At 29.6% G+C, this 121,896-nt stretch overlaps 8 protein-coding genes, 1 long non-coding RNA gene, 2 other non-coding genes and 1 pseudogene across 11 annotated transcripts; 4 read left to right on the top strand and 8 right to left on the bottom strand.

The window, feature by feature from the left end:
* Nucleotides 1-262: 262 nt before the first annotated feature.
* Nucleotides 263-344, top strand: TRNAS-GCU. Its single transcript has one exon. It is a non-coding gene; the product is annotated as a tRNA-Ser (tRNA).
* A 12,196-nt stretch (nt 345-12,540) lies between these two features.
* LOC114173626 (mitochondrial uncoupling protein 5) lies at nt 12,541-14,028 on the top strand. The gene has a single exon (XM_028058115.1). The coding sequence runs from the start codon at nt 12,851-12,853 to the stop codon at nt 13,799-13,801; it is 951 nt and encodes a 316-aa protein (XP_027913916.1). The 5' UTR covers nt 12,541-12,850; the 3' UTR covers nt 13,802-14,028.
* A 5,478-nt stretch (nt 14,029-19,506) lies between these two features.
* LOC114174717 lies at nt 19,507-21,368 on the bottom strand. Its single transcript, XR_003602701.1, has 3 exons — nt 21,158-21,368; nt 20,987-21,038; nt 19,507-19,803 (listed from the first exon to the last, which is right to left on the bottom strand). It is a non-coding gene; the product is annotated as an uncharacterized LOC114174717 (long non-coding RNA).
* A 7,566-nt stretch (nt 21,369-28,934) lies between these two features.
* On the bottom strand, nt 28,935-30,898 carry LOC114171125 (protein CURVATURE THYLAKOID 1D, chloroplastic). The gene is made up of 5 exons (XM_028056341.1): nt 30,685-30,898; nt 30,255-30,478; nt 29,492-29,596; nt 29,328-29,399; nt 28,935-29,252 (listed from the first exon to the last, which is right to left on the bottom strand). The coding sequence occupies exons 1-5, from the start codon at nt 30,806-30,808 to the stop codon at nt 29,181-29,183; spliced, it is 597 nt and encodes a 198-aa protein (XP_027912142.1). The 5' UTR covers nt 30,809-30,898; the 3' UTR covers nt 28,935-29,180.
* LOC114174786 lies at nt 29,930-30,021 on the bottom strand. Its single transcript, XR_003602747.1, has one exon. It is a non-coding gene; the product is annotated as a small nucleolar RNA snoR128 (small nucleolar RNA).
* Nucleotides 30,899-34,272: 3,374 nt separating the features above from the next.
* LOC114172121 (cyclin-D4-1-like) lies at nt 34,273-36,636 on the top strand. The gene is made up of 6 exons (XM_028056799.1): nt 34,273-34,892; nt 35,352-35,438; nt 35,536-35,634; nt 35,725-35,926; nt 36,023-36,144; nt 36,273-36,636. The coding sequence occupies exons 1-6, from the start codon at nt 34,599-34,601 to the stop codon at nt 36,516-36,518; spliced, it is 1,050 nt and encodes a 349-aa protein (XP_027912600.1). The 5' UTR covers nt 34,273-34,598; the 3' UTR covers nt 36,519-36,636.
* A 12,503-nt stretch (nt 36,637-49,139) lies between these two features.
* LOC114174179 (ATP-dependent 6-phosphofructokinase 5, chloroplastic-like) lies at nt 49,140-53,548 on the bottom strand. The gene is made up of 14 exons (XM_028058965.1): nt 53,459-53,548; nt 53,061-53,366; nt 52,488-52,578; nt 51,814-51,887; nt 51,482-51,593; nt 51,197-51,292; nt 50,974-51,075; nt 50,818-50,892; nt 50,533-50,673; nt 50,321-50,437; nt 50,128-50,232; nt 49,962-50,042; nt 49,711-49,839; nt 49,140-49,605 (listed from the first exon to the last, which is right to left on the bottom strand). The coding sequence occupies exons 2-14, from the start codon at nt 53,354-53,356 to the stop codon at nt 49,438-49,440; spliced, it is 1,587 nt and encodes a 528-aa protein (XP_027914766.1). The 5' UTR covers nt 53,357-53,366; nt 53,459-53,548; the 3' UTR covers nt 49,140-49,437.
* Nucleotides 53,549-58,360: 4,812 nt separating this feature from the next.
* LOC114168239 lies at nt 58,361-59,095 on the top strand. Its single transcript, XM_028052990.1, has 2 exons — nt 58,361-58,406; nt 58,479-59,095. The coding sequence occupies exons 1-2, from the start codon at nt 58,367-58,369 to the stop codon at nt 59,021-59,023; spliced, it is 585 nt and encodes a 194-aa protein (XP_027908791.1). The 5' UTR covers nt 58,361-58,366; the 3' UTR covers nt 59,024-59,095.
* A 5,168-nt stretch (nt 59,096-64,263) lies between these two features.
* On the bottom strand, nt 64,264-65,435 carry LOC114173134 (zinc-finger homeodomain protein 1-like). Its single transcript, XM_028057372.1, has one exon. The coding sequence runs from the start codon at nt 65,204-65,206 to the stop codon at nt 64,457-64,459; it is 750 nt and encodes a 249-aa protein (XP_027913173.1). The 5' UTR covers nt 65,207-65,435; the 3' UTR covers nt 64,264-64,456.
* Nucleotides 65,436-90,419: 24,984 nt separating this feature from the next.
* Nucleotides 90,420-93,503, bottom strand: LOC114174739 (annotated as a pseudogene).
* Nucleotides 93,504-96,250: 2,747 nt separating this feature from the next.
* On the bottom strand, nt 96,251-97,703 carry LOC114174040 (esterase CG5412-like). Its single transcript, XM_028058781.1, has 6 exons — nt 97,396-97,703; nt 97,197-97,295; nt 97,065-97,106; nt 96,796-96,940; nt 96,603-96,704; nt 96,251-96,482 (listed from the first exon to the last, which is right to left on the bottom strand). The coding sequence occupies exons 1-6, from the start codon at nt 97,609-97,611 to the stop codon at nt 96,424-96,426; spliced, it is 663 nt and encodes a 220-aa protein (XP_027914582.1). The 5' UTR covers nt 97,612-97,703; the 3' UTR covers nt 96,251-96,423.
* A 12,365-nt stretch (nt 97,704-110,068) lies between these two features.
* LOC114173890 (glycine-rich protein 5-like) lies at nt 110,069-111,109 on the bottom strand. The gene has a single exon (XM_028058552.1). The coding sequence runs from the start codon at nt 110,709-110,711 to the stop codon at nt 110,268-110,270; it is 444 nt and encodes a 147-aa protein (XP_027914353.1). The 5' UTR covers nt 110,712-111,109; the 3' UTR covers nt 110,069-110,267.
* Nucleotides 111,110-121,896: the final 10,787 nt, after the last annotated feature.

Raw genomic sequence — 121,896 nt, 5'->3', positions numbered from 1 at the left:
ACTAGACCCACCAAAATAGTTATTCCTACATTATTTGTTTAACAATCATACTTTATTTTCTTCTTTTATGCCGCTATCTTCCTCTCCCTTTAATAATAATAAAAACATAATTGATATTTTAATAATGCAAAAATTTATCGGTGCACTTAAACCATATATTTGAAGGGAGTAAAACTATTCTCCAGCAAAATCACAACTTTATTCTTTTTTGTTTTGAATTGTACTATAATAATTAAAATAACTGAAGGACTTACAACAAGTTGTCGCTTTGGCCGAGTGGTTAAGGCGTGTGCCTGCTAAGTACATGGGGTTTCCCCGCGAGAGTTCGAATCTCTCAGGCGACGATTCATGTTTTTTCTTTTTATTATTTTTTACTTTTCCACCTTTTATTTGGTTTTCAACTTGAATAGTTAAATCTTCTAAGAAGAAAGAAATTTCCAACACATGGCCCACAAGTTTGCGTTGTGAACTGGGGAAGGTTGAGTTGCCTCTTCTGCCTGCCCTGGACATCACCTCTGACCAAAATTCTTCTTTTTTTTTTTTTTCATTTCACATATCATTAACACCATCCAATAATTATTGCTTTTAAAAGTTAGTTCAACTCTATTTTTCAATAAAAAAACCCTAATAATCAATCAATATATTCCCATTATTTTTGCACAATATTCTTATTCTCTGAGACAAACCATTGGTTGCAACTGTGACTGTCTTGTACAATTCACTTGTCCACCATCTGAGGAGAATTACGCCACGTTTATTTTTCACACGACGTCAATAATCTATTTTAATTGAGATCTTAAAAGGGCAAAGTCGGAAATTCAATAATCCATGTAGAATAGCATTTGGTTCCTCTCAATGGACACATTAACCATTGATTGAACCGTCTTTTGAATTCTGCTTACTAATTCTGTTTCAGCAAGTGGCTATGGCATTTATGTTGGATGGATATTATTATTATTATTATTATTTATTATTATTTATTATTATTTTCCAAAGTCCACATTGTGAATTCATTGCATCCTCCTAGATATTGACTTCGTGTAATTAACATGTCACATGCAACTAATTGGGAATGAAGTCAGTTATTAAACTTCAGAAGGCACAGAAGATTATAATTTATCACCCTAACATCTTTTTCAGTTTTTCATTTAATTTTTAGGAGTTTATGCTGTTAAATTACTTTAACATCCTTTTACAGTTTTTATTTTTATTAGAAAAGCCTGTTGACTTACATTTTATTGATATTTTTCTCACTTAATGGAAAGATATTATAAAATATAACTTTTAATTTTGTAACTCATTCTATGATCTCGCTAGTAGAAAAGTTTAAATATAATTAAATTGTAACGAGTAAGTATGTTTTTTAATATTATATAAAGAAATTCATTGCCATACACTTGCTTTTTTTTCTCTTAAAAGAAATATGTTATCAGATCATTATTGCTCCATCTTTAAGAAACATCAGAGATGAAAAAACTCCTTTTTACGTGTTTTTTTTTTTAATTCATTTTATTTATAAAGTTGCAATCTATATAATAACATGCTTCTGAAAAAAAGAAAATGCCAAGAAAAAGTAAGTCAATAGTTATCCTTTACGTGAAAATTGTTTCTAAAAATATAAGTGACATATGATTAAGCTGTTGAACTAGATATAACGTGTTTAAAAATGAAATAAGATAATCTCAAAACTAATCAGCATTTTTTAACACGTGTCCATGATTATTTGATGCAACTTTTTTCGTTTTTAATTTGATGGATAACGGAACAAGTTGAGTTTGGTCAGAGTGATATAAATTACATTTTTAGAGAAAAAATAATCTCTATATTTTTAAACGAAATTATTTTCTTAATTTATTTTTGAAAATAACTGAATTCAACTCTATTTTAATACTAAATCAAACAATCCAATGAATAAGTCACCATTGTTGACTATAAATGGTCAACTACAAAATTAAATGTCGTAGCCAAGTGTTAATTCAAGAGTAAATGAGAGTTTTATTTTTCAAAAGATATCTCACAAACAAAATTACGTGATTAGCCTTCGGAGTAGCGGTGACTTCTGGATTACAATTGAAAATTAAACTTTTAATTCTTTTTATTCCTACATTTTTGGACCAAGACATTAACTTTTGGAAAATGATATTTTAACCTATTTTTTTTTACCCACTTTTAATCCATTGTTTTAATCACCATTAGATCATCTTTTTTTATTCCTTTTAGTGATGTGATGTGATAATCTAATGGTGATTGAAGTGGTGAGTTAAAAGTGGGTCAAAAAAAGTAGGTTAAAGTATCATTGTCCTTAACTTTTATTCTTAAATATTTGCACTGATACATATACAATTTCGATGAAACATCAGGTAATAAACGTGCACTTTATTTTTTAACTGTTGTGTTGTGAGTATAACTCAACTTGATACTAAAGAAGGTTTGGACAAAATTTCTTATGAAAAAGTGAAAATGAACATAAAAAATTGAATATTTTTTAATTTTATAATTTAAAAAATAAAAATAATAATAAAGGGCTCCAACAAATTAATTTAAAAGTTTGTTTTATTTTATCTCTAGAAATCGTTTACAAAATTCTTAAAATGATCCTAAGATAAATAATATTTAATAAAATTAGCAGTTAAAGAAAAACTATGTTGAAAACAAAATTGTAACTAATACATTTCATGTCTTTTTAAAACATTTCTAATAAATTAAAACTAATAAATTTTTATTAACTCTCCATATATTATTAATTTTTCATTCTTTTATTTAATAAATAAAATATGTATTAAACGTAAACAGCCGTTTTGAAAAAAAAAATGTAATTAATATATTTCATACGTTTATGTTAAATATCTCTAGTCAATTAAAAGTGATAAATATTTATCAACTCTCCATGTATTATTTTGTTATACTTTTATTTAATAAATAAAGTTCTCCAAAATAAAAAGCTCAAGTAATTCTGAGGTGAAATTAAGCCAGGTCGAATAAGGTTGATTTAAATGAGTTTGAACTCTGTAAAAAAAAATTATTGTCTAAATTTGATTTGTTTCTTGTCGTAAGTTTTTTAAGTTAAATTCTATATTTTCAACGATTTAGCGAAGCATGTATGAACATTTTTTTTATTACTAAAAGCTTCTAGAGAAGAAAAAAAATATAAAAATTGAATATTTTTTGTTATAAATTAAATATATGTAAATTACAAAATAATACTACAAGACATTATAGGTCATATCATTGATGAATGATCTTATTGCGTAGGAGAGTAGTTATTAGGTTGAATTATTGCTGTTCAAATTTTGGAGATGTTACTTCTTGCGTTTGAAAACACTTGATGCAAGACAATTTTTCTTTTCGTTCTTCAGATTTTGACATTTTTTTTTTCCTTCCATAAAATTCAGTTTAACATTGAAAAAAATACATTAAATTTGTAAAGAAAAATCAAATATTTTTTTCTGATTTTTTTTTAATTTCTTTTCATTATTATCTACTAAAAATTATAATAAAACAATATGTCAATAAAAGTTTATTTATATAGTCTTAAAATGGATAGAGGCCGTTCTTAAATAGGCTAATTAAAATAATAAAAAAAAATATGTTTTTAGTTCTTCAAGTTTAACCTCAACTTAAAAATGATTCCTAGTCAAAATTTGGTTACTGTTTAGTCATTGTACTTTCAAAGTCGTTGTTTTTAGTTCCTATTATTGGACGATATTAAAATTAACAAAAGGTGTGACATGTGTTATTTAATTTTTTTTATAAAATTAATGTCCGCCTCACGGATGCTTTTCACAAAAACTGGAAAAAATATATTTTTGATATCTGAAGTTTAAACTTAATTTGGAAATGGTCATTGGTTGAAACTTGATGATTGTTTGGTCTCTGCACATTGAATAATAATTATATAATTATATTAATTATTATATGAATTATAATAATGATTATTAATTATTAATTATATATTAATAATATTATTAATTATTATAATATTATATATAATAATAATAATAATATTAATAATAATTATAATAATAATATATTAATTATTATAATAATAATATTATTAATTATTATAATAATATTATTAATTATTATTATTATTATATATTAATAATAATAACAATATTAATTATCATATATTATTATTAATATTATTATTAATATTATTATTAATTATTATTAATATTATCTATAACTATATATAAAGGGGATTCCCTCTTTTGTGTCCACATTTCATAATTCCAACTTTACCCTTTATAATTTAATTATTTATTAAATTTTTAAAAATTAACGGTTACTTTTACAAGTTTTTATAAAATTATTTACTTATCTCCTTTTTCTTTTTTTCTCTTACTATTCATCAACAATTATTTTTCTCTTATTTTCTCCGTACATTTTATTTTATTTTTTATAAATATACTTTTATTTTGTTTATTAAATTAATAACATTACAATATCATCAATTATTAATATAATTCAAAAAATGCGTACACACAGGCGCGATAGCGCCTGTGTTTACACTAGTTACTGATAAAGGGGATTCCCTTTTTGTGTCCACTTTTCAAAATACCGATTTTAACCTTTAAATATAATAATTTATTAAATTTTTAAAAATTGACCGTTACTTTTACAAATTTTTTATAAAATCGGATGTCTATGCTTCTTCTCTTCTTATTTATTTATCAATGATTATTCTTTTATCTGTTCTTATATATTTCACTTTATTTTTAATAAATATAATTTTAATTTATATATTAACTTAATAACATTATAATATTATCATCTACTAATATAATATCACGCATATTTAAAAAGTGCATACACACAGGCGCGATAGCGCCTGTGTTACGCTAATATATATAATGATAATAATAATAATAATAATAGGATATTGGTATGTTAATTACTAGTAATATTAATACTAATTATATATTATTATTATTATTATTATTATATAATTATTATTCAATGTGTATGGACTAAACAGTGACCAAATTTCAACCGGGGATCATTTTCAGTTTTTGTGAAAAGCATTGGCTAGGTCGACCCTAGTTTTTTTATATAAAAAATTAAATAACACGTGGCACTTCATTTGTTATTTTTAACGCCGTCCAAAAATAGGGACTAAAAACAACGATTTTGAAAATATTGGGACCAAACAGTTACTAAGTTTCAACTAGGGACCATTTCCAAATTTAGATCAAACTTGAGGGACTAAAAACATATTTTTCCCATGTAAATCTCTTATGTCCTACTAAATATAGTTTTTTCTTACTTCTCATCCAGTTATAGAAAATTTCATGATCTCTCACCACATAATATTTTTCTCTATGTGGGTCTAATATTAGTAGAGTCGGGATCATCTCTTTTCAGAATTTCAATTTAATGAAAAACATTCAATCCCTTAACATAATATTTGCTCCTTGAAAACAAGTATGTTGGCATACTAGATACCACATGAAATTATCATCATACACTCTACATATATATTCCGTCTCAATCAAGCACTCATCACATATCACATATGTACTTCATACCAAAATAAATGTTAATAAATCACAATTAATTTCCCATCGCATTAATATAATATTCAAATACAATGTATTCATCAAAAAAATAGCAAAAAATAAACCAATTTTAACATTTAAAAACTTTAGTTTTAAAAGTTTATAAAACACTATCTCACTCAATAAACTCTTGGCTTACTGAACAAATTAAACATATTTTGAGATTCACTCAGCTAGAATTATGCTCGCTCAGTCATAAACGTCAATACACCTAGTGAATTTTGGGTTGTTTAGCAAAATTTATGGTTGCTCAACTAGTGAATTTTAGAAGATTTTATAAATACAACAATAGTAACAAGAATTTACTCGCCCAATGACCAAAACTCTCATGTTTTTTACTAAAATGAGTTTCACCAGACAAGAAACTGACACGCACGTCAAACCAAAACACTAGAAATCTTGTTTAAATACTCGCCTAAGGAGCAATAATCTTTGAGCTCTCTAAATTTTAAATACTCGAATTTTGTTCAATGAAAAGATGATTTGTCCAATGAAACTGCACAATTCAAAAGCCCAAACAAATATAACAATATATCAAATTGGTTGTAACTAGGCATTTCCATATATTTCTGATACCAAAAATATTATATTTAGTTTTAAAATAATGTTCCATTGAACCAATTTGACTCAATTAATATATCATACTCATTTCTTTACTCATAGCTCACAAAAACATTTTAATTCAAACATCTCATTTCAACATTCAACAATCATCTAGAACACATAGATCGTCTACATCAATTATCAACTTTAGTGACAAATAGAAAAAAAAAAAACTAGTTTTTCTTAGTTGGATAAGCTTCTTGACTTAAACTAAACTCTAAGAGATCTCACTTTCGCAATATGTAATACTTATACACTAAAAACTAATATCAACAATCCAAATATACCTTATCATTCCTAAACACACAAATATTCATCTTCATCTAAATGAGTCACGTATGTACATTACCCTTCCAATGCATGCAAAAAATTAATAATTATCTCAAAAAAAGGTAAAAATAAACTTAGTTAAATAAAAATTCCGATATAATATAATTGTTTTACTTTACACCCGAATCTATATAATAGACTCTGATTTTGAAAAAAAATAAACAAATTTCTCAGAATCTATAAAGAAAGAAAAGAAAGAAAAAAAAAACAGAGATATAGTAGTCTTTTATTAAATAAACTTGAATATATCTTTCTATTTATAAACTTTACATTCTAATAATAAAATATTCAATCTTCATATAAAAACATTATCGCCACTTTTAATTATTTTCTAAATCTTTACAAATTTCAAATTAAACAATATCAATATCAATATTTATTGTTATTAACATCATCTAATAATATAGCCAATCAATCATTTTTAGTATATTGTATGAATATAAAAGGGAAAATAAAAGTTATTGGATGAATTTAGTTGTACTATTATTTAAAAAAAAAAAGGTTTTCTTTAATGAAATAAGCATATTTATGATTTTTAATTAATTTTTTTTTTACCTTTTTAAGCAGTAAATTTCAAGTAAGTTTTCTTTTTTAAATTACCTATTTTAAAAATATTTATTTGAAGTTTAATTAAACTGACACATACCAATTAACTTGTAAAAAGATGGATTTTACTATTCTTTATTTAAATTTTTTCATTTTTTTTCATTTGAACTTTCAATGTTTTTCAAATTTTGGAAGTACTCTTATAATGCTGAGTTTTCTCTCTCCTTACTTTATAAATCTATATTTGAATCTTTTAAATTGACATTATATAAGTTTATTAAAATCTATAATATAAGATCATAATAATAATAAAAATCTTACAAAAAAGGGAGAGTAATAAGTAGTAACATTTCTATAGTTCTTTTAAATTTGCAATCTTTTAATATTAAAATAATATCTCAAAATCTTTATTTGAATCTTTTAAATGGACACTATATAAGTTCATTAAAATCTATAATATAAGATAATAATAATAATAATAATCTTACAAAAAAAAGTAATAAGTTGTAACATTTGTATAGTTTTTTATTCCAAATTTGCAATCTTTTTAAAATAATATCTCAAAATCTCAATCTGATCAAATATTCATAGCTAAAATTAAGATAATATAAAATAAAAAACATGAAATTTAAATTATATATGTCGTAATACACTAAAATAAGCATGAAATTTGAATTATAAACGTCATAATACACTAAAAAAAATCTTAAATAATAACTAATTTTAATGACAAAAAATAATTAATGACCAATTTAAATATTAATTTCAATAATTAAAATAATTTTAAAAAATTATAATTGATTTTTAAATTGATTACTAATTTATATTATAAATTGGTCTATAAATTAGTAATTAATAATATTAGATATCAATTTTTCTATAAAAAAAATTATCTCTAATTAAAAAATTAGTCTTTAATATATATATATATATATATATATATATATATATAATTATCTTGTAGATTTTAATTATATTTTGCCTTATTATTTATTTATTATGTTTAATTTAACATCTATTAATAAAAATATTGAATTAAGTCTTTTAGTTTTAAAACTCAATTGATGTAATTTCTATCAAGTATCTCGACATTTAAAAATCGATGTAAATTAAAAGGACATTATTGATTTATAAATTGTTAGTTACATTCCGTTTATTATAAATTATATTGTATGTAAATTGAAATCATCATTATTTTTTTAATTATTTTGTGGTCTATTCAACGAAATGTGATCACATAATTATATTTTTAAAAATATATTTTATTAATAATAAGATCAAATAAAATAAAACAAAAATAAATAATAGACTAGTCTATTACTTAATATAGCTTTTATAAAAAAATAATATTATGATGGATTAAATATGTTTTTGGTCTCTTAACTTTAATTAAATCTTGGAATTAGTCCATTTTGAAACTTTGTACCACTTTAGTTCTTCATCTTTCGAGATACGTAAATTTAGTCATTTAATCAAATTTTGTTAAATTTATTTGACATTTCAAGCACATTTCATGATAATATTTGACTTAACATTAAAACAAAAAAATTATGTTAAACAATATAAACAACTCAAATACAATCATGAAATGCATACGAATCATCAAATCAACCCAACAAAATTAGTTAAACAATATAAATTCACGTATTTTGAAATATAAATGACTAAATTAGTCTAAATTTCAAAATGAACTAATTTCAAAATTCAAAAGATAAAAACATATTTAACCCCGTCTCAATAAATGAACCAAATCAATGAAGTTTTTCCATAATAAACACATTTTCCTTTGCAAAAAGGTTTTCCAACAAGGATGGTTTCCTACTATTCAGAATTTTAAAAGAAGAGAATCCCAATTTTTCTTTTTATAGAAAAGTATAAATATAATAAAAGTAAATAAATATAAATATTAATGTAAAACAAAAATTTTAAAATAAAAATAATTTTTTTTATAAAATTACTTTTTTAACCATTTATAAAATAGTGTCGACTTACCTGTTTAATATTTGTGTCTAGATATAAAATGTTGTCATTTTTCATTAGTTTTTCTATTTTAATGTTGTTTTGTTTTCTATTCTTTGTACTTTTAATATTATTTTCCATTGTTATTATTATGTACATTAATACTAGCAGTACTGTTCCGGCTAAAGTCGAGAAGCTTCAAATTATAAAGACAAAAATTATGTCTCTTTTGTTATTTTTTTTCTTTTTTCTTCTCACCTCTTTTGATGTAACATCCCAATTTATTAATTTAAAACATTAGATAATGATAAAAAACTATAAACCAACATATAAATATGTAAAATGTAGAATCTTTCACGAGAAAAATAAAATACTTTTAAGAGATAATTAATATTTTATCGACAAGAGGAATCTAATAACCATTACTCTCTTTAGAAAGATCATCAACACGGGTAAACTAAAATAATTTAAATCATACTATTTTAAAACTTTAAGCTTTTGCAAATCATACATCTTATTTTCAATTAACATATCACATTAAACAATTAAAGTCCAACCAAAATGATAAAAATAGAAGTCCGCATATCTCTTTCATACATCATCATATATCAGACACTACCCCAGGAGGACTAGGTGTATTGATTAAAATTTGAGACCCTGCACATGTTATACTCACCTTCACCTTTCAACGGTTCTCGCCATTTCATGGTCACATCTCATACCAAATAATATAACATGGTAAATCACCCATATGCAGATTTGACCTTTAGTGACAAATTTTTCTATGAGGACATCCTTTAACTTTCACCCTAAGTATCTTCCTCTCACCCATTTCTTTAACTCTATAAACTTTGACATCAATACACTGCACATATCATCCAAATAGTAGCATTCCCAACTCAAGAATTAGTACCCTCTCATTCCATATCATTTATATCAAACCAAAGTAAAAATACGACTACTTCAAAATACATAACATTAACACATAGTTCATACATCACATTCTCATATAATTTTAAATATCACACTATGTCATACATATGTATTTCAATTCAATATGAACTCATCACATAACATAAAATCACCTAGTATTTATTTCAACTAAAATGTTAATAATTCATTATTTGTTTTCTATTGCAATCGCATAAAATTCAATGATATAAAAACAACAAAATGTATTTCTCTAAACACATACCTCTAATCGACAATCTCAACGATCATAACGAAAAATCATATGTTTAGGACCTATTGTCAAAATTTCAACCTGATAAAATGGTTGACGAAACGGAAATCCCAATTTTCCCGAGATGACTTAAAATAAGAAAATACGATGGCGCCCAATGAGAGAATGCCTCAGCCAACAAGCAAGCCTCCCCTATACTCAATTTTGGCAATCGCTCAACGAGTAGTTGGCTTGTCTAACGAGTTTGCATAAACTAGACACGAAATTTTGCAAAATAGGTAGTGTCTCTAACCCCAATTGAGTGTTTTCTCCTTCTTTATACGAATCAAACAAAACCCAAATGCATAAAATGACTCATTAGAAGCTAAGAGTATCATCCCATAATGTTAACCTCATAGCCACAACTCATAAATCAAATTGAGGGTTTAAAACCCCAATTTACTCTTTCAACAAAGTTTTCTATCTAAGGGTGATCCTTTCTTTATAAGTGCCAACTTTCGTACCTTACATCGTTAGTATAATGTGTTCTATTACTTTTCTATATTGCTTCTGTTTAATACGACATCAATTTAGGAAGTAGTGTAAGAACTCCTGGAACAAAAACGAATATAATCATCATTAAGTCAACAATTACATAAAATCATCGTTAAGTCAACAATTACATAGTTTATGATCATCTTTAGGTTGATGACTATCTAACCTTTGGTCATATCGGGCAATCCAACTTATATCAAATTGATCTCAACTAAATTTGAAATTGGAATCTAGACCTGAAACATTCAATCTCTATTTTTCAACGATACTCTTGGTGGAGACTAGGGATGTCAACGGGACGGATAAGGTACAGGTAGTAGCTCCCCCGTACCCTACCCGCTGGATAAATATCTGCCCCGTACCCGTATCCATATCCGTCGGGTATCCATTATGCGGGAAACCGCCTATTTTTTTCATATCCGCGGGTATCCACGAATACCCGCGGGTATTTACAAAATTATTTAAAAAATAAATATTTAATCATAAATTTAAATAAAATAAAATACATCATTGTCATAAATTTTAAATAAAGTTCAAATAAACTCAAGTTCATACAAGTCCAAATAATTATAAAAGTAAATATAAAATGACGTTCAACAAAATAAAAATTCTTTAATTAGTGTTTACATCAAAAAGTCCAATTGATTCCTAAAAAATAAACAAAATAAAAAAATAATAAACCTCAATTACCACGTGCTAAGTATTATTATTTTGATTCCATCATTTCACAACAAACATACCATAAATGTCATTGTCCATTGTCTATATTGGATTTGATGTATATGCCCCATTTCAAATAAAGGAAAGAGAAGAATGTCAAGGGTGTACTTGGAAGAAGACAACCTACCAATAATTAAAAAAATGAAGACATAATACTTTTTACTAATATATATATATATATATATATATATATATATATATATATATATATATATATATATATATATATATATATATATATATATATATATATATATATATATATACTTTTGTGAATTAAAGTTTAGCGGGTACGGGTATCCACGGGTACGGATACTATGATACCCTACCCGTCCCGTTAACATGCGGGTATCAAAAATACACGTATCCGCAGGTAGCGGATATCCATTTTTAATATCTATTTTCTATTCGTTGCGGATTTTATCCGCGGATACCTGTGGGTACGAATTTTTTTGACATTCCTAGTGGAGACATCACCACTCACATGACACATAGATAGATCACAAATATAAAATTTTATATTCATATATTAAATAATTTAAAACTTTTATTTTATTCAAAAATAAAGGATATGAAATAATTAAAGGAAATTAAAATGGATAAATCGGTGAACAGAGTAAAAAATAAACTATAATGTAAAACGGTTCTGGAGTGCAACTTCCAAATCAATAATTATTGGCAGAAAAGGAGATATTTTTAAAAAATATCCATACAAATATACTGCATACAATGGCAATCAGAAAAACTCGCGACATTCCTCAATCATACAAAAAAATAAATAAATATAGGATAGTGAAAGTGAATTATGGAAACACAAATGTTGATAAAATAAAATAAAATAATCTAGTTATTTGATTAGTATTTGATAAATATAGAGTGGACCCTACAAATTATCAACGCTAGGTCTGGTGATGACTCAAGAAAAGAAGGGAGGGAAGGCGCTTTCCTATAACCGCGTCGTCAAATAATTAAGAAACGTTGGCAGAAGGGACCCTAAGTTGCTGCGCCCTAAAATCGCGTTTACAAATTAGAGATTACGTCCTTCCGAGAAATAGTCGCTACCTTCTAATTTCCAAACACATCACAAACACAAACCCGCATACACATGACACGCTAACACTATAAATTCCCCTCTTTCCCTTCCTTTCTCCACACCAATACAAAGACAAAACGTCCCAGCATATGTCTCAGAGGCCCACGGTTCCACACTCTTCTTCCATAGCCTGTGGCCTCCATTCTCATCTCCTGGTATCCAGTGAGATGAACCCTAATTCCAATTGGTCTCAATAGCTTCAAATTTCTCTACTTTTTCATCTCATTCTTTCAAAAAGCAAACCAATTCATTACCACTAACTCTAGTTAACCCTTATTCATCCCCATTCTCATTTTCCGACACAACAAAAACATCATCATCATCATGGGTGTCAAAGGTTTCGTCGAGGGAGGCATCGCTTCCATCATCGCCGGATGTTCCACACATCCACTTGATTTGATCAAGGTCCGCATGCAGCTCCAGGGAGAAAACAACGCTCCCAAACCGGTTCACAATCTCCGACCCGCACTCGCCTTCCAATCCGGTTCAAACGTCCACGTGGCGACCATTCCGCAGGCTCGTGTGGGCCCCATAGGGGTCGGCGTCCGCCTCGTTCAGCAAGAAGGCCTTGCGGCCCTCTTCTCCGGCGTCTCCGCCACCGTCCTCCGCCAGACGCTCTACTCCACCACCCGCATGGGGCTCTACGACATCCTCAAGACCAAGTGGACCGACCCCGCCTCCGGCACCATGCATCTCGGCCGCAAGATCGAGGCCGGCCTCATCGCCGGCGCCATCGGAGCCGCCGTCGGAAACCCGGCGGACGTTGCCATGGTTCGAATGCAGGCCGACGGGCGCCTCCCGCCGGCAGAGCGGCGCAACTACAAGTCCGTCGTGGACGCCATCCTGCGTATGGCGAGGCAAGAGGGCGTTACTAGCCTGTGGAGAGGTTCATCGCTTACTGTGAACCGCGCCATGCTCGTGACTGCGTCGCAGCTCGCGTCTTACGACCAGTTCAAAGAGATGATTCTCCAGAGGGGCGTGATGCGCGATGGGCTTGGGACCCATGTCACGGCGAGTTTCGCGGCAGGGTTCGTGGCGGCGGTGGCGTCAAACCCCGTGGACGTGATCAAGACGAGGGTGATGAACATGAAGGTGGAGCCTGGGTCTCCGCCACCTTACGCCGGCGCGTTGGATTGTGCTCTGAAGACGGTGCGTGCGGAGGGGCCCATGGCCCTCTACAAGGGTTTCGTGCCTACGATCTCGAGGCAGGGACCCTTCACCGTTGTGCTGTTCGTGACACTGGAACAGGTTCGCAAGTTGCTTAAGGATTTTTGAACGGTAGATCGACGAAGAAGACGATGACGAAAATGCTTCTTTCCTTTTCAATAAGATCTGTTTTGTTTTGGTGTTGTGTTGTATTGTGATACCGATATTGTAGTACTAGAATGGTAATTTTGTTTATTTTATCTGTGAATCAATGAGAAGTTTAAGTTTTCCGATTGGGTTTTGACACCATAAATCATAGTTTCGGTGGAAATGAAATTTCTGATCTTGTTTTTTTATTTTACATTTTGCTTAGGAAATTTGATTCCTCTGTATTACATTATGACTGACTCTGTTTTCGAGTCTTTCTCACACACAACCCAACACGACTGATCACATTTATTTATGTTGGGGTTTGGGACCATTAGACGCGTAAAGTCTCTCTCTCCCTTTTCGTATATCCGTGTGTGAACAAAGTGCTAAGGTATAGGATTGTTCTTTACTTAGTTCGTGTTTGTTTTAATGTTTCTTCCTTCATTTTATCTCATCGATCTTCCATTCTTTCTAAACCTCCCCTTTCAACTTTATTCTCTACATTTGGTTGGTACCAAATGCTAGAAACAAATGAATTATTTATTTAGAAAATTATTGACGGACACCATGTTCCGAAAGATCTGATGAGAGATAAAAAAGAGAAAGATCTTATGAAAGATAAGAGAGATCTTTCTAGAGATAAAAGAGAAGTGTAAATAAAACACGTCATGAGGAAATAAGCGAGATTGAGAAAATAATGGGGTCATGGAGTCTAAGATATTCGGATATTATTACTCTATTTATATACGAGAAGGGTTAAATAAGTTCTTTGGAAATAATTTTAGTCTAATTTTCTTTTTCTTTTGAAATGGAATCTTCGATTAAAGGGACTGTCCCAAATCTGTTGGGCTAAGGGTTAGCCCATAGGGTACCCCTAAAGCAGTTAAGAGTTCCCATTTAGCTGTCGTTTGTAAATTGTTCCCTCTCATACACTCACTCTTTCTGTTAGAACGCTCCGCTAGGGTTACTCACAGCTCTTGGTCAAGCTAGCTCTAAGCTCAGCTCTTCCCCACATAACTTAAACCTCAGTCCCTACTGGTTCCTTTCAAAGTTTCTTTTTGCTCTTCCCCACATAAGTTAAACTTCAACCCCTACTGGTTCCTTTCAAAGTTTCTTTTTGTATTTTTTCGCTAGAGGTCCACTTTAGTAACCTCGTCCCTTTTTTCTGTGTCGTTGTTCCAGTTCATAGATCTGTTCTTGGAGCTACTGGTTCCGTTGGTTTAAGAGTCGAAGTTCGATATTAGCTCCTTTCTAGGTAAGGGAAGCAAGATCCTTTTGTATATTCCATGAGATCTACTTGTTGTACATTTATTCCATGATTAAATAGACTGTGTGTGGGTATGAGTTGCTGGAATGCATGTTTGAACTGTTTGGGGCGTGTTTGGGTGACTGTTGCACGAGGGAACAATGGTGAGCGCTAGTTTTCCGTCCAAGCGAGCATGTCTCGCCTAGGCGAGATTAACAGAGGCTTGCCCAGGCCATTTCACGCGAGCTATCACTCAAGCGATTAACCACGTTTTGAGCGAGCGAGTGTCTCGCTCAGGCGAGGAAAGTCTCGCCTAAGCGAGAAGGAGCTGATGGCCACTGTTCTTGATGTTGAACTCTCGCTTGGGCGAAAGAAGCTCGCCTGAGCGAGAGTCCCTCTTGCTTGAGTGAGGCCTTTCTGCCTGAGTGAGAAGTTAGGCGAGAATGCGGCCTGTATGGTTGTTTCCCTGTTCTAAATTGTTGGCTCTATGTTTGTGTTGATCTTGCTTTTAAAATACGAATTGGGTGATTATGTATGAATGAGATAATCTATATTCTGTAATGGGTGAGTTCAATGTGAATTGGGCATGTTACATGTATGGTTGTTTCATGGATTGAATATGATGAGTTAGGTATGGATTTGATATGAGATAAGAAATGATGACTTTTGACATGGTATTGGCATGAGGTACAGTTCTATATTCGTGGATTTGGGAAGGATGAGTTGTTATTGATTCAACATGGAATATGAATGAAAAATGGCTAAAAGGGTTGGTATGAGATTTATATGTGTGATAAATATTACTTGATTGATTGAGTATAATTGGTATGTGGTCAGTACGTAAACCCATGAGCCTTTAGGTGAGATCTTATGGTGGTGCTTTAGTGGTCGGGACGTAATTCCATGACCCCTATTAGTGGGAGTTCATGGTGGTGCCTCATCTATATAATTTGGTAAGGATTCAAGATAAGGTTGCATCTTGACACTCTAAGGAGTCAGTTAGTCTCACTTAGAGCGGACTGACTCTTGTGGTGAGAGTAGTAGGAGGCTTGAAAGTCATTAAGATGTGGGGGGATTGAGACATTGTAACACTTGTAACACTTAGCTCAGGGGTGAGCAGATAAATCCACCACAAGTGCAAGTATCCGCTGAATCCGACTAGATTATATGTATCCGGATGAGTCGAGTCCGAGTCAAGTGTATTGCTTAGGGAGTCATGTTATCATTTTTGTCATGAAATTCATTTTTATCTCCAATATATTTTTTCATCTTCTCTCAACTTTTATGCAATTATGTTAAAATGATGTATATTAATTAAATATTTTTTATGTCTATCATTTGAATATTTTTACCTTTTTAATATTTTTATTTATTGTATATTTTCTTTTCACATGAGAATTTTTAACACTATCAATTTAAGTGTTCCATACTATAAATCTTTCATTTATTAGGTAATATAAAAAATTTATCTTCTTTATTCTATTATTATTAATTTTTGTTTCATTTGAAGAACTATCTTATTTCGCTAAAACGATTTTCGTTATATATTAATCATCGACTATCGACTAAGTTGATATTTCAACAATTTTCTTAGATCTCTAAGGTATTTCTCATCTTATCATACCCTTAATTATACATTTATTTTTCTTGGTGTGATTTCATTCAACTGTCTCTCAAATTGTTTATAAGAAACACATATGATAATTTTTTAATATTTTTATTTGTTGTTTATTTTTATAATGTAGAATACTATTTTAACATTTTTTATATAATTATTTTTATTTTCTAAGTCATTATCATATGTGTAATTTTAGCAATATAATTTTACAAGTAAATTTTATTTACTGTAATATAATAATTTAATGTAAATGTCATGGATCTTTTTTACTATCATCCAACATATATTGAAAATCAAAAGGTGAAAGATCTATGTTAACATTTTATTATTATTACTTTGACCTTTGTTCTTTGTATGATTTTGATAAAGTGATTTAATATATAACTTTTATTTTATATATATATATATATATATATATATATATATAAAGAGAGATTTCATTAGAATTTAAAAAATTGAAATAAATAGACATTTAAAATAATTTTTAATTGAATATTTATTTTTCTTTTATATTTTGTTTAAATATTTTTAAATTTTATCGACGATGTTTCATTCATGTTTACAAATTTAATAAATGTTTTGTTTCTTCGTGAACTTTTATTGTTGTTATTGCGAAAACAAAGAAGGGATGTCAGGAAACACAAGTACTGCCTTACCCCAATCCTTGACCTCTCGAATTGACTTCTTCTTGACTTGTGCATGTCGTCTCCTAACGTTAACGGTTTGGATCCTTAAGGGGCTACTTGCGAAAAGGCTTCGACGATCAAGTCAGCAAAAACTCTCAAATTCAAATATCAGATGAGTGAATTAATGAAAATGTACCTTTAATTGTTAGGGTTCACATTTATTTATAGAGTCATTCATTGCGTTTGCCCCTTCTTGTGGGTTGGGCCCCCCTTTAGCCATTTTGGGTCAATATTCTGATTCTCTATGAGCCTGGGCTGAGCCCAAGTTCTGAGTGAGGGGCCTGAGTTTGGAGTTAACAGCTCTTTATTACATTGTATGCTTTATAGTAGTCGGCCTAGGCTGCCATGTATGTAATCTTGACTATTTGTCTACTGTTTTTATCGTAGGACTATATATAGACGGTTTAAGCTAAATAGTTATCGAATTTTGCCTAGATATAGTACAATTGTTATTCTAATTTGAAATTTATATAATTATAATATAATTTATTTCTAAATATTTGATATTGAAGAAATAACCCTTCTTTTAATACAGAATATTTAATAATATTATGTTTCCTTGAGCATAATTTTTTATTTCTTTTATAAAAATTAATTAATCGATATTGAAATAGTACGGAAGCGTGTATGGATACGAGTACGAATATATATCAGTTACGCAGTGAGGATGAAGATTAGATCAAATATCTTCTTTAATCAATTACTTTAATATTAAAACAAAACTAAACTCCAATTACGTCAAGAAAATGTGTCATTAGCAATCAATTTTAGTGATCAAAACTTGTTAGTCACTATAGTGACTAACTTAGATACCAATTTACAAAAATAAAAAGTTATTGATTACTAAAATAGTCACTATAATGAATAAAAAATTACCAGTGATCTTTAAATTGATTTCTAAAATTTAACTACCAAAGAAAATTTGTCACTAAACATTAGTTACCAAGATTTTTGTTACAAAAAAAATGGTTTCTAATTTAGTATTTAATTAATTAATGATCAATTTAACGACCAATTATAATATTTTATTTATAATAATGACTATTTTAATAACTATTTTTTTTAATTTATATATAAATTGGTCACTATGCTAACTAATAATTTTTTTTATTAAAATTAATTACATTTTCTTGTAGTGTTGTACCAAATAAACACTGAATATTCAATTACAAACGTTAAATAAAATATTTAAAATATAAGAATTGTAATACATTTACACCAATAATTTGCAGTTATTTCATTTTTCCAATTCTTATAGTTTGAAGGAAATATAAAGGAATTTCTCAATTATGTAAAATTTCTAACATATAAACTCTTCGTAATAAACTCTAAATTTTCAAAATAAGATCAGAACCAACTTGTAACAAAAGAATCATATATGAAAAACAATCAAAATTCCTTTACCTCAATCCTTATACTCTTTTAGAAAATTATCCAAATAATAATATATAGAAATATATATAATATTAATTATAGAAAAAACTAATATTTTTACATCAATTAACAGTATTAAATAATACTGGGAGTTGAAATATTAGAAATTTCAACCCATAAAAACGTGTCCCGTTTATGTGGGCTTTTACTTTTTAAATTAATGAAAACAGAAATTCCAATTTAGTTGGCCGAATGAAAGGAAGTTATTTTGAAAGATACGCGAGCCTAGCCAAGAGCTAAACTTGAAAAAAAAAAAAAATTCGTGAAAAGTTAGACTAAATTGATCAGTTCGACGAATCTGACCAGAAATTGGCCTACAAACTACTTTGACCATTTACAAAAGTCAAACATTTTAATAAATAGTGGGAACTAATAAAATGGATAACTAGTTAAAATCCCCGAAAAACTGATGAAATTTACCGGTTATCTAAAAAATGTTATATTTTTGTAAGAAATTAAATTTAAAATAATATTAGATAATAAACAAGACATATTTAATAGATTTATGATCCAATCCGATCTAAGTCTTTCTGGTAGTCATCGTTGGGAACAATAGTTGCGTTTTTGAGGTATTATGGTTTTATCCTTAAGAGGTGTTTCGAAGAATAGAGGGAGGTAATGTTCCGATCCGACCCAAGTTCTAATAGAGTAATCTATTGTAAGGGAAGTGTGACATCCCATTTCTAATAGAGTAATCTACTAAAATTAAACATCACATAATTATAGTATAAAAGAGCACATGACATGAAACATACATGTACTAACTATTACAGTTATCCATAATATACTTGGAATGAAAGTTTAGGCACACCACGATGCCATAAAACATAACACAAGAGTACTATTGTTTTGCAAAAGGATTGCTCAAGGAGCAAGAAATTTAAAACAAACTAAGAGTTCTTCAAAAACACTGAACTGTGAGCCACAACCCAGACCATGGGACCACTCTACACAGCAGCATCTCCACCACCTTGAGTACCTCCAGGGGTTTCCACGTCTGCTCACACCAATAAATTGGTGATCATTGCAAAAAGGAGAAACCAAACAAAGAAACATACACCAAAAGAAAGGGTAAGCTAGAGCAAAAATTGTTTTAATCATGTTATAGAGCAAATAAATAGTCAGATCATATTATGCACAAACAAAGAAGTAGGCACCCAAATCATGTGAAAGCAAACAATTTCAAGACTATATGACTCAATATCCGGATCATACTCTTGATATAGAATTCTAAAGGAAGTATGCGCCTATGTTGGCTTCTAAACTCTGCAGAGTCTAGACGCAATGAGTTATCACCCAACCATACACAAGGTTAATCCTCTAATGTCTTGGGCTCAATATGTCCCAAGACTAGGACCTCCTGCCACTCTCACCACATAAATTATTCTACTCTATGTGAGCGTGAATAATTTTTAGAGTTCAGGATATCTTCCTTTATCTAGACATCTCCTATATCAAGGTATACACTAACCACATCACCAAGAGTTTCTCTTGAAACTCTTTTACCAACAATTTCCACATGCCATCTCAGTCATTCAAGTCTCATGCCAAACCACTACCAATCAAACAAGTCATATTTTCCATTTCATACTCAACATAACAAGATTTCATTTAATCTCATACTTTATAAATGCATACCATGACATACATATATCACAAAATATTATTCATACCAAATAAATGAGTGTCAACATTTAAGTACCTGCAATTCCATACAATCAAGCGCAACACACAACCATAATTCTTACACCAAAATTCCTAAGTAAATTAATTATCTCAAAATCAAAATCACTGCAGTAATACGTGACACATTTCTCAAGCTACAGACATCTAATCGACAATCCAACCGGTCAAACCATAAAATAGCATGTTATGAACCAAATTTCAAAATTTGAGCTTAATCCAACGGTTAACGAGTCGGGAATGTCAATTTTACTAAAACTGCGCATATCAGAGAAATACACAGTCGTCCAGCGACTGCCCGACGCTTCCAGAATACGAGAAATAACGTCAAATATCACAGTTTCATGAATATTTGAACTCCTAATTCAGAAATATACCAAAAACTAACGTTTTCCCCAATCTTGTCTCATATTTTACAAAACACTAATCAAACTTAGCCAAACAAAACAAGAACAAGCAAAACAACAACAAAAAAGAGAAACCCTAGCTTCCCTTACCTTACTCAAGCTTAGCCAAATGAAATAGTACCCCAAGGAGAGCACCACAGCTCTAGAAACAGATTAAGGAGTTGGAAATATTGGCACACAAAAATACAAGAGGGTTATTAGGATGAACCTAGGTAGAGCCACCACAAGATAGTTGGAAAAAGAAGGTTGGGGTCTACTTACTTGGAGATACGAGTTCAGACAACTTCGAACAAAGAAGATTTGCAAACTTGAGGAGGCAAAAACTTCTAGTAGGGCTACTGCTCTAGAGTTTTAGAAAGGGGAGAGAAATTATTTTATGCAAAGTGAGACAGAATGAAGAGTGAGGCTCTTGAGAGAGTCTTGGGGTCCATAGTAAGCTGGTCTTGGACCCTTGAAAAGGTAAGGCCCAACCTCTCTTTTAGGACAAATATTAAAAATAAAAAGGGTCTCACAGAAAGAATATTATTTTTTCTTGTTTATTATTCTGACTAATGGTGATTTATATAAGTTAGGAGATAACGAAATGATAAATAGTGAAAATAATAAACTAGTGCTAAAATATAGCAACACTGACTCAATAATATTATAAAAGAAAAAAAAAATTGTTTGATTTGACAATTATTCAATACTTATATAAATATAAAATGGTAATAAAAAAAGTTATTTTTATATTTGTAAAGAAAATAAACTAAAAAATATAGAAGATGATATCAGATAAGAGTTCAAAAATTTTACGTATCAAACTACCATTATCCTTATGTAAAGCAAGATATAGTTACTTTCTAGCTATTAAAAGCTCTCTTCACAACCATACAAGATATACACCGAATTTGACACTTCAAATAGAAATGAAACTTTAACAAATGGATACTATTTCTGCCATATATTAAAACAAACAAAAAAGATAGAGTTGGATACATCCAATCGGGAGGAAAATTTTTTAGGTACAACGTACATGTTACTGAATATAGAAATTGTGAGTTGATAAACACGAATAAAAGAAGAGAATTGATCGAAATATTTAAAACTTGAATGTTGTCACATGTTCAACGCATAATACATGTTTATTGGCCTTTCATTTAACAAAACATGACTTGATGCAGAGTTTTGGATTGTTGAGGTTGCTTACGCATTGCAAACTCTGATAGCTAGAAATATAAATTGCTGGCTATTATTTGTTATTTCATTTTCACCACATGAAATTTGCAAAGTAGGTCAGTAATTGATTGTGATTCCATATACCAATAAATTTCAGATGGAACTTTGGTATTAGTGGTTAAGGCAATACAGCAGAAAAAAAAGAGTTAAAAGCAATAATTGATCACGAATCAACACTATAATTGGAGGTAGCACTGCAGACACTTCCAAATTGTCTGGCAGAGTAAGCTCATAACACGAATATTTTGGGTATATATTCATATTCTGGGGCCATCAGTAATCTGGTCCCTATAAGGTGGGTTATTGAATCAGATTTAATAGTTACTCAAATAAGAAAGTGCTTCCAAAGTTATTGCCACAATCGGTACTGAAAGTTACACTTTCTATATAATAGTCGTTTTTTTAGAAATATAAAAGCTAATTTTTTTAAAATTATTTTATCTTTATAAAATTAGAGTCGTTAAATGTTTATCAAATGGTGTCAACAAATTTTTTCTTGTAGTTTAGATGTAACATCTCGTATAATAGATTACAAAATCCTATTATTCTCATATTCCATGATGTTTATAATCTGTTTGGAGATATTTCCGACATCTCCCTGAAAAATTGTACTTTTTTATAATTTTCTTCAAGACACTGTTTCATAATAAATTTGAGTATCTCTTGGAAGATATTCGTGCTTTGGTTAATCACGTTACGGAGATTAACCTATTCATTCGACTAGAACCGAACCAACATGGTTGATATCTGCATGAAGGCTTCACGATATGATATTCTATACAGCATAGGCATAATCTGTATGATGGAACTGAAAAGAACTTTTGAACACGAAAGGATCTTATTCTAACTGTCTCAAAAAGTATACTATAATATTCCACACAAAAAGAAGTACATGGAACTGAAATTTTGTGCACAAATTTTGGGTGTTATGTGGGCCGGATCGGTTCATTTAGGGTTGTCCCGTACTTGGTTTACAAAATACAAACCCAACTGGTCTGTCACGTGTTGAAAATTTGGAATGAAAATTATGGCCCATCTTGCATAAGTGCAGGTTCGTGGGTTTGTAAGCTGATTTGCTTTATTTTTTTGTTAAATATGTTTTTGGTGTCTTAATTCTCAGCAAGAATTAGAATTAGTCTCTCTTCAAAATTTTGACTTAATCTAGTTCTTCAATTTTAGAACTGCGTGAATTTAGTCATCTTAATCAAATTTTGTTGAGTTTATTTAATGTTTTAAACGTGTTTCATGATAGTATTTGAGTTGTTTACCACGTTTGAGTCATTTTTTGTTTAATGTTAGTTTTAAGAGATTATCATGAAATGCATTTGAAACGTTGAATAAATTTAACAAAATGTGGCTAAAAGACAAAATCCACATTTTTCTAAAGTTAAGGGACTAAATTAAGCCAAAGTTTTGAATACAAAACTAATTTCAATTTTCACTGGAAATTAAGGGACCAAAGACATGTTTAACCCCCTTTTTTTTTTAAATTCTTATGATAAAGATTTCAATGTTTAACAAATCGAGAAACTTTAACAAATTCACAACATTAAGCAAAAATTTTAGGAAATTAAATAATAAATTAATAATTCAACATTTTCATCAAATTCATATTCGTACTTTGACATACACAATGTATTCTTCAAATTTTAACACATTCAAAAATAAATACATAATACTTTTTTTCTCTTATATAAGAATTTGAAACTTACATGCAAAAGTTTAGATGGGAAGTAATTGATATACAAATGAAGTTTTCTTTTTATGCAAGTTAGTGAACCAAGGGATGGCAACGGGGCGGGACGGGGACAGGTTTCGCTATCCCATACCCATCCCTGCATAAAAAATTCATCCTCATCCCCATACCCAAATCCAACGGGTATCAAATTTTTGTCCCATCCCCATCCCTACCGGGTAACGAGTACAATCTCGTACTCATACCCATACCCGTGTTCTAACTACTTCAATATTAATTTTTATAAAAGAAAAATATTACGGTAAAGAAAACATAATATTATCAAATATTCAATATTATGAGGAAAATTGTTTCTTCCATATCAAATACTTTGAAATAAATTATAATTGTCTACATTTTATATTAGAATACCAAATAAAATTTCATGAGAACCAAAACATTTATTAAATTTGCAAACTACAACATTGATTAACTTAGTTGATAAAATTAAAAAATATTTTAAAAAAAAATATAAAAGGAAAACAAATATTCAAATTAAAATATATTTTAAATGTTTGTTTACTTCAATTTTTTAAATTCTAATGAATCTCTTTTTTATACACTAATAAAAGTTATAATACATCACTTGATCAAAATGACACAAAGAACAAATAATAAACATAATAATTAAATTTTGACATAGATTTTGTATATTTTGAACTTCAATATATGTTGGATAGTGACAAAAAAATATTCATAGCAATTACATTAAATTTTTATATTGTAGTAAATAAAAGTTATTTATACAATTAAAGTGAAAAAAATACAGTATGATTAATAATGAGTTATAAAATAATAAATAATTAGATATAATATATCGAAATATTATTCTACATAATGAAAATAAACAATAAATAAAAATATTAAAAAACTAACAAATGTGTGTTTACAAATGATTTGAGAGACTATTGAAAGAAATCATACAAAGGAAACCAAATGTATAATTAAGGTATGATAAGATGAAAATACCTTAGAAAACTAATTATTAAATTATATTTGAAGTGGTTAAAATTAAATATTAGTGACCAAAAAATTTGTCATTAAATTACAAATAAATTAGTAATTAAATTGGTCACTAAATCAAGTACCGATTTGATCATTGAATCGGTCACTAATTTAATCATTGATTCAGAAAATAAATCAACTACTACCACCAATGACGAAAAATAGTGACTGATATGAATTACTGACTAAATCAGTCACTATTTCATGTTTTTCTTGTAGTGAATTATCATATACTATTCCTAAATATCATTATATATATATATATATATATAATTTTAATCACCCCAAACATAATTTAAAGTGAAAAAATTACATTATGATTAATAATGAGTTATAAAATAAAAAATAATTAGATAGAATATATCGAAATATTATTCTACATGATGAAAATAAAAACAATAAATAAAAATATTAAAAAACTAACAAATGTGTGTTTTAAAAATAATTTGAGAGACTATCGAAAGAAATCGCACAAAGGAAATCAAATGTATAATTAAGGTATGATAAGATGAAAAATATCTTAGAGAACTAAGAAAACTTTTCAAATATCAACATGTATACTCAATGGTTGAAAAATAACAAAAATTATTTTAATAAAACAAAAGAGTTCTTCAAATTAAACAAAAATTAATAATAATAATAATAAGTAAATTTTTTTATATTACCTTAAATTGAGAGTATAAACATTCTCATGTGAAAGGAAAATATATAATAAATAAAAATATTAAAAAAAATAATAGAAATATTCAAATGTGAGGCATAAAATTTTTTTAATTAACATACATCATTTTAATATAATTACATAAAGGTTATGATAAAATAAAAAATATATTGGAGATGCGAATGAGTTTCATGACAAACCAAATAATTAAAATAAATAAAAAATAGAAAAAAAATATATATATATATAGTTACTTAATTAATTGTGAATATTTTAATAATTTAAACGAGAATGGAGATATGGCGGGATGGTATTATGGCGGGATATGTACATCCCATACCCATCTCCATACCCAACTGAAAAAGTCGGGAATTACCCATACCCATACCCGGTCAACGCAGGGATTCCCCGTCAAAACGGACATGGGTTCGAACAATATCCACGGAAACAGATTTATTTGTCATCTCTAGAACCAACCAAATTATATGGGTTGAACTTTTGCGGACCAACAGACTCAATACCTCAGTTTGTTTCGTATTATTTTATGGGTCGTCGTGTCAAGCCCACGTTACTACGCCTGCCTACTCAAAAGTGTCAGTGTCACCCGAAGGGATATAAACATAATCCGAAGAAAAATGTCGTGGAAAATTTGGTAATCACTTATTTGCTTGCTTAGGACTAAGGGAGGTGAAACATTTTACAGCGAATTAGGAATAGATTCCTGTGCATTGACCAGTATTTCCCTCAAATTTAACCACTCTGCTAAAACTAAAACACAAGTACAGAGTATGAAGCCAACGTCAGATTATATTCGACGGCGCAAAATAAAAGAGAAACTGTTCAATGGTTATGCCCCGTTAAGTATGCACCACTCCACCTTTGACCGAAGTATGAAGTAATATAAAATAAGATGACATCACATTTTCGTTGAGCAGTAAAGCAAATAAACTGGATCAAGATTAAATGACTCTTATGTAAGCACATCAATGGAGGATGGAACTATAATCCTTCTGAGATCACAGATAGCAGGATATTTGTAAAAAAGCTGATACTGCAGTATATGTGTAAAATTATAGCCATTAATTTTTACGTGAAGCTTCTTGTGAATTCTGAAAAATCTAGCAAGAGTTATTTACAACTCCATGAAGTTAATTCACAGCCTTCAGCATCCATTGCTGTGTCTCCTCCAAATTATATAATCTTCCCATCGCCTCTGTTTTTTAACTGCATTTAAGACTATCCCTTTATCACTTTGTTGCAAAGAAACGTATGAATATATCTTCTGGTAGTAAGCCAAAAGAGTTACATGGTTCATTAGTCTGCAATCAGAAACATATATGTTTCTTACTATTGTCTTCTTTCTTCACCTTTTCCTTTTGATAAACTACAAGTAGGGTAAACTGCATAGAATGATGATATTTCAGTATTCAGAAGAAAGGAAGATAGGACAATGAGTTAGTTATGAACTCAAAGATCAATGAATACGAGTATCCAAGATTGGACGAACTTTGACGTTTCTTGTCCACTCATTCTTGAGGTAAGCAATAAGGGTTATTGGCAATTGAGAAATTCATTCAGGATAATAACATTTCAAAGAAAAAAAGACTTTTTTCCACAGAATCATTTTTTGTTTTTGATTACTTTAAGTTGTGTTATGAAGGCACATTTAAGTACAAACATGAGTGACATTATGTTTAACCTGTATAAAGAGTTTTCTTTAAGCCTATTCTGATGTCCAAATTGGGTGACTCTTTCCCAAGTTAAAGTGAGTAAAAGGTAAGTTTATTCTATTGTATATTATTACAAAGAGTTCTTAAAGTCCTTTTTTGCTTGACTTGGAGAAACTTCTCTTCAAACTCCTTAATCATGTTTCCAATTAGGTCATTACTAAAACTGTTTAATGTCTTGGATTCTTTTTTTTTTTTTTTCTTATCTTAGTTACGTTTCTTAGTAATTCCTCCTTAACTTAATTTTTCATAATTCATGATAAAAAATAAAAAAGTCATTCTAGTAAATAATAAATAGTAGTTTAGATGTATGAGAAAATCGATAAATCACTCTAAGCATGTATAAATCACCTCAAAACTCCTGATGAAACATTGTTGGGTTCAGCTGTTACTGTCTCAGCCCATCTTTCCAATATGTTCAGATAGGGCGTGTTGTGAATGTTCGTTTCATTTCTGATTTCGCACATGCAGATGATGAGGATACAGAATCTCTCGACGGAGATACGGATGGTACTAGTGGTGGTTTTAGCTGCTATTTTGAGGACTGCGTTCAACTTTTGGAAGACTTATTTGTCTATTTTACACATGTTAATTTTATAATGCTTCTAAAATAAATAGAAATTGAAAAACTAAAGTTTTATTTTCATCTATATACTAATATGAGTATTGTTCCTTAGCAACTTGAAGAAAACCTTTATTTTTAAAAGCTTATACATTCCTGTAATATTATCAAAATAATAATAATAAAAAAAACTTGATATGTAAGTTATATATTTTCTACCTTACTGAAAAAATAGATATCTAAACTTAAATTTTATTTTATCAATAGATGGTATTAGGAAAACTATTGTTTATATGTAATTGTAAAGTCATTTTTGTGAAAATTATTAATTTTTTCATATATATATATATATATATATTGAATGTTGGAGTGACTAACTTCTTGGATGTTTCTGGGTAACATTGATGAAAATGAATGAACTTAAAACTAGCTCCAATTGCCGCATTCTTCTGCTATCAGCTTCTGACTGTTCGTTCAATTTCTGAATTCTTGCTTCAAATGCGCACCCATGATGCCACATATCATCACAATACTCTAACTTTGTAAGCTTCCGCCTTTTCTTGCTCAGATTTATTGATATTCAGATATTTATTGATTTTTCAATATTTATTGAACTGAATATGATCCAGCGATGGAGATGTGTCCTCCTTCATATACCATGAGATTGACGAACAGGATGACTATTCTGATGCCATGGTTCACTATCGTGATGACTACTATGATGTTTGAGTATTGGTTCATATGATGCGTACGGCGTGTATGAAATACTTACGGATGCCTTTAAAGATGCCCTGTTTTTATGTTTACATTATTAAAAATTAGGTCGTGTTATTAAGATCACATTTTCAATTTTACAAAAGTACAATAATATTACGACCTTTCTAATTTATTTTCAAAAACTGCGTTAAAGGTGTAAAAAGAATTGGGAACAGAAAATATTGTCTGAAATGAGATAACCCTTCTGGAACAAGAATCACCATATAATTACTAAAAACATCAATAATTCATCTTTTGCCATCTTTCATTGCTATATATTAGTCCTCTTCAATAAATATATGGGGTTTATGATTCATCAAGAAAACAACATTTCAAGATTTTATTTAGTCATCTAGCTGAGGTGAAAAGGATTATGTCAACATAATCTATTTTATTTTAGAAGTCGATAAAGATAGAAAAAAAAATGGAAAAGGCAATTTGGCCATACGGTAAAAATACCTTGAATATGTGAAAACTGTTGCTGGGTATATTTTTAATTCTCAACCAACACTAATGGGAGGCTGCATATAGAGGAAAGGCTCACCAAGGGGCAGACTAATATCACATTCCCCTGACTAAACCAGAAGCAACTGTACAATCATGAAGTGGAAACACAAAAATCAATTATCTTCTGAACCAAAAACCTGCTCCTTTAGCTCCTCTATTTTAGTAGACAGTTCATCTCTACTTTGCTGCATGTTAACAAATTTAATTAATCTGGGCACAACCAAGATGCACATATCAATCAAACATAGTGAAATTAGTACCTTGAAAAGCAGATATCGGGAAGTGAACCATACTGTGTATGCAAGCCCAACAACTTCCAGCAACTTAGGGAACTGTGCAAAAATAATGAACAAAAAAATCAGCATTTGAAAGAGGTGGCTTTGGGTTTGTGAAAAAGTTCATATGAACATGGAATGGTACACACCAATGGGATAGAATCAATTGCACCAACAACTGCGGTTGTTAGCCACAGAGCCGTCAAGACACCACCTCCATACAAGACAATGGAACCAGTGTCATTTGTGTCAAGCTATTAAAGGCAAAACAGGAGGCCAGTTAGATATATAAACACATCAAATTACTTTAGTAAAGAAACCGAAGGAACCCACACATTGATCCTCATTTCAGACAACTAACAGTTCTTAAGTCGATATGTAATAGTACATTTGAGCCAAAAATACTGATCAAGCATATATATATATATATATATATGAAACTGAATCTTAACAGCAGGAAAAACTCAACACCTAATTTTCTATAGGCTTTTGGCTTAAACACAGGCAGGAATGCACAGGAAAGGCTAAATCCATATACAATTTCAGAAAGAAAAAAAAGAAAAAAAAAACAAAGTAAACGTAAAGAGTTGCTCAGGTAACCGCTCAGACTCGACAAGATTGCCGAAATATCATCAAGCATTTTGTAAATGCCATCAATAAAGCTGGATCATCATAGCAACTCCATACTTGAAATGGAAACAAATCTAGTAAATAGAGAGGGAACATGTGCCCTGAACCCCAAAGTCATTATTCATACTATATAACACCATCAAATCAACCGACAACATAGCAACTCAGCATTTTTGAAATGCAAACAAAATATAAACAGGCATGAAAAAATAAAACATGCGTCTTGAACAACAAATTCACAGTTAAAACGTTTAATAGGAAAGGTGGTTAAAATGACCTTACATTGAACTTATCCAGGAAATCAAAAGACAAACTCGGTCCTTCTTCTGGTAACTCTTTTCTTGCGTCTTCGTTCACCGTTTCTTCCAACTCCTTTTTATCATCAGCTTTACCCTCTTCCAGGGTTATCACAACATCGCGTTTCTCATTGAAAAACTGACTTGACCCACCGGATATTTCTTCGGAAGGTGTAGCCCTTGGCAACAAATTTCTCAAGAAAATAGATCCTGTCATGTAATAAAATACAAACAAAAGTTACAAATATGCAGTTACAGTAGTAAAACACATCCACACTAATTGCTCAATAAAAGTTACACAGATAACGCCATACAACACACTAAAATTTTATCAGAAAAAATCAAAGAAAACACCAAAAAGACAAAACCGGTCTTGGTTCGGATTGAATAAGAGATTGAAAGGATAGAAAACGTACGAGAAAAAAGTGTGGCGGTGGGAGTGGTAAGGATTACTCTGCGAGAAAGAGAGGGCTTAGGGAGAGAATAGGAAGCGTTAGGAAGTTTCGAGAGAGGGATAGGCTGAACTGTACAAATACCCATTGCTGCTATTCTGATTTGAGGAATGCGGTGATATTGTAGGGATTCAGTGCTTCCTTTTTATACAAAGTGTTTCATCTAGGGTTTTCGTTTGTCCCTCTTTCCATTTTCTCTGTTTCTTTTTCTCTATTTTATTATTATTTTATCTAGTTACTTTTTTACTTCTTAAACTTTAGAATAATTACGATTTTAATCCTTCGAAATAAACAAAATATAATTCTAGCCATGATTTTGTTCTAGTATATCAGATTTAATACTTAGATACTAAAATTGTGAGAACCCAAATATATGTAGGGATAAAAAGAAAAATTTTGCTAAATTATTTTTTTGTTTTTGTCATGTCATTTTGATTCTTTAGTTATATTTTTCATTTTTTTTCTCAATTTAATTATGATTTTCTTAAGAAATTATTTAATCTAGTCATTTTCAGATACAATATTAAAATTAGTGTCACATGTTCATTTATGAATTTTTTAATTTTTTTATTTTAATTATAAATTTTTTACATATGTTATTTCACTTCAAAGTCTCAATTTAATCATTATATTTTTTATTAGTTTCAATTTAATTCGAATTTAAAAAAATAAAACAATATTGTCTTTCATAATTGAGACTCAAATTATTTTTTATACAAAAACTTATGTTAATATTCTTACTAAAATTAATATTTTTATTAAATATTTACAAATATATTTATAAATTAACTTTAAAATCTAAATGAAATATTCAAAATAACTCATATTGATGAATTGATAAAAAGTAGTTAAATCTTGATAATTATATTATTCAACTTACTTATAAATTTTAATTTGTTCATGTAGCTTTTATTGCATGATTTGTATTTGAAAACTAATGTAATAGTTACTATTAAAATTTAAAACTCAGATAACATTAATATGAAAGATAAAATTAAAATTATGAAATGTATACATAGGAAATCTTCTTTGTATATAAGTATATATAATAATATTATTAGCATGATTAGTATTATTAGTATTACTATATATTGTTCACTATTTTTATTACATTTTTTATAGTGTATATATTTTTTATTATTTGAAATTTTATTTTATCGATTATTATTTGTTTCAATATTAAAAATACAATTATTTATTTTTACTACCGTTTTATACTATATATGTATTTTTTAATTAAATATTTTCAATTGTAATAACTATTGCAAATTTATTTAATTTTAATATTTGTACTAGAGTTTATGTAATAGATATGTTTTTATTATTTATAGTTTTAATATTATTTTATAAGTCTATCAACATATATTGGACAACTATTTTCATTTACTGGTTAAATGAGTATAATAATATATATTTGTTGAATGTGTTTGTGCATTGATTAATTTAACAATATATTTTACATGAGTTTATTTATACATGTGTTATATGGGTGTATTAATTTACATTAAACAAGTTTTTTCATATACAATTAGACCGGTTTCTTAATGCAAATTACACTAGTATGTTTATTTACTGATTAGACGAGTCTTATAATATATATTACATAAGTTTGTAGACAAGTCTTAAACAAGTTCTGTAATTATAATTTTTTTTGCCAACCCTCATGCAAACACTCACCCAATCGGCCTTGGAGGCCAACATACTACATTACATCCCTTTAACCTAGATTGGTACCAAACACTTGAACCTCAACCTAATAACTATGAAGTGGTGGGTCCTAGCGACATTATTGTAATTACACATAAATACGTACTCGCTTAACCGAGAACATCGTCGGTCCCATGCACTATGGTTGACAAGTCAACGAGGCGATAAGGTTGAGATTGTAATATGCAAATTACTCCTTTTTTTTTAAATGTGGGTCAGGGTAGTGAACCTGCAGGCCCGCATAAATAACGTGGGGTGGGTCAGGGTAATGAACCCGTAGTGGCCTGACCCACAAAAGCTTGCAGTCGGCACGGGCTGACTGCGACTCACGCTGGTCAGTTTGCAAGTCCGCATAAAAAAAAACTTGCACTTGTGTATACTAGTTACTTTTTTTATGGACTTTTGCATTAATGTTCCAAATTCTGATATAACTGAAAAAGACAATTATTATGTACTTTTTAATGTGGTAAAATTTAAAGAATACATTGTGTATGTCATAGTACGAATATGAATATGATGAAAATGTTAAATTATCAATTTATCATCAAACTCCTCAAAATTTTTACTTAATTTTGTGAACTTCTTAAAGTTTTCAAATTTTTAAACATTGAAAGTTTTATCATAATAATTTAAAGAATAAATAAAAAAATATATAAAAATGCTGAACGAGGTGGGCCGGTCCACATTATGTGGGTCAAATGCGGACTGAGCCTAAATGGGTTGGATCGATCCACGTTACCAAATTATTACTTTTACACTAATATTTAAAAACCTTGGACATCAACAAATTATAATTTTTATCCAATTTTTTAAATATAAACCAATTTAATCCTAAAATTAATTATTCATTTGACTTTATACATACCTATATTTTTATATTTTACCTTGACAATATTTAATGACCACCTTTTCCGATTATGTATTTTTCATTAATAAAATTTAAATTCAAAATTTTATTTAAAGAACCAAATCTAATATCACCGAGAAAAACAATAGCTATGTAAAAATTACTTTATTTTTAAATGACAACAATGTCTAAGTTTAACTTATCTTTATTGTTTGAGTAATGAACAAACAAATTAATTTAAATTAATCACCTCGATCAGTTATGTTTTAAATATTTATCAGAAACCATTTTATTAAGGAATGACAATTAAAGCGTATTTATGTTTGTACGAAAATATGAAAAAAAGAAGAACAAAAGTTAGGAGGTAATTCATCTGTACTCCATTAATCGAGACTTTGATATAACCCAAGAAATATTATTTACCAAAACTGGAAAAAAAATTCTTTTATATTTTAAAAACCTTTTAAATAAACTTCTACGTGATAATAATAATTACAAAAATTGTTGATTTTGATTAAATTACATTGTTTTTTTTTAATTCAGACAAAAAATGTTGATTTAAACATAACACAATTAAATAGGTTAATATAAAGCAGAATAAAATTCAGATTTATTAGTTATAAAATTTAAAAGATAGAATAAATATAAAAGAAAGTCAATTGTAATATATTCAAAGAGTTAAAATAGGCAATAAAAGTAAAAATTAAAACAGAGTATTATGTTTATTATTACATAAATCAAAGACTTTTAAAAGGTTCATGGAATGTAATAAAAACTCAATGAGTTAAAAGAAGTATTATGCTAAAAACATTTCAATCACAATTCTTTAGTAAACTATATAGACATATTAAATAATTCAAAATTTGAAAAAAAAACATTAAATCTAAAATAGATTATATACTTATGCCAAAAGATGGATCCACCATGTTTTGTGTTTCCCTCATTTTTGGTTTGGATGGTCTTTCTTCCATCTTGACAAAATTACACTCCTACTTGTTCTTGCACCCACCACCATAACCACATGACCAATGACCTATGACCATAACATAATTTTTTTTTTCCGTTGTTTTTGGGTTTTGGTATCCATGGACACCACCTATTCGATTGCCCCATCTCTCTTTTTCCCTAAAAGCACAACCCGCTTCCTACATAAAGCTGCTTCCTTTCCTCATTCTCCCATTCCACTCTTCACTCTATGCTCAACACTGTCACATGGGTTTTCCATCTCATTTCAAAATGCCCCACAGAGTTATTTTGTCCCCTTAGCCCCACCTACCCCTTTTGATGACGCTGCTTCTGTTCTAGCACAGCCGTTTTTGCATCAATGGCTCATAACTCAGAGAACAGTAGCACCTTCTTTGATCATGATTTTCAATGTGATGGAGCAGATGATTTTAGAATCTTGCATTCCTGGAACCACCGGAACCTTGACTCTGGATATGAAGATGGTGGTGGATCGGAGGAATTAGCATGTACTCTGCCCCAGAGTGAGGAAACTGTAAGGGCTATGGTGGCGAGAGAGAGGGAGCATTTTCCGAGGGTCGATTACTTGCAGAGGCTGAGGACTGGGAAGTTGGAATTGGGTGTTAGGAGGGATGCACTTGATTGGATTTGGAAGGTAATGGTTTCAAGTTTGCTTTTTCATTCGATGAGCATCACAAATAAACCATTTAATTAGCTTTCTTTAATTGTTTGTTAGATTTGTGTGGATTTTTTCTCTGGTGGGTTGGGTGTTTTTAATGGGATTTAAGTCATATATGAAACCAGTTTTAATGCAATGTTGGCTCATCGAGTCTCAATTGGCTTCTGTCACTAAAAAAAAAAAGAAATGGTGAATGGTTTTGCCTTTAACTTTGAATCTTCAAGTTGTTAAGGAAGTACCTAGTTGCGATTGCCAATTCTTATTAAGTAGTTGAAGTTCTTAAGTTGATGCTAGTTTTTCCTTCCTTTTAGGTTTGAGTTCTGTTTCATACTGTTTGAAACTGTGTGATGAATGTGGCAAATCACAATCTTTTTTTATTTAACCGGGTTAATTGTGTTAGTGACTGGTTTTTTCTTTTTATAACGTGATCAACAGGCTCATGCTTATTTTGGCCTTGGACCCTTGAGTTTTTGTTTGGCTGTGAACTACTTGGATCGCTTCCTATCGGTTTTTGACTTACCGGTAAGATCAAATTGCCTGAAAGTTTATGTTTGTGTTTTACTAGGTTTATTTTAGTTACCTAATTGGTGTTTTTGGTCTCTTTTCTTGGTATGTATAGAAAGGTGTAAGTTGGACTGTGCAATTGTTAGCTGTAGCGTGCTTGTCAATTGCAGCTAAAATGGACGAGATCCGAGTGCCTCAATCTGTAGATTTACAGGTATATAGTAGAATCTTGCAATCTTGTTTTAAATATGATTTCTTATGTGTATTACCCTCTAATTTTCACATCAATATTGATAATGAGCAGGTTGGGGAACCAAAGTTTGTGTTTGAAGCTAAAACCATTCAAAAAATGGAACTACTGGTATTAAGCAAGTTGAGATGGAAAATGTGTGCATTAACTCCTTATTCCTTCATAGAATACTTCCTTAGCAAGCTCACTTGTGAGAAGCACCCAACAAAATCATCCATTGCAATATCAGTGCAGCTCATCCTCCGTATAATCAGTGGTATTCTCATTACTCTTTGAATATTTGGTCCTTCTCTGCTCTGTTTTCGTTGAGATGTAGCGAGTTTGAAGAGTGCTTTTCGGGAAACAATTGTAGGTATCGACTTCTTGGAATTCCGGCCTTCTGAAATTGCTGCTGCGGTGGCAATTTCTGTTTTAGGAGAATCACAGGCGAAAGATATCGATAAGTCCATTGCCGAGCTCTTTATAGTAGAGAAGGTGAGGTTGTTGTTCCCAAATAGAGCATGTAGGGATGAGTTTACCTTTATCTTGTTGAATTGATGATGGTGCTTAAATCTTAGTGAACGGTTCTGACTTGTGTTATGCAATTTCCTTTCATTTTGCAGGATAGAGTTCTAAAGTGTGTTGAATTGATAAGAGATTTGTCCTTGAACAGTGTTGCTGGCAGTGTAGGAACCAAGGTGCCACAAAGTCCTATGGGGGTGATGGATGCTGCTGGATGCTTAAGTTACAAGAGTGATGAATTAACAGTTGGATCATGTTTAAATTCTTCAGAAGATAGCCCAAGTCCAAACACTAAGAGTAGTAAAGCAGAAGGACCTTGTAATGAACCTCCGAGTGATGAAATGTGAATTTTGTTCCTTCACCAAAGTTCATTTTGTTTGGTTTGTCTTGGGATTCCTTGGAAACATTCTCAACGAGAGTGTGCTTTGGATTAATAAGATGTGAATTTAAGTGGTTCCGTGGGTAGGTGTTAACAGTTTTGGTTTATAGTCAGATTACTTGATGAACAGCTACAAAAACTTAGGATGTGGAGGTGAGAGCTATAATTATTGTTCATGTGAAATGTTCCTAACTTCTCATTTTGGAAGAGAATTAATACATAAAGTAATTTTTTATGGATTGTTTATGAATTTGGTAGGAAAAACACAAATAGACATATTGTAATTTAAGCAAAAGGAAATGTCACCTACTGCCTGAAAACAATCCAATATTTAGAAAGAACTAAAATTTTTCTTAACAAGGTTGATAAGAAGCAAGAATTAACTAGACCAACGTCAATGCTTTGTTTTGTCCTTCTCAGTGTCTTCGATTGCGACCAAATCTACACATGAAACATAAAATTCTTCTGTGCTGAATTATGATGGAAGGCCTACCCTTGCTAACGCTTCTATGTTTTTAGTCACTGACCAGTCAACATGCAAGTATATATATTGGGTTGGATAACTTCACGACCGACCAAAAAAAAACTCACATCTGTTGGGACACGACTGACAAAACAACACGAAAAGGATATAAGGGCACTTCCCTAGATTCGGGAAAGTTATACTCATTCAGAAAATTTAGTTAATATATATATATATATATATATATATATATATATATATATAAGGTTAAAATACTCCGTTGGTTCTCGTTTTGATTCAAAAATTTCAAATTGGTCCTCGTATTTTAATTGGTCTCAATTTCATCCTAGTTTTTGTAATTCAATATTAAATCAGGGTAATCACTAACAGTATTAAATTTTTTAACGTTAACTTGGTTTTGATTTTCTGACGTGGCGTTTATTATTTTTCAAAATGGCACAGTGACTGCATGGATTGAATTAAAAATAACATAGTGCTTGAAAAACCCTAAATGTTGTAATTAGGAAATTAGGGATTGGATTGAGAAAATCAGTGTGAGGCGTGAATTGCGAACCCCATGTGCGTGGACGAAGGTGAAGTAGGACCACATTTTTCTTCAACTACATTTTCACTGCACCATGAAAAAAAAGTTGCAGCCAACAACTTCTTCACTTCCACCCTATCAAACGAAACAAAAAACCCCCAATTGCAAAATTAGGTTTTCCAAAATCAAAATACAAAAACAACATACACAAAAAACAGAACTAAATTCATTTCCATATCTCATATCTTGAACTTTGGGCATCTCCAAAATTTTCTCCCTTGTTCTTAGCAGTTCTCATGATTGCCTTCTCACCGCAATAGCAAAGAGGTGCGAAATCGAACCTCCTCCCCACACCCCCATGAGAAGAAACGGTAGAATTTGTGCAGGACGAGGACGAGCAAGAATGAGAGGGAGACATTACCGGTGCAGGATGAGCAAAACAGAGGAGACCACAAACCTTCCGCACCCTCTTTCAAATTCAAACACTTACCCTCTCCCAATATTACCTTCTTAAAAGAGAAGACAACAATGGTTGTTTAAGGTGCCAACCACAACTCATTGACACGTAAGATTGAACATTACAGCCACATCATCACATATAAACGCCGTTTGCCAACAGTTAACGATTGCCCTGATTTAATACTGAATTACAAAAACGAGGACGAAATTGAGACCAATTAAAATAGAGGACCAATTTGAGATTTCTGAACCAAAACGAGGACCAATGGAGTATTTTAACCTATATATAAAGGCTTAAAGCTCACTTCTAATATAGTATCAGAAGTTAGAGTTTATCCTAACAAGTTTTTTTGGACATTCTGTTCTATCCGATATCGGACTGCTAACAGACCATCCACTAATTTCTAATTTCACGCATAAGATGAATATTCCTCGATGTGAGGAGGTATGTTGAAAGTTCCACATCAACTACATAAGAACAATTCACAAATATATAAATGAATTATATATGCTTTAAGAAAATATAGTAACTTTATGACATAAGTGTTCGATTTCTTTCGATTATATTAATTATTTTATTATATATTTCTTTATCCTCTTACTTTCTGTAAAGAGTGTACAAGTACAATTCTTTTATATTTTAAATGCTGACTGACTAGTTAAACGCTTTTGCTAATCTTAAAAGACGTCATTTCTTTGCAATTTGTATACGATAGAAATATACATAAAAACAATAATGTAAAAGAGGCATACATTTAAAATAAAGTACTATATACAATACAACGTTAAAAGTTAGAATGTATTAACTCTTCATCAGCAATGTATTCTGCCTTTTGCAATATTTTCCCCCTTTTCTGCAATCATTTCACTACTTTCCCGACAAAATAAATTATAATCTCGATATAATTATATCAGTCTCAAAGAAATCATTCATCTTCAACAAAAAGTTGCAGAGAAGAAGAGGACAAATCGATGTTATTTGGCAATTACGCTTAATCCTTTCAGTTTTATAATTCTCTGCAGAAGAAAAGTAGGAACACATGTAATCTCACAATTGTCACAAAATTATTTATTGATATACATGAATTAATTAATTATTCTTTGATATTAATTTTAATATTGATTTCAAAGGCACATCTACAATGTATTAACATAGGTGGTTCATGGTGATCTGCAAGGTTGTAATCAACACTCTACTTTCTCTTGTCACCAGAAAGGATTTTTGAAAGTGTTATTTTTTTCTTTGGTGATTTGGCTATGATTAATTTATCAATGTTTCAAATTTAAAAACGATGAAAGAGGTATATGAATTTGGTTGGGATCTTGATCATCGGCTCCAATAGAAAGAGCAATTTGAAGATCCACACTCATGCACTGCTATAGAAAACAAAAAACTCAAGGATAAAAAAATACAAAACCCAGAAATTGACTTACGAAGGGATAAACTTTACCAAACTTCGCAATGGCATCGTCATCGTTGATTTACATAATGTGGTGGCGAAGAAGAAGTTGATGGTGGAAGACGCATGCGGTGAGGATGTCTAATAGTGGTGGAAGATATGGGTGATCATGAATTGAAATTTTAATATCTAATCCATATCTATTTTGGATCCAAATAATTAGATTAAATTTTCGATCAAAAACAATTTTTTCAGAAAAAGTAGATTATATTTTTTAAAAATCTAGATCCAAATATTTAGATCAAGTTCAAAATCCAAAATCCATTTTTCATAAAATAAATTCAAAATAAAATTTTTAAAACTTGTGTCCATAAGGCTGACACCATAGAATTTGACAGATTTTTTGTCGAGGCCAACGATGCCAAATTTCAGCATGGGATGAACTTGGATGACTTTCGAATGAATTTCGGTCGGAGAGAACGTGACCAAATTTGGGCCAAGGTCGACTTGACAAAATTTAGTCGAGATCAACTTGACTGGATTCAACTAAATTTCGGTCATGGCCGATTTTACCTAATACGACCAAATTTTGGCCAGAGTCGACTTGGCCAAATATGGCCACATTTGGGTCAGGGTCTGATCAGTCAAATTTCGGTCAGGGTTGACTCCACTAAATTTGTCGGCCGAGACCAACTTGACTGAACATCACCAATTTTTGATCATAGCCGACTAAGTTGAATATAGTCAAATTTCGTTCGGGACTTAATCGACCGAATACGGCTAAATTTGGGCTAGTGCCGACTCGACCAAATTTTGGTCATGACCAACTCGACTAAATTTGGCCAAATTTAGGTCAGGACTGACTTGCCTAAATATGACCAAATTTCGGTCGCGATCGACTCTGCTGAATACGACCAAATTCAGGCCAAGACCAACTCAGTCAAATTTTGGTTGAGACCAACACGACCAAATTTTGACCGGAGCCGACTCGACTGAATTCGGCCGAATTTCGATCGTGGCCAACTCAGTTGAATACGACCAAATTTCAATCGTGACTGACTCATTTGAATACGGTCAAATTTCATCATAGGCCGTCTCAGCCGAATACGACCAAATTTGGGCCAGGGCCAACTCGGTCAAATCTCAATCGGGGCCAACTTGATTGAATTCGACCGAATTTTGGTTGGAGCCAACTAGGCTAAATACAGCCAAATTTTGGTCGCGGTTGTCTCGGCCGAATACGATCAAATTTTGTCTAGGTCGACTCAGCCCAATGTAGTCAAATTTGGGTCGGGGTGAACTCAACCGAATACTTCCAAATTTTGTTCAGGACCAGCTGGGTCTAATTTCGATCGGGACCGACTTAACAGAATTTGCCCTAATTCAGCCAAATTTTGTATAAGATCACGCCAACTCAATCAAATATGACTAAATTTGGGTTAGTCAGTCTCAACCTTTAGCCTAACCTAACCAAAAATATAAACTGAAAATTTGGATTGGATACTTTGGATTATCCATTTTGAAAATCTAGATTTAGAGTATGGATATACAATCCATAAAATATATAAAATGTAAATCAGATTGATATCTAAATCCAATAAAACAGATTGGATTTTTAATAAAATGAATATTAAATTGATTGGATTATAGCAAAAATGGATTGGATCATGGAAATTAGATTTTTTGCCCATCCTTAGTTTAATTTTTCAGATCATCCTCTACATCCTTCCGCTCATTTAAGAGTTCAATAAATATAAATTATTGTTGTTATCCTCATAATTTTTATTTTTATGTGTTAAATAAACATTAATTATTACTTTTACCCTCATATTTTTATTCTTTCAATTTTATATGTATTTAATCTCTTTTTATTAATACATTTTTTTACAAGAGTATAATTTAAATTTGTTAGTACAAATTTATGGATACATTAACAATTCTTTTATTAAACTTCTAAGATTTTCAATTAAATTGTAAGCTTTAAAGTTTATGAATATAAATTTCAAGGTTTAGTGTTTACGGGGGTCTCACGTCGCACGTCGCACGTCTCTCACGTCCCACGTCCCACGTTACATGTCCCACGTTCCACGTCTAACGTCTCTCATCCACGTTGCACGTCGCACGTCTCTCACGTTCCACGTCACACGTTACACGTCCCACATTCCACGTGACACGTCCCACGTCTCATGTCCTACGTCCTACGTCTCACATCTCACGTCTCTCGTCCCATGTCTCACGCCCACATCTCATGTCCCATGTATCACGTCCCACGTCACACGTGTCACATCCCACGTCTCATGTCTCACGTCTCACGTCTTTTGTCTCATGTCGCACGTCTCACGTCCCACGTCCCACATCCCACGTCTCACGTCCCACGTCTCACGTCTTTCGTCTCACGTTGCACGTTTCACGTCTCACGTTTCACGTTTCATGTCTCACGTTTCACATTTCACATCTCTCGTCTCACGTTCCATGTTCCACATCTCACATCTAACGTTCCATGTTCTATATCTGACGTCCCACGTCTCACATTCCACGTCTCATGTCTCGCGTCCCACGTTCCATGTCCCACGTCACACGTCTCATGTCTCACGCCCCACGTCCCACGTTCCACGTTCCACGTCCCACGTCCCACGTCCCACGTCTCACGTTTCACGTCTCACGTCTCACGTCTCACGTCTCACGTCTCATGTCTCACGTCACACGTCGCACGTCACACGTCGCACGTCACACGTCGCATGTCTCACGTCTCACGTCCCACGTCCCACGTCACATGTCCCACGTCCCACGTCCCACGTCCCACATTCCACGTCTCACGTCACACGTCGCACGTCTCATGTCACACGTCGCACATCTCACGTTTCACATCCCAAGTTCCACGTCCCACGTCCCATGTCCCACGTCCCACGTCCCATGTCTCACGTCTCACATTTCACATCTCTCGTCCCACATTTCACGTATCACGTCTCACATCCCACGTCCCACATTTCATATCTCACGTTTCACGTTTCACGTTTCACGTCTATCGTCTCACGTCTCACGTTTCACGTGTCTCGTCTCACGTCTTTCGTCGCACGTCCTACGTCGCACGTCCCACGTCTTACGTCGCACGTCCTACGTCGCACGTCCCACGTCTCACGTCCCATGTGTCACGTCTCACGTTCCATGTCCCACGGCTCACATCTTACATCTTATGTCTCACGTCTCACGTTTCATGTCCCACGTCATCTCACGTGTCACGTTCCACGTCCTACTTCTCACGTCTCACGTCCTACGTCTCATATCTCACGTCGCACGTCCCACATCCCACGTATCACGTCCACATCTCACCTTCCACGTCCCACATAGCACGTCTCACGTCCCACGTCGCAGTATCACATTATTGCACTGAAATACTTGATTCTTAATCATGGTGCTTTGGTTTACTGGTTGCAGTATAACTAAGGTTCTTCTTTGCTTTTTATCCTTCTTCTGATAATAGCTTTTTATTGATCGAAAGAAGGAAGAGAAATGACATTATTTAACTAGAAATAGAAGCTAACCTTATACAACAATAGTAATTTGAAGCTTTTGCAAATGTCTTCTATCATTACATTAATGATGTTAAAAAAGTGTTTAAATGTTGGCAGACAATATTTTTTTATTGGTTTTCTGTTTGTTCTGACATTCAATATGCGAAGAGACGTGTCACAAAATTTTAATAATGGGTGGGCAAAAAATCCATTTTTTATAATCCAATCTATTTTTTCTATGATCTAATCCATTTAATATCTATTTTATTAAAAATTTAATCTATTTAAAATCCATTTTATTGGATATGGATATCAATATGATATATATATTATATATTTTATGAATTGGATATCGATTCTCTAAATCTAGATTTTCAAAATGGATAATCCAAAATATCCAATCCAAATTTTCAGTTTATATTTTTGGTTAGGTTAGGCTAAAAATTGAGACCGACTAGTTCAAATTTAGTCGTATTTGATTGAGTTGGCGTGATCCTATACAAAATTTGGCAAAGTTTTGTCAAGTCGATCTCGATTGAAATTTGGCCCAACTGGTCCTGGACAAAATTTGGAAGTATTCGGTTGAGTTCACCCTGACCCAAATTTGACTACATTGGGCTGAGTCGACTTAGACAAAATTTGACCGTATTCGGCTGAGACAACCACGACCAAAATTTGGTTGTATTCAGCCTAGTTGGCTCCAGTCAAAGTTTGGTCGAACTCAATCAAGTTTCGATTGAGATTTGGCCGAGTCGGCCCTGACCCAAATTTGGTCGTATTTGGATGAGACAGCTTAGGGTGAAATTTGGCCGTATTCAAATGAGTCGATCATGATCGAAATTTGGTCGTATTCAACTGAGTCAGCCACGACCGAAATTCGGTCAAATTCAGTCGAGTCGACCCTGGTCAAAATTCGGTCATGTTGGCCTCGACCAAAATTTGACCGAGTTGGTCCTGATCTGAATTTGGTCGTATTCGACAGAGTGGATCGCGACCGAATTTGGTCGTATTTAGGCGAGTCGGTCCTAACCTAAATTTGGCCAAATTCAGTCGAGTTGGTCATGACCAAAATTTGGTCAAGTCGGAACTTGCCCAAATTTAGCCGTATTTGGTCGACTAAGTCCCGAACAAAATTTGACTATATTCAACTTAGTCGACTGTAATAAAAAATTGGCCATATTCAGTCAAGTCGGTCCCGACTGATGAATTTAATGGAGTCAAACCTGACCGAAATTTGACTGATCAGGCCCTGACCCAAAGGTGGCCATATTTGGTCAAGTCGACTCTGGCCAAAATTTGGTCGTATTAGGAAAAATTGACCCTAGCCAAAATTCAGTCGAATCCAGTCAAGTCGATCTTGCCTGAAATTTTGTCGAGTCGACCTTAGCCCAAATTTGGTCACGTCGTCCGCGACCGAAATTCGTTCGAATGTCATCCAAGTTCATCCCATGCTGAAATTTGGCCTCGTTGGCCTCGACAAAAAATCTGCCAAATTCTATGGTGTCAGCCCTATCGAAAATCTAATCCACATCCATTTTGGATCCAAATAATGGATGTGGATCCAAATTTGTGTCCATAAGGCTGACACCAAAGAATTTGATAGATTTGGCCGAATACTTCCAAATTTTGTCCAGGACCAACTGGGTCAAATCTCGATCGGGACCGACTTGACAGAATTTGGCCTAATTCGGCCAAATTTTGTATAGGGTCACGCCAACTCAATCAAATACGACTAAATTTGGGCTAGTCCGTCTCAACCTTTAGCCTAACCTAACAAAAAATATAAAGTGAAAATTTGGATTGGATATTTTGGATTATCCATTTTGAAAATTTAGATTTCGAGAATGAATATCCAATCCATAAAATATATAAAATGTAAATTAGATTGATATCTAGATCCAATAAAATGGATTTTAAATGGATTGGATTTTTAATAGAATGGATATTAAATGGATTGGATCATAGAAAAAATGGATTGAATCATAAAAATTGGATTTTTGCCCACCCTTAATGGAAGGTTAGAGAGAAAAGACTCAAAATTAATAAATAAATTGTATTTAAATTAATATTAATAATATTTATTTTCAGGATATATAATTAATTTTTAAAATATTTGTTAAATAAAATAATTGTTAAAAATAAATTTTGTTTAGAATAACAGTTGAGGATAAACTATTTATAAAATAATTATTTTTAAATAATAAGTAAAATTAAAAAATAAAATATATATACAAAAGAGGTTGTTAAAATAACTGTTAAAGATAAAAGAAGTTTTTTTTTTTAATTTCGGGGTCCATTTAAATTCAAATTTGTAAAAATGGATTTGTTTGCAAAATATGGTCAAATCGTCATATGGTGGATGTCGATATTACAGGTGAAGTCGTCCTCTACCATGCCAGTTTCTTTTTTTTTTTGTTCAAAAAGTGAAATCGTACTGTAAGAAATCGGTTTCTATTCACTTCAAAGACGAAGTCTCTTTATAAATGACAATTTCACTTTTAATCGTTTTTAAGTTAAGTTTTATATTTGTTTGACTTTACAAATTTAGTATTTCTTTTAATCCCACTAATTATTTCTATATAGGTTAAATCTCACGTATATATCTTATGAGATTTTCAAAATTATACTTTTCTGTATTTTATTAAACGATACTTTTTATTTGATAGTTACTGGACTAACTAAAACACAAATAAAATACACCTAAACATATAGACAAATATTTAAAAAAAAAACTAAATAATATATATTTTAAAAAAACAAATACAAAACTAAACGTTAAAAAAAAAAAAACTAAAAAGTGAAGTCGTCATGTACAAGGATGACTTCACTTTTAAAGTAAATAGAAATCGGCCTCCTGCGACATGATTTCACTTTTTTGAAAGAAAAAAAGAAACTAGCACGGAAGAGGACGACTTTACCTATAATCTCGTCCTCCACCATAACGACTTGACCCTATTTTATAAAAAAAAAAATCAACTAACCCATTTTTACAAATTTGAGTTTAAATAGAACCTGATACAAATAAAAATGACAAAGGATATTTTTAGAATAAAAGTTAAAGATAAACTATTTATAAAAAAATTAATTTTTAAAATAATAATTAAGGATACAATTAAAAAATGATATGTGAACACATCTTTATATATTGTTACAGATAATTTTTTATTATTAAATAATTTTTTATTATAAGTAATTATATTAAATTATAAAATAATTATTAAAAAGATAAAATAGTAAAATAATTATTCTAAAACTTATAAAATAATTAAATTTGTATTAACGATTATTTGAAGATAATAATGAAAATATAATTATTTTAGTTATTGGAATAAAAATGTGTACATAAAAAAGACATATTTATATATAAATATATTATATGTTTTGGAAATTGGATTCCATCATAGTTTTATCATATATTTCAAAAGACAGAATTAAGAAAAATATTTAAACCGTTTTAAACCTTAAATCTTCGATTACTAAACGACACATTAAAATATGGAAAATTATTTTTTTTAACGACAAATAATTTTATTTAAATGGAGCATTAGAAATATTTTAAACCATGTGAAAAAGAAATTCAATGTATTAAAAGTATTGGACTTTAACACTAGCATCCAAAGAAATTCAATATTGCATATCACATCCAATCCCATCATTGAGGAGACTTTACACAACACTTTAAAATTACACAAATAAAATTTGATCTCTTTATTCTTGTCATATCAGACAACCTAACAACCTATCACTATTCTCTCTTTTATCTTTAGATGTATATTAAGTGTTGTTGAATCTTTTTGAGTGTGTATATGAATATTTTCCAACACATAATGTATACTAACTTGTGATCGAGTGATTATGTAAATAAAACTTGTGAGTGAATGGTAGAATATATAAATTTACTGGTCCTTTTTCTCAGCTATGAAATTGAAATAATTAGCAAGAGAAAAGAGAGTAAAAATAGAAGGACTTTACTAAGTTGTAATGAGAATCATTCTCTTTCGATCTCTCTGTGCATGTCAGTTTCTGGTCCATATCTGTGTTTCACCCGCTCCATGCATGTGTATTTCTGTGCAGTGTTAGGTGGTAGTAGGGACCCAATATGGTCAATGCCACTGTCATTCTGATCAAATTTGCATCATTTGAAGTTTCATCAAACGTGAATATGAATAAGCTATGATGGTAAAGAATAGACTAGTAAAACTCCAAATACTCTAAAAGCTTCATCAGACACATGCATAAAAAGAATCAAAGTTTTGGGATCATTTTTTGAATCTCTTGTTTTGAAATATGTTGAGGGATGGGGAATTACTGGTTGTTATGGCACGCGGAATCTAGCATTGGGTGAAATTGGTTAAATTAAAATATTGAGTGCTTTGACTTTTCAAAAGGCATAAAAGAAGGAACAATTTTCGGGGTTAGGTCCAATAAAGAAGAATAAAGAAAAAGAAAAGGTGGATGAAGTATGAATCAGTGTATAAAAGATCATTGTTCAGTAGGGCTGACCTGGTTTGATTCCCCCTTTGCCAGAAAAAAAAGTGCTTTTAATTTAACTTCTTTGCAACATTTATGTTTCTGATACGGAGCAGTATAAGAGAGGGTATATATTCCTACACTTTTATCTTTGACTTTGACTGAAACACTGTATTATTTTGGTATAGTATTCTGATTCCATTATTATCTAGTAGGAGTGGTAACGCGGACCGGCATGACCTTTTAGGGCCGGTCTATATAAGACCCGCACAACGCAGGCTGATCCGTCCTGCTTCATATATTTTATGTGGGTCGAAAACACTGGTTCATTTTGCATACCATTTGGCTTGAGGGTCCGTGAGTTGGCCTGTTTTTATTTTTATTTTTTTTAAAATTTTTATGATAAAACTTTCAATGTTTAAAAATTGAGAAACTTTAATAAGTTCACAAAATTAAGTAACGATTTTGGAGAATTACATGATAAATTGATAATTCAACATTTTTTATCATATTCATACTATGACATACACAATGTATTCTTTAAATTTTCGCGCATTAAAAATTACATAATACTTGTCTTTTCCAGTTATACAAGAATTTGAAATGTTAATGCAAGAATCCATAAAAAAAGTAATTAATATACACAAATGTAAATTTATTTATTTTTTAAAAATTTTATGCGAGCTTGCGAGCCAGTCCACGCGAGCCTATGCAGACCTGTCCCGCATTTTTTTCATGGACCTGCAGACTGACCCAACAGACCAGACCCTAATTGTCACCCCTATTATTTAGCAATTCTACGAAGGAAATATAGTTTTATAAGGCTACAAAAACATTAACATTGCTCATTTTTTTTAATATTGTTAAAAGAAGGAGTGCCTTAGTTTTTTGGCCCCACAGAGCAGTGGTATATTTTTGGTAAGCACCCATAAAAAATGTTCTTTACTAGGAGGAGTTAATGTTTAGTTTAAAGTTACTTCTCATCGTCCTTCATGAAAAGTTTATTATACTTCTCATCACTCTTGTTACTTTAAGCAAACAAATGTTTATGACTGACTAAAAATTATCAAAGTAAATGTTTTCTCTTCTAAATAAAGAAAAACTTTTTTTCTCTTTTTAACATTATATAATATAATCCCATTAGGAAGGATTTTTGGAACATAGTATCGATTCAAGAATTTGAGAGATTTAGAACAAATTTAAAACATGAAGTTTTTTACTTTAATTTTTTTTTTGAATTTTTTTTACGTAAAATGATTTATTAAGTTGTGATAATTAATTTTTTTGATCGACAATAATATTAATCTATTTAATATTTCTTGAAACATCGTTGAAAAACTTTTCATGTGACACTAAAATTATTAATATTATTTTATAATATATATATATATATATATATATATATTTAAAAAAGAATCTAATTTTTTTAAATAATTAAAAATATTAATTGGTTTATTATTTCTCCCAAACGAAATTTGAATTATGTTATGCAAATAAATTTTTAAAAATTGAAATGAGAATAATTCAAAGTTAATATACCTAAAGAGTCATCAAAACTATAAAATTAACGTTCACATATTTTAATCATGTTACTCTGTAAATGATGTTTACTTAGGTTTTTATCATTTATAAAATGTAATCATATTTATAATTAATCAAATATAAAAATAATTACATTAACATACCCGTACTGCAAAGTTTTAACAAATGTTTACTCCTTCGAATGATACGAATGAACAGAGACTGCTATACTCACTGAATTCCATTATTGGCATGTCTTGAAACACATTGAATAAACTTCCACTAGGAATGTTCTTAGAATACTCTATACTTACAACAAATGGTGAAAAATGAAGCAAACAATGCTTTGGTCATTCCTCTCAAATTTCGTTTTGAATGCAGATGAAAGAAGAACTATGAATTTGCAATGCTGTACAATGAAACAATTTGAATGAAGAAAACGACATCCTCCTCAGTATTATTTCCGCTTACGATGATGATGTTGGGTTTTTGAAGCTGTCATTCTATGGAAGCTTGAATCAAATGAAATCGGGTTGGCCCGTTGCAGTCAAGCATCGATGCCACATTCGACTGTTAGAGTCCACTAACTTGGGAAGAGCTATCACTTCGGGAATGGGAAAATAAGCGTAGTGCGTGTTACAAGTTCCTACTGTGATGCCACTATATCCAGCAAATGCACCATGAACCTGCAATACAAAATCTCTTAATCAATATCAAGTGAAAAGTGTAACTACCTATGAGAACCATTAGATATATGTGCAAGAAGAAGATAGAGAAAGAGAGGAACTAACAGCATTTTGTGCAAGTACAGTGCAGAAAATTCCATCAGAAGCATTTGCTCTGCATGCACGGATCATATATGTGGGATCGATATATTTCACGTCTGCATGAACACCAATTTCCTTGAAGTGTTTTTTCGTCTGAAATAAAACGGTTGTTAGATTTTCTTTTCTTTGACATTTACTTCATTTGAAACACAAAGAAACAAGACCTATTTAGATTGTTGCAATCATCATAAACAAACAAGGAATGAATAACAGACCTCTTGTTGGATATATACACCAATGTCTCGAAATACAGTATTGCCAGAAGCATCGGTAGCATTAGTTTTTCGAAGCAAGTTCTGCATCAAGAAGATGTATAAAACTCTGTGTCAGAATGTAGAAATCTTCAAACAAATAAATTGCAAAAACAATTTCTTAAGTTACCTGTCCAGCTCCCTCTGCCACACATACTACAGCAGATCCCTTTGTTTCTATAAGGTACTTGAGATAACTCAAAACTCCACGAGGTCCATGTATGTTGAAAGGAACCTTTGAATCGAAGCAAGAATTTGCATCAGTGTATGTAAATATGTATATGACAAGAAAGAGTGTTCTGACAAGTTTTTAACACACATACCTCAGGAATCAGACATATGTCAATCTGTCCACTGGCTAAGGAAGCATGCATTGCTATGAATCCACTGTCACGACCCATCAATTTCACAATACCAATTCCATGATATGCACTATGTGCCTGATCAAATGAGTCAAGTGTAAATATCCTAATCTTCAAATTGAAAACTTTTACTAATTTAGTCAAATTGACTCAAATCAGAGTATGTTGTTCACCTCAATGTATGCTGAATTTATTGCTCTTTGTGCTTCTTCAACCGCAGTATCGAAGCCAAAAGTTTTGTCCATCAGTAGAATATCATTGTCTATAGTTTTAGGCACTCCAATTATAGACACCTTAAGCCTTCTTTTGCGGCACTGAAAAAAATTCTCTAGACACTCAGGACAAGCTTAATGTACAGTTTAATGTTAACATTGAGTAATCAGAAAAGAAAATCACATAAATCACAACATGGTCCAACTGAATGTGATCAATTAATACACAGATAAAGGATTACAAACCTCATTGTGAATTGCATTTGCACCAGCATGTGTTCCATTTCCACCCAACACAAAGAGCATGGTGATCCCTCTTTCCTGAAATTCATAACATTCACATCAAACAAATCACAGTAATAATCTGAAACCATCAATTTTATGAATAGAATAATAGACCACCTCCAAACTGTCCACAATTTCACTGACTCCAGGTCCTCCACGTGAAACACCTAATAGGCTTCCACCTGAAAGATGAATGTTCTGAACCACTCTTCTTGACAGCTACAAATGAAATCCCAATACAGTAATAAACAGTCATTAGCAAGAAGGAAAGTTCAATAGAATAGTTGAATCAAAAATATATATAGACCAAAACTCAATAAGGAAGGAAGCAGGAGATTACTGGAACTTCTGTCAGCTCTTGGTCCGAAAATCCACGATAACCATAAGGAATACCCACAATCTTTGTTACACCATATATTTCGAGTGTGATCACAATCTGCAGCACATCCATTATTGAATCAAACATTGGGAAACAAATTAATGACCATAATTTTAGTTCTAAACCGAAATGTCAGTAAAATGAATGCATTAAAATGTTACATTTTTCTAATTTGTTGCCTTAACTTTATGAGAACTAGCAAAGATTTGATAGTATACGAGAGTCATTTTGATATTACACACATACCTGTCTGATGACATCATTAAGACCAGGGCAGAGCCCTCCACAAGTAACAATTGCGGCCTTTACTTCTTCTGGTTTAAAGTATATCTTTCCCCGAGGTCCAGCTCGATGAACCCTAAAAAAGGATTTCACAACATGTTACCAAATAGGGTAATCGTAGGAAAAAAGTTACATACATTAAGAGGACTAGAAAGAAAGAGTTAACTATTTGATATCTCTATATAATAGGAACTATTATCACAAGTTTCAGGAACATCTTTCTCAATCTCACTCTCTCACTGTCAAATAAAAAAAGGCAATGAGACAAGGAAGCTCCATTGCTAAAAAATACGTACCATTGTTCAACCCAATTACAATCAGGATCAATGCACTCCGCGCCAGCAGATGTAGGTGATGAATAGCGTATTGTCTGAGGGATCAAAACAAACGGAAATTAACATTCAGAACTGCCAACACTTGAATCATAAACTTTATAGAATAAGATCATCACTTAAATAACTCTCACAAGCATTTCCCTGTCCTTAAATTATATTTACAGTTTACAAACCAATGCAAGAATTAGTGAAAAATGCAAAAAAAAAACTGTTTTCTCTAAAGAGAAAAATGTAATGTTTTAACGACAGGGAGACAGCTATTCAACCAACTAACCAAGCACCACATTCCAACCTAAGGAGTCAATTCATATTGGTAATTTGGTAGTAACAATTTCCCACCAAGAGAACTAGTGTGATTCAAAATCAGTGAAGGCAACAATGAAAGTCCAAATACGATGACTACAGAAAAAGATATAATAATGACAACAAAGTTAACCAGAATTTGATGACACGTGTGTGGTTTCAAATTGCGGACTGCATCTCCTGATGCAGCTGCAACCATAACCACATTTGCGGCTACAACCGTAATTTGAAACATGAATGCAATAAAAGATCCACGCAAAATCAGGAAACTATGAACAGTAATAATAACATCTATCAGTTAAACACATTAAAGAAGTACGAAGGAGACACACCTTAAGAAGCACTCTGTCATTGTCATTTATATATCCATGCCAATTCTCATCCAAAGGATAATTGCCCGGAAAGTCATTAGTCCTGGGAGTTCTGCCACATTCATAGACATCACCAATACACAAAGAAAAGAATTGGAGTTAAATAAAACACATCTAAACAAACAAAGAAATCTTAAAACGTAACTTTTTAGATGCTTTTATTATTGTTGTCCAATCAGAATTGTAGTTTTACCTCAATAATGTTTACTGACTTTAAATGCATTGCTGTTTTACAATAATTATCAAATATCAATAATTCTTCTTAGGATTTCAATTAGGTGAATTATCTATGTCAAACTCCAATTCTAATAAAAAAAAAAGAAAACAATACTTTTACCCCCGATAAACCTATATTATCAATACCAAGATTCTGATAAGAGATCAGGAGTTTTTATGTCAATGACCGAATTGAATGTTGCATTATTTTAATTACGTGAAACTCTGACTCTGACTCTGCATTATTTTATGTTAATGAAGTGATATGACAGACTAAATTGCGCCTGAAGCAGAAGCAGAGAGAAAAGAGAAACGAACCTCGAATTGGGACAGAACGTGGAGGGCATAGAAGGAGCATCGGGGAAGATATCAGTGACATGGGGGAGTCTGAAACGGTCTTCAAAATCGTTCTGAAACTTCGTATTCCAATCAGGGTCGCTGAAATCAATTTCGGCGGTGGACTTGGAATTGCAGCTTTGACTCTTAACCGTAGCGACTCTGGTAGGTACCGCCATTGTCATGAAGCGAGGATTGGAGTGAGAAAAACGACGGCAATAACGGTTAGAAGGGGCTACGCCATGAAGAGTGATCACGTGCGACATGGAAGCCATCATAAAAAAGAGTCTGTGGAGATCGAATTTCAAAAGTCTTTGTTATTGTTGTTGTGGAATGTGTTGTGACTGGAATGAGATGATGTGAAAGAAAGAAGAGACAACCTTTGCAGTTCTTTTGTTCTACTGTGCCGGCTCCTGCTGTTGTGTATCGCAGAATGTTCAACCTCGGAAGGAAGCGGAGAGTTTCTTGGTTCCTTTCTAATGTTCTTTAATTTTCAAGCTATACTGCATGTGCCTTTATATATATTTTTCGCAGTCAACTAATATGTCTTCAAATCACATCACAATATATTAGATTTCAGATATAAATAAAATAAAATGTGTTAAAAGATAATAGCAATCAAGATTGATAAAAAAAATATATATTAGAAGATATACCGAGTTAAAGAACTAACCAAAATATTCCAGCAATTAAAAAGATAAATTAAAAAGTTAGGATTTGGTTACTTTCCAACACTCTACAGATAATAAAATAAAATATCAGCGGTTCTTTGATTACGAAATTCATAATTCTAATTATATATATATATATATATATATATATATACTTTTATTATAATTATTATATATAAAATATCAAAAAGGATAGTGTGAGATAATAAAAAATTGATTTAGTAGTTTCTAGTCTGTGTATTCTTAAAATAAATGTTAATTGCACAAGATGATATATCAAATGCGAATTAAAGTTTTATTCAAATTTTTTAGATAAGATATACACTTTCAAAATCACTTTTTTTTTTTATTATTATTTACAAATTATTAAAAAAATTATTGATATTAAAGGTATAAGAGGATAAATATTTATTGTGAATATTAAGGGCTTATCTAAATGTTGAAGATAAAATATATTTAAATTTAGTTTTTGATATTTAGTTACATCTTGTTAAATTATTTACTTGAGTGTTATACATATTATTAGGAGAGAGATGATGGGTATGAGTCGGTTAGGCTTTTAACTTGTTAACGTAAATAAATATATCAAAGTTTAAGTTTAAATTTTTACTGTTTTTTTTTTATTAATCTTAAGAAATTAAAATATATTTTATTATTGTTATTAGTATATTTTATGGATATATTCTACTAATAAAATAATTAATATTTAAATTAAATGATTAATATGTTTTAATTTTGTGAATTAAATTTGTCCATTTAAATTAGTTTCATAAAATAAGAAATTTCTACAAAAGATTTTTTTTATCTCATTTCGAAATACTTGACAAATTTTAGGATGACAAAATAGGACCACACCGGTCGGTCCATAAATCCTTCATAAGAAAACGTGAAAAAAATTTAATTTCAGGTCCATCAACTTGCATAGACCCCTATTGTTCATAGCTCGGTAGACCTATCCCGTGGCTCACATAAACACAAAATTATAATGGTCCGATCCATGTTAAACAATGATGCAAGCTACTTCTCTTCATAAGAGATATTTATTTAAAGCAAACATTGTACAAAAGTAAAAGTTAATTACTTTTCCCATAAATGTCTACAAATATGTAGTATGTATGTACTTAGCATCAATTCATCATACATAAATATAAGAACTATTTTCACCTTGTACTTTTAGACGTGTTAAATATGAGTGTGTAGAAATACATCTTTCAAATGAATGTATATAAATAATAGTATGAACACAATCTAGCTATTTATAATAATATTAGGAGAGTTGGCAGAGAAAGCGGTCATTCTTGGTAAAATCAACATCTATCATGAATTTAAGTAATAGAAAGTTAAGTAAATTTAAAGTAATAATAGCGATACAGGTTATTTTGCCAACTCGCATGTCAGAATTTGTATTGGACAGATCAACTATTGAGCTTGCATTCTTAAATTAAAACGAGTTAATCAACTCACATTTTACAAGTCAAGTATGGGACATACTTAAATAGGTCAGTTCAACTTACATTGTTACCTCTAACAAATTTTATTGAACTCAATCTTAAAAGTCAATAAAGATTAATTATCAATTATAAAATTTAATAATATGTTTATTCCACAATTATTATGATGTTTTTTAATTTCATTTTACAATTTCTAATATTATTATTTTGTTCTTAATTTAAGAAAAAAATTATATATTTTTTTGTCAAAATGATAATATGTCTAATATATCATTATCAGAATAACATGTAACGTATATAAAAAATAATATTCTATTAACATCGTTATCATCAGTTTCAATCTGATAAACAATTATATTAACTTATATCACCGAATTCAAAAGTAAAAAATAAAAAAATAAAATTTAACAAACATCACAATAATAAAACAAAAAGAGTTATCCAAACGCAAGGTTAATAAATAGTTCAGACTACTATTAAAGAAAAGAAAAGGTTCTAAGGTTTCGATTGAGATTGATCTGTTTTCACCTCTAATTGATTTTTACTTTTTAATTAGTGACCTTCAATTATGAGAATAATTTGTTTTGGATAAAAGGGAAAATAATTCAAATTAATTGTAAATATTTAAGATTTTAACTAGAATACTTGCTTTCTAAAAATTAGAATGTATTGAAAATATAAGTTTTTTGCAGAGCGATTTGTTTATAAATTATACATAGTAATATTACTAATTTTTATAATACCTACTTTAAAATTTATATCCAAAATATTTTTTTATTACTTAACCGTATAATTGTAATGTTTTTAAATAATTATAAAATATTTAATGAAAATATTAAATGTTTTTAGCATTTCCATTGATGTCATTATAATACTCCTAAAAAAGACGATTATGCGATAATAGAAAAAAAAGGTCTACTTATTCTCCAAAGCCTCATGGAAAAGATAAAAAAGTAATTGTCATGTAATTTACCTAGTGTTGCTAAATGCACTAAGATTTTTTCCATTAAGAGAATATCATTATCATTTTTGCATCTTTAATTGATATTTTAAAGAAAAATGATATTTTGATTACTAAATTTTGACAACTTTTTTTTACAACATGATGTGTTATCTTTTGAGTGGTTTTAAAACCATTTAAAAAATGTCACCTAAGATTGTAAAAGAAAGTTGTCAAAATTTAGTAGTCAAAAAATTATTTTCTTATTTTAAAACAAACAGCTAAATAGTTTGATACGTCTTTTACATTTTGAAAATAAAATTGAAAGGTATTTTGTATTGGAAAAATTAGGGCCAAAAACTTATTCAACATGTTTTTATTGGGCCATTTTATTGGAAAGCAAGCAGCATTTGGGTTTGAGTCTCACCTACTAGAAGGTCAACAAGCTGCTAAAGAAAGTCAACTTGTCATCTTCTTTGACGTCTATTTAGGAAAAAGAAAAAGTCTAAAAGGACAATGAAGGCAGAAAAATCTAAAAGAAAAATAAATATATATTTATTTATAAGTTAATAAATAAAAATTATATAAGTTGAAGGTTGAAAAATAAAAGTGACCTAGATTTTTTCTTCTTCTCATAAATATGATGTCAAAATTGTATTCAAGTTCGATAAAATAATATTGGAAATATTAATTTTTATATTTGATATTGTTGGTTATAAAATTAGATGTTTTTATTATGAACTTTTAAAGATGTTTTATCATTATTAAAGAAAAAAAAATGTATATAAATTATATCAATTTATCACAACCTAACAAAAATTACTTTAACTAAAGTTCACAAAAATAGAACACATATCATAGGCTAATATTTTACCTTACAAAAAGACTCAAATAACTCTAAGACAACTCAACACGTTCAAATTTATGTTTTATGTATACATAGAAACATCATAAATATGATTACATCATACCATTATGATGATTGATCAATAGAGACACATATTGATTATTGTAAAGTCACATGCATGCAAATAAAATCTACATGCAAAGAGAAAGACAAATTGAATCAAGAAAAAAAACAAAATATCAATTTACTCTTATTGATTACCCTTATAGAACTTGACACTTTGATCATGTCAAACAAGTAAGTGAATAAGATGGCAATATTATATTAAATGAAATTCAGCTATAAATCTTTATATAGCTTAAACTTTTTATTATTAAAATATGATATTGTTTTGTTTTTATCAAAACTATCATTATTATTGAGCCATTTTGTAAAATCTTACGAGTAGCACGAAAAAACTTATCTTGATATTTCAAATAAATATCAAGTCATTTTACTTATTAACGATTAAAGAAAAAAAAAAGAGGGATTAAAAATAGTTGTCTTTTGATAAGAAATCATTATAGGTGAATTGTTATAAGTTACTTGTATATAATTGTACTAAAAAATTAAAGACATAGCAGTTTATATTTCCTGATAAGTAGTAAGGAATGAGTTATAGAGACTTAACTTTTTCTTATTACAATACATTTCCATTGAGTACAATCATTCTCCAATATTAATTCATTCCTTTGAAAAAAAAAAAATTTCAGGTGAAACACTAGCTGCGATTTATTTTTTCCTCAATTTTATCAAAAAGAAAGGGACATACAACCAAATTCCATAACCATGATCATTAACGAACGAATGTATTAAATATTTGCATTATTCGCAGCAAAGTTTCTCAGCAAAGTTTCTGGATTTTTAGATGAATACTCACTTTTTTTTATCAAACATTTTATAATTTAGCTTACAATAATGGTAAAATCGGAAATCATGGATATTATTAAACTGTTGGCATGGCTTGAAAACTAACCTTAAAAAGCCGAAGGAAAGGTAGACATCAAACATGTGAAAGCATCACACCCTATTATTGATTGTGCTTTAAGGGCAACCAAACTATAGGGCCTTATTCCTTCCACGTAAAGCAGAATTTCTCTCTTCTTATCATCGTTCATGCACACTCAAATCACACACTAATAATAGTATTACAGTTAAAGCTATTTGGCGCCTAAATTTGCATGAACCCACTCAAACATCGTCTCTTACTGTCACATTTTCTATAAGCACCATGATATGTGTCCTATTCCTTACAATTTGTCACAGGCCCCATGCAGCACTTTGCTGTCATATAAATCCCACAACTTCGATGCTGCTATTGCAAGCACCAACCATACAACATGGATCATCAAGGAGAGTACAGAAAGGAAGATATCCTAGGTTCTATGATTACACCCAAAGTCTTCATTTTCATGCTCCTCAAACTTTTCCTCACGAATTTTACTTTTGCAGATATATCAGCAGAGAATTGGCATGAGAAGTGCAACGTGGTTCCTATTTCGGCTGAGGAGTTGAAGATACGAAGCGAGCTTGGGATGGAGATTGAAAATGAGTTGGAGAAAGAGATAAAGGAGGGTATATACCAGCTTGCGCTTCGGCTGCACCGGATTTACCAGGAGAGGAAGGAGAGAAGTGCGAAAGAAACGTTTGGTGGAGCAGTTAGTGAAGTGAAGATAAGCATAAGAATGGAAGGGAGAAGTAAAGTGGAAATGAGAGAGGTGAAGAATGTGAAAAAGGGTGGTTCTTATGTACGGAATTCATGGCCACAAAATGTGAAGGAAGTGAAGAAGGTTGATTGGGTAAAGAGCCTGAGAGGAGGTTCAAGCGCTGTTTGTGGGAGCAGATTATCAAGTGTGAGCTCAAAGAAGAAGGGGGAAAACCTAAGCACTGGCCCTAATGCTTTATCCAATGGCAAAATTCACGGTGGTTCCTTTGGGCTAGTAAAACAGAATGCAAGTGTGGACAAGAAGATGCTTCAATTGGGGTGGAAGGTTTGAAGGGCTTTTGTTTTGATTGCTGAATTTTATTTTGTTTTGTTTACAAGAATAATAGTAAAGTTTGGAATGATTTTTCCGAGGATGAAATAATGTATAATTTGATGAGAAGTTTATTTCATGTGGTTTCTTAACTTTTTTCTTTATTAGGTCCTATTTTATATAAATACAGCTAAAGTGATCCTAACACTGTTTGAAAAATAATCATGTGATTGGACTCTTTCAATCTTCACTGTATCAAATTTTACTTGCTTTATCGATTTATACTATAAAAAAAATCTATAAAAAATTATTATTATAAATAATAATTTACAAAATAAAAATTATTTATTGTTAAAATAGTTATTATTATAAATAAAAAAATTATAATTAATCGTTAAATTAGTTACCAATTAATTAAAGCTAAATTAGTCACTAATTAATTAGAGACTAATTTAAAAACATATTCCTTTGTAGAAAAAATCTCAGTTGTTAATGTTTAATTACTAATTTCCTTTGATACTTACATTTTAAAAATCAATTTAAAAATCAATTATAAATTTTTATTCATGATTATTTAAGTAAGCAATATATTTTTTTATAATATGATATTTAAATTAGTCATTATAGTGATTATAACTTTTGATCACTACAACATATTTTTAATGAAAGATTTTCTTGTAATATTATATATTCTCCATAACGGTTTCATAAAATGTGTGACAAGTAGATATCGGAGAAAGTGAAGGATCGCAGAAGTTACTTTACAAAATTATATCAACTCTAATTTAACAAAATAGATAACATTGTTTTTTTTTAAATAAAACCAAATCTAAATTAGAAAAAAAAAACACATTAAATAAACGGTTCAAATATTAAATAGTACCTATTAAACCTAAAGAAAACTATACTTATTCCTACATTTTGGAGCATGATACCTTTGTAACACAATAAGGGTCATCAGAGGACAAAAAGTCTCCATTTCTTATTTCTTTTTGTATATTGAACTCTTTTGAGATCTGCTTTCTAAAAATTATGGGGGAGATGACCTTATACAATCTATTTACATATTTTTATGTATTATAAGTGTAATTTATTTTAATATTTCTTAATTAATCAAAAAAAATTTCTTTGTAAATTTAAATTAGTAATTATGTAAAATTTATTTCGTTGAAAAAACGAGAGTAGCAAATACCAGTGGCTAGGCACTGAATAATAATCATTAAAAAAAAAATCTTATTTTAAATAGGGCCTTTATAAGACGTATTCAACTAGGATAATAAAGATTTTTGTTTTCAGACGAAATTAAATAATGCAGCATTCAAATAACATTCTTTAAATTAAAAAAAGAAATATACGTTAGTCTTCAAAAAGTGTATAGATTTCAACATATTTTTTTAAGAAGAATTTGGATAAAATTCATGCGAAATTTTAGTATAGTGTATAAATATCACATATGAAATATTGCCACTTAAACTTTGAGATTTGTACCACTTTTTATTTTTCATGTTTGTCAGATGTCTCTACAATAACATATATTTCATCTTTGTCAGCAATAAATTTTAATTCAAAACATACACGAATTTTCACTTTAATTTAATTTAAAATCACATTTCTTTTAATTTGCTGTTCAAACCCATTAAAAATAATAGATGCTAACGTGTGGGGGGAGGGGATAGCAAAAGGAAGATGCTAGAGAATGCAAGTTACCTTGATCATAACGTTTTTACAGATACCTTAGCTATTAAAAAATACTTCAGCAGAAATATTTAAAATGAATTTTTATTGTCAATATTTTACTTACACTTATATTCATACTATTACTTTCCAGTGACATTTTATCATATTTTTATATCTTTATGGTTGGTCTTTTCTGTCAAAAATATACACGGATCGGGACTAGTAATAAATTATCTTCATATTATAAGGAATAAAATGACTAACATAAAATAGCAATAAAAATATATTTTAACTGAAAATATAAGATATTGTTACGGTTTACAGGACAAAAAACAGCACAAGGGGTCCTATGATGATTTGAATACGGGCTAATATGAGGAGCAACCTGACGGAGCCCTGGCCCACACATTCAACGTCTTGTCCGGGAGGCCCGTGATATTTCGAAAGAAAGCCCAAGTGGCCCACCCAGCTTATATAAGAAAAAGACAGAAAACCGCGTTTGGTAGCTTGGGTTCTAATTAAGGAAATGCATGTAAGAAGATTGGTGAATAATACATATTTTTATTATACTGAAAGGTGATACCTTCAAAAAGTTTAATCCATAAAAAAAGAAAAAAAATGTTAAATGTGTTGTATTATTCTTCATTTGAAGGAAAATTATAATTTATTAAGTCTGATAATACACTTCCATCTCAAAACTTTAAAAATAAATAAATATAATATTTTTAACTGAATTAATTTTTAACTTATGAACTTATGTTTGAGTTATTTATAATATTTAATACATTCTAACTCAAATGTCGATTTAAAGTATCATTTAACGTGATTAGAGTTAATGTTATTAAATTAAAAATATTATATTTATTCATTTTTTAAAATTTAAAAAGCAAAATATATCAAAAACAAATTGTGATATTGGTTTAAAAGAAGCATTAAGAAAGGCATGTGTTGTGGTTAGTTGGAAGAAATAGAAAGTGTTGAATTATTAAGTTTTGGAATGAAAAATGAGAAGGTGGGGGCATAAAGATTGGTGTTGGAATGATTGAGAAAGGAAAATGTGATTGTTTGGATATTGGGAAGCAGTAGGGACGGGAAGGTTTGAAGGTAAGGGCAGGAGCAGTAGGGATTCTCCATAAGGGACACAGCCTAAGCTCACAAACCCAAACTTTCTCCTTTTTCCTCACAATCATCAATTTTTCCTTTGCCAAAACTTTCTAATCCAAATCAATCCATGCCCGGTCCCTCACTTCACTTCTCACCACCTTTCACTTCACTTTTCTTCACTTAATAACTAACCTCTTTTTTCATGCTAAATCAACATAACCTAACAACTCAATAATTAATAACACTGCTCAATATTTACAGATTAAACAACAAATTCCTACATGATCGATTCTTCAACTTTCATGTTGCTTTTGTTCGAATGAAAACTTTTCACAATATCATTTTTACACTTTAACCTTGAGAAAAGAAACACATATATATAGATGAGATATTGATAATTTGTCATTTAATAATGATAATAATGTTAAACTAATAAAATTTCTATACCAATCACTCTCACAACCACGGGGATTTGATAGATGTTCTTTCACACGATTTTTGTACTAATTTTCTTCATTGCGTCGTTTAACTTAAATTTATATCTCTTATTACCAGGATTTTAGGAAGTGAATAGAATTTTATAACAGGTCTTTTTTGGGGGAGTGCACAGATTATTTCCCTTTCATTACGTTAGTTGTGTGTATTCACCAAAATCCTCTTCTTACAATCTGATTGCATGCTAATAGAAATCTAGAAACCACCCTCATTGCATTGATGTCATGCTTATAATTTAGTCCTTGCCAATTATAATAGGCTTATAAAATGAGCCTATTTTTATATCATATGATGTAAAACAAGAACCGAAACAAATACTGGTTATAGGTTAGCCCAGATGATAGAAAGAAAGCATAATTGCAGCAAAGGTGGTGAGTGGTTGAAGATAATATGGGATGAAATTAACGTGGATAGCGACGGAGAAGAAGAAGAAATATAAGATGAGGGTGATGGTACGTAGGTGGTGAAGTGAGAAAAAGCATGGCTGGTTCTGGTGTGAGAGTTGTAGGAAGAATAGGGTGATTTGACGGGAATTGAATGATGGAAGAAGGGGGCATAGAGACAGTATCCTTTAAGTGATGGACATGTTTGTAGGAGAGATACGGGTATGTAGGCCTTTGTATTTTCTCTATCTCACTCATGCAATAACCAAAAACCATTACATTACATTATATTGTGTGGACCACACAGTTCAAGCACGCAGCTTTAACTCATGCTCAACACACCCCAAAACAAGCAAAGCATCTTAAACGTCTACTTGTTAATGCCCACCCTTTCTACTACTTAAGAACCAAACTCTCCATAAAAGTATCAAATCCTGCTACTATTATTCAAACATCACAACCCCTACACTTTCAATTACCAACCAGGTCCCCCTTTTCCCATGCACATTAAACCTCTTCCATTCAGAAAACCCTTTCTTTTTCATTCATTAACTACCTTCTATATCTATCTACTCTTACTTAAGCTTCTTAAATGCAACACCTTCAACACACACGTCACTCACATATTCTACTCATACTAATATTCTCTCCCCGTGCCCCTCTATACCTCCTTCATCATCATGCTTCACTACTCCCTATTTTTTCTTCTGTGTCTTTTATAGCTTTGTTGCTAACTTAACACAAAGGAAAATATTATTTTCCAACTGCAAAACAGAGATAATATATGGAAGGAAAAAACAGTCATACATTTATGAATTTACATTTACCCCCCTCCCACCATCAACATTTCTTTCCAACATAACCAAATAATGCCTCTCAAACTTCACACAACTCACATGCAATAAAATAAAACATTAAATACAACAGTCCCTTTCCACGCTCAGACCCAGGTCATGATGAAGAAACACCAGCCACTAATAGAAACAAAACTGGTTCCGACTCATCCTCTTCCCCCTCCACTTCTTAAGAAACTGTTTGTTACTGATTTCTAGCTCGTTTGAGAAGACAACGTCCAATGAAACTCCACACACATTCTACAGTCCATGGTTACAAGATCCTGACAACTAAATCATCTTGTTATATATCTAAAGTAATGTATATTGCTAACCTTGCAAAGGTTAAACAAGTCGAACACTGTGAAAGAAAGTCAGGAAATTAAGCTAAAAAAATTGAAAATGCATGACGGGGATGCTGAAATGAGGCACAGACTAGGACGAAGATCTTTGTCACTTTTTTCAGTGCGCGGTGTTAGCGAAAGACATGAAAAACGGAAAATGCAGGTGAGTGAGAACGCGTACATTGATGCTACCGAGGAAGTTCCTGCTTCCTAGTTCCAATAACTGTCTTAGGATAGAGTTATCATATCATTATAGACAAACAAAACAGATGTCATATTAATCAATTAACCCTTCTCGTCACCTATATATATATATCTGATATCATCATCATCATCATCCACCAGAAAAAAGAAAAAGGTTCCAAACGCGTCACCACCATCACCATTGTAATAAACTGCAAAAGAATTTTAAGACTAGAACGACATCATAAAAAAGACTGATTTTTTGAACTGAACAGAAAATTAAATTATCCAGCAGCAATAATAACTTGATCTAATTAACCTTACCTACATCCTCAAACGCTAACACAATAAGAAGAGAAAGAAACCCTAACAATTTGGGTGGGTGGGTAAGCTTAAGGGTTGAAGAAGTTTGAGCATCGGAATTTGCGCACTTTACTAGGGCTTCTTACCGAGAGTGTGCTTGTTGTTATGCATCCAAACCTTGAGAACGTGACGCTTCACCCCAGTTTCGTTGCAGAAGGCTTGGACCACACCCTCGTCGTGTTTCTGAATCCTCCACCCTAATTTTTCAGCAAGTTCAAGCATTTTGTCCTTTTGCTCCTGCGTGAACTTTGTTCTGAACCGTTTCTTGGACCCCGTTCCTCCTGCACTCGGGTTCGAAACGTCCTCCTGGTCCTCCCGAGTGCTCTGCGTCCCACCGCCGCCGGACGTCGACGGCAGCGCCAGCGTCCCAGCCACGCGCGCCTGCCCCCCCACCTGAAGGTACCCAGTCGGGGTCCTGTAGTAGGCCGCGAACTGAGGCGGCGGAGGATGGTGCAGGTGGTGGTGCGAAACCAAGTAGGGGTCGCCACCGCCGACGGAGGCCCCGGCCCCATCGCTCTCCTTGCGGTGAAAGTTGCGGTGGCAGCTGCAGGCTGCACATTTCAGCGCGTCGAGGGAACCCTCCGTCCCTGCCGCCAGGAACTCGCCGCAGCCGTCGAGCGCGTGGCCGCCGATGCCGACGGCGTGGTTCTTCAGACACTCCCTGTAGCGCGCCCTCCCTGCGCCTCCGTTGGTGCTGCTTCTCACCGGCTGCGCCGCCATGACTGCCTCCGGACCGACCGGAACCTTCATCCGTGCGGGGTCGTAAGCTGCGGCACCCATACACTGCTCCTCCTCTTGGTCCTCTTGATCTTCGAATTCCATTTGGCGAAATTGGCGAAAATCTTAAACTTGTGACTACTATGAATGACAAGTGATGGGAAAATTTAAAAGGGGGTCTCTCAGTACTCTTCTCGCAGTGTTTCTCTCTCTTTGTTCTCTGCTCTCGTCGTGCTTTCTTTGTCCAAAGGTGTATTCCTTCATATACTTTTGCGGTTCTCTGTTTTCGGAGGACACGACAATTAGAGCATAATATACAAAAATCTCTCTCTCTCTCTCTCACTCGCTCTCTATTTGTCTCAAGATCTTCACCTTCCACCGGCTGTTCCGGTCACTCCGTAATTTGTTCCGTTTTTGCTTTTCACCGCTTGCACATGAATGTGTGCAAAAGATTAACCGCGGAAAAGTTTTCACTTGGGGTGACAGTAGTACTCTCTCTTCTCCTGGGCACCGTGAGGCCAGGACAAATGACAAAACGGATAAATTTTACTTCTACAATATATCTGTTTTTAATGCAAATCTTTATGATAGAGAACAACCACACTGGAACCTTATGTCAAGTTTGTATTCGACTTTTGTTTTTCTGTTTGGATCTTTTTCTATGGACTCTACGTATATTTTTTGTTTCATTTTCCTAATATGGATAACAAGCTGCTCGTAAAACCAGATATAAAAGGTAAAAGGTTAACCATTAATTTTTTCCAGATTCAAAAGTTAGTTTAAGTAATTAATGAAAAATATAATTCCTTAGCCTGCGCATTTAAAGTACTCGTTATCAACATTGTGTTTGATAAATGAGAAAGATATAGATGAAAAATATTAGTTTTTGGATTAAGACAAATAAATAAAATAATACTTTTAATTTAAAAGAAATAAAGAAAGTAAATCATTAATAGCAATGATACCTTATCCAATGTAGCACACTAACATTTAGAAGAAAAAAGAATGAGCTGAACGTGTATATCGAACAACCAGTTCATGATAAATACACTTTAAAAAAACACACGATTGAATAATTATAAATTTTAAGAATTCTCTTAAATTGGTTGTAAGTTAATCGGTTAGACTACCAAATGCGACATAAACTTCAATGATGTTAAAATCTTCCTTTTTATTTTGTCTTACGAAGAGGAAGATAAGACTAAATCGAGGAATGGGTTTGTTTCGGTACAACGTTATTAGCATAACATTTCTCTGTGTTTCTTCGCTTATGAAGTCGAAATTCAACTATATGGGATCCACTATTTTTTATATATATTTTTTCATTGGTACTAATAACATTAAGCATCAGTCTTTTCACATTTTCATTCCCTCTCTTCGTTTGTTCACCATAAAAAGTGGAAGACAACAACGATCTCAAAGAGTGGGTGTATTATGTTATAAGATTAATAATTAAAACATTTCTACCGATTCCTTACATATGAGAGTGGAAATTCAAGTGTGTGGGCTCCACTAATTTTTTTTTTTTTTATCTTTCTTCTTTGTATCACTACTATTCAACAACATAGGCTTCAATCACTTTTTTTTTTTCATTTTATTTTCTCTCTTTTTGCCATAAGAAGAGGAAGACAACAACAAACTTGTTTTTTTAACATCCATCATATTTATGTCATTGCTACTAAACAACATAACTAACTTCTTTTTTGCATGTTTATCTTTTCTTGTTTTTTTCACTATGAAAAGATGATTACAGTGACAAAATTTAGAATCATGTTTGTTTTGAAGGTCAATGATTGAAAACATTTTTATGTTGATATTTCGCATACATGAGAGTGAAAAATCAATTGGGTGGGATCCTATCTTTTTTTATATCTTTTCTCTTTAATTCCTTGTTTCTAAACAACAGAAGCATAGTCACTTTTTCACATTTCCATCCACTTTTTTTTTTCTCATTTCCTTTTCATGAGTTGAGGATGATATTAACAAATTCAAGAAGGAGGTTTACCTTGGTATAAGGAGAACAAATTAATACATTATTAATTATATGTTTCTTCACTTTGCATAAGAGAGTGTACATTGAATGGCACGTGATCCACAATTTTGTTATATCTATTGTTTGTTTCATTGTTACTAAACAACATTTGTCACTTTTCACACTTCATTTATTTCTTTTTCTTTTTTCATAATGAGAATAGAAAGACAAAAAAATGCCACCTCATGCCAAAATATATACATTTCAAAAATGGATTAGATACTAATAGAATTAATAACTCTTGGTAATAAACTTTAAATTTATGTAAATTTCACAGAAACAAATTTATAAGGTAAATTTTGTATACACTTATATACTAAAAAATTTACTTTATTTTTAGTAGATGAGATCTCCATCAACTTTGAAAACAAACACGAGAAACTTGGTTATTTTGTTACAAAATGAAAGAAAAACACATTTTTTTTTATTTACACTAATGAACATACAGGCGTTGTCGCGCATGTGTATTCGTATTTTTTAATTTTTAAGAAATTTAAGATCAATAACAAATATATAATTGTTACATTAGTTGTTAAATATAAAATTAAAAAAAAATATATGTAAAAAAATTTAAATAATGATTTAAGACAAAAGAGATTTATAGAAAAATGATTAAAAGTAAATTATTTATAAAATAATTAATTTTTAAAATAATTAAGGGTAAAACGGGTATTATGAAATGTGGACAGAGAAATTCCTTTATTTTTGTAGATTTTCTTTCTCCTACTTTAAAAAATGATAATGGAAGTGTAATTAGAGCTCATTCATACAAAAAGTTGAGTTATTTTGTGTAGTATGATAATTTCACAAACACTTCTTTAAACGAAATGAGTTAAGTGTCAAATTAAAATAAAAATAAATAAATAATCAGACAAAAATAAAAGACTATAATAACTAATTTAGTGAAGAAGAGAAAAAGAATACAAGTACATATATAATAAATACACCTAAAAAGTAATCGAAATAACAAAGTGGGAGACAGACCAAAATCATGCGACGCGCTTCAACAAATGCATGATAAGAACTGAAACTGAGTTCACGCGTTCCGGTGGATGCAAGGTGGCGCGTGGGCGGCGCGTGTGGGTAGCGGGGATGAAGAAGATTGGTTTTTTCTGGTTCCCACATAGGAGGGATAAGTGAGGGCGGGGCCCGACGGAGTGGAGTGGGTGTTGTTTATGAATGTTGTGGGTGAAGGGTGGGTGTAGGGTTGTAGGCAGGAGGAACAACCATTGTACCTTTGCACACATTTGGATCGGATAATATTTTATGTTTTACTTTTATTTTTTATTCCTACTTTTTCTAATCCCTACCTTTCTTTTTATTTCTTAGACTTAAAATTAAAGTCCACATCTATGATTTTTCCAAAGAACAAACAGAATTTGAGTGATAGGTACTAGGGTGGTAGTGGTAGAATGAGTGATTAACATTAATAATATAATTTATTATTCTTATTATTACATACCAAATAAAAATGTATGTTGTCAGCATCATATGCAGCTGTTGCTACGTGCGGTCTTCTCCGACATGGGTCGCCAGCTTTTGGCGTCATCATCAACTTCTTTTGCTAAACTAATTCAAAACAACATCTTAAGAGCTAAAACGACGTCGCCTAAAATAACCTCGTTACATATTATTTTTGTAAGTTAGAAATAGAACTTTGGTATTTTTAAAATTTTTGCTCCGGTTAATTTGTTTTTCTTTTCTCACTATATTTAAAAAATAGATAAAACGTATCGCTACAAGTAAAACAACTACTGCTGTTCATTACATTCAATACCAACAGTAGGCTATATTTGTAGAGGATTAAAGATGCAACAAACTTACGAGTACTTTTATGAGAAATAAACAGGAAGAGATTATTAAATAAATTTTATAAGTAAAAAATAATTTACACACTAAGTTTAAAAACATTAAATTTGAAAAATAACTATTAAGAGGTGAAGTTCGTGTTTAACTCAACTTTAAAAGATTAATCGTAAAATTTACACTCATTTACATATTTTAAAATCATTTTATCTTTATCTTTGGCCTTGAATGGGATCTCCAACTATAATAATAAAAAACTTCTTCACACTAATTTATGTAACCGATCATAGTTTTGAATAACTGTATTTCTTTTTCTTCTTATTTTTTCACACTTTGTTCTCATTTTCTCCTCTACAGAAAACATGGTGATTATTACCTTATACTTGGTCTCTTTAAGTTAGTTTATATTATTTTTGACTGACAAAGAGTTAATTTAAATTAATTAATAGAGCACGTGCTCTAACCCATTTAAACTAGTTTATGTTGCTTAGTCTTTGTTAATGTATGTTATTCTTGGGGTTTATATATATATATATATATATATATATATATATATATATATATATATATATATATATATATATATATATATATATATATATCCTTATATTCCACCCATTTTCCTTCAAAGAAATTTTTCATTTTTCTTATATGTTTTTATGCGTTTTTGGTTTTTTTTTTTCTTCAATCTCGAAGAAAATCTGATAGTGATTTCTTCTCATCGTGTGACTTTTCTCTCTTTCACACATAGACTATTCATTGTTGTTCACAAGCCACACTTAGAAGTGTATCTTCTTTCTGCTTGTCTCCTTAATGTTTTAAAGACAAGAACAAGGTTATAAACACGAATTTATGGTTCTTTTTAGTCTCTATTGGGGATGAATCCACATTTTCCTTTAACCTTGAATAGGGACTTATATTTTGGTATTTCTAATAATCTCATATCACTTAAGAGTTAAAGTTAAAGACAATTTTAATACTCCTTTCTCCTTTTATCTTCTAATGATGATAACGATGATAGTTGACAAACTTGAGATAAGAAAAATTTTACATTAGGAATCAACTTCAAATTTTTTCTTATAATTTTTAAAACTTCAATTACTGTTATAATTCTCACATATAAGATATAGAGTTCCTTAAAATAATATTTTCATAACTTGAAAAATTTAAAGAGTATTATCATTAAAAGAAACAATATATTTTATGTGGATTATAGCCACACCTAAGGGTGACAACGGGTTGGGTGGGGTCGGGTATGGATAGTGTCTATCCGTAATAGGACTCGCAAAAAAAAAATTCATCTGCTATCCGTCCGTTTATCTGACAAGTACTCTTTTAAAAAATACCAGCGGATTTTTTTGAAACTCGCGCGTATTCGTGGATACCCACAAATATTTAAAAAAGTATATATTTTATAAATTTTTTAAATAAAATTTAAATAGAATTATAAGAAAAATATAGTATGAATTAAATTAAATATAAATTAAATTTTAATTTTCATTAAACTTAACCTAAAAAAATATAATTTTAGTTTTAATTAAATTTAACTTAATAAAATATGAATTAAATTAAACTAAATTTTTTACAAGTAACAGATATTCGCAAATACGATTGTATGATACCCACAACCGACCGTTTATAAACGATTATTAAAATATCCACTCTCCGTTACCCACAAATAATAAATATTCGTAGATACTAACTATTTATCGCGGAATATATTCACGGATATCTATGGACACAAATATTTTTGTAGTTTCTGACCATACCCAATGTTGAGCTACTTTATAATCAATTTTGAAACCCCTTTTTAGATATTTGAAACTCCTTTTTTTTTTCTAACTACTTAATTGATTTATATATCAATGTAATGCAATAAAATTCACAAACAGGTATAGATATACAAACACAACATAAATCTAACATTGGACATTTATACATATTTACTTCCCACTTTGGAACATTTAACTTGCTTGCTACGAAAAAGTTTTGTTGAACATATATATATATATATATAAGAGTTTAAATGTAATATGTATTAAATATGTATAAGTAATAAGAAGATAAAATATTCACAAAAGTGTTTGATAAATAAATGATGAGTTTGGTGATTTTGAAAGTATGATTTTGAGACGCCTGAAGCAAAGAATGGAGTGAGCATCTCTTGACCAACTAAAAGCACACACATCCTTGACTGGCGTGTGAAACTGATTATAAATGCAAAGTCGGCACATCGCAATCCACACAAACAAAATAAGAACCCATTGTCTTCTCCAATCTCTAGGAAGACACAACCAACCTTGTATACTCAAACATACCAAACACTTTCTTTCTAGCACGCTTTTTCATGGGGTTACTTTTTATTTGATTATTCTTTAATTTTAATTAAACTACCTAATATTTTTTTACTAGGTTTTAATTAATTACAAGCTTCAGAATATTCAATTATTTAGTGGAAAGTTACGTCAACATCAAATGGATTTTACGAAAAATGACGAGAAATAATCCATAATGCATGTGTTAGAGTTAACCAGAAAAGAACGAAGCTCAACATTCATAATAAGATAGCAAAATAAAAGAAGAGAAGATACGGATTCCACCCCCAGAATTATTGTGTGTACTCTAGACAGATCTCTGATTTGTCTATTTTGGTTTTGATATTGAGAAGAGATAGAATGATAATATTTAATTTATGTTTTGAAAGTGTGTTTGGAAAATGGGAAGAAGGGCAGTGTAATGACATAAAAATCTGGGAACGACCCCCAATAATTGATGCAGAAAGGGCCTTGAAATTGAAACACCCCTTCCCTTGGATCAAATACCATGCCCATAACTTTAATTTCATTTTATTCTTCTCCCAACTCACGCTAACTGCATCTCTTGTCGTTTCGTATAATCGCAAACTGGTTAAAATAGTGAAGCATTTGAACTTTCAAGTCATCGAGTCAGAAAGACTTTAGCCAAAATAAGATAAAGGAATAAACCACTCAACCCTTCATCATAATCTCTCTCCATCCCAACGTACTTTCTTCTAATCCTTTTACCACACCCTAATAACCCACCCATTAAAACCACCAACCTCCTTTGCGCCATTTCCTCATCAGGAAAAACCCACCCTTAACAAGAAATTTTCTTTATAAACCTCAAAATTAAGATGAAAAGAAAAAAAAGGAAAAACGAAAAAGGGTTTTTTGGGTGGGGAGTTAGAGGCATTGGTGAAGTGGTAGATGGACTTCATCATGTGATGCTCCAAAAACAGCCAAAACGGACGGATAGACGTCTGATGGGACCTTCTGACACACGCACACAGAGAGTACTCAATCTCTTTGTCGTGTCGTGTATGGGTGTTTCACATTTTTTTTTTCTTTTCTTTTTTATTTAACATTATCGTTATTAAAAACACTCATAATAAATACTTAATACCGTTCAATGGAACGTGTATATATATAACTTAAACATAGTTTATTTCTTAGCTAAAAATGATGTTTCGAACTTAGATTGCTGGTTTTGTTTTATGATATATATTTTGTTGTGTCAGCTGGCGGGAAACCGCAGATAGAACAAGACAGAATGAGAAACAATAAACTTTTTATGCGTACTGTGTCTGTGTCACCAACCACATCCATGAATCGAATCAAACCAAACCAACACATACATAAGCATTCCTCTCTCTCTCTTTCTTCTCCTCCCTGCACGCAAAAACACCGTTCAGTGACGCCACAAGGCCTTTCTCTCCGTTGAGTGAAATGAAGAACGAAGAAGAAATGAAGTACGGAACGGAAAAGTTGTGTCCGTTGAGGTAGCTTGACAGAGAGAGAGAGAATTGCGGGGAAAAGGGAAGTGGATAGTGACAAGACAAGAAAAAGAATGGGACGACCGTGATTTGCATTTCTATATTCTCTTGCAGCTTTTCTCTCTCTTAAGTACGTTCTAATAACACAAACAAACACACACTCTCACACACATTCATACACATATACATACGTATACACTGAAAACTGTGGCCCCCATGCCACAACAGAACCCCCAGCTTGCTTGTCGCACCACCATCACCTCCATCCATTCATTCACCAACACTCCACTTTTTTCTTCACTTTTCCTCTGCACTTTCTACTGTTTCTTTCTATCGCAGCATTACAAATACAATCATCTTTGCATTTTTTAATTCTTCTTCTAGTCACCTTCGCTTGCTACGCAACGCCAACACACAGTCCTGGGCACACATGTTATTTCCTTTTCCCCTCTGCATCCTTTTCACCAATTTGGGTTTTCTATCCTATACATATGTCCGCAAGCAAACCACAGAAAACACTCATCACCACTTAAGAATCATCATCTCATATCGTCTCGTCATCACACACCCATCATTAGGACCACTTCTTTTATTTTATGCACACAAACGAAGGGTGTAATCATCTTAAGCTTTTGCTTTTACCCACCATCCCCTCTTAATTTGGCATCACCTTCGCCAAACAAAACATATACACTTTCCTCATCCATTAATCCCAACAAAGGTTAAGAATCGTCATTATATTTTATAAGGACTTCAGTTCAGATTCAGACCGTAAAAACACTTTGTTAACAGTGTTTCGAAAGCACTTTGTTACTAACTTTTAAGTCATGATATATATATTTACCCTAGTAGTAGTAAAATCAACAGTAAAACAACATTGGTTTATAACAATATGTATCTTTTAACTAAGTAATATTTCAAGAATATTACGGAATAAAACATTATATATATATATATATATAAATTTTAAGTTTAACTTAAATTATAAAAGTAGTCTCTAAAATTAAATAAAGTGGTATTACTTTTAGTCAATGTCCAGACGTAAGACATATATGTTGAAAATACTATATTGATTAATAATAAAGTCAATTTAGAATGTATAAATTAATAAAAATTTCATTAAAAGTCAAGTTTTATATTTTTGAGTTAGGTTTAAAATTTGAATTTTTTTTTTACCCACTAGAGTCAGTATCGAATCACTAAATTCTAAAACTTTATTTGCCTAAACATTTTTTTCGAGTAAAAAGAGTTGTTTCCATTAACTATACGTTCTGTGAAGTTGAAGATCTAATATATGTTATCTATCATTATCTTTAGAATTGATTACATAAATATGCCTTCAGTTTTACCTTAATTACGCACATACAATTCTTCTTCTTTTTTTTTTTCAGAACATACTGATAACACCCATCCTGTGACAAGTTAATATGGAATTTGAGGTATACCCTAAATTACATTTGTCAGATTAGTCATAATAAAATTTTGTTTATTATTATTAATTTCATGGTCATATTTATTGAATTAATATGATAATATTCCTGACTAACATTAATAATAGAGGTTATAATAATAAAAAATAAGTTTTATGTAATTTTAATTTAAATTATTTATGATCATAAGATTATTAAGGATATGACATTATTAATCCCGATAGATGTATTAAATAAAGATTAAAAGATCTTATTTTTTAAATTATACATATAGATGCTACATATAGAGATATGATCATTGAAGTAGTTTAAAGGTGAATTTTCTAATAGAATTCTTTTTTTAAAAATATGTAATTTCTTTAAACTTGAGATTATCATAAAAATTAACAAGTTATTTATTATACTTCGATATCAAACATCTAATGTTTTGTGATGTTAGTTGAATGATTAGTGAGTTGACTAAATTCTTGTGGGATTAATGATTGAGTTAGAGAGAATCCATCAACTCTTAATTTGAGTTCTATATAAATAAATTATTAAAGTAAAAGATATTTCATATTATCTGATAGTTAAAGAATAATATTAGACGTCAATCTTGATTAATAAATTAATGAGTTAATTTATTATCGGTTTTAATAATGAATCTAAGTGATCACATAATAAGTGTTTTGGTCATTGTTGTATAGGAAAATATTATTAATTAAATTAAAGAGTAATTATAATTAATTAATATATTTTCTTTAAGTAGAATATTATTGTATATTTCGGTAGCACCAAAATATAATTAATAAAAATTTAATTAAGACTTAATTTAAAAAAAGATAAAAAATTAAAGATGATTTAATTAGATTTATTTTGTTACTGGAAATAAAAATTGGTTTTAGTTTCTATTAGATTTAGATAGAAACAAAAGGCAAATGTACGCTAGAGTGGTTTTCTATAAGAAAGAATAAAATTCAAAAGACCCTAAGAGAGGAGATGCGATAGATTTTCATAAAACAGCTCTCTCTTTAAGCTTTCAAGAGTTTCTCCTGTGACCAGATAATTTGGTTTCATGGATAAAGGTTGACACAACAAAATCAATCTTGGTACAAATACAAGTGTAAGACTTTGAAATATTAGAAAGAGATAAAATTTTATGACCATCACAATCAAATAACATATTTTTCCTATAAATTTTATTCTTTTATATTGTTTAGTATCCATGATTTAACGAGAAATAGATATATTATTTCCGTTATATGTGTTATATATGTGATTTATAGCCTTCAGGTAAGCATCGAACGATCTTAAAATTAATATTGCATAAATTTTTACTTCATTATTGTGAAAGTCCAAAATTGTGCTTCAATTGTGTTGAAGAGAAAGTTGTATAATTACATTGTGTATTCCTTATTTTGTAAAGTCTCTGGTCTGCATTTTGGTTTTCTCCCTCAACTTCATTTTTCGAAAATGATTTAATGGTTCTTGGTTTCACTACCAAAAATGTTCATTTATCTATCCAATTTTCCCATGTATTTAAGTCTGTTGCAAGGTTAAGTAATGATAGGTAAAAACATTATTGAATTAGTGATAAGATTTCGTCGGAAAATTCAAGCGAAATTTTTTTTAGGAATTTTACAGATGAATATTGTTGTGGATAAGAACGTGTGAGTACGAAAAATGTATCCGTTGATAAATTAATAAAAAATAAGTTCTAAAAAGTAGTAAAACTATCTATTGTAAAAGAAGAATAACTTATTATATACGAGTCATGGTACGTTAGGGTAACAAAATAGGTTAATTCAATCCGTTTTGATTTGACTTATCTTTGACCTGTTAAAAATAGGTTTGGTCTGATCAACTCATCTTATACGGGCCGGACTAAAGGATCAGGTCAAGTTGATTTTCTAGTTTTTTTTTTTAACTTTTTTAATTTGTTTTCAAAATTTTGAATTTTTGAATTTTAAAATTTGTTTATTTATACATAAATTAATATTAAAAACATATTTAATCAAAAAATAATTTTTTAAACTTTTAATTGATTAATTAATGTTTTTAATTAGATAAATTAAAATAATTATTATATTTACATATTAAATTACTGAATTGTAATTAATAATTTAAATTTAATTTGTAGGTGTTAATAATTTAAATTACAATACTATTATATATTTACACAGTTAAAAAATAATATAAAAATAATAATATTTTTAATTTATTTTATTTTATTTTATTTAAATTTTTAAAAATCGGGACAGGCCGGATAGGACAAGACATATCATACTAACAAGTTGAAACTCTCAACCTAACTCATACCTTTCAATATAGACTCAGCCATTAGACCCAGTCCGTTTTACCACTATGACACATGAGTTTAGATGCTCTTATTGATAAAACTATTATTGAATTTGTATGAATTATCCTTTATTTTCAATTCATGATTCCATCCAAATCCTGCAGAAAAAAATAACTTAATTAGTTCATAAATGTAAAAATAACATCGTTCAAATTAGCAAATCAAGGTAGAAGTGTTAAAAATAAGTGATATCATTTTGGTAATTATGATCAACACTTACTATATGAGTTAGTATGCAAAGGATATATATATATATATATATATATATATATATATATATATATATATATATATATATATATATATATATATATATATATATATATATATATATATATATATACTAAATCAATTGTCGAATGAATTAATGTAGTATCTACATACTACACCTAGTCTCTCTTATAATTGTTTTTGCTTTATTTTGACGTTTTTATAACGTTTGATATTTGAGAAGGTGACACTGAGTAAAGATGATTGGTGTAGAACATAAACGAGCTGAAGTCTCTATTAAATGTTCAATTTGTAGTACTGTTGGAATAACGAATGGAGAAATTCGATAAGATTAATATATTGAAAAATACGTTATAGAAATATATATTTATTTGTTGCTTCCTGAATACGGTCAGTGAGCTGTTTTGAAGTGGTCCAAAATTTGAGTAAAGTCTGAAATTATTTTAAACGGCTTGAATCCCAAGATTTTGAAACAAAAGTGGACACAAATGAAATATACAAGAACACATTTCTAAGAGAAAAAATTATTTAACAATTCCACAATACAAAGAGGAGAGGCGTAGCAATAATTAATGCACGAATAATGACAACATTCTACAAGAGATTTATTTGTATTTTAATAAACTAAAGACAATAAAAATTATGAAATATGACAAAACTAGCCATGCATCTACATGAGACATCTTCAATTGAGGAGGTATAAAGTTTTAATATTAAAAAATAGAGTTAAATATGTTTTCAGTCCCTCAACTTGTAGTGAAAATTGAAATTAGTCTCTTTTCAAAATTTTGACTCAATTAGTCCCCCAACTTCAAAATTGTGTGGATTTAATCATTTTAACCAGATTTTGTTAAGTTTATTTGACGTTTCATGATAGTTTATTAATTAATATTGAAGCAAAAATGTGTCAAACAGTGTAAACATCTTAAATGCTTTCCTGAGATGTGTTTGAGACGTTAAATAAACTCAACAATATTTGCTTGAAATGACTAAATTTACATAATTTTAAAATTTGAGGACTAAATTGAACCAAAGTTTTGAAGAAAGATTAATTTCAATTTTCATAAAAGTTGAGGAAAAAAACATATTTAACTGTAAAAAATAAAAATAAGAGTCGATTATATTAAACGTATGTTTGATATTTGATTTGATCCATATATATGTAAAGAGATGTTTTACTTTTTGAAGAAAAGAAGGGTGCTATGTTTGGGGTGACAGAGTGAAATGGTTGCTCCACTTGCATCCAGCTTGCACCAAAATGGAAGATAGGCAGTGACCCTTCACCCATCCCTCAATGCATGATGAGCACCATGTGTGAATTTATGACAATCGCATCATCATGTCCCTAAATTCTTAAATATATGCTTATCTACATTCCATTTCTTTTTTCTTTTTTTCCCACATTTTACTATACATATTCTGCCTCATTCCCACCAACAACATCCGCGGACTTCCATTTCACCAACAACCATATAATCCCTACATCATTTTCCTCAATAATTTTTCACAATCTTTTAACTTTTAATTTATAATTATTTGTTACTTTTTCGGATTTTCAGTTTAACTTTTTATTTTTATTTTATCGACAAATATTAGTTCTTACTATTCTGTTGGAGCATGAATAAATTTTTGTTATAACAAAATTGAAACCTTTGTTCCCTTAATATTTTTTGGGTGATCAACTCTCTTTTTTTTGTCTCGATTCGGGGCTTGTTTTTATATGTTCAATGTTCCCTCGTCACTAAGAGTTATAAGTCCTTTTGAATAACAAAATTGTGAAAAAAATTGGATTTTTAAATCGAACAATATTTTAAATATAATAATTAATCGTGCTATCTCCACCGGTTTGATCTCGAATTTGATAAAAATACCATAACTACTATTAAATCTTATATTTATGAGTGAATGTTAGTGTTGAAAAATTCACATTCACTAGAGATCAAATGAGTGTAAGATATATAAGTGGATACAAATCTTGTAATACAAATTGATATTGTATCATTAAGTTAGATTTAAAGTTTACTTCTTAAGATAATATTAGAGTCATCTAAAGTTATTTTAACAATATTTATTGTTTGTTGGGTCAATTGTGTCACCCACTGCCGAACTTAACTTTATAACTAATAAAAATAAATAAATAAAACTTTATTCTTGGTCAACCAGAAAAACTTGCTTTCTCGAGTAAAAAATTGAAGAGATACACTTTTTAATTAAAAAAATAACGGAAAGAAATTATTTAAATCAAGCGTTACTTTTATATTTACCAAACAAATGCAATCATTGAAAATTGAAATGAAAAAAAACATTCAGTTTAACATAGTATGTCAATTTTTTAATTTTAATTTAAATAACTAATTATAATTAATAAAATTTAAGACATAATATCTGAAATGTTTAAAAAGTTCAATTAAAACTACAATGAAATTCCCTAACCACTTAATTTGTTTTTTAATCCATAAATACTTCAATATTTACTATTTAATATTTACCAGTGAAAAAATATTTTATGATGATTTGTTATGACTGTTCTAATTTATCCATGTGAGTGACACATGATATTTGTTCTAACAAACTGTGAAAAAATACTATAATATATCTAAATTCAAACGACATAGTAAGCAACACAATGACTTTTTTGTAATAAATTACAAAATATATTATGACCGTACTAAATCCAACTGGTATAGTAAGTGACAAATTGACATTATTTTCTTTTTAATGTCATGCTTTTCTTTCACACTTAATTTTATTTTTCGTCTTCCTTCACGAACCCTAAACCACAAATGTCGTCAAGCTTCTCCCAGGGTGATGAGATCTATCGTTTGGTTTGCATTTTGCTTTTCTCTCTGGTTTGCCTTTTGTGTTTAAGTTGTGGTTTGCATTTTATGTTTGCACTCTAGTTTGCGTTTTCCTTCTATATTTGCTTTGTACTTGTGGTTTTTGTTTTAGTTTGCATTTAATGTTTTAGTCATTTCTTTTACTGTATTTATTTATTTTAAAATCTAAATAAGTTAGAAATATGTTTATATGTAAGAAATTTGTCATGCTAGTAGAGATTTATTTATTTTTAAATGTTCTTATTTTTTAAAAACACATTTTTCTCTCGGTTTCTAAGTTGAACTATCATAAGAAACTCAAACTTTTTATGTTACTTCTATCATTGTCATTAAAAGTTTGTTCTAACCGTTATAGAAAATATTTTCTGCATTAGTGATTTGTCACGACCAATTTACCCTTTTATATCATTAGATAGGATAAATGTATATTTATAATAAAAAAATAGGTAATACGATAGAAGAAATGAATTGAAGATTGTAATATATATATTTAGAATTCTATGCGATCTTTAACAATTTAATTGTTAATCCATCTCTAAATGAGATGAGTTATATTTTTCATTCTATATTTACACGCGTGCTAAACCAACCTTGTACTTGAGGCGAACTTAGAGCATGCTAACACAAATCGATTTGTTTTGTTTTTGATATTTCATTTATGTATTTTGTTAAAATTTATTCCAATAAACTTCCGAGAGCGAATAAAATGTTATTATTGTAATAAATTTCTTTAATATGATTATTTTAAATTAATCCTTTCAAACATTTGAAAAAAAAAACTAAAAATACTACGACTTAGATTAATATCTTTTATTTTTCACTTTGTTTTTGTAAGAAAATTTTACAGAACATTTTTTAAAAGAAAAAGAAAATACTTGATTAAAAATAGTTTTTTTTTTTCTTCAACTGACTGGTACCACTACCCCACTTCATAAATAATTGCATATAATTATTTTAAACCATGTGATTATTTACCCAACTCATCCCCAGACACGCAGAGAAATAACCGGAAAAAAGTGTAAAAGAGAGTTATTTTTGGTAAGTGTCACTTTCAAATGTTATTATATTCTGAAAACGAATTCAGACAATAAAATAAACAAATAAAAGCTAACAGGCTGCGATCAACCTTTCACCAAATGAATAAATTAAGAGGCAATCAGAACAAATACTAGGTTCCATCAAACTCCTCTTAATAAAATAACTTTATATATTATTAATTATTGTTGGGATGGTCTAGTTTTTCTTTTTTTTCATAGAGATACTTGAAGATTCACCACCTCTAATCATTAGTCCACCTCAAGTGTAAATTAAGGTTTTATTACGAGTTTATGTCTTCTCATCCTAACTTTGTTATTCTTGTTGGAATTTTATTTTTTGAAAATAGACATGGAAGATTTACCACCAATAACTAATAGTAAAGTAAAAAAAAAATGACATCATTTCAAAAAACAAAACCTTAAAAATTGTGTTTGTGAGTATTTTTTTTTTCTTTTATATATTATTTAAACTTTTATTTGTATTGGTGTGAGATGCAATGGTTTATTTTTAATAAATGATTTTTAAGTTTAACTTAATTTCTTATAGAAGTAAACTTTTTAAACCTAATTCAACCTATAAAATTGGTTTGTAAGGTGAGCTTTGCACCCCAATTATATAGTATGAAATTGTCTTATCTCTAATACCAATTCATGACCTTGACTTTGATACCAATTGTTAGGATCGAACGCTTACCAGTAGGCCAAAGAGTGTAACAGCTCAAACGCTACGATTTGATTATGACTCGGCCCACTTAATCTCCGTCACGGGACAATTGATGTCACATGCAACAAAGACTTACATCTATTTATATATTATAAGTGATTTAAAATTTATGAAAATTATAATTTTATATTAACATAATAATTAATATAAAAATTGTTGTGATAAAATATGAAATAATGTTATAACCGGTGTAAAATATAAATATTTTGATATAGGAATATTTCGTAATGGGCCCAGAAATGATAGCAAGTTTAGACATAATATAGGGAGGCTAAAACTGAAGACATAAAAGAGTATAATGGCCTAGAAAGTTAAGGTTGATAGAGCACACCGACATCACTTAGCACGAACTCGTTACAAATTTCGTAGGGAAGCAAACTACCGAATGATTTGAGGGAAGAACTTTGAGAAGAAAAGCAATGATTTAATGGAACAGTGGAATTGCATACTTTTGAGGTATCACAATGCCATAATAAACTGGTTTAAATGCTTGTGCCAACTGTTCTGTACGATAAAACACTATCACACTGTTCCTCTTCAAATCAGATACTATATATCACAGATGCTAGAGAGGTACACATATATTCCCTTACTCACTGCACTTCAAAATTTAATTTATACTTAATCATACAAAATCGATTCATAAAATACCATAGGATAATTATTTGTATTGTACCACAGAGCATTAAGTTAAACCCATTTTAAAGCAACGTCAGAAGGTAATGATTCGTAAATTGACTTTTTATCCAGTAATTGAATAGTAAGAAGCTAAATTTTGTGTGAATGGTGTTTTTGGGGCAGTTGAGGATGAGCTTAAATGGTTACTTTGCATGCTTTTCCTAAAATAATTGCTTTGCTTTGGTTCCACTTTTTGCTTGCAGCTTTAATTTCACCTAAAGATGGAACTGTAAAGCGTAATCTTACGAAATGACATTCCCGCGTGCAAATCAAATATATATAAGTGGGTCATCTACGCCTGCTTTATGCACAGTTAAATTCATTCCTAGATTAAGACATTCACTGTTTAATAATCACCAACATTAACACTTATATCACACTTCATAACCCTATCTTTATCAATAACACAATCAAGTTTCTCGTCTAACATAAATCCTGAGGAGTTAAACATCAATTACACAACGCTTCATTCACTTAAATCACATATTTTTAATGATTAAATATGTCTTTTATCTCCAAACTACTTTGAAAAATTGAATTTAGTTCCTAAACTAAATTATAAAGTATTTATGTATGTTTAGATTGCATTTAGAAAAATTAAGTTTGGTTGAATGAAAATGAAAATCTTATCTCACAAAAAAGTTATATAATCTTGTTTTAAAAGCAATTTATGTTTGGAACTAAATGAAATCGAACCAAAATTTGTCAAATATCATTTGTGACTTTCAATGCAAAATAAACATGAATTAAGCTTCCAAAATAAAAACCAAACGCAAACTTAATTTCTATACTTTATTAAAATTAGGCTAAATTACCCTTTTGATCCCTCTATTTGTCATGAAATTTCATTTTGGTCCTCACGTTTTTCGTTGTTTCAATTTGGTCTTCATTTTCTTAAAAATGACTCAATTTGGTCCTCACCGTTAACTTTGACCAGATGGTGTTAAAATCAATGTCACATGTCAATTTCTGGTTTTTTTGAATTTTTTAATAATATTTGAATTTTTGGAATTTTTTATTTATTTATTTTTGACACGTGTCATTACACCGTTGTCCCACGTGTCAAAGTGACTCAATTTGGTCCCTATATTTGTTTTTAGTTTCAATTTAGTCCCAATTTTTATAAAAAATGAAACAATATTGTCCCTCCTTAGATTGAGCCTCAATTTAATCTTTGTATACAACTTATGATGATATTCTTAATAAAATTGACATTTTTATTAAATATTTATAGAAATATTTTTAAATAATTTTTTTTTAGTTTTATTATTAAACAAAGTTAAACCCCAAACTTAATTTCAAAAATTAACAATTTTGTCATCATATATAAAGACATCAAGTGTATCATATTATACAAACTTGGTAAAGATTAAAAATCAAATAACTTGTCACACATAAATTTAGGAACTAAATTTCAAGTTCAAAACAAAATCAAAGTCTAATGTTTTGTATAGAATTTAAAGTTAATTTAAAATATTTATAGAAATATTTAATAAAAACGTTAATTTTAGTAAGAATATCACCATAAAATTTATAAAAAAGTAAATTTAGTGTCAATTTGAAGAAGGACAATATTGCTTCATTTTTACAAAAATTGGAACTAAATTGAAACTAAAAACAAATATAGGGACCAAATTGAGTCACTTTGACACGTGGCAAAACTGTGAAGTGACACTGTCAAAAAGAAAAAAATTCAAAAAAAAAATTCAAAAAATTCAAAAATAAAAAATAAAAAAATATTAAAAAAATTTAAAAAAACCAGAAATTGACATGTGACGTTGACTTTAACACTGTCTGGTCAAAGTTAACAGTGAGGACCAAATTGAGTCATTTTTAAGAAAATGAGGATCAAATTGAGACAACAAAAAACGTGAGGACCAAAATGAAATTTCATGACAAATAGAGGGACCAAAAGGGTAATTTAACCTTAAAATTACTATAAAACATCATTCTCAATAAATAAGATGTGAAAAGTTGTATGAAAAATTATACTTTAACTTTCATTTTTTGACTTCATCCCTTTATTCTCTAATGTGGCTTAGTGTGAGTCATTGATTCTTTCAAAGAAAAAAATAATGATACATTAATCAATAACCTACACTAAGTCACATCAAGGAGTAAAGAATAATAGTCAAAAAATGGAAATCATAATATCATTGTCCAAGTTATATTATAATACATTGTATAATTTCGTTTGTCAGATGAAAAATATTTCACATGTCATTTATTAAAAATAATGTTTAATATTGATTTTTATAAAATAAAGAGACTAACTTCATTATAATTTAATTTAGAGATGAAACACAATTTTTCCGTAATAAATTGGAGACAGTGACAGAAAAAAAAATGTTGAACTCCAAAAATATTACATACTATCAAGTTTCTTTTGGTGTTGTATATTCTTTTTTTCTGCATTTAATAGTCTTCTTTGGACATGAAAATTACCAAGGCTAATGATTATGTATTATGTTTTGTTAAATAAGTATGAGTTGAAATTGGAAGAAAGCATGGATTACGGGCCTGTGAAATAATCTAAGGCCACAGTAGATTGTGGTCCACCTGAGGTATAGGCCAAGACCCAACAACTTCTTGTGATCATAAATTCCAATTAAGCATTAAAGACACATCACCGCCAGGCCCTAAACACCGGCCTATAGATACCATGTGGTTTTTTCCACTCAGAGAACGACTTCAAACACCACAAAATGCCACACACATAATTTATTTAAGTAAAAATGAATTAAACTAATTAATTAGAAGCTTAAGAAAGAAGAAAAGGGTGACTCACTGGAGTTTGTAATGATGAGTGAGTGCCCCCACTAGAGAAAATTTGAAGGATTGTTCATAGTGAATGTCTCAGTCTTAAATAAACGTCTTTTTGACATTGGGAGGTAATTATAGAGATAATTAATAGTGCTTCCAAACGTCAGGGGCAGAAGGAACACTTTCAATGTTGTTGGACTAAGTTTATGGAAGATCATATGACATGTTCTAGAAAATTATTAATAAAAAAAATGATTGTTTTACTTTGAGGCTTGCCACTCTGTTCTCCATTATTCAGATGTCAGAAGAAGATAGCTGTGGAGCAAAAACTTTGAATTAATGTGTTAATTACTTCTTTTTTTTCGTTGAACTAAAACTTCTCTAGTTCACTCTAACCCTTAGCTTTGTTATGGGTCAAATAATCCGGCATATGGATCAATCATGTTTTACACCCTACATAGAATGGATCCACCATTTCTTAAATTATTAAAATTAATCATTTTTTAGATAAGATAATAAAACATTTTCAACATTTTAGCTTAATCAAGTTTGAAGATGGTTGAAAGTAGGATATTTTGAATTGAGTTTTTATATAAAAAAAAATTATTATATTAAATAAAGTATCTTGCTGAAAGCGTTATTTTTGTCTTTATTTTTAATTTGAATTTTCCTTCTTCAATCTCTGCTAATTCGATGAACTTGTTTCTCGAGATGTAATCTTGTGCATTTAGCTTGTTCTTCAAATTCATTGGTGTCATCTTTTGTTTCACAAGTATGTTTCACATTACTCAACAAAATATAGCAGTGGCAAAATGGATTGAGTATGATGAATAAGTTCATCATGCCGTGGATAAAACGTATGTTAGATTCGGATTTTTAACCCATCAACTTATATTAATTCGATTTGTTTGGTCTATCAGCCTATTGAATTTAGGGATGACAAAAATACTTACGCTTGCGGGTACCCGGAGATAAGTATCCTTGGATATTTGTTATTCGCAGAGAGCGGGTAGTGGGTATTTTAAGACCTGTTTATAAACGGGTCGAGTGCAGTATTATATTATCTGTATCTGCGGTACCCATTATATGTAAAAAATTAAAATTAAAATTTAATTTATGTTTTATTAAGTTAAATTTAATTAAAATTAAAATTAAATTTTATTAGATTAAATTTAATTAAAATTAAATTTTAACTTATATTATATTTTATTAGATTAAATTTAATTAAAATTTAAGGTTAAAATACCTTTTTGGTCCTAATTTTCGTCAAGTTTTGTCAAATAAGTCCTAATTTTAGTTTTGTGTTCAAATAGGTCCCAATTTTCATTAATTTTGTTTAATTGGGACCTTTTTTTCTAACACCGTTTAAATCATTAACGACCATGAACAGTGACTGCCATGTGTCACTTCGTGCTTTTTTAATTTTTTTAATTTTTTTTAAATTTTTTTAAATGTCCACGTGTCAACCCAGTAGCGTGCCACATGTCAAAATCAATGTTCTATATTCAATTTGCTCCCTATATTTGTTATTTTTGTTCAATTTAGTCCCAATTTTGTCCGTATCAAATATGTGTCCAAATTTAATTTTTATATCAAAGTTATAATGATGTGAATTTTAATATATTATATAAAAATATTTAATAAAAAATGTGAATTTTAATACAAAAATTAAATTTGGTTTCAATTTGGAAAGGAACCAAATTGGTTCATGTTAATAAAAATTGGGGCTAAATTGAACAAAAATAACAAATATAGGGACAGGTGGACATTTTAGAAAAATTATAAAAATAATAAAAAAATTCAAAAAATCACGAAATGACACGTAACAGTCACTGTTCATGACCGTTAATGATTTAAACGATGTTAGCAAAAAGCGACTCAATTGAACAAAATCGACGAAAATTTGGACATATTTGAACACAAAACAAAAATTAGAACTTATTTGACAAAACTTGATAAAAATTGGGACTAAAAAAGTATTTTAACAAAAATTTAATTTTAATTTATATTATATTATATTTTATTTTATTCATAATTTTACTTAAATTTTATTTAAAAAAATTATAAAATATATGTAATTTTTAAATATTCTCAAGTATGCAGGTATCCACGGGTACCCATTTAAAAACTATCTACGGGTACCTGCGGTTTTAAAAATATTTACGGATATTTTTTAAACGGGTACCCGACACGTTAACGGATGCATAGCGGGTGAATTATTTTTTTTTGCAGATAGACACTATCTATGCTCGACCCGATCTATTGTCATCCCTAGTTGGATTGTAAAATGGGTTGACCACCTGTGGCCCGCTAACATTAAGTAAAACGGGCTAGTCCATGGCTTCTATCAATATTTTTTGTTCTTTGCTTTTTCAACTTTATTATTAGTTAAGTGAATAATGAAATCAAAGTTCTTATGAGTTTATTTTCATCGATGAATATGTGATTTTGATCTTCATATATTACCGCAATGTACTTCTCTTTTTATTTTTCTCTTCTAATCATAAATTTAGTAGGCAATCAAGGAAAATCAAGTTAAAGAAAAACAAAAAAAAATTGTTAAAAAAGAAGGACGAGTTGGACAGACAATTCCGTTAATCCGTCACAAAATGGAACGAGTTGCATTTTTTGGTTTGTACTATTTAAATGGGTCGAATAAAAATCAATTGGATTGACTCATTTTGCTATCCCTAAGAAAGCAACATGACATCTATCAAATTACAAAAGTCGCATAAATTTTAAAATTTTAATTTACATTTTTAGGTTATTACAACAAAATAATTTACCTGTAATTTTTTTATTTCAATTTCTTAAAATATATATTTTTAACAATCCATATGTAAAATATTTATGTAAAGGTTAACTTTTTTTCCAATATATATATATATATATATATATATATATATATATATATATATATATATATATATATAATGTATGCAACAAGTTATTTCTTTTATCTACTGATTTCATATATCATATATACGAATTATTCTATTCGAAAACTATGTTCGTCATATAATACCTAAATATAGTTAAGGATAAAAATCCGTATATAATTTTTAATTAATAAAAAAAACTTAAATATGTTTTTTTTTTCTTAACTTCGAATGAAAATTGGAATTAGTCTCTTTTTGAAACTGTGATTTAATTTAGTTTCCCAACTTTGGGTATACTTGAATTTAGTTATTTTAACAATTTTTTTTAAAATTTATTTGACGTTTCAATCGTATTTCTCAGGTAACATTTAGGGATGTCAACGGGGCGGATAGGGTACGTGGGTAGGGTACGGGTAGTAACTCCCCCGTACGCTATCCACTAGATAAATATTTGCCCCGTACCCATACCCATATCCGTTGGGCATCCGTTATGCAGGTACCCGCCTAATTTTTTTCATATCCGCAGGTATCCACGGGTATTTACAAAATTATTTAAAAAACAAATATTTAATTATAAATTCAAATAAAATAAAATAAAATACATCATTGTCATAAATTATAAATAAAGTTTAAATAAACTCAAATTGTAAAAGTAAATATAAAATGACGTAACATAATGGAAATTCTTTAATTAGTGCTTTGATCAACAAACCCACTTTTTCCTATTGATTCCTGAAAAATAAACAAAATAAAGAAATAATAAGCCTCAATTGTCACGTGCCAAGTATTCTTATTTTCATTCTATGATTTGACAACAAACATACCATAACGTCATTGTCTATATAAGGTTTGATGTATATGTCCAATTTCAAAGAAAGGAAAGAAAAAAATGTCAAGGGGGTAAGTTTAGCGGGTACGAGTATCCATGGGTACGGATACTATGATACCCATACCCGCCTCGTTACCATGCGGGTATCAAAAATATTCGTACCCGTTGGTAGCGGGTATCCATTTTTAATATTTATTTTCTACTCGTTGCAGGTTTTATCCGCGGATACCCGTGGATATAGATTTTTTTGACATCCCTACTAACATTGAAGTGAAAATAAACAATAAACAATATAAATAACTTAAATGTTATCATAAAACACATTTAAAATCTCAATAAAACTTAACAAATTTTGGTTAAAAAATCATAATCCATCATTTTTAAAGTTAGTAAACTAAATTGAACAAAAATTTTGAGTATGAACCAATATCAATTTTTACTAAAAGGTTGTATAAAAAAACATATTTAACTCATAAAAAATATGAACAAAGATAAAATGCTAAGGAAGCTTTTTTTTTAACCTATATTTCATTCTTTATTCAAATAAAAACTGTTTAAAAAATGAAAATAAAATTATAGTTAGTTGATAGGTCTTTATGGAGATCAATACAAAAATTTAAATAAATATGGTTTTCGAAAAATTAAACAATAATTAATAAATTTAAAATCCAAAACTTTAAGATAAGAGTTTATAGATTTTGTTCTTTTATAACATAAAAACTTTCTCAATTCTAATAAACATGAGACTGAAATTTGTTTGAATTTCTATCAATATTAGAGTTAATGAAAAGGAAGGAAAAAACAGAAAAAAAAAAAAGAAAAAGAAGAAGAAAAGCATTAATGTGTGACAAATTTGTTACAAAAAAAATAAAGATATTTTAACTCACTTTCTTTATCCATTTTTAACCTATCACTCCAATCATCCTTCTATTATCTGTTTTTATTTTTTTAGTGGTGTGATGTGATAATTCAAAGGTGATGTAAGTTGTGGATTAAAAGTGAGTCAAAATATCATTATAAAAAAAATATCATTTAATTTATTCTTTCAGATTAATTTGTCCAATACAATAAATATTATTAATAAAATGTTTCCATTATTTACCAATTTAAAACTCAAAAGTTATAATGATGTGACCAAATTTAATTTTTATATCAAAGTTATAATGATGTGAATTTTAATATATTATATAAAAATATTTAATAAAAAATGTGAATTTTAATATAAAAATTTAATTTGGTTTTAATTTGGAGAGGGACCAAATTGGTTAATATTAACAAAAATTGGGACCTAATTGAACAAAAATAACAAATATAAGGACCAAATTGAATTTAAAACATTGACTTTGACACGTGGCACACTACTGGGTTGACACGTGGAAATTTAAAAAAAAAATAAAAAAATAAAAAAATTCAAAAAAACCACGAAGTGACACGTGGCACACTCTTGGATTGACACGTGTACATTTAAAAAAAAGTCAAAAAAATTTAAAAAAAATTAAAAAATAAAAAAATAAAAATAAAAAAATTCAAAAAAACCATGAATTGACACGTGGCAGTCCTGTTCATGGGTTAATGATTTGAACGGTGTTAGCAAAAAAGGACCCAATTGAACAAAATTGACGAAAATTGGGACCTATTTAAACACAAAACCAAAATTAGGACTTATTTGAAAAAACTTGACGAAAATTGAGACAAAAAATGTATTTTAACCTATTTTCTAAAAGTAAACTTGTTCTATAAACAAACTTGTACGTGTTTTTTTTCTCTTAATATAGATTTAGAGTCATGTATGTTCCACATAATTCTATTAGTGATATTTTGCTTGCAAAGATATCTTGAATATCAAAGCTGTGGTGGAAAACTTTATTCCATAATTAACTCAAAATAATTAAAATTGTTGAGGAAGGATCTGCATGTTTTACTTCATATGTTAATCTTTTAATTAATAAAAAGGAAAACAACAACATATTTTCTTCGTTTACTCGTATGTTATCTGCGGCTTTCTTTATTTACACGGACCAACAATTCAAGTTTTTATTCATAAGCAACAAATTTACGGATAGAAATGAACTTGCAAGAAAATATTGTATCACAATCGTGCATTTACCGGTGACACCATCCTCTGAATCGTGAGAATGAAACCCAGCACAGTTTCAAGATTCTTGCCATCTGCAACAAAGAAGACACAAATCAAAATCTCAAATTTCAATGAAATTGTACGCCTGAACAATACTAACTCTAGTCTTGTTTTCATCGTTAATTTCAGTAATATCGTTAGGATTCACCGTTACGTTCTTAATACATTTTGAAGCATGGAGTTTTATTATACTTTTGTTTTTAGAAAGTGTTTCAAAAAGAAATAGAAAAAAATAAATATTTAAACTGTATTTGATCTAAATTTATATATTATGTGAGACAATAAGATGTTTACAGAGAAGGTTCACTAGAGAAATACAACACTAATGTGACTTCAGCTCAATCACATAAGGCATCGACAAATCACTCTCAACCAAAAACCTTAAAACAATATGTTTATAAATCTTTATTCTTATATAGTATTTTTTTTATTTATTTCTAATCAATGTGAAACTTAGACTCAGACTTGAATTCCTAAATGTTTCTAAATTATGTGAGACTATCATATGTATAAAAAAAATTCTTGAAGAACACTAATGAAATGGTAGCAATGAAAAAAATTAGTAATTAAAGTATGAAATACCACTAACCAAGTTTTGGAACCGTGTGACCTTCATCGTGGAAAATCACGATAGGATCCTTGAATGCTTCCAACAAAACAATGTGCTCTTCTCTGGCAATATCAGTGGCCCCTTTACATTTACAAAAAGAAAAAACTTTTGATGGAAGAGACAGAAAAGTGAAATTTGTTGAGAATGGAGTTGAGTTTTGTTGAAATTACCTATAAAGTGAAGGAGGGGATATCTATTATTTCTGAATATGCATTCTTAGCTAATTCAGGCATTGCGAACTTCTTTCCACCAAACTTGCCTCCAGAGATCACAATCACGAACTTCATCTTCTTCACCTTCGTAAATGCTACACCCTAAACTCATTCTCTCTTGTCAAATCATGGTAATACAAAACTTCATTCAAAAATATATTCAAGTTCTATTACAAATTCTAGAAAAGTGAGTTCAAGTAAATATAACATTCACTTTTAATCTTTTTTACTAGGTATTTTTCTGTAACTTGCTTAATCCCTTGCAAGCTTAACAATTATGATTGAATTCAAGTTTGAAAAGCATTTATTTTGAATTCTAATTTATAATGTAACAAAGGAATACAAAAGTTGTAAATATGTTGTTTTTAATTTATTATATATAATATATTAAAAACATGATAAATATTACCATAGCATTTCATGACATGATAAAAAGGTCAAAGAAGATTAGTTTCTTAATTTGTAGTATCTGTGATTGCAGTCCTGGCATTACACCAGCCAAAAGTGCCCCGTGAAACACATTGATTCCTTATTACTAATAAATAATTCATCTAGATTTCAAAAACTGAGTGATACACAATGCAGAATACCTAAATATTGGATGCAAATAATTTGACCTCATGAAGTTTGAATTTGCCTTATAAGAAAATTGATGGCTCAAGCTTAATTAACTAATTAACTTAATTAAAGAAACTGAATTTGACTACTTAAAAACCAGATTAAATTTAAGTTTTGTTTATTTAACTACTTATTTATAACTTAATTGATTATATTTTAAAAATATATATATTTTTAAAATTTATCCATATGGCATGCTGAAATATTATTTATTATTTACTAGACTCTCGTTTTAATTCAACTCAAAACATTATAAAGCTAAACAAAACGAATTTTTAATAAAAAAAATAGTATATATATATATATATATATATATATATATATATATATATATATATATATATAAGAAATTTCATAATATATTATATCGAAACCGCTACTGATCAACTTTCCATGTCAAGCTTTAGAGTCAAGGATTAAACTCGTTTAAATAATTAAGTATGAAAGTTTGAGTTTTTCTTCATTTTTTTAAATAAAATAAATTTAAACAAGCAATCTGTCGAATTTGGATAAATTATTAATAGTTTGATTAGTTTATTCCTATCGACAAAATTAAACGTCATTAAAATGGTATAGAATTTTTCTTTAAACAAAAGTATTACCATCAAGATAAAAATAGGATGTATATATTATTTTTGTTTGAACTTGTTAGAATATATTTTTGAATAGATTTGAAATGATTATTATATTATATTAAGAAGTAAATTATCAGTTTAATTAAATTTTATAAATATAAGTTCGGGAAGTGGAGTTCATAATTTGACCATATAGAAGAAATCATCAGTAAAATGACGCTTGTATAATAATTTTCCTTTAAACAAAGGTATTATCATTAAGATAAAAGCAAGATCTATTCTTTCTTACCAAAAAAAAGTCAAATTGAACAAATTTGACGAACTATTTGAAGATAAAAACAAACTAATTTGATAAAATTTCATGAATATTAGACTAAAAAGATATTTTAACGTTCTTATTAACATGGTTTAGCATCTCTTGTATAATAAACACAATATAACATCTTTTTACCTGAGAGAAACCCATGATACCTTGAAATGGACCATTATTGACCATGTAGTCTTCGATGTATGCTAAACCTTCTTCAAAGTTTGTATACTCAGTGAAGTCCTGCACAGAAACAAGCAAAATTTAGAAATGTATATGGTGATGAAACATATAACATGAAACATGATTGTTCTAACAACAACCTCATTGGCATGAAACCATTCGTATCCTTTAACGTCAGAAGTAGTTCCCTGTATGGGAAAGGGACCATCGAGGAAGACAAGGTCGAGCTTTTGTGTTACAGATTTTGGCTACTTCCTCAACACTAATTGCTTGAAATTTTCTGCACTGCTTCCATGCCCATGGAGGCCGAGGATTCTGGGTTTTCTTTGCCTTTGCTCTTCCATAATCAATGCACAAGCTCCATTTCTTCCAGTACTCTCTCACTACAAATATTGTGATTCAACAACACAACTTTCATGCATTTAATTTATTTCTTTATATAAAAACTTCAAAATTGAAAATTTATAAAATTGAGGTATTACCTACCTAACATGGTACCACTTATGTAATGCCCAGCTGTCTAGTTTGTCTCAAAATTAACGTCTAACAATTAATTAAATTTTCTAATTAAAATAATAAAATTGCCAAAGGATCTTTCTAAGCGGTGTTCTAAGATATTTGTTAAAGATAAGTAATATATATATTGGATCCTATAAATTTGCATAATTAAGTGTGATATTAAATAAAACCTGTCTTAATAATTATTAATATAAATTTATTTTATTTAAAGGACAAAAATGTCCATATATCTTATACAATGTGTTTAATATTTTATTTAATGCTCATCAATAAAAATTAGAAAATAATTAATAAAATAACTATATTATAATGTTGCTAAAAATTAAATATAAAAAAGTTTAAATTAACATAAAAATCAACAAAAAAATAATGTTAAATATTTAAAAAATTTATAAAAAGAAAACAACTAAAGTAGAAATATTTTTTTCTTTTTAGTAAAGACCTTAAAAATTATAAAGTTCTTATTTCGTATCAAAAAGTTATTGTTTAAAAATTTAAAAAGATATTTTGATTTTTATAAAATTTGTTATATGTATTTATACAATTTAGTTTAACGTATTTAATTATTTCCAATTTTAATATAAAAATGATGAAATCAATGCAAATTATTTATTGTTTAACCAGTATTTTTAGGATACCAATTAGTGTTCCATTATTGAATACTAAATACATATTTTTATCTTATTTTATCATTCTAAACTTTAAATATATATATATATATATATATATTATTTATTTATTTCAAAAATATTTATTTATTAAACTTTAAATATTATGTCAATATGAGAATTATTAGTAAAAGAGAAAATGTTTTATTAATATACAAATATTGAAAAGTAACCATTTACCTGAAAATATATAAACTAAAACATTATTTTCAGAAGAGTAGACTGCCAAAAGTACCATTATGGAGCTGCAGCACCAAGAAGCATTAAATGTCCTTAACGCAGTGTTCCTTTGTAATAACGTCTATTTTTATTTTTTTTTATTGTTCTCTGGCTATTATTTCGCTGTAACATAAAATTTATAAGGGACAACAGTTTCAAAACTTGCTCTCTACCAACAGTTACAATTATGGTTATAAAACTTTACAGCGATGAATTTATACTTCTATTTATTGGTTGATGCTCAACCCATATGTAAATTTGTTTTTTAGTTAACGAGTATATGTCAGAATTTTCTTAACAAAACAGTTCATTTTATTTATTTTGTTGTGGAAGATGGTTGGCTCCAAGATTATTTGGTTGGATTAAAAGACTTTCACTAAATCTTTCCATTTTCTCTTATTTTTTCAAATTATTAGAGGAATATTAATTTTGTGATCTTTCTCTCTTTTCCTTTCTATTTAATTACTAAATTACTTTATCACTCATCTCAATCGATAATCATCAGTCACAAATAAATACTATTTTTTAATAATTAATTATATATGATATAATATACAAAATTTATCTCAATGGTCTTCTACATGTTCCAATTATATCCAAAAATATTTTAAGTGCATCAAAATTCACTAAAGATAACAATGTAATTTTGAATTTTATTGTTATGTTAAAAACCAGAAAAACAAGCAGATAATTTTACACGGAAAACTTAAAGATAGCTTATATATATATTTTCAACCTTTTCACCAATCTTGCATTTTCTTTGCTAATAATACTCATGTACCTCTATTTGAATAATACATTATTAGTTTCATAATTTCTTACTCTTTGTTCTTTCTCTATCCTTTTCATCTCCCTCTCTCTTACAAAGAAAGAAAATATAATGGAGAATACCTAAGAGACACTAGCTTCTCAAATAAGTTAATTAAGAACTACTTCAATGAATTTTGAAAATTTTAAGCTTAACTCCTCTTCATAATAAACAAAGACCATCGTACATTGAAACTCAATACATTTCTACTACATCTATTTTACAATTATATCCTTTATTTTCTCTTTTTCTTTACTTTTTCGATAATTATATTACTCCTAAAGTTGAACCGGCAATAATCATTTAGATGAAAATCTCCTATTTGGTTCTTTTGGAAATATAACAGTCATGACAGTGTGGTAATATCCAAATTTTATATTATAAATGTATAAGTAATTAGTTATAATTTTATTATTATTAGCTTTTTATTTCACAAAATAAAAAAATACTTTAAATAATACAGATTTTAACATAATAAATAAAAATATTTAAAAACTTTAAGCAATACAATTCTATATAGATGTATCAAAGGTCATTTAAAGTTATATAATATTGCTTATTTTTACAATAATGCCGTTAAACAAATTTACAACTAAAGTAAATCGCATTCCTTATATAAAGAATGAAGTTAATATAAACATTTCCAAAATGCTTATGACCAGCTAAACAAATTCTATTTATTTTTAAGAAAATGATTCCGATATTCATGTTTTCCAAGAGTCTACATGTGTGAGGGAATGACAGAATTGTCATTTACTAATTTTTCCATGTTTAAGAAGTTATTTCTTTGGAAGACTTAATGGAAAAACTTAAAATATTTAATGAAAACAGTAAAATTAAAATACTTTATCAATCCAATCTTTTTCACTGCATTGCAGCTTCAAATCAATTGCAGAATAGATCTTAATCAACTGCATAACAAAATAAACCCTTTCAAATTTAACCATTCATTGATGCTGACTTAATATATTGGAGTTTATCGCGGAAAATCCTCATTAGTATATGGTTTCAGTGAAGTTTTATAATATTGTTACAAGATAGAAAACTGACAGAAAGTTTGCATAAGATTCAAGTTTTGATATCACCATCTTAAATCATCCTCTGAATGCTGTCAATAAAATTAACCATAATTTCAAGACTTTTATCATCTGCAACAAAGAAAGACCAAATCAAAATCACATTGAGACACATTATATGCACAAAACCAATATTCAAATGGCAACAATCATAGTTACAATAAAAGAACTACAATAGGAGAGTTCACTAACCAAGTTTGGGGACTGTGTGTCCTTTGGGGTGATGAATCACAACAGGATTCTGGAATGCTTCCAACAAAGCAACGCTCTCTTCCTTCATGAAATCTTTCTCCCCTTCACCATAGAAGATAGAATACAAGTTTTAGAGTTATATGTGAAGAAAAATTTGTTGAAGCAGAATCATAAGTGAGGGACTTGAAAGTACCAATAAAGTGAAGAGATAAACAATCAATTGGTTTTGAAAATGCCTTAGAAGCCAATTCAGGCATTCCAAACTTGTTTCCACCAAACTTGGCTCCGGATATCACAATCAAAAACTTGATCTTTTCTACCTTCCCAAGTGCTACACCCTATAAAACCCAAAGTATTCATTCTTTCACCAAAGGGGAATCTCTTCACAGAAGGAAGATCAACTTTATTAAAATCTAAAACAGAAAGTGTAAACAGCATTAAGATGAGTTTGTGTTTCAGTACCTGCGCTTGCATTCCTGGTAATGCAGCTGCTAAAATTGCTCCCTGAGACACAACATTCCTTATTTTCTCAAAATTGGAAAAACAAAAGACAGAAAAAGTTGAGAAATAACATTGTAGCAGCAGAGTCCGCACCTGAGAGAAACCCAATATACCATCGAAAGGACCATTTTTTAGCATGAAATCTTCTATGTATGCTAAACACTCTTCGAAGTTTCTATACCCGGAGAAGTCCTGTACACGAAAAAGATAAAAACGTAAGAAGAAAGCTCTACTAGAATGATGTCGGAGGTGGGGATTACTAAGGTGGAGACTGTGTTGTCTCTACAGCAACCTCATTGGCTTGGAACCATTCATAGTAAGGAGGATCAAAAGTGCCTTCAACATCAGATCTTCCCTGTGCAGGAAACTGGCCATCGGGGAACACCAGGTCCAAGTTTTGTATCACAGATTCTGGCCATCTTAAGACCAATTGCTTGAGGATTTCGCCACTGGTTCTGAATCCATGGAGGCACAGGATTCTGGGTTTTCTCTGGGTTTGGTCTTCCATAATGCACAAACTTTAACTGCAGGTTATTGCTCCTACAATGGGGTTGGTGCTTGCGTGAATTGAAATCTAGTATCTATTTCTTCGGATTTGAGGAAAATCTAAGGGCCCACGTCCCAAAACCCATCATTTAATAAATATATTGTAAATTTTAGATTTCATCTGTATAAAATCGACTCAATCTAAATAAATAAAATATATTTTTCTAATTTAAATTGTATCTCTATAATTATTTTTAATTCTAAATATAATAATTTAGTATTTAAGTTATTATATACATATTTTAAATAGTTATTATTATTTGTAAGTTTATTTATAGGCAGAACCGGTTTAAGTCTATTCCAAAAATAATTCAGTTTAATTTATATTATAATTTTTTTTAATTGAACGGTTTGATTATATGTACTTTTTTCATGTTGGCAATTAGAGATACTAGTCTATTTTAGTAGTAGTTTAATAAGGTAGCTGGGTATTTAATCCGCCGAACTGCCTTTATACTAAGCATTTAATTTAATCTTTTATGCATTTTTTTTTTAACTTTTTGGTTATGCATTTAAGTTTATATTATAAGTTTTGAAAAGAAAATCTACCATAATTAAATATCACATCATTATTACAAATTACAGGTTTTATATTGGTTGTTAAGCATTTATATTGGTTAGAAAGTTAGAAAAATTTCTTCATTTTATTAATTGATGTATTAATAATACGTGAGATAATGATATTTTAATTCAATTTTTTTAACTTACTTTTAATTTATTGTTTCAATTATTATTAGATTATTTTTTTTATTTTTTTTAATGATGTGATGAGTTAATGATAATTAGAATAATAATTTAAAAGTGGATAAAAAAATTTAGGAAGCGAGAGGATTCGTGGCTATATATTTGCTCACATAGAAGAAGACACGGTTGCTCACACTAGTGACGACTTAGCCCATGTAGGAGTGGGAGTGAGAATGGGCTGGGGAGCCCAATGGGCTGTGGAGAAGGCTGGAGTGGAAGTGGTCTTCTCGTGGTTGAAGAAGAATGCAGGAGAGTGACAAGTACAAGCCTCGTTCCTCCCATGACCAGCCAGCGGTGCGAGCACTCTGAAGCATCGGCGACAGCATGAAGGAGCACCAATGAAACGTAACGATTCTTCTACCTTACTCACGTTAATGTATCTGCACATAAAAAAATTTGAACAATAAACACGTCTTAACCAAACAAATATTCATTTCAACTCTTAAACTTGTAACTCCCAAAACACCCTACTTTAACATGTTTCTTAAAAGTTAAGAAAAACAAAAGATGAAGTCATTCTATTTAATATTCAGATCGGGTAAGATTTTAATCCTTAATGAATGAGTTTCAACTTTACTCATTACGGGTTTAAGTCTGGAGATATGTCCAAACTTATGGATTGATCACTTAGTGAGTCAACATAACCCGACTCACTTATTAGCAAGTTAAAAAATTTGAATCGAGACAGGTCCATCACGAATTGGCTCACAAGCTCACTTAATTAAAAAAAAAAATATTTTTTTTATTTTTTTCAGTCAAAACTAAATTATAATTCTGATTAAATTTTAAATAAACTTCAATACAATCCAAATACACAAAAATACAAATTATCAATGTGATGGATAAAAAAAATAACCTAAACTAACCCAAATGCAAAGTCCAACTTAATAAAAAAAACACTTGTGTGATCCTTTATCTGCATGTTGGTGAGCCAACCCGGGTGAGCCGGGTCAAAATTCAACCCGTATTGAAATTTGTAAAAAAATTTCAACTCAACCCGGCTCAAACCCATGGTGGGTCGGGTTAACTCGCAGATTCCAACCCATCTTGACAGCTCTACAAACCAAGTTAGGTTCACAATTTCATATCTTTAAATATTAGAATGTTGTTCTATAATATTTGAATAGTTTGAATGTTTCATGTATTTGTTTGTGAAGTTACATGCGTTGATATTTTAATCTTTAATTACTATTTTTATAATAATATTTATTTCGAGAATTAAGTAAACACTTTGATTTCACTATTATAAAAAATAAACTGAGTGAATTCGCTATCATTATAATGCAATAAATATATAAAATAAATTGCAAAAAAAAATTCGTAAGTGAACCAATTCAGTAACCCACCAACCTACGGTGGATTAAGCCGGATTGTAAAGTTTTTTGCTCACTAAAAAAGTAAGTCGGGTTGAACTGGTTCTTTTTTGGCTCAACCCATATGAGTCAGGTTGACTCACTTTGATACTCCTATTCTCGATATTAGGATTCCTATAACATATCTTCGAACACATGAAAGACAAAGTCGAAAATCTAGAAAAAGAAAACAGAAAAAAAATTAGAAAAGATTTTAGAGATAATAATTTTTATGAAATAAAATTCAATAAAAAATATATATTTATAGTTAAACTTTTTAGGAACAATATAATCGAGTTTCATCGTTAAAATCGTTAAAATCATTAGTACTCTTAAACTCTAAGTCATTAAAAAACATAGAATTAAAAAAATGATACACTAATTAACTTTTTAAATCATATAAAATAGATAATATTTTTCCAATAATTACGTGTGTGTAGCTAACAAAACAATGTAAGCATTACGATATAAATTGTTTTCATTAAAATGATTATTTTAAAACCAGAAGGTTAAAAATATAATTAAGATAATCATTCTCTTAATAAAGAACTACCGAAAATACATGCACATCTATGTTTTTTCTTCTTCTTATGATAATAAAAAAATAATAAAATTATTGTTATTATTATTTTTATTATTATTATAACTATAAAATTAAATATAAATAATTTTTATAATATTATTGTAATTAGTTTTTATTTATTTGTTATATATTTTTTAATTAAAAATATTGTTAAAATCATAAAAAACAGTTAAATTGAAAAAAAATGGTTAGATTTTATATATTGATAAAATAATTATTTTAATTTTTTAAAAAATCATTTAAAGGATAAAATCAAGAAACAAACGTGAACACTAAAAATAAGATATTTTAATATATAATATAAATAAAAAAATGTATTTGTTTTTTTCTTTTGAAAGTGAAAAATTAAATAAAATTTTAATGATTATAAATTATAAGAAAAGTAAATAATATCGAACAAGAATAAATATATACCTTAATTTCGTATATATGTATTATACTTCTTTTATTAATCTGTCACTTTCATTTCCTCACTGAATTTCTGAGTCTGGATTTGTTTGGTGTTATTCTCTAATAAACATACAAATATATTAAATTTTTTATATATATTTTAAATATCGAAATCAATGTTGATCTATATATTTTGAAAACATATAAAAACTCAGAAAATAAAATCCAGAGTTATGTATTTTTTTAGTTTGAACGAAACCCGAGGTTGACCTCACCATTGACCATGTTAAATCTCTTTCAATGTTTGTTGGATGGAACAAGTTTTCTCTTTTTCTCACTGTTCCATGAAAACACCTCAGGCTTTAGAATGGATGGCCACAGGGATAGCCACAACACTAATTCATAAATTGCATTTATTATAGATACAAATGTAAATTTGAGAATGGGAGATTATGATTGTAATAAAAATAATTAAATATTATTTCTGTCTTTTTAAAACATAATTGATAAAACTTACGTGACCATTGAAAATCAAACCGAATTGTCTGGGTTACCAAACGTGTATAATTTGTTTTCAACGATTTTGGTAACCTAACTGGAAATTTTCGAACTATTCACATTCCGTTACTTATGAACTAAGGCAAAACTGATTTTGTGTTTACTTTTCTACCTTTAGTTTAGAAGAAAACTAGTTTTGGTATACGTGCGATTGCACGTCAGGTCCACTAATTTCACATATGCTTCTTTGATTGGCCTTTTATTGAGTATAGATATGAAATATATTTTATCCACCTGAATAAGTAAAAGAATTGGAAAGGAAATGGAAAAGATCAAATAAAAAAGTGAAATTAGAAAATCAAATAAATGTTGAAGTTATTTGATAAAATATAAATTTTTTCTTTTTCTTTTCTCCTGTTACATCACATCACGTACCTATAATACCTATTTATATCCATATTCATTCACTAGGTTTAGCAGTATGGGAATATCAATTGCATTTGGGGCCAGAAATACTATTTAATAGGAAGGGCTTTTGTTTATCAAAGATTCATTAGAAATGACACATTTTGTGGAAGTTTTGGGGAAGATCTAAATAAGTTTTTTTTTTTTTTTTTGTATTAAAGGTGTTAAAAGATATTCTAATTCACACATGCTGAATTCTTTTTAAGAATACACAATTCATTAGTTTTGAGCCAACAAGCTGAAAAAGATTGTTGTCAACAATATTCCGACCCAAACAAGTCGAACTTCTTCAAAATGTTTTGGTCTGGTCTTTCAGAAGTTTTGATTAAAACATTTGAAAACTGAATTGGGTTTCTATGTATGAATTTTTTACCATTGAGAGATGTTGGAGTCATTATTATTGTATATTCTGTCTAGTTAGTGATGGTGCCATGTTTGCCTTATATGTAGAGTTACTAAGTCACTTGATTTCCTGGGTATCTAAAGGTCACCATTGTTTCTCAAGGAACTTATTTGCTACTCATGTCATTTGAGGATCACAAACTATTGCATGATTTGGTTTGGATAGTGATATTTCACCCATTTTTTTTATTATTCACTTTTAACATACCCTTCTAATTACTCTTTAATTTGGTTTCATAAGTATAATAATTCTAACTTCTTTTTTTATCAACAGAAAAGAATTAAAATATAGAAAAGATATGGGATGCTTCGATCCATATATACAAACCGAAAAATTTAAAGTTCTGCAAAGATCCTACTATGTTATTACATATAATTTATTGGAGATTGATTAGAAATTACTCCTGGTGACGGTTTTGTATATGTGAGATCCAAATTGGTCGATGTCGATGTCGCATTTAAAAGCTTCAACCCTCGATCCTTCAATCCTCGGTTAAAACCACTGACTGATAAAAGAATAAATACGGTAAATGGATACTCGCGAGTAACGGGTACGAATACTCGTATGTTAACAGGTACGAATATTCGCATGTTAACGGGACGGGTATAGATATTATAGTACTCGTACCCATAGAAACTTATATCCGTTATACTCTAATTTAAATTTAAACAAATATGATTAAAACATTAATATATTGATTTTGGATGGGTTACGTTTTATCAATTGGTTATAAAAAATATTTGTTTCTTTATAAATTGTAATTCAACACTATTTAAATAGGTTATTTACAATTTTTTTGAAATTTATGAATATTTTGTATTTTATTTTTCTTTGAATTTATGGTTAATATATGTTGTTAAATATTATACTTTTATTTTGTAAATACCCGCGAGTACCCTTAGATATCCATGGATATTAAAAACATATGCGGGTACCCGCATAATAAATACCCGCACAAATATGAATACAGGTTCGTGATAAATATTTATGCAGCAGATAAGATACATGAGAGCTACTACCAATTCCGTTGACATTCCTAGTTAGGATATATATATATATATATATATATATATATATATGTGTGTGTGTGTGTGATATTTGCGTACAAGATTTCTTTATTGAAGAAAGCGAAAAAAATATATTTGCAAAATTATTGCTAATCATCTGAATAAAAAAAGTTAGGAATAATTAGGCAGATTTTTATTTAAACTATCTTCGTTTGAAAAAAAAAAACTATTTTATCTATTTATTTTCAATTTATTTTGCTTCAATTAAACAAAATATTTACTTTTATTGTCTTTTTTTTATTTATTCAGTTCCATTTTATAATGTATTCTTTCTCTCTCGAACAAAGTTAAGATGAGAATAGTAAGAACATTTATTTACAACATATTTTTCACAAGCCCAAAAAAATAAATTTGTGCTTGGACAAAGTATTTCAACAATTCTAAAAAATTAAAATGCATTTCATTTGAGTTTATTATAATTGAATTTCTTTTATTTTCTAAATAATCTGTTTAGATAGAGTAATTGAAATATCTTACATTTATATTTCTTGTTTGAATAAAATAATTGAATTTTTCTTATCAGATAAACTTTCATTTTAACAGTATTTATTTTAAAATATAAAAATTTGAAAAATATATTAGTCAACTTAAAATATTTAAATTCGATCAAACTTAAATTCGTTCAATTCGATCGAATTTGGCCAAATTTTCGACGACATAATATTTGTTGAATTCGATCGGGGTCGACTCGGCCAAATTTGATCAAGGTCGACTCGGCCAAATTTGGCCAAAATTCTGACGGATCCAACTCGATTGAATTTCGCCCAATTTCGACCAGGGCCAACTTTGTCACGTTTAGCCAAATTTTCTCGGGGACGACTCAAAAAAATCAACCTAATTTCGGTCAGGTTGGACTCGATCAAATTTTTATTGGGGCTGATTCAACTAAATATTGCCAAATTTTGTGATGCAATCAATTCGACTGAATTTTTTACGGTGTCATATGGGCTGAATTTTGGTCAACTTTAACTAGGTCAAATTCAGCTGGTGCAGACTTGAACAAATTTTGCAAAATTTCACCGGGGTTAATTCAAATGACTTTGGTAGAATTTCAAACATGGTCGTCTCGGCCAAATTTATCTGAATTTCTCTTTGGGCCGATTAGGTAAAATTTGGCCAAAATTTTGATCAAGGTCGATTCATTCGAATTAAGTCAATGTTGACTCTACTAAATTTGACCACAATTCAGCCAGGGTAAACTTGACAAAATTTGGCCAACTTTCAGACATGTCTTACTCGACGGAGTTTGGCCAAGTCCAACTTCAGTCTCATTTAGCCAAATTTTTGTCAGTGAAGACCTTGTCAAAATTGGCTAAATTTCATACGGGCTCAACTTGGTCGAATGCAGCCCAATTTCGTACGAGGACAACTTAGTTGAATTTTAGCTAAGATCAACTGGGCCAAATTTGACCAAATTTGATGGAGTCAACCCTGATCGAATTAGGTCAAGTAGGTATAGGAAAAAATTTGATTGTACTTAACTCGGATCAAATTTTGATCAAGTTGGCTCTAGCCAAATTTGGCCAAGTTGGCCCTAGCCAAACATTTGGTCAAACTCGATCAAGTCGATCCCAACCGAAATTTGACCGAATTCGACCGAATAAATCCAAACGAAATTTTGGGCCAAGTCGGCACCAACTAAAATATGTTTGAATTCGGCTTTAAGTTAGTCCTTGTCGATTGTTGTTTGAGTTAGCCTCGACCTTTTTTCATTTTGACTAATGAGGAATTTCACAATGTATGGAATTTCAATTTTCTCATTTTTTAAAGTGAATTTCAAATTTTATTATTTTAGTTATTTGAAATACCTTCTTAAAATTTCTCAATTCAAACTAGTAATTTTACTTAAAAAAATTAAAATTTTTTAAATAAATAAATTACTCTTTTAAATTACCTCATCCAAACACACCATAAAAGTAATAGAGAAATTCCACTATTTTTATTTATTTGCTTATTCTTTCTTAAATCTCATTTCAATTTGTTGCTATTGCTCGAGATATCCACCCCTGATCAAAGTCATATTTTATGTGTTCTATCTTTTCAATTCAATGTTTCTTAATATCATGCTAAATGAGACTTTAAATTAGGAGTGGTAAAATGCCCCGATAAAATTAGAGGTGGTTAAATTAGGAGTTTTTAACTTGTAACATGTTTTGACTTGATCTCCTGTCAAATTGGTGAACTAAAGGCAACTACAGAGCGGGTTTAGCTGGCTGATATGTTTTCTTAAAAAATTTAAAATAAAAACATAATTAAAATATTAATTTTTTATATTTTATTATTCTAAAAATAGAAATATATAATAATTATTATTTAAATCATTAATAATTACAAATTAAATTTTAATTATTAATATAATAGACTAATTTAACAAGTAAAGATAATAACTATTTTAATTTATTTGACAAAGACATTATTTAATCAATTAAAAGTTAAGAAAATATTTATATTATTAAATATACTTATAATTTATAAGTATCACTGTTTTATAAATTATATACTTCCTTTATAAATATCAGTAAAATATTTTAAAATTCAAACATGGATATTTATCGGACATAGATAACAACTTAAATTAAAATATTAGTGTATCATAACTTATAAAATATTTGTATTATTTAAAATATTTATACACATACAGAAATGTAAAAAATTTAAAAATAAAAATTAATGAACCAGTCCATCAACTTATTGATCAATCCATTGATGAGCCCAGTTAAAATTTTTAACTTATTTTGAAGGAGACCAAAACATATTTTTTCATTCCTAATTTAAATTTTACTAACTTAGATTTCAATTTTGCGTTCTATTTCCTCTTTTTGTACATAACTTTTCAAACTTATTTCTGTTTCTCAACATTTTTTTTTTCAATTTTTTTTATGATGTGTTTCATTTAAAATTCAATTTTACTATATATTTCAATTTCGCTCATAGTTATTATTAAGTTGACTCTCTTTCTAGTGTCTTAATATTTTGCCATAGTGCCTAATTGGATTTGCTTAATTTTGTACTTTTCTTTTGTACTGCAACCTTTATTTTGAATGTTTCATCCTCCATTTGCTTGCGACTTTTTCCTTTATTTCGACTGTGTTTTGAATGTTTGAATGGTATAACGTTCACATTTGTTTTAACCTGTTTTGTTAATATAATTGTTTTGTTGTGAACTATAAGGTTTGCGTTAGTTGATGGCATACAAGTGGCGAAAAAATTTTAAGTAATGCAGTTAGTCAAGGCACAGTTGTTAAAATATTGGTTAAAATACCTTTTTGTCCCAATTTTCGTCAAAATTTTTTAAATAAGTCCTAATTTTGGTTTTGTGTTCAAATAGGTCTCAATTTTCGTTAAGTTTGTTCAATTGGGTCTTTTTTTGCTAACACCGTTTAAATCATTAACGGCCATGAACAGTGACTGCCACGTGTTACTTCATGGTTTTTTTGAATTTTTTGAATTTTTTGAAATTTTTTGAAATTTTTAATTTTTTTAAATGTACACGTGTCAACCCAAGAGCGTGTCACGTGTCACTTCCTGATTTTTTTGAATTTTTTATTTTATTTTTTTTTGAATTTTTTTAAAATGTCCACGTGTGTTAACCCAGTAGTGTGTCACGTGTCAAAGTCAATGTTCTATATTCAATTTGGTCCTTATATTTGTTATTTTTGTTCAATTAGGTCCTAATTTTTGTTATGGTCCTTATATTTGTTATTTTTGTTCAATTAGGTCCTAATTTTTGTTAACATTAACCAATCTGGTCCCTATCGAAGATGTGACCAAATTTAATTTTTATATCAAAGTTATAATGATGTGAATTTTAATATATTATATAAAAATATTTAATAAAAAATATGAATTTTAATATAAAAATTAAATTTGGTTTTAATTTGGAGAGGGACCAAATTTGTTAATGTTAACAAAAATTGGGACCTAATTGAACAAAAATAACAAATATAGGGACCAAATTGAATTTAGAACATTGACTTTGACACGTGGCACACTACTGGGTTGACACGTGGACATTTAAAAAAAATTCAAAAAAAATTCAAAAAAATTCAAAAAAAAATTCAAAAAAACCACGAAGTGACACGTGACACACTCCTGGGTTGACACGTGTACATTTAAAAAAAATTAAAAAAAAATTTAAATTTTTTTTAAAAAAAATTCAAAAAAATTAAAAAAAACCACGAAGTGACACGTGGCAGTCATTGTTCATGGCCGTTAATAATTTAAACGGTGTTAGCAAAAAAAGACCCAATTGAACAAAATTAACGAAAATTGGGACCTATTTGAACACAAAACCAAAATTATAACTTATTTGAAAAAATTTGACGAAAATTGGGATCAAAATGATATTTTAACCTAAAATATTCTAAAACCTTTCTTAACTGTGTTTTTAAGTTTTATAAAATTGTACTTATCTAGAAATCAAGTTGATAGTTAACAAAATGTTTAATACTCTTAATTTCTTTTCCTTTTTCAACACTCACCCAACTCAACTCTAACACGTTTTAAAAAAAAAAATAATCAAAAAGAATAAGTATTAAAACTGGCACGACTTTAATACTTGTTAATATGTAATTCTATGACATTCATATAAGTTTTGGTTTATGTATAGAAAAAAAAGATAGAAAGAAAAAAAAAAGGGCGAACGATGTCTGTTATAATTAATTAAAATGTTAAAACAATTGTAGCACAATGAATTATAAGGTTCTTTACTAAACAGAGACGACAAGATATATCTCTTTATAAATATGTATATGTGAAATTTGTAACAGATATTAATTTGATACTCTGAATCCTCTCTTCTTTCTTAGTTCCTCCAAAATTTACTTTTGATAATATGATATTCACGTCTAATGAAAACCGTATTTAACGGTATTTATAATTGTGTTGTTTCTATTTATTTTATCTTGTGTATGATGCTTTTTAATCTTAAAGGAAAAACCCGGCGTTGAACAAAAAAACATTTCTATCGAAATAAATATGTGATTGTCGGAAACAAGAGCCTACAATTGATGATCATAATTCATTTATAAAATAATGGAGTACAATACAACCCATTCGAGGAAAATAAAAACCGATCATGTTCATATGTATATTTTTTGTTTTCTTCCATTTTTGGTTGTCACTTTGGTCAATTCAGCACCATCCAACGTACTCCATTTCCTCTTCTCATAAATTGAAGACAACAATTCCACGAAATGGAAATGTGGGTTATGAGTAAATCGCATATAAATAGTTAGAAAAACATTATACATAAATTTGAAATTTTGGTGGTAAATATATGTTGAATATGGTGAATAAATAAATAAAGTAGGTTGATGAAAACATGATAAGATAATGGTACTCATGAGTGAAGATGCGAACCCTCTCTCTTTCTTGCGTTGTTTTCCACATATTTTACAAGCAAATCCGACAAAGAGAAAGAATTGCAAAAGTCCAAACCTACTCGTATTATTAAGACGTTAATAATTGCCAGCTTTTGCCAGCTCCTACTTCACCATTAAAATATCTTTAAAAAAATACATACACAAACAGTAGTGAAGACTTTGCTCCTTCTAGTCCCAAAAAATGACAACGGGATACATTGGATTCAAACATTTTCTCACATGCTCCTCTTTTTCATTTTCTTCCACGTCTATATGTTCCAGCTGCATTTTTATTTTCAAATATTATACCTATATATATTTATTTTCTATTTTATTTCCGTTTGAGTTGAGTAGTTGTTTTCCATTTGCAACGGTTACCTAATATTATTCTTTGTTTCCATCTACCCCATTATCAACTACGTATTCTATCTAAAACATTACCGATAATGAAAGGGTGATGTATCTGCTTTCTCAATCATGTAATGCAAAATTACCGAATAAATTATGTTCCAACGGAGAAAGGGTCAAAACAAAAATAAGGGCACCTTTTCATCTGGTGGAGGGTATGCAGTTCGCGTAAGAATAATTACTACTTTTCATTTTTTTAGATTAGATTCTATGATTCTTTATTAGTAATAATTAACAAAAAAAAAAAAAAAAAAGTTGTCACAGGACACAGGACAAGACACGAGTGGCATCAACGCGGGTAAAGCACCCCGCGTTTTACTACAAGACGGAACCCATCAACCAACGGACTATGAAGGACACACGTGTGAGGTCTAGATCAACGGTCAAAAGATAAGGGCACCCTAGTAATCTCGTAGAACGACTTTATGGGTTGTTGAAAAGCTATGGTCTTTCTGAAGAAAGAAAAAGTAAAGAATAATAAAAAATAGAAAATAGTTTTTACAGATTGGATTGTTTCCTGTTTCATTTCTGATTATTTTCAAAGTACACTTTTTTTTTCTGAAGTTCCAATTTTTAAAAAATGTATGTAGTTTTTTTAAAATTTTATTATTTTCTGTTCCAGTGGAAAAAAGTTTAACGCGGAAGCGACGAGAGTAGGAAAATGGGTGGAAAAACCGCCGTACTGAGAGGTGGCCGAGACAGTGACTGCTCACTGACCCACAGAACTGACACGTGTCCTGACGCAAAGGGTGAGAGGGTAATATTGAGGAAGCACAATGGACAAAAAGGCAAACAAGGAACACACATTCAGAAAAATCATAGTGCGCAGTGTAAAATCCCCGATTGGCCACAACATCCACATCTGCCAGCTAATATTTTCCACATTTACACAAACATAACAAAAATTGTACCAGACACCGAAGAAAGTTCAAATCAAGATAAAATTTAAAATAAAAAATAAAAATAGAAAAGTGGAAATGGAGTGTTAAGTGTTGACTCATTATTATTACTCACATCACACCGCCCTGACTTAGTCCACGGTATTATGGGAAAATGACGAATGGGGAGCCAGCAAAGAAGGAGGGCATGCACATCACAACATATATAAATATACAGAGTAAGGTTTTAGATAAAAAATTGTGTGCGCGCATATAGAAGGAAATTAAATTAAGACATTGGAGTTGGAGGAATCTTTAAGCATTATTGATGCATTAATCGCCACTGTCCTTTAACGCCTCTCGAGCCCTCTTTTTATATATTCTGTTCCCTTATCATCTTCCACTGCTCAACCCTCTCTCTCTCTCTAACACGCAAGTTTCAGTTTTTCTGTTTCTGTTCTCTCTACTCAGAACATGGGTTCTGTTGCAGTACAACTGTTTCTCGTGTTGGGGCTTCTGGCTACTTCATGCATAGCACAAGCGCCAGGTGGTGCACCTACACAGCCTCCCACAACCACCCCACCGCCACCACCCGCATCGGCACCGGCTCCTACACCCACCACACCAGCAACTCCACCACCATCTGCAGCAACACCTACACCCGCACCCACACCAGCAACTCCACCACCAGCACCTGTCCCCGCTCCTGCCCCAGCTTCTACTACTCCACCTGCTGGAGCTCCCGGTCCGTCTTCTAATCCTTCTGACTCTCCACCAGCACCACCATCCAGCGACGCCCCCGCATCTCCACCCTCAGGTGGCAGCGATTCACCCCCACCACCCAACGCCGCATTCTCCGTTTCCAAGTCCTTCGTTGCTGGCTCTGCTATCGCGGGAACCTTGGTCGCCATGCTCTTGGCTTGAAAACAGACCTGACGGTCGGGATTCGTCCACGTGGAGGCTCTTCGGCCCTTGATCTTGTTTTTCACCGACGGACGGACGGGATCTATTTCATTTATTTTATCCTCTGGTCTTGTTGAGTAGCGTTTTCTTTTTCTCTTTCTCTTTTCCGGGTTTTATGTGTTTTCTCTAGCTTTGTTCGTCGTTGATGTGTTTGTTGATTCGATATCTGGGAGGGTTGGCTGTTGATGATGATGATGATGACGATGGTATTCATGATTATGATGATTATTTTGTGATTCATTGTTTTGGTGTTCACACGTGTATGTAGATGACCTTGATGATTTCATTGTACATCTAATAATTGAAAGAATAAAACAGTTTGGCATTCTTTTTACTTAGATTCGTGTTCTTTGTTAATGTTGTTAACGTTGTTAATGTGAAAACTCCTCTTGTTCCCCATGGTTAGAGCTAGAAGCTCCTTCAGTTGCAAAGTTGTTTGCTTTGGCTTCTTGCCATCCATAGATCTATCTCATTGTGGAATATATGCGTAATTATTCCAACTTTTTCACATTATTCTCCACTTCCCTTCTTTTCAAATTAGTGCTTTAATTGGACCATATATACCGTGGCACGTAACAACCAGCATTTTTAAATCGAAAACTTTAAAGGTGAATATGAAAAGATCTTTTTTTGCTTTTTCATTCTGACCACAGATCCAAGAGGAAACTAATTTTGTCCTCTCATTCTTTCTTTACGTTTTTTCTACTCACATTTAAATAGTAAAGTTAAAGTTTATGAATGCAGAACCTTTAGTAAAGTTATTTGCGATTATGTTATACAAATCATAATATGTAATAATATCAACTTATTTTTAAAAAAAAGTTCATGTTTTGTGATTTAAACTTTTAAATGTTAACAAACTATCTTTAAAAAAATAAAACATTTACTTATATTCATCACGGGAATTAACTTTTTCATGATAATCATTCTACTTTTGCTAATTAGACTTTTTCATAAAAAGCTAATTAATTAACCCCAAATCGAAATATGTCCACTCTTGTTTACAATTTGTATATTTCATTGTGTGCTGTCTTAAACATGCACTCTCCTAGATTAAAAGGACAGTGTTTACCTACTTTTGTATTAAAAAAACATTTTTTTTCCTTAAAATTAGAATGGCATCATCTTTTCCATGTGACAGTATTGATGACGAAAGAAGCTTCTGGGTTGTTTTCTAAAGAACGTGGGTTTCCTCGTCTTTTCCTTTCAATGTTGTGGAGATTTGTTTAATAGGCTATGAATTCCGTAGGAAATTGACATGTTATACGACAATTTTCCTAAATATAATAATGGTATTATATTTATTTATTATGCGAAAGTGGGAAGCACGTAGTTGGAGATAGATGCCTCCAACAAGAATTTGTATTATTGCAAGCAAGGTGGATCTGGTTAGCCATTGGTTAAACTGCGAACCCCTCACTCACTTCACTACTGGATTAGATACACGTGTTTCTCATATATTAAGTTCCTGTGTAAATTATCATGAGACCTTTTTATTTTTTTTTCAAATTTTTTAAATTTACTTTCTTAGAATATTTTGTGGTATTCTCTAATTAATTTATCATTTTAAATCAATTCAGTTTAGGAAAATGTTGTTGAAAAGAAAAGTAACTGAGATGTTTTCGTATTCTCTGCTTTCTTTTCCCTATTTTTAACCGTTTTATTCGAATAATAAAAGAAATGCTAATAGGACTAATACTTCCCACTATACTCAAAACAAAGAAAAATTTAAAACAAAAGGAATAGTTTCAAAACAATAACGACCAAAGTTTAAGGTGTCGTTTATATAATATGTTAACTATATTACGGCTTCTTTAAATATTCCTTTGTACTACGCAATAAAAAGAGCGTTCTTTTTCGTTACGTTATTATTATGGAATATCTATATTTTTTTGTCCATAACTAATATTTGTCACGTCACGGAGCTTAGTTAAATATCTTGAATGTGGTCTTCTTTTCTCAAAAACATATTTTTCATTTCATTTCATTTAAAGACTTCAAACTAAAATGTTTGAATCTAATTCCCTTAGACCAATAGCATAATCTGGTGATTTTGTTAGTAAGTACGCATGATTCTTATTTCTTTTATTGGATGGTAAAATTTATGTATAATAAACTAACTCAATGGAGATTTATTTTCATTTATATTATAATTTGGTTTTATATATGGTTAATGTGAAATCTTCCATACATTTTCTCACATGGAACAAATCGATTATAAAAATTAATAAGACTAAAAAATATATGAAAGTTCAAATTTTGATAATGAAAGTTTTCAAATGACTTGAATATCATATTATTTAGTGAAGTATAAGTTTAACTCAAATTGAATAAATTGGTCTTAATACCATGTTAAGGTACTCAATATTATGATGAACTTAACGTAAACTTACTGAATTAGCTTAGTGAGATTGAATTAGACATAAGTTTCACAATTTTAATACAGTGTCAGAGCTTAACATAGTATCAAAGTTATTCATAATCTATTATAATCAACATTTGGGCTTATTATGCTATCTGTTATTGGATCTTACATCGAACCTCACACACTCAATGTTTTCGACGTGAAATTAGGATATTTACAACATAAGGGTTGAGATGAAAAATTTATATTGATTACAAATAATAGCAATTTACAATACAAGTAGAAGGTTAACTTCAATCTACCAAGTCGAATTAGTGATGTTAAATTATAATTAAATTTCACTATTTTAATATCATTTGATTATATTTATTTTTGAATTTTAGTTACACTTAAAGTCATTATAATTTATTTTAACTCCAAAAAATTTGAAAACATCTTGGGTTAGTCTTGGATTTCTTTTCTAAAGTTTACACATCCTTGAATATCCTTTTAGAAAAGTTTTAATTTGCTTTTAATTAAATAACTTTCACTTTTTCTTTAATAAATTTAATTAAAAATAATTAATTTTTATTTAAGTTGTCAAAGTATTTTGATTTAAATTTTATTTGGACTTGATCCTCCTTCTTTCTATTGTCTCAATTTTTACTATAGCTTTTTTATCAATCTCCTTCTCTAATTTTTTCAACCTCTTTTATACTGTGTGAGTCTATTTATAGACCAACTATATGCTCTAATAATTTTCTAAGAGGGTGATTTATTTTTTTTAAATAGGTGGTACCTGTTTACCAACTATGATTAAAGAAAATGAAAGAAAAGACTGAAGGGGAAACAACCAGAAGCAACAAAAGCGTAAATGAAAGTGACATGGAAGAGATTTTACCGGATAATTTTGTACAGTGTAAGCTTCTATCAAGGAAATTAGAAGAGACGAGAAGCAAAAAGTTAAGGGAAGAAACAAATTAAGGCAAGAACCATCAGTTTAGTCAAGGTCGTGTGAAATAGGAGAACAGGTGACTCTACCTGGAAATTTGAAGATGTGAGGAAATCATATCCACACCTGTTCTCTGGTAAGTCAATTTTTCAGGTCAAATTTTTTTTTATGTTTGGGAGAATGTGATAATCTAGAAAATCATACTTATTGTATTTAAAATAATGAAATCATACTTACGGTTAAGGGAAGAAACAAATTAAGGCAAGAACCATCAGTTTAGTCAAGGTCGTGTGGAATAGGAGAACAGGTGACTCTACCTAGAAATTTGAAGATGTGAAGAAATCATATCCACACCTGTTCTCTAATAAGTCAATTTTTCAGGTCAAATTTTTTTTAATGTTTGGGAGAATGTGATAATCTAGAAAATCATACTTACTGTGTTTAAAATAATGAGATCATAGTATTATTTTAATAAATAAATTGTTTATATATAAATAGAAATGTCATAAAAGGATTTATTTATTTATTTAGAAAACACTATCTCTCTAATAAAAATGTTCTCTAAATTCTCTCTAACTTCTCTCTAAAACCTCTCTCTGTATCCTCATCCTTTTGAAGATCAGAGGCCGCCAGAGTGATCACTGTGGTGAGATCTTCGAGTCTGGCCGATCAGAATCTTGCATTAAGTAAGTAATAATCTTGCTATTTAAATGCAGACGCTAAGCAGTGACTTTTACGCTAAGCGATAAAAATTGCGAGGCAAATGACGCTTAGCGTTGGAACTTGACACTCAACGTTGGATTGTCCTGTTTGATGTGATTGTTGTTTTGATATGTTTGAATGCATTGGATGATTAAAAATGGATTCTATGACTTTATCAATATGCCATGTATGAAATCAGTGGATGTAAGCCTGTTTTGTGTGAATTATGGAAGAGTTTCATCGAGAAATTCTAAGCGTTGATAAGGTAGTGTATGCAAGGACATAAGGACTCAATTTTGGTTGGTATCCTGACACTCTAATAATCATTAAAGCTCATGAGAGAGCGTAAGGAGTTATGTCGTGAGGAGTAGCAGGAGGTCTTAGTCACTGGACTCGATCAAGCCCTAGATGCGAAAGAGACTTACCTGGTGTGATGATTGGGTGATAACCGCTTGAAGCAAAACTCTATAGAGTTTGGGAATCACACACCAATGCAAGCCGCCAAGAGATCCGATATCATTTGCATATATCCGGATAATTGAATCTAGAGTCAATTGTTGTCGTGTATTGAAATGTTTTCTATATGAGTTTGTGATAAGAAATTATTATTCTGATTTTGCTCTAATTGAACTTTTCTTTAATTATCATTAGCTTACCCTGTGTGCTTTGTGTTTGCTTGCTCTTTTGGTTTATTATTTGCAATGATCACTTAAATGTGTGAGCAGAGGAAGCTGCAGGTGAGGAGACTTCACGTGGGGTTAGTAGTAGGGCTGAGTAGTAGTACTTGGCTATGCTTATAGATAGATTTGTTCTGTAGTTCATAGTTAGAACATATCTAACTCTCCTCCTAATAGGCTTGTACACGTAGTTGTTATTACTCAGTTTTGGATAATTATATAAGACTTTATATTAACTTTCCATGCTATCTACTTTGTGTTATCACTGTATAATGCTTTATTTAGTAGTTTAAAAGCTATTAAATGAGATGTTGAAAAAAAATATTGACAACCTAACATTAAAAAGTCTTTTATATAATAGTACATATAGTCATAATAATTTATAAGCCTTTTGTGACCACTAGAATCTTTGGGTTAATTCCAACATATTGTGTTTCTTTTGTCCATATTAAAAAAAATATCATTTTATCTTCGCTTCTATTTTCTCTTTTCGTCATGTTTTTAACGCATTAGAAAAAGTATATTATCGTTTGTATGGTTTATTACAGAAACGTGTTTCTATTGTCCCATAATTCACTTTGCATAATCAAAATGAGTTTTTTTTTTCTTAAATTTGGAGAAGACATCTCTTAAAGACAACAAAATAAGTTTTTGCATGTTGTATATTAGAAACATGATTATCTCAAGAATAATTTGGAAAAATAACGGACAAATTATGAGACAAAAAAGCAAAAATTATGTGGGAATAATTGAGCCCAACTATGCCTAGTAGCTGTCAAAAATACAAACCTTGAGTTGGGCTTCAAAATATTAATAAAACCAGAGGAACGTAGGTTCTTCCTGCACCGCCATGGCATTCTTCATGCACCTCCATAAATTTGCTTTCCTATTTTGCTCGTGTTTGAAGTCATTTTTTAACTTTTAGATTCTGCGGTCTGAAAGCTAGAAATAACTTTCGAATTTATAATCTGAAAAAAAAATAACTTCCAAATTTTACAATAATCCAGCCAAATCATTTTCAAAATCTTTTCAAAAGTTGTTTTTTCAGAATTAAATGACTTTTAAATTATGTAATTTAAAAATGATTTTTTACTTTTTAAATTTTATAATCTAAAAAGATTTCCAATTACTCAATTTAAAAGTCAAAATAATTACTTTCAGATGAAACAATAAAAAATACAAAATAAAAATAAAAAATTGGAAGAAAAAAAGTTATGGAGGTACCCGAAAGAAACTGGCTCATAGGAAAATAGAATGAAATCTGAATCAGTTCCAAAGGGCCGGCCCTAAATGAAATAAAACAGAGGGCACTTCAAAATATTCTTCAGAATCCTCAAATTTTAAAAAATTTCTCAGACCTTTTAACTTTGAGTGCTAGTAGGTAAAAAAAATTAATTACCCTCTCTTTTTCTTCTCTTCAATTCTCTCGTTTTAACTTTTTTTTTTTTTAAATTTTGTTTCTAATTTGTTTTAATTTATTTATAATTTATTATTAATTTGTTTTTAAGTTGTTTTTTTAATTCGTTTATGATTTGTTCTTAATTTGCTTTTAACTATTTTTAATTAAGAATAATTAAACAACTAAATTATAAATAAAATTAAGGTAAAAAGTATATTAATTAAAACATAAAAATATGTAAAATGAAATACAAAACGAATTTTGAAATTTGATTAACAAAATTATCAATTCTAAATACGATTAAAAATATTGTCAAATTTTAAAATTCGGTTAAATAAATTATCATATTTCGAAATCCGATTAAAAAAATTATCAGATTTTGAAATTTAATTTAAATAATTATTAAATTTTAAAATTTGGTTAAAATAGTTAACAAATTTTTGAATATATATATATATATATATATAATAATTTATTTATATAATATAAAAAGCATTATTTTTTAATTATTTTTAATTTTAAACATAAAAAAATTTTAAAAAATGGGTTGATGGGCCAAGACAGGCTGGCCCATTTTGATCCACTAAATTGACAGGTTAGGCGGACTGGATTACAACGGATTGGCAAGTTGAAAATTCCAATTCGGTCCGCCTTTTTTTGGCGGGCTGGCAAGCCGGTCTGATAGGCCTGATCCGCTATGACATCCCTACGTGATAATGAGAAACAATGTAAAAAGTTGTTTGATGATTTTTTTTATTCAATATAGGCAATTAAAAAGATCACGTATTTTAACAAGTCTATATTCGATGTGAATTTTACCATTTTAGGTAGGAATCTTGTTCTTACGTATGTTTTAGGGAGCTTCAACTTCTAAGCATTTTTTTAATAGCCCAAATTTTTAAAAAATATCCAAAATAGCCATTTAACTTTGATTGGTGGGTAGTTAAAGAAAATTGGTATAATTACTGATTTGGTATCCCAACTTTTTCATTAAGTTCAATTTAGTACCCAAACTTTTAGTTTGTTCAATTTAGTACCCAATTTTCTAAAGAAATTCAATTTGGTTATCTCCGTTAAGTTGGAGTTAACACCGTGTCCGTACAGCACACGTGTCAAACTATGAAATTTTTTATTTTTTATTTTTAAATATTTTTTTTTTCATAAAAATAATTTTTTTTTCAATAATTATACCCTCTTTATACCAAAAAATTAATTACCCTCTTTCTTTCTTTTCCTCAATTTTCTTTTTTCTTAATTTATTTAAATTTTATTTAAATTTTTTAAATTTGTTTATGATTTATTCTTAATCTGTTTTTAATTTATTTTTAAATTAAAAATAATTAAACAAATAAATTATAAATAAAATAAAATTATATCTCAATTAAAAACATAATATAAAATTAAATACAAAACAAATTTATCACTAGATTACGAAATCCAATTAAGAAATTATCAAATTTTAAAATTTAATTAAATAACGCAAAAGTTTTTTTCAATTTCTAAATCTAATTTAAATAACTACAAACTTTTATATATATATATATATATATATATATATATATATATCAAAGTTTATTGTTATTTAAATTAGATTTAGAAATTGAATTTTTTTTTTGCGTTATTCAATTAAATTATAAAATTTGATAATTTCTTAATTGGATTTCGTAATCTAGTGATAAATTTGTTTTGTATTTAATTTTATATTATGTTTTTAATTGAGATATAATTTTATTTTATTTATAATTTATTTGTTTAATTATTTTTAATTTAAAAATAAATTAAAAAGAAATTAAGAATAAATCATAAACAAATTTAAATAAATTAAAAAAAAGAGAATTGAGGCAAAGAAAGAAAGAGGGTAATTAATTTTTTGGTATAAAGAGAGTATAATTATTGAAAAAATAATAATTTTTTTGAAAATAAAATTATTTAAAAATAAAAAATAAAAAATTTCATAGCTTGACACGTGTCCTGTACGGACACGGTGTTAACTCCAACTTAACGGAGATGACCAAATTGAATTTCTTTAAAAAATTGGGGTACTAAATTGAACAAACTAAAAGTTTGGGTACTAAATTGAACTTAATGAAAAAGTTGGGTTACCAAATTAGTAATTATACCAATTTTTTTAACTACCCACCAATCAAAGTTAAATGACTATTTTGGATATTTTTTAAAAATTTGGACTATTGAAAAAATGCTTAGAAGTTGAAGCTCCCTAAAACATACTAAGAACAAGATTCCTACCTAAAACGGTAAAATTCACATCGAATATAGACTTGTTAAAATACGTGATCTTTTTAATTGCCTATATTGAATAAAAAAAATCGTCAAACAACCTTTTACATTGTTTCTCATTATCACATAGGGATGTCATAGCGGGTTAGGCCTATCAGACCGACTTGCCAGCCCGCCAAAAAAAAGCGACTGAATTGGAATTTCCAGCCTGCATTGACCCACCAACCCATTTTTTTAAATTTTTTTATGTTTACAATTAAAAATAATCAAAAAGTAATATTTTTTTATATTATATAAATATATATATATATATATATATATATATAAAAGATTTATAAACAAATTTTTTAAAAAAATTTAAAATTTTATAAAAAATTAAAATAAAAAAGGCAGACCAGCCTACCCTTAAACAAAACGGGTTAGATCCGACCCATTTTTGGTAGGTCACAAACGGGCCGGGCCAAAACGGACCAGATTGACTCGTTTTGCCATCATTATCACATGAATTAGACATATTATGCTGCGCACATCATAACTTTTATCATAGTAAAAAATTTAAAATATTGTTCGTTCCTATTAAATTTATTTTTTAATTTATAGTTTATTATCGAGTTTTTTTTTTCTTGAGTCATAGTAGGAGTGAAATGATATGATCTAGATCTAACATGGAACAAACATGGATTTGGAGTTTGGCAGCTATGTGGTTGGAACATCAACCTAACCCTAAGCCTGATGTTAAATATTCCACATTAGAGTCCACAGAGAGGGAGAAGCTTCTATGTCAAAATTTATATAACCTAAATAGACTTATAATTAAATAATTAAACAGGAAGCTTTTTTTAAATTTATATATTTATTTTTAAAGAGTTAAGTTAATCTATATGATTTGGAGTACTTAACATTATAAATAAGAGCTTATCACAAGTATATACACTTAAATCTTTTTACTTAAAATAACATTAATTTTTAATCAGATTATTAATTCATTGTTTGTCTTTTATTTAAAACCCACTATAACTGAGAACATATACAAATTTATGATAGAGTTAAAACTAAATTAAATAATTAATTTTAATATTTATTATTCATATATTCCATAACTACTAAAGAAAATTATTGGAATAATTAATGGAAATTATATTATACTCGCATCTTCTATTTGCTTTTTCTATTTATGACAAATACCTTTATTTTGTGAGGGAACTTTCACAAAAAGAGTAAAGTTGTCACATGGCGGATATGCATTTTTCATACCTAAAATGAATTCTGAACTCATCCGCATACAAATAACTATCAATTGATGTTAATTCAAACTACGATAAAGATGTGTCATATATCTTTAGCATTCTGTTCATTGGAAAGAGATAAACATGTTATTTTGTTTTGATCTAATTGTTAGAATGAAAAGGATATAAAAGAGTTCTGTTTATAATAATATTCTTTTCCTCAATAAATCTATACCGTGAGGATTTTTTTTCTTTTAAATAATTCTAATTTTATTTTTTATAATATTATTAACTAATTTGTTAATAGTTACCGTAATTATGAAAACAAAAATAATGTATTTAAAAACAAAAATAAAAAATTATAATTATGAAAAAGGTCTCGTTAATCAGTGTCTTTAGATGGTTGGTTAAAGTAATTAATATGCATCAAATATGATAAAAAGTATATAAATAAGTGTAATATTAAATTAAATATGACCTAATCATCATTAATATAATTTTATTTTATTTAAAAGATAAAAATGCTCATAATTGTTCTACATGTGTGTTTCATATTTTATTTAATATTCATCAATAAAAATTAAAAAATAATAAAATAATAAAATCAATGTGTTTTAATGTTAACAATTAAATATAATTAAACATAAGAAAGTTTAAATTAATAGAACAACCAGCACAAAAAAAAATTGTGTTAAACACCTACAAATTTATAAAAAAATAACTATATATAATGTTTTAGTAGAGACTTTAAAAATTTTGAAGTCATTCTTCTGCATTAGTCTGTTATTGTCTAAAACTTTAAAAGAGTATTTTTTGTCTATATAAAATTTGTTATATGAATTTATACTATCTTAATTAATATATTTAATTATTTCAACTTTCAATGTAAAGATGAAGAAACCAATGCAAATTAATTATCCTTAACTAGTTGCATTAGGAGAGCACTGGTTAGCATTCTCCTTATGAAAATGGTTAAATATATTTTTTGTTCTTCAACTTTGAGTGAAAATTAAAATTAGTCCATCTTGAAAACCTTAAACCATTTTAGTCTATCAACTATGTAAATGCATGGATGTGAAATAAACTTAAAAGAATTGATTTAAAAGATCAAATTTACGTATTTCTAAAGATGAAAAACTAAATTGATTGAAGACTTTTAGAAGAGATTAAATCTAATTTTTACTAAAGTTAAATGATAAAAAACATATTTAACTCTTATGAAAAATTTATTTTATGAAAATTATTATTATAATTACTTTTATTTTTATGGTAAAGCTTGTCTTCGTTCGCAAAGAAATGTTGTGGTGGATCTAAAAGGCTCAAAAAATAAGATACGTAAGCAGTGACTCCATACGTGTGACTTTTAGTGGCCACATTTCACCACAAGATAAATGATGGTATGGTATCAGTCTTTCATCATTCTGTTCCCCCAATTTCATATTAAAAGTTTTAAACAATTTAGAAGTAAATTTGTCATATATTTTTCTGTAAATTTTATACAACTCCCTAAGATATCACAGAAAAATCTCATTAATTATAGAAAATTCTAATAGTTTTTCATCACTGTAAAAAGAAGAAAAAACAGGTTCATGTCC

Source organism: Vigna unguiculata, chromosome 2, assembly GCF_004118075.2.
Source record: "Vigna unguiculata cultivar IT97K-499-35 chromosome 2, ASM411807v1, whole genome shotgun sequence".
NCBI classification, from domain to species: Eukaryota; Viridiplantae; Streptophyta; class Magnoliopsida; order Fabales; family Fabaceae; genus Vigna; species Vigna unguiculata.
Note: the sequence above shows the minus strand (reverse complement) of the source record. Positions and strands in the feature narration are given on the sequence as shown.

Bases quoted from the DNA above. Each gene is read 5' to 3' on its own strand.
- LOC114173626 (XM_028058115.1), top strand. From the start codon at position 12,851: ATGGGTGTCAAAGGTTTCGTCGAGGGAGGCATCGCTTCCATCATCGCC.
- LOC114171125 (XM_028056341.1), bottom strand. From the start codon at position 30,808: ATGGGTATTTGTACAGTTCAGCCTATCCCTCTCTCGAAACTTCCTAAC. The intron at 30,479-30,684 runs GTACGTTTTCTA...ATTACATGACAG, and splicing joins CACCGCCACACTTTTTTCTC to GATCTATTTTCTTGAGAAAT. The intron at 29,400-29,491 runs GTGTGTACCATT...ATTTTTGCACAG, and splicing joins CAATTGATTCTATCCCATTG to TTCCCTAAGTTGCTGGAAGT.
- LOC114172121 (XM_028056799.1), top strand. From the start codon at position 34,599: ATGGCTCATAACTCAGAGAACAGTAGCACCTTCTTTGATCATGATTTT. The intron at 34,893-35,351 runs GTAATGGTTTCA...CGTGATCAACAG, and splicing joins CACTTGATTGGATTTGGAAG to GCTCATGCTTATTTTGGCCT. The intron at 36,145-36,272 runs GTGAGGTTGTTG...TTCATTTTGCAG, and splicing joins AGCTCTTTATAGTAGAGAAG to GATAGAGTTCTAAAGTGTGT.
- LOC114174179 (XM_028058965.1), bottom strand. From the start codon at position 53,356: ATGATGGCTTCCATGTCGCACGTGATCACTCTTCATGGCGTAGCCCCT. The intron at 50,043-50,127 runs GTAACTTAAGAA...TTCTTGATGCAG, and splicing joins TGGCAGAGGGAGCTGGACAG to AACTTGCTTCGAAAAACTAA. The intron at 49,840-49,961 runs GTCTGTTATTCA...GTTTTATTTCAG, and splicing joins GTGTATATATCCAACAAGAG to ACGAAAAAACACTTCAAGGA.
- LOC114168239 (XM_028052990.1), top strand. From the start codon at position 58,367: ATGGATCATCAAGGAGAGTACAGAAAGGAAGATATCCTAG. The intron at 58,407-58,478 runs GTTCTATGATTA...TTACTTTTGCAG, and splicing joins CAGAAAGGAAGATATCCTAG to ATATATCAGCAGAGAATTGG.
- LOC114173134 (XM_028057372.1), bottom strand. From the start codon at position 65,206: ATGGAATTCGAAGATCAAGAGGACCAAGAGGAGGAGCAGTGTATGGGT.
- LOC114174040 (XM_028058781.1), bottom strand. From the start codon at position 97,611: ATGGAAGACCAAACCCAGAGAAAACCCAGAATCCTGTGCCTCCATGGA. The intron at 97,296-97,395 runs GTTGCTGTAGAG...TTTCGTGTACAG, and splicing joins AATGGTTCCAAGCCAATGAG to GACTTCTCCGGGTATAGAAA. The intron at 96,483-96,602 runs GTTAGTGAACTC...TCTTTGTTGCAG, and splicing joins ACACACAGTCCCCAAACTTG to ATGATAAAAGTCTTGAAATT.
- LOC114173890 (XM_028058552.1), bottom strand. From the start codon at position 110,711: ATGGCGACCAAGGTTCCCGCGATAGCAGAGCCAGCAACGAAGGACTTG.